General features: G+C 37.7%; 4 protein-coding genes across 5 annotated transcripts; 3 read left to right on the top strand and 1 right to left on the bottom strand.

The window, feature by feature from the left end:
* The first annotated feature begins 8221 nt into the window (after positions 1-8221).
* Positions 8222-43338, top strand: bcl9l (bcl9 like). 2 transcript variants are annotated; one of them, XM_055028297.1, is made up of 9 exons: positions 8222-8939; positions 27932-28005; positions 28767-29155; positions 35339-35458; positions 35672-35825; positions 36575-36659; positions 37558-39790; positions 40311-40556; positions 41177-43338. In XM_055028297.1, the coding sequence occupies exons 3-9, from the start codon at positions 28849-28851 to the stop codon at positions 42253-42255; spliced, it is 4224 nt and encodes a 1407-aa protein (XP_054884272.1). In that variant the 5' UTR covers positions 8222-8939; positions 27932-28005; positions 28767-28848; the 3' UTR covers positions 42256-43338. The 2 variants fall into 2 exon arrangements, with proteins under 2 accessions (XP_054884272.1, XP_054884273.1); XM_055028298.1 differs by lacking the exon at positions 27932-28005.
* A 93-nt stretch (positions 43339-43431) lies between these two features.
* Positions 43432-47492, bottom strand: LOC129358990 (C-X-C chemokine receptor type 5). The gene is made up of 2 exons (XM_055028299.1): positions 47408-47492; positions 43432-44994 (listed from the first exon to the last, which is right to left on the bottom strand). Exons 1-2 carry the CDS (start codon positions 47438-47440, stop codon positions 43942-43944), a joined length of 1086 nt encoding a protein of 361 aa, XP_054884274.1. The 5' UTR covers positions 47441-47492; the 3' UTR covers positions 43432-43941.
* Positions 47493-52644: 5152 nt separating this feature from the next.
* Positions 52645-65950, top strand: ddx6 (DEAD (Asp-Glu-Ala-Asp) box helicase 6). The gene is made up of 14 exons (XM_055028295.1): positions 52645-52765; positions 53402-53941; positions 54600-54663; positions 54746-54850; positions 55690-55819; positions 57084-57230; positions 57565-57659; positions 57758-57880; positions 57975-58103; positions 58942-59058; positions 59785-59848; positions 60941-61042; positions 61508-61691; positions 63225-65950. Exons 2-13 carry the CDS (start codon positions 53745-53747, stop codon positions 61681-61683), a joined length of 1449 nt encoding a protein of 482 aa, XP_054884270.1. The 5' UTR covers positions 52645-52765; positions 53402-53744; the 3' UTR covers positions 61684-61691; positions 63225-65950.
* Positions 65951-65966: 16 nt separating this feature from the next.
* treh (trehalase (brush-border membrane glycoprotein)) lies at positions 65967-78107 on the top strand. Its single transcript, XM_055028293.1, has 15 exons — positions 65967-66145; positions 67697-67797; positions 67886-68033; positions 68626-68713; positions 68940-69040; positions 69129-69221; positions 70051-70167; positions 70265-70381; positions 71130-71179; positions 71839-72039; positions 73056-73273; positions 74662-74773; positions 75375-75487; positions 75567-75620; positions 77048-78107. The coding sequence occupies exons 1-15, from the start codon at positions 66063-66065 to the stop codon at positions 77183-77185; spliced, it is 1734 nt and encodes a 577-aa protein (XP_054884268.1). The 5' UTR covers positions 65967-66062; the 3' UTR covers positions 77186-78107.
* Positions 78108-129896: the final 51789 nt, after the last annotated feature.

Below are 129896 nucleotides of genomic sequence, written 5' to 3'. Positions count from 1 at the left end.
GCGGCGAAGGCTTGGGAAAATTATCCTCTTTGTGCGATCTGCACTGAGCTCATTAGATCAGACTGCCCAGCGATTTGAAGCTGTGGTGATCAGGCAAAAGGGTTCGGTCTGAAAAACCATTTAACGTAAATTAAATCTTTGGCTCACTGAATATGGCTGCAGATACAGTGTTACTTTTTCATTCATATATCTGTTATTTTTAAAGGTTTACCACTAACCTTTGAGTTTTGTCAGTACAGGCGGTCCGCCGGCAGTCCATTGTGTTTTTGTATTAAAAGATGTTACAGGAAATGCAAAAATATTACTGTGTAATTAATTATATGTTACTGAAAAACATCGCCAGTGAAACGATATTTAAACCCAACTAGTCTTAAAAACAACAAATCAAAAAAATCACGATTAAAATGAAAGTTATTCCTGTGGTTTACGTAGCGCTAAGGCCTCACAGGGGGTTTGATGCAAATAGCCACACAGGTCAGCATGTGTCCAGTGAGAGTGAAAGGAGGTAAACTTAATTGTGATTGGTCCAGCTTTCAATGCATGAGCTATAAACCTGTCTACTATAAACATATCTTGTAGGAATAATTCTGCAAAGTATGAATTCAGTGGAACTGAAAAACCCCCAGTAATTAAAAAAAAAAAGTATTTCCATACAAACATAAACAAGAAAGGCTTAGCCTGGCGGTGGGGCTAGTAAAGCATGGCGGCCCGCCAGGCTTATAATACACTGGCGGAAACGCTGCAGTAACAATAATAAATCATTTGATTTACAGCATGTAGCAGCACATTTTATTACAGTTAATGCTACTAGAAGCTACTGCTAGCACAACTAATTACAAAAGGCTAAAATACAATACTGCATTGTTATATCATAACATCACAGACAATGGAGGGGATGAAAACACAAGCATCTGGGGTCATTTTATGTTCAAATGTTTGATTAACATAAGTTTTGCTATTTTGAGGTTAAATGTGAGCTTGTTGTTTCAATCGCATTGATTTTAGAGGAAAATGTTCTCTCATAGTTCCCTTTTTCATCAAATTACTCAAAAACAAATGTTTCAAATTAGAAAAGCAAACAAACTTCAAATGATTATGTTTGTCTTAGCTATTCTGTGCAGGTGATGGCAGATTTTGTGTGGAAATAGAATGAAAGCAAATCATAACAAATGACACCAAAGCATTCTGGGATGTTGCACAAGCTGTTTTGCACAGAGTTGAACCACAGCAGTGCACAAAACGCCCATTCACACTTACAGTGGCTGCAGAAACAAACACAAAGATAAACAACGAAACGATCCACAGGTCGGCATCAAGGCTTCGCAAAGCGACCCACATCTGTGTTTCACTCTCGTTGGTTTCTCCATTTGCAAGGTAAAGACATTAAAGCATTAGATTTTTTTTCAAAAACAAGACTGAACCCGGAGTGCTTTCCCCATCTGGAAGCAGTAGAGGGCTTGTCTAAAAGATAAAAATGATATGAACGGCTGCTGGCAACTCAAATGTCCAGTCTGGGATCAATTACATAGACAGGACCGAGGGAAAGAGGAGGAAGTACAGATTCTATATCGACCACAAACACCCACTCAAACTTTAAAAAAAGAGAGAAAAATGGTGCCTGATCTGATGCTGGTGCTCCGTTCCTGGTGTCTGGTTGGGCTGGGACTGCATGCTGCCACATTCCCACCCGACTCGCACTCGCCGTTTAACAAGCGACTGATGGCGGTTCCAGATGAGGCCGCCGTCGGCCAGCTGCTCTGGAGGGATTTCTGCAGGGATCAATAGGATAAACTGGCCGACTGTTATCCAGGTCAGATTTACACTGCAGCAAAACCAGAGTTATCCCATTCATAGGATTACACTTACTGCAAAAACAGAGCAAATCACAAGGAGGATTTGGTCTAGTTTCTTCTCCAAACATCTCAGTTCACTTGAAATAAGACAAACTACCTTAAAAGTAACTTTCCAGCAAGATATATTAGCTTGTTTTAAGTAAAGACATCCTTAAAAATACTTGATTGGATTTAACTTGATATTGTCAAGTGTGAAACACATTATTCACTGCAAAAACACAAAATCTTACCAGATATTTTTGTTTAGTTTCTATTTTATTATACTTGAAATAGGACAAAACTAGTAACTTTTAAACAAAGTATAGGAGATTATTTTCAGAAAATAATTAATTGATATTGATACAAATACTAGTTTGATTAGATTAGGTCTGATTTCTCAGTTTTGTGGAAGTTAGTTTTGTCTTATTTCAAGTGTACATGAGATATTTACACTAAAACTAGAGAAGAACACCTGGCATGGCTTTGTGTTTTTGCAGTGCACCCTATATTTGTATTTGGTGTCTACATATTCGGAGCATTTCTGCACCACTAGACACATCTGCCTCGCAGTCATAACGAAATGCATCATGGGACGTTTAAGGCCCAGAAGGAGGAGGGTCAGACTGGAATGAATATAAATAAAGTAAAAACAGACAAGCCGACCAGGAGGGGCGAGAGTGGGACCGAGACAAAGAAATTTAATACGATCCAGACCTCTTTGCGCTCTCGCTGTTTTCAAAGACGACTCTGCCGTACGTACGGCTACGCTCTCCGTCTCACTGCCAGACCCGAGCTGGAGGTCACGGCTTTGTGAAAGGTCAAAGCGACACCTCCAGAGCTCATAGCCAATTCATAAATGGAGCTGGACTTCACCTCAAGTGGCCCCAGTAAACTTCACAGACAGGACCTGCTCTGTGTCTGCCGCTGCCCAAAGAAAAGATTATGTTTTCTCATGTGGACGCTGTTTTCACCAGATTATTATGATGTGAAATTAGAAATTACACCTAAAAACGACCTGAACGTTTAATTTCTTGTAAGAAAATGTAGAAAAATACACACAAATTAGCTTTTGATGCCCAAAAATTTAACAATTTTGATTTGTAGTAAGAAAAAAAAAGAAAAAAAAGTTATTTGATCATTTTAGGTCCTGTAGATTGTCTATGGAGCTACATTGGGGCCATAAAAGTTGTCCAAAAGAAAAAAAATTGAAAGTGAAAGTGTAATAAAAATTTAATCTCAAAAACTGATTTGAATCTGAAAAAAAGATTTGAAAGATAAAATAGGAGAATCTGGAAAATGGTTTAAACTGAAAAATATATATTTGAAACAAAAAAAAATTTAAGCTCAAAAATGTTTCGACACTGAAGAACATTTTAACTAAAATGAAATAATTTGAAAATAAAGAGAAAAGATCTGAATCTGAAAAACAAGTTTCAAAATTTAAAAAACCTGAAACATAAAAAAATGACTTGAATAATAAAAGTAGTTTTGAAATTTGTTTTAGTTTCAGATTCAAATCGTTTTTCTTGTTTGTTTGTTTTTTTGTTAATTTTTTTAATTTCTTTTTTCCAAATCTTATGGCCCCAATTTATTTGACACACTCAGGTTCTCTGTTTTTATCAGAGCTGCTTCTGGTTGACAGAAAAAGCGAGAGGAGATGTCAGTCAGTTGTTTCCACTGTCAGGAGCAGCGTTACAGGCCCGACCGATGAATGTCAGAAATAACCTTTTAACAAATAAACACATTTTCACAACTTTACATCCATAATATTGTAAACATAAAACCCTGTTGCCTTAATTTTTGTGGTTTCAATTGCAAATAAGACTTTTTACCATGTTATAATTTAAATAACCCACTAAAAGTGGTACTTCTTCATTATTACTAAGGAATTGTTTACTTAAAATAAGCACCAATATCTTTCTGATCAGTTACTTTTAAGTATATTTGTCTTATCTCAAGTGTACTGATATGTTGGCACTAGAAAGTAAACTTCTTGGTAACAAGATTTTGTGATTTTGCAGTGAATTCTTCAGTGCTGAGCGAATTTTTCTTCTTGTTGACTGAGTTCATTTTAAATTTGTAAAAACTCACACATTATGTTGTCATCTTTAAGGAAAGCATTGAAATGTTTTTTCCTCCTTTTATTTTCTAATGTTTTGGTGAAAAATGGCTTCATTAAAATTCATCAGAGAATCTTTACTGCCATCTACTGGCAGCTCTAATTCTCTACAATCAAACCTCTGCATTTTCTTTTCCTCTGTATTTGTTGACATTCGCTGCATTATTATTATTTTTTTTATTTCCAAACGTTTTTTACAGACTTGTTTTATTTAGAAATAAATAAGTCTGTGTGTTTAGGTATGGAGTAAGAAGTAAATTATTTCATTAACCTGCACCAACATCTACAGTCAGTTTAGATTTTACATTTATTTTTATTTGACCAAGAAATAATATAGCTTTAATTTAAATTTCATTTATGGCACTTTCTCAGTAATAATGAAACATTTTTTTGTTGTTGTTGGAATTTTTATTACTCAACCCCTTATTATAATTGCTAAAAAGCTTCTGCATGTTTCAACATGTACTTTGCTTATTTATTCTTGAAGGTCAAAGGTCTCCTCATCATCACCTTAATTTTTAACTCCCTCCACTGATCATTTTGCTTATTTTGAAAATCACACCAGTCATGTGATCAACAACCGGATGTTACTACTGGCGTCATGTTTTTAATATCTTGTCGTGTGAACAATCCGATTTATCATGTTGATAATAATAATAATGTTTCTTATGTTGCACCCCAGAAGTAATTTATTTAAATTATAAATTTTTTAAAAGTTAGGGATAAAACACTCTTTTATTCACATATTTGATGTATTTTATTTGTCTTATTAATTTGATTGTTTAAAACATTCTGCCTAGTGATTTTTATTCAGGCGCAGAGGTTTTACAGAGTCTTTAGAAGCAGAAGTAAAGTTATAACAAGAAAAATATTAGTTTTTTTGTAGCCCAAACTGAAGAAGGACTCCTGTCTGTTTCAAGAGTGCAACAGTTACTACAAAGATGGCTGATCTTACTACTTCCGGTCTGATCTTCTTGGTGCCAAAGCTGCGTTTTCCTTTCAAATGTAGAAAAAATGTTGTTGATATTCTGCTAATGCCGAAAAAACACAATTTCACAATCGCATTTTTTTCCACTAAATACGAAACGCAATTAAAATGAGTCATTAAAAAACATGCCACGGCATCATCCTCCAACCACTTCCTGTTGTCGTCTTTGTCATTTCCGCCAGTGGTAACATCCTGTTGTTGATCACACAACTCATGTTTAGCAAAATACTCAAATTATTTTGAGTAATTACAGAGCAGAAACTTTTTGTTTCCTTTAAACAAATGTATTTTCATAATTTCAATTTAGAGGTCAATGGAAACAGCTTATGAGAGTTTCACACTCAACTGAGGAGATTAAGCAACATGTAATGACATAACCTTTTTCAAAAACATTTGAAATCCATTTCCCTCCTAATGAAACCGGAGCCTTGGTGGTTTATTCTGGGTGGTCTTGTGATTGTTGCTGCTTTCTGTGCAGCTCCTTGATCAAAGTTTCCTTTGCCTTATTCATCCCCATGTTGGCCTGAATCCAAAACAAGTCGTCCATCTACAGCTCAGAAACTTCCTTTCATCATGTTCTGGCCTGGGCTGTGTGCAGGGCGTCCGCCATCTTACCCAGGTCATTATTTAGATCGAGTCTGGTAGCATCTGGTGGTGATCAGAGCTGCGTAACCGCCGTCTTAGTATTTACATCTAGGAAACGCTTTGGAGAAAATAGATACTGATGGCCCTTCCTTCCTTCCTTCCTTTTTTCCTTCTTTCCTTTCTTCTTTTCTTCCTTCCTTCCTTCCTTCTCGGTCCATTTCCTTTTTTAGTTTGTCAATGAAGCAAAACTCCGCCTATCGTTACCGCAGCTCCTCCTAGTGGCCTGGAGTGACACTACACCCCAAAATCCAACACAGAGGAATGAAATCGATTGACGGATTTGTAAAGGTAAACAGAGATTAAAAATCCTCACATTGGAAAAGAAAAGTAATCACAAGCTGGAGGAACTTCTCCTTCTGTTATGAATGACTGAAAACAAGATGGAGGCCAGCGTCCTGGGAGCAGTTACCGATGACGAGGCCCTTCAGGCGTCGCCGCCATAAAAAGTGTCAACCTCTTAGAGTAAAGTAACATTTCTGGCACTCAAAGCGCAATTTGTTCAGCCGTATTAGTAATTCACCCACTCAGACTGACCTGCTGACGGCCCTTCGATTATTCATCTGGAAGCAGCTGGAAACATGGATGCCATCATTCACATCCTCTTCCTTCCTTCCTTCCTTCCTTTCTTTCTTTCTTCCTTCCTTCCTTTTTTTTCTTCTCTCCCTCTTTCCTTCCTTCTTCTCTTCCTCCCTTCCTTTCCTTCTTCCCTCACTTCCTCCTTTTCTTCCTTCCTTCCTTCTCCTCTCCTTTCCTTTCCTTCCTCCCTCTTTCACCTCCTATCTCCCTCCTTCCCTCCCTTCCTCCCTCCTTTCCTGCCTCTCTCGTTCAGTTCATCTCTTGGTTTATGTTTCCTGCGCTGCGCCGTCTCGTTCCCTGAGGATAAACCAATTTACATTCTTATTTTCCTCCTCAGATCCATTCCAGTTTCCATGACAACATAGTTTCACTTTCTCATCCTTCTCTCTCTCTCCCTCCCTCGCTCTCTCGTTTCCCGCTGAGCCTTTCTTCTGTTCTCTTGACCTTCCTCCAGCGTCTCGTTCCTCCTTTTATTCCCGACAAAGGCCTCTCTCTTCCTCTGTCCTCGTTCTTCTGCCGGGTTAATCGACTCGGAGGGAGGAACTCGGATCGTCTCGCTGCATTTTCCTCATAATAAACAGAAAGTTACTCAATATCATACAATCTGTGCAGCCAGAAAGTTTAGCGTTTTCACTAAACAAGATGAATCAGGCACAATTAAATCGTCTGTTAGGGGTTTCATGCTAAATTGGGAGATAATGACTTCACTCATTTGGTGCTAATAAACTCCTAAGCAACATAATTAGCTGTGCATAATGGCTGCTGGCAACAGTTGCAAAGAGGCTTTTTTCTTTTTTTTTGGTGAAAGGAGTCTTTTCTCACTTCTTTATCAAACAGAAGGTTTTTCAGATCAGTTTGATGATCCATAACGAAGCTGCAGGTTCACAGCTGCACTGCAAAAAACAAGATATTTTTGGTCTAGTTCTAGTGCAGATATCTTAGTACACTTGAAATATGACAAAACTATGTTACAAGTTCCTCTTTTAGCAAGACACAGGAGCTTGTTTTCAGTCAATAATTCCTTAATATTGATTAAAACGTTCTAGTTTTACTGGCAGTTTTATTAACTTTAAAATAAAGATCCCGATGTGGAAGTGTGAATATATTAAGCTAAATTTATCTGAAGTAAATTACAAAAGGTGAGTTTTCTGCCTGACCACCAGAGGGAGCAAAAGAGCAAAGGTAACTGAACAGCTGGAATCATGGATTCCTCTCACCACTAAGGAGCTGAGATTGTTGTGACTTGGTGCTTTATGTGGACGTTTTCAAACTTTCTCAAAACATCAAGATGATTCTGAGTATTTTTTTAAATTCCCTAAGTAAACTAGATGACAGCAGGTGTGTTTTTTTAGTGCAGGAAGTAAAATGAAATAATGGCAAGTGGTTAAAACTTGGAAACAAATCAGTTTTTCAACAACAAAAAAAAAGGTAAACTATGATTTTATAACCAAACCAAAGACAAAACTCAACTTTATTGATTCTTTAATCAAATAATGACTGAGATTTGTGCCTGGTGCAACTGAAGATATTATAATGAATATTTCTGAGCCTTGATGTTCTGTCGACTTTGACCATATTCTGAGATGTATTCTGTTAGTCTCAGAATAAAATTTCTGAGATTAACCATTTTTTTTTATTTTTAGCAAATTTTAGACTTTTTAAGCTCAGAAATGTCCTTTTGGAAAATTTCACATCTAAAATTTTCAGGCTCAGAAATTTCCTTTCTTTCTGGAATTTTTAATTTTTTGTGCAAATTTTCAACTTTTCAAATCAGAAATTTCTGACTTATTTCTTTTAATAGCTTTTTTTTTTTACTGTTTAAGCTCAGGAATTGTATTTTTCTCTTTTTTTAAGTTCTAAGATTAATCTCAAATTTTCTATTTTTTCTAGCAAAGTGTCAAGTTTTACAACTCATAAATTTTCTAATCTTTTCTGTAAATTTTCAGATTTCATTCGACAAATTTTTGACTTTTCAAATCAGAAATTTCTTCTTCCTTTTTCCCCTTTAGTTCTAAGATTATTCTCAAAATGTTTATTTTTTCTAGCAAATTTTCAACTTTTCAAACTCAAAAATGTTCTTATTTTATCTAGAAATTTTCAGATTTTTTGGGGGCATATTTTTTACTGTTCAAATCAGAAATATTTTCTAGTTGTTTTGTTTGTTTTTTTCTACTTTTTAAGCTCAGAAATTGTATTTTTTCTTTTTTAGAAAAGTTCTGTTCAGATCAGAAATTTCCAATCTTTTCCAGAAAATCTCTGAACCAAATCTCACATCTTCTCAGTTTTTGGCAGAAGTTGTGTCGTCCATGTTTTTCTCTCTCTCTCTCTCTAATTGGTCGCCGTCCTCCAGGCATTTTCGCCCTGGCAGAAAGAGAGCGATCTGCGGTTTTCGGTGACTGGATGTCAGCGGAGTGACATACGGATGCCCGCGAGGCCACACCGATTATTGCCAGCGGCTGGGAGTGATACGGACTCGTCCTGCCCTTCCACATCTTGAACAGTGGGAGTCATGAACCGCTGCAAGGTGACGCGTCCTCTGATTTCAAGCGAAACTTCAGCGCAGACATGCCGATGTTATTAATCACCATCTGCACCACGCTGTGAGCGCCAAGCAGCAGCTCCTGTTTTTTTCTTTATCAAGCGACAGGATCGGGACCATCTTTGCGCAGTGATACCGACAGCTGAGGCGGCGGCCACTCCGGGGAATGTGGACCGAACCCGCGGCCGTTGAGTCCCGACACGATCGGCCTCTTCTGATCCCAGACAGCCGCCGAATGTGGTAGGAGCACCGACGCATTTCTCAACACTGTCGCCGCCGGAGCCTGTTGGGTTTCGTAACCGCCCGTTTGTACGTGTTGAAGCGCGTAACTTTCTTCCTGAGCCCGATTAAAAAAAGAAAAAAAGTTGAAATCCCTTTAGCTAGCGCCGCTTCGCCTTGCAGATGTGCGCGCGCGTGTGTGTGTGTGTGTGGAAGACGGCGCTACGGCGACGTCAGCCGAGCGGAGACATGAATTAGCATGCTAAGTTAGCTCCGTGGGTCTGGCTGGCGCGGCGGGGTTCACGTCAGGGGCATGTGTCCTCAAATTCTCCCGGAGGGAACGCCGTGCCGGTTCGAACCCCACCGCTTCCAGTCTGCGGAGAAGGAGCGAAGGGGTGTTCTGAATCCAGACGTGCCCACTTCTAATGTTAGCTTGTCAGCTAGCTGATGGGAGCAGCGGCGTTTAAACAGCCGAAGCTGAGCAGGTGACATACTGTGGGTATGTGGAAAGAGCTGCAGCTTTCACAGCACTCCTTATTGCTGTAGAGGGAGAAAAGGTGCATTTACTTTAAATATTGCAATGGAAAAAGAAAGTACACCCACTTTAATTATCAACACATCAGCTGAGGTGGGCAGAGTACCCAAACATTATATTCGCATCAGAGTACTTCTACATATTTCTACACAGTAGCCATCCAAGGAATTATTTAAGAGTGAAGAAGAAAATTTGGTAAAAAGTCTGCTCAAGTCCTGATCAGATTATCAATCATTTCATATTTAAAAATTACATCATGAGGCTGGTCCAAATTATAAAGTTAAGTGGAAATTTTGATGTTTTGAAGGTGAAAATGACAATAATTAATGTAAGTGACAAAAAATGAAAAAAATCAGGCAAAAGTAGAAATTCTCCAAATTAGTTTCTTTCAATAAAAATATGGATCAAACTTTAAGAAAAACTGCAGGAGTGTGTCTGGTGAATGTTTGGTTAAAACATGTTTGTTTTTCATTTGGTGGGTAGAAAATCCAGAGATTTCACTCAAATAAGAGTAGAAATACTTTAGTAATTTTATCATAAAGTTAAAGTAAAAAGTACAATGTAATAAAAATACTCCTAAAGTAAATTTCTATAGCAAAATATACTCAGGTAAATGTAACTAGTTACTACCCAGCTCTATATATCACGATGTTCATCAATTTAACCTCAAATTATGAAAACCCCACAACCTATGGAAGCACAATACTGCCAAACTTAGCAAATAAATATACCATATTACAACAAGAAACCCTCTAATTTTAAGCAGATCACAAACTTGTTACAACGAGAAACTCTCTAATTCTAATGAGATTGAAATTCATTCAGGGATGCCTGAGTTGACCACATGGAGAGCAAGTGAGCAACCTTGTCTGCCAGAGGAATTTAAAGCGTGAAACTCTTAACGAGTTCTACATCACATTTCAACGAGGTTTCTCATCTTAACAAGTTTTGCATTTTTGTTTCAACGACGTTTCTCGTAGTACGCCACTCTGTTTTGCGAGAACGTTTTTTCAATCTTCACCAGTTTTGCATCTTGTTTTAAACAAGAAACAACAAATTTTAAAATGAGTTTTGTCTCGTTTTTGGGAGTTTTCTGGTCTTAACGAGTTCTGCGTCTCATTTAAACGAAGTTTCTCATCTTATGTTTTGCATTGTTTTTTGAATGAGAAGGTTCCTCGTCTTAAATAGTTTTGCATTCTGTTGTTACAAGAAGGTTCTTAAGTTCTGCATTTTAACAAAGTTTTTAATATTGACGTAAAAGTTTTGCACTTTTGTAGTTTTAACAAGTTTTGTATCTTGTTTTCAGGAGGTTTCTTGTCTCATCTAGTTTTGCTTTACGAAGGACTTACAAGGGCAAGCAGTGACCTGACGCTGTGGTTTAAATTATTTTGTTAACTGCATCAGCAGTTAGAAGGTGGGAAGACATTAGCAGTTAGCAACCTGATAAAAAATGCTGGTTTTCTTAATTTCTGGGATTATTCTGGAACATCTGGAGGTTATTGTGCAAAGTGGAATTTATCAAAAACATAAAAAACAAAAAACAAAACATGATTTCTTTTGTCAGAGGCTTTTTCCAAATAGCTGTAACACAGACTGCAACAGGAGATCATTCTATCAGCATCTACAACAGTTCATTAAAAGAAAGTGTATGAGTTACAATATTTAGTTTTCCTCTTGGATTAATAAAAGTGTCATAGAACTGAATCAGGAAACAACAATCTCGGAGAATTTTCAAATTCCAAATAGATTTTAAAACTGGGAAAACATTTAAGATTATTTCTGATCTTGCCAGAGCCCAACGCTGCATCTCAGACTGTCTCAATTAGCCTGTAGCACGCTATGAGATGGAAGCTGTTTGTAGAGGATTGTTTCTGCTTTCCTGAAACAATATGGCTGCGCGACTTATGCTTTTTGGTTAAAAAAAGCAAAATCAACTTGGAACAGAGATGCTCAGAGAGAGAACTTGTAGCAGCTTTGTTGCACAGTAGTGGGAGGATTATGATCTGGGTTTCTTTGAAGTAATTGAAAAATGTTTAATTTTTTCTAATTTGGCTAATCAAATAAAGGAACACGTGATTTTTATATTCGTCTTCCAGTCATTAAAGACTTAAAATTCAATAATTCTCACATTTTGTGGTATACGAAGAACGCACCATCTCATGTAATTCAATACACATTTCCTGATTTAAATTAAAATTTAGTTAAAGATGAGGCTCTAAACCACTCTATATTGGATTTAAAGAAGCGGCTGGACTCTTTCTTTGCACTGATTGCAGTTTTCAGGCCGATCACTGGTCTTTGCAAAGCCTGACTGATTTCAGTTTTGGCCTGTAATGATTCTTTAACAAAGTACAACTCCAGTCTGGACAGTTTTGCAACTTCTTTGGATCATCTTTACTTTTTATATTTCTGTTTCACAAACATTTAGGGATTTTTTAAAGGCTTTTTACAAGTTAAGGTTGTTTAAAAAATCTTTAATTAAAGGATTTTTTAAGGTAAGGGTGCACCGATTGCAGTTTTCAGGCCAATCACCAGTTTTTTAAAAACTTGACCTACTAATTTCCATTTTGACCTTTTCTGATGCTTTAATATTTATTTAATTTTTAATATTTAGGAACTGGAAGCATTCTTGTTCTTAAGATCTTACAATTATTATTTTAAAATAAATAATAAATTCATCATAAAATATTTAACAAGTAATTTTTCTACATATTTTAAATCACATTGACGATACAGCCTGAAAACTGCATTAAAAATGTATCGTAAATGTAAACCGTGTCGAAACCGTGATGTGAATTAAGCTCTATTACAGCTGCAGATATATTTGCACAGTAAAGTGCTTACGTGTTGCTTCTGAAAACTAGTGTCATGTTTATTTAAGGCCTCTCTTTTCCTGTTACTGTCTTCCTCTGTGTTTTTATTTATTTATGCTGGGCCTCTGCCACCGGCCTGTTGAATGCACCCATGCTTTACTTAAACAGGTTTGTCTCGAGCGCACTTTCTCTCCTTGTGCACAGCATTTCTGCATGTGTGTATCTATAATATCCTGCAGAACTATATTTAGCTCCTAACAGAGTTTGCAACTTGATCCAAATTGTCTCTCAGGGCTTCTGAGAGCTCGACGTTTCTTTCCCCTGGAGGTGAAACGTCTCACTTTCTAAGAGCTGCGAGCATCTTCCTGTTTTCTTTTTATTCTTGCTGCATAAAAGTGCAGCTGAACAGCTACTTGTAGCCACGTTTTAAGGACAAATCAGTCGGGAAATGATCATTTTGTGTTGAAATAAACGTAGATATTTGTGACTTTTAAATGCAGCTGCTGCTGCATCCACACAGATTTGTCAAGCTGGTGACAAAGTGATTCTTATCTGGTTAGGTGATCTGAGAACTTTGGGGTGAGTTACAGGGAGTGCCGCTAAGGTGAGCTATGAAAGAATAATGCGACACTGAGAATCCCTCCATGCCCAGGCGTAGAAGTTTGAGTCCAATGAAATAAAAAGCAAGGCCTCAGGGCGAATTCCACAAAACGTAAAGCCGATCTGACTGTGACACCTGCATTGTGTCGCATATTTTCATACCACTTATCTTTTGCTTATCTTTTGCATGTTTTGCATACAGAGCAGCCAAAGGAAACTGCTCTGCCAAAAACTTACAAAAGCTGCTAATGTTTTTATGTACAGCAGACAGATTCAGAGACCAGACTGGCTCTTGAACTTGATTTCGTGAGGTTGGGTAAGAATGACGCAAATTTGAGCCACAATGACTCCTGGAAATATGGAAGAGGATTAGAGCCACTGAAAAAAATATGAAACAATTTTTTTCTCAAAATTCTGACAAAAAAGGCAAAATTTTGAGAAAAGACAAAATTAAAAAGTGAGATTTTTCACAAATATATCAGGCTTTTGAAAAAAAAGTCCGAAAAACTTGAATTGAGAGAAAAAATGTTAGAATTGACATGAAAGTAGAGTCGTCTTCCAACAACTGTCACCGTCGTCACTAACGGACCTCAATGCGTTATCCTGGACATCTTTTGAGTCATGTTTGCCTTATAAACCAACACTGAGCATATCCATTTTCACTTATTGATCTGGAAATGATTAGATGTTTACCATCATCATTTTAATTGAACCGAGTTATGAGTCGTTAAGTCTTAGCACAGAGCCTGAGCCGTTAGCTATGAGTCGTTAGCATGGAGCCATCAGTAAGTGTCATCATGACAAAAACTGGGATGTTTACTACTAGTTACCAAAAAGATAAGATTTTAATGATAATCTTGAACATGATCACAATAGTAGCAGAAATTATTGCGATAAAATTCCAACATTGCCCAGCCTTACGCAGAGACGATATTCCACCAAGACACCAAGAACTGCTAATCCGCCTCATTTGCTTTTGCTGTTGCCCTTTCGGTCTCTGAGTGGTCGTAATGTTCAGGAAGCTGAGCAGAGCGATGTTGGAGTAGGGGATGCAATCCCTGCCCCTCATGGTCAATGGAAGAGACGACTCGAACTTCCTCTTTCTCTCTCGGTTCTGCAGCCACGAACCTTTTTCTCAAACGGGTCATAGTTCATGTGCTATTTGCGCTTTTTAGATGCTAATCAGCCGCTCCCAACTGTAAAACAATTCATCGTTGCCACGGTTATGCGTCAACACACACACACACACACACAGACACTATTCCGAAAGTAAAAGAAGTAGAAGCTGCACAGCATCCAGAACCAGAGAGAGTAACTGTCCATCATGCAGAAAGAAGCAATTATGGACAAATGATGGAGCTCTAAAGTTTGTTTTTCTTCCCCAGATAAAATCCTGATTTAAAATACTCAAAAGTTTCAGGTTGTAACTTGGGAAAGCATTTTTTAAAGTGATGTGAATATTTTAAAAATCACACTCTGCTTTTTTTTTTTGTTTGTTTTTTTTGTAATTAAAGCACAACGGTCAAATGAAGGATTTCTCTGTGTCAGATTTTCTGCTTTGACTGAGGCAGAGGTTTCGTTCAGAACCAAGTTTAGGTCTCGGTTGTGGTTGCGTAACGCCTTGTGCAACGTCTAATGATTTACAGAGGAACAACAGTTAGATCATAGTTTGGTTTTGGCACTTTGCTCTAATTAGACAATGTTGAAATGTCAATATTTACTATACATTCCTGTTTCTGCAGTGCAGAAAGACGAGATTTGGGAAGGAGACATTTGTCAATTCAATAAAAATTAAATTTTTTATTTTGCAGCTATATGTGCTGCTGCATGTGTTTTGCAGGCTGCTGCTGCTGCTCTCTTAAATCGACAGCGAGGTGTTTTAATCTGAGAGCCGACTGGCCTCTGCCCATCAGTCTCATTTTCCAGCTGCTTCTGTGCCATAATGCCTGCCTTCAGTCCGTAATGAAGCTGCAGTTAAGTCGTTTTCCGTGCTCCATTTGGACGTCTTCCCAGAATGTCTTGGAGAGGATACAACCCTTAACCCCATGTGCAAAACAAGCCAGGGTCTTCCCCGGTCCTGGAGCCATCCGCTGGGTTCCTAAAAGCTTCTTTGAACTTTATTTCCATCCAGATATTGAAGGAGTTGGTGTGGAAATCGCCAGAGGTTTTTTCTGTCCTCCATTTGGTTCTGGCCACAACAACAAGACTCCTTGCTTCTGCTCTACTCATCTTTTTCTGTATGTCGTTCACTGGTTTGCTTTGGTGTAAAGAAAGTTCAGTCTCGGGTCACGTTTCTTGCTGTCACTGCTCTCTGAAGCTGTTGGCCGAGAAATTATGTAACGTACAAGAAGTAAGAGGAAAAGGAAGCGCATTAAAGCCTAATAAAGCACTTTTAAAGTGTGAAGTTGGTCCATTGAGATGGTTTTGAACTGAATTTTCTTAGCTTCCCAACCACTTTGAGTTTAGACTGTTGTGATGATTAGTGGAAATCAAACCAACGGACCAATTAAATAGAATAGCGATTGTCTTCATCGTCCAATGCAGGACATTCAGGTGTAACTGCAACATGTAGGATCAATACAGAAGATCAAAAAGTTACAAGTACAGATAAAATCGGTTCTATAGACCAGTGTTTCCCAACTCTGGTCCTCAAGGCACACTGCTCTGGATGTTTTAGGTATTTCCTTGCTTCAGTCCTGCTGATTTCAATTGATGACTGATTAACAAGTGTTTGTTGAACTGCAATCAGTAGAATCAGACCCATTAAAGCAGGGAAACCTCTAAAGCATGCAGGACAGTGTTCCTTGAGGACCAGGGTTGGGGAAACGCTGCTATAGACCCTGTTGTACGTTGTTTACATCCGGAGATTTTGCGCTTGTGCACAGCCCCTGTGGGCAAGAAGACAATCCACAGCCGTGCTGCTCCGTTGACAAAATGAAACCTGGAGATGCAGGGATTATTAACTCGGCGCATGAGTATTGAGTATTACTTGATGGTTACTTTGGTTTATTTTACTTTTAATCAGTGATTGTTGTGGCAGATTAGCTGCTGGTGCTGTGTTGATAGATGAGCTAATTTAAGGACCACCTTCACTGGTGATCAGTCAGAGTTGGTGTGCGTGTGTGTGTGTGTGCGTGTGTGTGTGTGTGTGTGTGTGTGTGTGTGTGTGTGTCGCCTTTTTTAAATTTATTTTCTTTTAACTGAAGTGGAACACCGAATTCCACAGCAGCATCTACATGTTACAGTTGTCAAAGTCAAGCTAGCATAACTGGCCTACTGATTATGCTATGGTTATACCACTTTGTAATGATTTCTCATAGCTGTACAGATACACTCGAGCACTTGTGTCTTTACCTTTTCTCCATTTCCTCTGTGGTTACTCTGTCTAGGGTTGTCACGACACCAAGACGTCAAACTCGATATCATTTTCAATACCGGAGCGTTTTTTTCTTGAAAGCGTGTGGTTCTTTCTAGGAAGGATCCGAAAAACATAACCGCTCACTTTAAAGTATGACGATGTTTTTGTTGTCTTAAACAGGTCAAAACAGCTCAACTTCCTGATTTTATGTACAGCGCATGTAATGGTAAAACCAGCCAATCAAATGTGCTGGAACTCAGCTTTGGTTGCTAGGTAACACCCTGAGCTGTGCCAGGGTTGCTAGGTGACCGGCGCCGTGCCTGCTGATTTCTGGAGATTTTCATTTCTTAGATGCCAAAATACATAAAATTATTAGGCTTGTCACAATAAGCAATAAACCAACTAAAGAATCATTTCCATTTTTAGCATTTATCTTTTTTCACCTTTTTCTCTCTTTGTGTACCAAAACGGATGACAGAAGTGTTGAGGTTGGTGCTTTGGGCTCAACTGGTCCTTTTTTGATGGCAACATTTCATTTAGAGACCTCACGATTCATTTTATTCATTGTTTCTTTTGCTTTCTTTAATCATTTTGGATATTTAAGATGTCTTCCAGTTCTAGTGTTAAAATATTCTCTAAAATTTATTGATCTTTGGGATGAGTTCTTGCGTTATTATGCCATGTCATCATGGTAAATGTAAATGATCTCAAAACAGCAATATAACCGACAATATTATCATGACAGACCTGTAAATTATAGGTGGGGTTTTCTTAAGCGCTTCGGTTGTTTTTAAAAGCAGTAGAAACCAAAATGGAAGCACAAAATGTGAAATTTGCATAATATTTCCGAAATCCAATTCTCTTTTAGACCTCAAAAGAAATCGGAAAGGACTTACCATTTCATTTCTAATTCAGCTTTCAGGTTTAGCTCTGTAATTAAAACTGCATGGGTCATTCTGCTGGACGATGTTTAGCTATTTACATCTTTTGTGTTTTAAGAAACGGGGGGCCTTGAAAAAGTGTTTTTCTGTAAATGTTTATTTTTATTCCGTAACAGTAGAGGCGGGTTAGCTCAGTCCTTCACTGGGGATTTATTTAGTTATCAGTCACATGTTGCGTTAGCCGTGGCCTTTTCCCAACAGACACACCACATTCAGCCCACTTTCCTCCTCCTCCGGCTGGCGCCACGCAGAAATGCAGTTTGCTGACGATCTGATGTCACAAGCGTCTCCTTTGCTTTGCGTCTGTGTAACCGTATGAGTCCCTGCGTCACGTTATTCATTATTAATTCGTCAGTGCTGTTAAACACTTGGGCCTCTGTGTTTTCCTGTGTTGCTGATCCACGCTGCAGCAGAAGCTGCCTTGGCGTCGGGTTTTGTTCTCTCTGGTGGCCCTGACTTTCCAGGACTCTCTGCGTCTATTAATAACCGCTCTGCGTGACCCACTGGGACTAAATGGGAGCGCTCACCTCCTCATGGATAAACAGCAAATATGTTTGGTTTAATCCCATATCTGTCAGAAAACGGCTGTAATGTCTTAACTTCTGGTATTTTGTCAGAGTCTAGTGGCGTCCAAACTTTTTGTCAAGTCAAAAGTGCAACAATTTGGTTTCAATCAAAAACAAAAAAAAAGTAGTTGGTGACATTTTTGGCCCAGCTCAACACTAAACATTCATTATTTTAGGGTCTGTTGTGTAAAAGAAATCTTATTCCAAATTTTTAGCAATAAATGTGACTGAAATCCACTTAGCTTCTTTTGTGTTTGTACAATATTGTCTGCTCTCATTGTGGAATAACTTTACAATTGATCGATCCCGTGTGACATCAACGTTCCTCTTCAGTGCGTCTGGGTTGCTTTTGGATCGTAGCTCATTCACACAGAAATCTGATTGCGATTGAATATAGTTCTTGGTTTGAATGACCTGTGGGGGGGGGGAAATCCCAATTGAACATGAAGATCTGCTGTGTGAAAATAGCCTTAAATAAAAACAGGGTTTGGGTCACTGTCTGGCATATTTATCAAAGTTTAATAAATCAAATTTAGACATTTTCGGTGCATTCATGTCTGCTTTGGTCTCAACTAGCCATTTTTTTGAAGGACAACTTCATAATTCATATTATTTGTTATAATTTTTTGTTTGTGTATTTATTTTGGATGTTGAGAATGTTTTCCGGTTCCAGTGTTAAACATTCGTTCAAACATTTTGCGCTTTGAGAATCTATTTCTGCATTATGATGCCATTGGTATTATATCATTTGAAAATTGTCTCAAAACAACAATGAATATTTATTGTTTAGGGCAATTTATCATCCAGCAGAGTTTGTTATTGTGACAAGCCTAATTATGATGCAGCCATCACCGTGTTTTATGGTAGAAACTGCCTGCCGTATTCAACAAATTAGTTTATATGGCAAGCAGTTAATTCAAATTTTATCTGAGGTTTATTGAAGGTTTAGAAAAAGACTAAATACACAGCCATGACACTCATAACTGATTTTTATCTAACAAAAAACCCCAAACAGTTGTATTTTCCTCCTGCATCAAAATTAAGATATTTCTTCAGTACGTGGATTAAAGAAATACGGAAGTTTAAATCCATATTTAAGGAATATAATGTGTACTTCCAAGACAATATCCAACTTTATCTTTACATTAACAGTTTAGTTAATAATTTTAATAAATAATCAAACATCCTGCTTAGCAGTGCATTGCTGTTTGCGTCTATTACAAAATTTCTGGATGTTGGCTTCTTTTTGAGTGCTCACTCATTTTAACACATGATGAACATGTGATTTGAAAATTTTTAAACTCATTGAATTATTTCCACTTATTTGGTTAGATCCATCTGGACAGGATTCCATTTTTAAATCGAATTTGCTCCAGAACGACTTGGACGAATGTGAGGGAAGCGTTTTCCGTCTCTGCGCTGCGAGACTTCACCTTCTGGAGAAGACGTTTATTCCCAGATGGCGCCTCTGATCAGAAGCAACAGCAAGTTTGGTGGCACGTTTAATTAAAGACAGACTAAAAAGACAATAAAGCAGAGAAAAATTGTTATTTTGTAGGAGCAGACAGCAATAATATTTTCATTTTGTTTTCCAGCTTCCTGGTTCACAGAGTTTTATGTTGTATCTCAGTTCCAAAATATGCTGATTAATTCCCAAAGAAAGATTTATTAACAGAGATGTTTGAGCTTTGTAAAAGAAATTCCTTTTTATTCCAGACATATTGACTTACGATTATTCTGCATGTTTCTGCACTGGAGAACAGCTGTTTTGACATCAAAACTCCTTCTGCTTGCCTCACGTTTTCTTCAATTAACATTATTCTTTTGATTTTTCCTCTTTTCTTTCTGCAACATTTAGAAACTTTTAGTTGCCTCAGCAATTGAACAAGCATTGTGATTAGTGTGGGGCCTATTTACCCAAATCATGCAGGTAGAGTTACAGCATTAAATAGGGGTGTACCAATAAATTGGGCCTGATTTTGCTTAATTTTGGGTGATTACTGGTTTGCAGATACTCACTCATTGCTGTAATAATCACCAACTTGGCAACTTTCTTGCTACATATAAATAGCAAATTTTTTTAGACAAAATAATAGGTCAAAATTGGAATCAGCAGGTTGGGCTTTTTAAAATCTGGCGTTCAGCCAGAAAATTTTAATCGGTGCATCTGTAGTACATACCATATTAGAACGGCCTACTCAAAGTTCAGACCTAGAAGTGGCAAGATGTTATGGCACTAGAGTTGCAATAACAATTATTTTTATTATTAGATATTTTGCTGATTAATAGATAAAAAAAATTGGCATATTTTTTAATTTGATGAAACATTAGAAATACATTAAAATATGCAAATAAACAATTTAATTAACATGTTTTTGCCTAAAATGCAGCAGCATTTCCTTAGTGAAACATATTAGTGAAATATTTTGAATTAATTGATTAATTACTGGACTGTAAAAGGCACCTAATAGGAGATTTTATTTATTTATTTTTTCACAGAATTTGAACAAAGTGAAACTAAAACTGACACCTGAGGAGTTCTGGGAATAACATACTTGCACTTTTATTTTCTTAAATGTAAAAGCTTTTGGTCAGCTTTGATTTAATTACAGGAGAGTTGTTCTTTAGTCAAATGTCTTGTTTTTAAGTCTGTAAACTCCAGTTAACAATTAATCGACTACTAAATTAGTTTGATTATTTCAGTAATCAATTTATCTTAAACATTTCAGTCAGTTTTAACGTTAGATATTTTTTAAATTAAAAATGGTTTGTGTACAGTTTTGGCTTAATTACTGTTTTGAAAATTGTCTTTTTTTTCAGCAAATCCCCACTTATTTTAAGTCAGTATACGCCAATTAATGATTAATTGACTACTACTGGATAGTGGACTGTTATTTTAATAATCAATTAAACCGATGAATTATTTTAATTTTAACGTGTCACTAATTTATTAGAACTTATAACCCAGGAAATGATTCATTACTATCAATAATTATCATCTCAATCGATTAATCGCGATTAATTTGATTAATGTATTATTGAAATAGGCATTATTTCAATGCTAATAAATTTTTTAATGATTATTGAATCACTATTTCAATAGTTTTTTTAAATATAATTATTGAAATAATGTTTATTATTACTAGCGACTAATCAGATTAATCATGACTAGCGATTAATTAGATTAATCATTTTAGCGATTAATCATTTTAGCTTTAATGTCCACAGGTGTTTTTCATTTATTCTGATATTTTGAGGAGGAGAAGGAAAACAAAACCCTTCCAGAAATCAAGATGGTGCACAACCAGTCTAAACAAGACAAAGAAGTGACTCAGAGTGGATCAATGCTTCAGCGTGTGGCGCCATGTGTGAGAAATAAACAGCTTAATGCTTCTGTGTTGTGCTTGAGGTGAAAACCTTCTGGCCCGCTTGTATTCAGCCCACGTTATTTAGGTGGAAATAAAAGCAGACCGTAAAAAAAATTACACCTTTCCAGTCGTCTCCTTCCAAAAGTTCCTGTCAGATATCAAAGCAGTTTCCAGTTCAGAGATCCATTTTTAACATTTCCAAATCGCTTGCAATAAAAAATGCGGGTTCTCTGTTGTAAACAGAGGCAAAGGGTAATAATTTGTTGAAACCAGTTGTTCACAACAACCTACCAGAGAAAATGGATCCCAGTGTGAAAGGCAGTTAAGAAACTGCTGATCAAGTCAACAAACATGAAAGATTTAACTGTGACTGGCCTGTTTCTGCGTTTCAGAACCAGTAAAGAGCACGGATCATTGAATTAAACACGGACCCGTTTGGAGCTGCAGCAGACCTCCCACTTCAGCTGGATTGTCTGCAAACAGAAAACCATTTGATCGGGCTTGGTTCATATCACAATTATTAATGATAGTACATGTGCATGCGCCATGCGTGCTGAATGCACATGTCCTGATTTGTTTCACATTAACTGCTGCGTCCGCAGACAACTCCCACTGGTTTCAGCCACAAAGGCCATAATTATCTCTAGTCTTGGTTTGGAGAATTTTCCTTAAGTTGCGTCTGCCTTTATGTCTTTATTCTTAAAAATGATACTCGTATTGGTGGTGTTTCCGTACAAAGCCTTCAAAAGCACCGGTTAGATTAAACATTTGAATAATAATAATAACGTCTCCTGAGGAATTAACAATCAATCAAAAACAGTATATGTCACGATAGACACATCATCAATATCAAGACGTGATCTATTCTGATCGAATGTTCAGTGAACTGCTTTTCAATGCGAGCCAACCGAGATCTGTGGCGCTCTTTGGTCACCACGCAACAACATGTTGAGCATCTGGCGCAGCAGTTAAAAGTTTTGCTGTTGTGTCTCATAACTGCTTATAAACAGAGGAAAACTGTGGATAAGGCAGGGAAGGTCACGTCAGTTTGGCAGTTTTTAAAATATTAAAAACAAAAACTAATCAATAATTATCGATATTGATGTTTCTCAGCCATTTTGTCCTGCTTTACTTCTCCTAATCCCACCATGTGACCACTTGTGTTTTGCCATTTAAATTAAAGATTAGTTTTAATTACTTCTTATGCTTTTTATAATAATTGTAATGTAGATATCAAAGCTTTGTTTTGTATTTATTCTTTGTATTACATATTTTTTATTTGACTAAATATGTGTAGTTAAGTACCGTTAACAATGTCGGCGTAATCTTTGTTTTTAACAAGACAAATTTCTCATTCTCCAGGGACAACAGATGAAAAATAACCTTTTGGCTATTTATCACTAATAATGGCTTTCTTGCCACAATTAGCAAAAAACTGCTAATTATGACACTTTTACAAAAATGCTTATTAATATGTATTAATCAACCCTACCAAATAAATCAATACTTTTGAGGTTTTATCGATTTCATCAATGTCAGATTAAAACGCAGTTTGTGTAGCCAACCACTAGATAGAATTTTTTTTTTTTTTGCGACATTTTAAAACCTTCATAATTGTTAGTGGCAGAATTTATTTAACTTTTTCTTGAATTTGTCAGTTCATTAAAGTCATTTTGTGCCGCTGTTGGCATCAATCATTTAGATTTTCTTCCTGATTCGCCAAACTGAGATTGTTCCCATTGCTTCCTGTAAGCTACTGACGATTCACAGATATTCCACTGAACCCCGCTACCTAAAATCTTTCTATTTAAAATGTTGGACAGACGACATTTTAAAGCGCATCATAATAAAGTAAAAGTTATTGCTGCAAGTTGTTCCAAAAGCAAAAGACACGTTACGCATGTTATAATTACAAAATACGTAACATTTCTTCGCAGGGCGGCTGTAATTTACTGTAATACTTTAATATAAGGAAATGAGAAGAGAGACTCTTCTCCACTCAAGTCGCCTTCATATATTTTCTGTTGCAGTAGCTGCTCACACAGATTTGTTTGTTGTGCGGAAGCCTGAATGAAAAGCAGGGTTTTAGCTGGATATCCTGTAATTGCAGACGGTACACAGCAGCAGACGATTGCACTAACAGAGAAGTACTGTTCTGAAATAATTGTAGTTGTTTTACCCATATTGCCAGTTGGAGGAGCAGAAATCACAGATTGAGCAGAAAGAAACCAGCAGCCACTGAAACTCTGACTCTTCTTTGGGTATTTCTTTTCTTTCTTCCCGTTTGGTTTCTGATAGTTGTGGATTATAAAAACAGATTTTTGTCTAGTTTTGCTAATACATATTCATATAATTTAGCTGCAGGATGCTGAGCATACTTTTTTTCTGACTGTAACTGGATTATGAGAATGCAGATTACTCAATCTTAGAAAATTCACCTCAGATAAATGTTGAGGTCCCAGAGCAGCAGCTCTGTTTTTCTTTAGTTCATGTGCCAAATTTAATGGAGGATCTGGATTTAACTTTGTTAGCCTGACAGCACTGTGTAATGTATCCTCGTACTATATTGTTTTCTTTGGCATTTGCATGTGAAGCGCATCGGTACAATGGACTGAGAGACTGTAAACAGACTTTAACCCCAAACGTTTTCTTCATTGGCTCTGATTTAAGGTGAATAGGATCAACTTTAGTCACTACTGCTTTTTAAATCATATCAGCACTAAGTCTTTAAATTTATATTTCTTAAATTGTTTATATAAAACATTGTAAAATTAGATATTAAAGTTAAAATCAAACAATTTTTTGTCACTGTCTGACACTAAATCAGATTTCCCCCCCACCCACTTTTCAGGTTATTTAGGATTATAAATGTAACTATATTTGCTTGCTTTAGCTTTTTTCAATGAAGTAATGGGGAAAAGTGCCAACTTCCACCCAATTATGCAGAGAAACTGTGAGCAGGAAATAAATTAGCCTGCTTTGACCATAAAAGATTCCCTCAAATGGGATGTTAAGTTAAATTTTACAGCCATAATATTAATGTAGAAAAACCGATTGAGTGGATTTGTTGAATGTTTCTGTAGAAATGTCAGCAGTTGTAAATCATTTGTTAAATTTAATGAGCGCAGATGAAACCAATCAAGTACGATTTAATTTTAGATTTTCATCTATAAAAGAGCGGGAATCAGAAATTCATTCATCTGTTTGCCTCGGGTTGCTGCAGGAAGGCAAACTGAAATGAGACAAAAAGTAAAACAGTTTGACGTCACTATCCTCATAAAACAATAAAACGGTTTAATTTCTAGTTATTGAAAACAGTATATAAGAGTCTAAATAAACTGTTTGCACTGCAAAAACACAAAATCTTACCAAGTATTTTTGGTCTAGTTTCTAAAAGATGGAACCAATACTTTTTTTAAATCAATATCGAACAATTACTGACTTAAAACAAGCTTTTATAGCTTTCTGAAAAGTTACTTATGAGATAGTTTTGGTTTATTTCAAATGTAATAAGATATTTGCACTAGAAACAAGATAAAAAATACTTGATAAGACTGCGTTTTTGCAGTGTAAAAATGTGGTCATAACTGATTATCATTATATTACTTGCAATATGTATCAACTCAACAATATTATCGTTTGTCGCAGTAACTTCTGGGTCAATTTATCCTCCAGCAGAATTTATTGTGATTGTCAAGTCAGCAGTTTTCCAAGTGTTTATTGAGCAAAACGAAACGTTTCTGTTCAAAATCAGAAATGTTGGGAAATGTGAATGTTTCAATACAAGCCTGAATAATCTAAAATCAACAGAAATAAATACTATTGAAGTGCTGAGGTAAAATAGCAAAAAAAAAAAAAAAAAGTCAAATTTTAATTCAATTTTTGTATTTCTTTCCTAATTTTGCTGGATAATAAATTGTCTCAGAAGTTATTGCGATAAACGATAATGTTGTTAGGAGCTCATTTTCAAGTAATATAATGGTATAAAAATTATAAAACACATTCTTAATCAATATAATTTTAATTCTAATGAACATTTTAAGTAACAAAAATAAACACACAGCAGAAACAACAAATAAAACAAATCATTACATCTATGTAAGCAAAATTATCCTCACAAAAATGAGCTATTTGAGACCAAAAACACCAGACTGAAAACGTTTATCATTCAGTCTTTGGTAGAAAGAGAAAAACGATGAATCATGCAAATGGAAATCATTAATCTTGTTTTAATTTAGTTAAAAATAAAATGACTGAAATAAATAAGTAACCTGGATCTCCTTTAATATTGAAATGCTGAGATAAATTGACCAAAAATAACTTTAAATCTTTTATTTCTGTTTTGGTATTTTTGGGGGGAGAGGAACGATGCCTTTTGCTGGACGATAAATTGCCCTGGAAGTTATTGCGATAAACGATAACATTGTTTTGAGACGAGTGATATAATAATCCTGGATCACGTTCTTAAAGCTCAATAAGTGTTAAATATACATTTAACACATTTTAAAGACATTTTAAATATCCAAAATAAACAAACAAAACATAAAAACTAAGAAATTAAGTCTCTGTAAACCAAATCGTCCTTCCATAAACGAGCTAGAGACCAAAGCATCAAACTTAAGACTTTAATCACCCAGTTTTTAAAGTCTTTCACATCTCAAACTAAAATTCATCCTAATCTTGTATTATTTTTTCTTCTACATTTGCGTCGCCTTGATTCCCTTATCGCGTCTGCTTCGGCACAGCTGGCCGTGACCTCGGTCCGCCGCTCTCTGGCGTTCATCTCCTCACAAGCATCCATTCGAAGGTCAGAGTCTTGATTAGTCTGCCGTCTCCTCCTGTTGTTGCACAAAGCCAGTGACTCAGACTTTGTCAACAGTCTGATCGTCCGAGTTAATGAGTGACGAAGCTTTCGGCCGACCGAGCGACCGGCCGGCGCTGAAGCTCCGCGCCGAATCCACCCGGTGTTGGTTAATGACTAATTGCTGTGTTTACTGACGCCCAAAGCCGGTGGAAATGTTAGTTTATGTCTCTCTTGACCTGCTAGTTTGCCAGAAACAGGTGTGGGAGGGTCTTGTTGAGACCTGTAGATGTTTTTATTTTTCTCCTTTCACACACAGACGAAATTACATGGGAGGAAAAAAGTGTGTGGAATCTGTTTTCTTTGTGTGAATTATGTTTATATGAGGTTAAAATCAGAAATGTGGAAATCTGTAACGGGACACTGCAAAAACACAAACTTTTAGCAAATATTTTAGTCAGATTTTCAGTGCAAATATCTTGTTACACATTAAGTAAGAGAAAACTAACGTAAAAAACAACCTTACAACAATTTATGAGTTTATTTAAGTTAATAATTCCTTAATATTAATGAAAAACACTGAAAGAAGTCTGCTGTTGGGACGAGTGCTTTTTAAAGTCAGCATTAAGGCATTATTATCTTAAAACAAGCTTTTGTTAAAATCTAACTTAACCTTTGTTATAAGTTAGTCTCAAGATAGAAACTAGACAAAACACTTGTTTAGATTTTGTGTTTTTGCAGTGTATAATATGTTTCACACTGCAAAAACACAAAGTATTTTTGGTAGTTTTTAGTACAAATATCTCAGTTCATTTGAAATACTACAAAATTAATTTACAAGTAACTTTTCAGTTACTTGTAAATTAACTGAAAAGTTACTTGTTTTGAGCCAATATTAATAAAAAGTTGTTTTTTCAACATTAACACATTTTTTTCCAGGTTATAGTAAAAATAAAGAAATTATTGACTTAAAACAAGCTCCTATATCTTGCTTAAATTATCTTGTTTGTTTGCACACTTGAAATAAGACAAAACTGAAATATTTACACTAAAATCCAGACAAATTATTTTTTCACTTATAACACTAGGAAAATGTCTTGTAGTTAAAATAATCTACGATTAGAACCAGTACCTTTTGTTATCAACTTTTACTACGCTGTTGCGTATTATGAAGAATCTCTGCTCTTAGCTGATTTTCTACCCACTGAATGTTTTTACCAAAAAAAAATCACCTGACAGTTTTATTAAGTTATTTATTGAAAGAAATTGATTTGGAAAAATATATATTTATGGCCTTATGTTATTATTTTTGTTATTTCTATGAATTATTGTCACTTTGGTTATTAAATTTCCACTTAACTTTATATTTTGGTGCATCTGATTATGTAGTTTGTAAATATTAAATGACTCATAATTTGATCAGTTACTAAGTACTACAGTAGACGTTTTTTTTTTACCAAATACCTTTTTTACTCTTGAGTATTTTTACTTTAACTTGAGTTAAATTTGAGTTAGTTGGTTTTGGTGTATTTCTTGTGTACTGTGAGACTTGGACTAGAACGGGACTAAAGATGCTTGTTTGTGTTTTGCAGTGCAGTTCTTATCATCTGGCCTCTCCATGTAGGCAGAATAGATTAAAAGCAAACGCAGACGCACTGATGATGTCTGAGTGAGTCAGAGTCTCAATCAGGCTCTCAGTTTGGGGAAACCGAGGGAGAGGTAGAGCGCTCGCTGGAGTTTTTGTGGTTTGCAGTGTCTGGCAGGGGGGTGGGACCTTCAACACTGCTGAGCTACTTCTGAGTTTCAGATCCCTCCTCCTCCGAGCAGCACTCACTTTTGGCTCAGTTTCTCTTAAAGGGCCAGTCGCCCCGCGGCGCCGCGTCTCCTCGGCCTTGCCGTCTTATTATCTCTCTTGTCTCCGCACATAAAGCTTGATGTTGACCTCCGGGCTGAGGACGCAGACAGATAGCAGCGGCTCTAAAGGTTGCTATCTGCCTCATCTGATGACATTCCTCTTCTGTTGTCCTTCAGGTGTGTGTGTGGTCAGTGAGGCGCCCTGCAGAGCAACATGGCAGCATGTCAGTTGAGCGTCTAGGCGACTTTAGGTGAGTGAGAAAACATGAATTGCCTGATTTCTTCCTTTATTCTCTTTAGGATGCAACCAGTCGATTCATGGTTTATTAGATTAAAATTGGTTCAGATCGATTTACTGATATGTCCGCTTGAGACAGTCTTTTGGCGTTGTAGTTTGGCTGCCATGCAGCAGAGGTCGCCGCTGGTCATCCTTACGCGAGCCGTTGACAGAATCAAAGATGGCGACAGGAACTTTCCAGTACAGGGTTGATAGACGGTCCAGTCGGCTCGGGATGGAAAATCCACTTTTTGTTTATCACTAAAAGTTACTGATGTGCTACAAAAGTGAGGTTGACCAAAAAGTGGCAAGTAGAAAAACTGTAAAATGATGCCAGTAAGCAGTTTATTTTAACTTCTGTCATGAGTTATTACTGCAAATTGCTTCTGTAATGGGGGATAAAGTTTTTCACATTTTTTATTCTTTTTATTGTTTATTTTTCTCTTCAGCACGTTAAGAAGTTCTTGTTTTAGTTTATAAGTGTGTCAAAGTTCATTCAGTTGAGAAAAACACAATTTTCTGTTCATTCAGTCATTATTAGCGCAGCTGACACAAAATAGTGTTAAAATTTAGATCAAGATCATTCAACTTTAGAGTAATTTGTCAATCAATAACCAGCATCTTTTAAATCAAGTTTATTTGTATAGCATGCATAGTTTAAAGTGCTTTAAATTATAAAAACGTCATCAGTTATGGAAAGGAAACTGAACATTACATTTTGTTTTTATGTTCTAGTGTGGCCTGTGAGCAATGTGAGCTCCACTAGGGGCGCTGCAGCTCTCCTCACCAAGGCGTCCACCTCTATTCGGCCGTTCAGATGCACACCGACAACAAAGCAGCCAACCATGGCAAGCAGGTCAGCAGCGACGGCCGCTCCCAGGTCCCGGGCGTGAACCAGCAGCAGCAGCAGCAGCAGGGAGGCGTCCCCGGCATCCATGGAGCCAAAACCGGCCAGGTTTCCCTCAGCAACCCGGGCCAGAAGGCGGCGACGGCGGCGTCGGGGCAATCGGTGAGCGGAGGGATGCTGAAAACTAAATCCAAGCGGGAGCGGAGCGTGTCTATCGACTCTGGCGAATCCAGGAGCGGTGCTCCGGCTCCTGCGCTGGTCCCAGATGCCAAAGGAGGTGAGCAAACAACCAAGAAACTTAGATTTTTATCAATTAATCTAATTTTTAGTTTTAGAAGATTTTCATCAAAAGATCTTCATTTGTTTTCACCAACGCCCGCCTTAGTTCAATGTGACATCAACGCTCCCATGGTGGCCATCTTGTTTGACAGCTTCTGTTCATTTGGACTTTGAATTCAAGTCAACGCCACAATAGAATATCAATTTCCCCTTGGATGCCAATAAAGTATATTCTATTCTATTTGTGGCATCAACAAGCTAATTCGCTCTTTGGTTACCTAGCAACAACAACAGGCGCAGCAGCAGTTTAAGGTTTTGCCATTTTGCCTCATAACAGCTTAAAAATAAACAACTAAAGCAGGGATAAAACAGGAAAGGCCACATTACCAGTTTATTATTTCAGATATTTAAAACAAACAAAAAAAACCCTCACCAATAATTAGTGGTGTGGACTGATATGAAGCTCTTATATTGTGATACGTCTTTCATTCAAGTCGTCTGGCTGTAAACTAAAATTGTAATATGAGAACACAAATAAATGCATTTAATGAGAAATTTTGAGCATATTATGAAGTTATCCAGAATAGAAATACTTCATCTTTTACCACATTAGTATGAAACTATTATGAGTAGCAGGACTTTAAACGATTGAGGAATTACTGTCTCTATTGCAAAGAAGTAACCAGATGAATGAGAGAGATCCCGATTAAAGCATTTTCTCAATTTTATGATGTTTTTTCTGGTAAAATTGCGTTTTTATTCCTCCATTGTTGTCACTTTAATCTCGTAATTAAACGATGCCAGAAAAAATAACTAAAATAAAAACCACTTTTTGAAAATATTTTCCATTATTTGTAGAGAATTGATTAAAAAATAAATAAATTCAAAATCTGATCGGGTGTGAAAAAATCTGATTTTATTTTTCAGCCATATTGCCCTGCCCTGTTCAGGTCTAAATTTACACTTCCTTTAACTTCCTATCAGCAACATCTTTACCCGAAATACCAGATTACATGCATTCGCCTCCTCCACAGCAGGAAGTGAACGTAAGGACCGAGAGGACGAATGAATTTGTTTTCTCTCTCGCTGAAATGCCCTGACCTTTCGCCGAAGCATCAGAATTTCCCCTTCTTAACTCTTCATGGTGTGTTTCACATTCAAGACATTCAACTGGTTTCTGTTTGCTTGTAGGAAAATAAAATAAGTGTCTGATTTGCATTTGTTGTTTTATTCAGGCCTGTGTTTTGAGCGTTTTGGCTGCAGATCACGTTAGTGTGTTGTAGTGAAACTCCTCTTTGCTTCCTGTGCAACACGCACTTTCATCGCTACAGAGGACATCTGTTCGCATCGGTTTCCTCGACGCCTGCGCTAATCATTGCCTTTATAATAACATCATGCTAATTTGTGGCGACTTGCTTTCTTTGTCTCCAAATAGAAGAGGGGGGCGAGTCCTCATAAACTGTGACTGTAAAAACTGATTTGAGTGCTGTATGCAAATTCTGATATGCACATTCTGAGAAAACAAAAAAACCCACTCGAAGAGGTGTGGCCTCGGCGCTCGAAGGATGACAAATGAAAATAAAAGCTCCCACTGACACGTACGCACAGCTACAGCTATTCTCCTCAGATTTACCTTAAACCGGTCCAGCTTCTGGCCTAAAGCTTCTCTGTCTGCTGCTTGCAAAAACACAAAAGGTCATAATGTTTGTGTGACGGTGTAAAAATCCTGCTGCTGCCGTCGTCTGCTCTACATTGTATAAACAACTTCCTCCTTTACTGTACTTTTGCACGCTGTGGTTGCTCAGACTCGCCCCGCTTGTGTTTGGAAAGCTAGCCACACTCGGTAGCACTGTACTCAAGTCTGTGAACTTCTTCACATGTTGTCACAAACGTCATCGCTTCTCAAGTGGATTTCATGTGGTAGTAGACCAACACAAAGTGGAGAGACAAAGATGGAAGGCTTTAAAAACAAGGTTTGAAAAGTGGGTATGCTCCTGTCTTCAAACCAATCCTCCTAAATACAATCGACCAAATTAAGCCAAAACTGTACAAAAATATATGCATTTTGCATTTAAGATGAAAAACCTTCTTTATTCCCAAATATGTTCTACCCTGAACTCCTCAAATGGCATTTTTAAAGTTAAAAAAATATTATATTAATCATGTTTTGCTGTCATTTTATTGATCTAATATTGTAAATTAAGACTTAGATGCTTAAATGTAAAGTGAAGAATGTGGAAAAAAAAAAAAGTAAATCAATTAATTGATCAATCATCTGAATAATCGTTAGTTGTAGCCCTATATTTTAGGCAATAAAATGTTTTTCTTCTCTAAAAAATGAATCAAATAATGCTTATTTGCATTTTTAATGTATTTCCAATATTATTTAAAATAATTCTAATTGGTTAGATAAAAAATCTGCAGAATGTGCCCATTTTTCATCCTATTAATTGATCATATGAATAATTGATTACTTGAATAATCGTTAGCTGCAGCTCCAATGGTAACTGATGGCCTAAATGTAACTCTGTGGGCTTCATTGAAGTTATTAGTGGTGCCGTAGGTCGGGTCAGGTTCACCATCCAGCCGGTCAGTGACCCTAAACATGCAGCCACGGCTACACTGTGACGGTTTAGATAAAAGTTGCACAATATAATAAATTGCAATGGTCATTAAAAGTTCAATGTGTGAGAAATCAAAGCCAGACAGGAAGCTTAGGTGATATTTTTGTTTGGTTGTATGCTGGAAAACAGAAGTATAAGGAAGACGCAGGTTAATCACAGCATATTTAGTAATGTCACAATTTCCTGAGATCCTGTGTTAGTGGCTTAGTCAAAGTCCAAGCCTACATCCAACAGATAATTTGTGGAAAAACAAAAGTTTGAAGAATCTTTCGGAGCTTCCGCTGTGCAAAGAGTCTGTTTCTACTAACTGTGTGCTGATAGGTTTATTATCAATTTCTTTAAGTTTGAGTGATTCACTAATACTTGGATGCAAAAGCAATCTCATCTTCCTCTGCAAATGTCTGAAAATCCACCACTGCTCCCATTTTCTCTGCAGGGTAACAATAATAACACCACTGTTGCTAAATTAGCAACTTTTCGGGTAAAGAAATCTGTATCAGCAGGTCAGGCTTTTTAAAAATTGGTGATTGGCCAGAAAACTGCAATCGGTGCACCCTTGTTTCTGTGAAGTCTTGACTCAGGGGCCTGAAAAGTGTGGTGTGAATATGCACACCACACTTTTCAGATTTTGACCTGTTGGTTGTTTTTCTTCCATTTCATTCACCAATACGGATCACTTTGTGTTCGTCTGACTCACTGATTTCCAAATTACATTAACTTTTGTTTCACAGTAGCAAATATTGCAAATTACCATTTTCATTAGTTATAATTTTGTATTAAAAAATGTTTCTAATCTCTTCTAGTAATTTAGATAAATGTTTTGAATGAAGCAAGTGTTTTTATTGAGAATTTTTAAAAATATTCTTGAGGACTTTCAGTTTTTCTTGGTATTTTCTGCTGTTTTTCAGTCTTATTTTCTTGCAATCAACAGTTAAGTGCTAGAAATTGTTTTATCTTCTCATTGAAAATAAAACAAGAACAGTTTTTTCCACCTTTTGTTCATGAAATGCATCAAAGCTGAAACTTCCCACTTCCTTTCAGTCAGTAAACGCATCAGCTCTTCATTTTGACTCTAATAAACATGTGTGTTACATGCCTGTGGTGCAGGCATGGAGATTTTTATGGTCCATGTTTCCTCTAGAAAATTAAATTTTGATATTAAATTTGGTGTCAGAAGATTTTATTCAATTTTTGACGTTTTGGTGTCGGTCAGATCAGTAAAACTTGGCTGATATCAGACGTTTATTTCCATCTTGTTTGTGTTTTAGCAGCCTGAAGAAATTGGTCAGTTGATTTTTATTTGGTCATGTGACACATTTAGTGATGCAGGAACTAAAGTCAAAATGGTGAGGAATGTATATGATATTGGTGAATATCTGTTATTGACAAAAGCGGCAATATTAATATCTATCGGTATCGGCTCGACTTCAGATCGATTCGTTTTTGGTTTCTCTCATTAACTTTTGAGTTAAAGCAAAATTTCCTCATGAGTTTTCTTGCTTTGGAAAGAAAAATCTCACTCAGTCTGAATTGGTTGAATAAAATAAGTCAGTTTTACGTCAGATTGAAGAATTCCTGGTGTTTCCAGCCTGACGCTTCAGTTAAGATTACAGAAAATACAGGAAGACAAAAGTTAAATTAAAAGAAAAAGCTTTCTGAATGTCTAAACACCTATCAATAGACTCTGTTTAAAAGTTTTGCAGCGTCCTGCATGCGATGTAAATGTCTAATATGCATTTCAATGCGTTCCAAGCAGCTTGTATTTCCCTGCTGCGCCACCGTTTGGTCAGGCAGCCCAAACAAAGTCGGGGGAAATCCCCTGCTTTAGAAATGACACATTATACTTCCACCATGTGGTCTCCGTCAGTTTGATGTCTGGAATAACTCTCCTCCGAGGTGCTTCTGCTCTGTCTGCAAGACAACTCGACTCGCTCTGCTGCAGTTTGTTTCAGCCTTTTACTCCAAGTAAAAACCGGAAGGAAATTGGAGAAACAGTCGGAGAAGAAATGCAGTCGAGAACAATTTAACAACCGATAATTATTTCCATCTTGTTGCCCGTTTGTTTCTGGAGGCGGCTGGTTGGGTGGTATTTGTTTGGTCATGTGACTTTGATGGAGCAAAGGATTGTGGGGAGTTTAACCGAAGCAGTCGGTTAAACCCCCAAGATGTCGAATTGGCAGAAAAATATATATATAATAATTTTTTTTTTCTTTTTGTGTAAAATCTACTGTTACCGTCTGGGACACTTTTGTTGCTGGGTTTGCAGCAGTAAATATCGTTGATCGGCCTGAAAACTGCAATCATTGCACCTCGTTTTAATAACTGCTGTTTATTAAACTGTAGAGGAATTAACAAAAAAAAAATATACAGCTCTGGGAAAAACTAAGCGATCATTTAAAAGGATCAGTTTCTCTGATTTTACTCTGAGTAGGTTTATGTTTGAGTAAAATTAACTTTGTCCTTTTATTCTATGAATTACTGACATGTCTCTGAAATTCCAAGCAAAATTTTAGCACTTATTTGCAAAAAGTGAGAAATGGTCAAAATAATGAAAAAAGAAGCAGTGCTTTCAGACCTCAAATGATGCAAAGAAAGAAAACAAGTTCATATTTATTTGGAAACAACAACACTAATGTTTTAACGTCAATATTTGGTGAAACAACCAGGAGGTTTTCAATGGGCTCTTCATTTTTTCCAGAACTGTATTAGAGATTTTTAAAAACGGCTGTTTTGTGTGAAATAAATCTGTTTTGGGATTAGTTTGTCTGCTTTGAAAAGCAACAGAAAACCTTGTTGTGATTTATAATTGATAGTTTGAAAATTTTAGATGTCCTTTCTCTGAAATGAGCGGTTACAGTTTTCTGGTCCACCTTTAAAAAGCATCACCTGTCGATTCTGACTTTGGCCAATACCAATTTTTTTTTGTGTCTGAAATGTTGCTAAATAAGAAAAATTTCTGAATTGGCAACAAAATTCTGATTTTAATCTCCTAGGAATTTTTTTTTTGTTGTTTTTCCAATGGGCCTATTTCTGTAGACCAAAATCTGATTTTAATTTATTAAATTTATCTAAATAATGCAGGTGTCTTGAAAGAAAGTAACCCAAATCCTGTTCTTACAACTAGCCATGTCATGATAAATCAATTCATCGCATGATAAATAAAAAAAACTCAATAATTTGCATTTGCTTTGTCGTTTTTTTTTTTCTCTTTTCTCTCGTTCCAAAAACTGGATGATAAAAGTTGTCAGTTTTGGTCTCAAATATCCCTTTTTTCGAAAGATAATGATAATAATTCTTAATTTCTTGGAAAATGATCTCAAAACCTTATCATTTATCGCAATAAATTTGTTATCATGACAGGCTTACTTGCAACTCAAAAGAAACGCAGAAACCCGGTTATTTTTTGACAGTAAACTTGCAAAATCCTTTTTAAGCTTCGGATCTGTGATGAGTGAAATCCATTCAGCTTCATTTATTTTCTTGTCTGTTTTCGCACTAGTTGTTGGCCCACACAGTCCGGCCATGTTGATGTTGATGGGCGTGTGTTTTCTCCTCAGAGGGTGTGATGCGCAGCAAGCGGCGTTGCGTTCTGACCAAGAAGCAGCCTTACAGCGGAGACGAATGGTGCTCTGGTCCAGACACGGATGATGAAGACAAGCCGCACTCCGGCTCCCAACGTGAGTCTGTGAAATCCTCACCAACGCAGCTGCAGCCATGGCGATATCAATGAATCTTAATCTAATTACAGAAATCTCTTTTTTTCTGTATGTAGAAGAAGCTTGGAGGAAAAAAGTTTGGTTTTAGCTCCATCTAGTGATGAAGTGTTGCAACTCGGCGGATGCTTGTTTCAGCTGGAGAGAAGTTGAGTTCTGGTTCTGTCGGTTTCTCAGGTCCGATCCCGGGGCATTCGGACCGCCTTCCTGCTGGAAACCCGGCGGCCGAATCCGGGGCGGCCGTCGTCGGATCGGGACCGGCGCTGAAGGCGGAGCAGACGCAGCCGTCACAGCAGGTGGTCTACGTCTTCACCACCTGCCTGGCCAACAGGTGAGACACACGTTCAAGATTTAACAAAAAAAAAAAAGTTCCTACAGGTGTTTGAAAGATGCTTGAATTTTAGGAAAGTTCTTGATTTCCTCATAAAGTTATAATCTGTTTGATTAAAAGCCTTAAAGTTCAAATCAGATATTAAACAGTAAAAGCATAAAAAAATATTTTTTTCTTTTTACTGTCTGAAAGAAAATTTTCTTTTTTTTTATGTCAGAATGAGAAAAAATATTATTATATTTTTATTTTCTAAATACCAGAAAACTTTGCAAAAATACAAAATTATTATTTATTATTTGTGTAATTTTAATTGCATTTTGAGTTTAAACCTTTAATTTGAGCAGGAAGGTGATTTGGTTATAGTGAATATTTATTATTCCTCATGACTCAGTGAATTATTGATCATCTTATATTTTATGCTAAACTGCGTTTTTGTAATTCTTTTTGTTAAGTTAGAGGTTTCTTATCACACCAGGTAGGTGTATAAGGTGGATGAGAGAATGTAAAATTTTGCTTTATTTTAGTTTTATCCTGCTGTAGAATACAGAAAAACACCTCCAAAAATGGATTAATGACAGTAATAAATAATTGTTTCCTTTTGTTTGTATTGTTTCATCTCCAAAGTGTGATGCTGAAAAAGTTTGTAAATTTGTCTTCAAAATGCCTTAAAAGTTTTTTAATTTTGCTGTGTCTGAACCATGTAAAAAGCATTAATAAGCAAATTTTTCTTTTTAATTGTTTTTCAACAGTGCTGCTGAGGCAGTGATGAAGGGACAAAGTGATTCAATCCTTCGCTTTCACCAGCAAAATGTTCCAAACTCCAAGTTGGAGCAGGTCAGAAACCCAAACTTAAAGTTTATTTTTTTATCAGAGTGTAAATGTGTGTAAAAGGCAACAGCTGCAAAACGTGTGTGGTGGATGATTGGTAAAGCTAAGTTTATCACTTGTTTCTGTTCCTGTTTTATTTTAAAAATAAATAAATAAGGAAGGCTTTAATGTTTAGTTTTTCCACATAGACTTTTACTCTGATTGTCAGATTGTGAAAACACCACTGAATTTTAAATCTACTTTCAGCGGTCGAGTACCGCTAAAATCTCATCTCTTACCAAAGATTTTTTTCTCATTTTTATTGCAAATATCGCATTACACTTGGAATAAGACAAAACTAACTTACAAGTAACTTTTAAGAGCTTAATTTAGGTTAATAATTCCTTAATTGATCATTTATTTAAATTTTTTTTTTTTTTTTTTTAAATAATCAACCTGATAGATTATTTTACTTGAAACAAGATATTTTTCCTATAATCTGCCCGTTGAACTAGTACTTCTTTACTAATATTAGGGAATTATTTACTTAAGATGGGCTCTTATATTTCGTCAATGTCAAACTTATATACCACATTTTAAATAGCTCAAGCTGCACAAAGTGCGTCACAAGTTAAACGCAAACAAGAATACTGTGAAATAAATTCATAACAGGGCTACAGTAAAATATGAACAAGGCAACCCTAACCCTAATAAAACATTAAGAACAGCTAAGCAGCTGTAAGATGAAGTATCTGAGTTAACATGAACTTGCCAACTTTTAAGATATCTTCACTAGAAACTAAATTAAAAATACTCTGTACAATTTTGTGTTTTTACAGTGTGGTCTATGAAGTTAAAATAATTGTTTTTAACAGGGTGTATATTCCAGTTTGTCAGGTTTTAATGTTTGTTTTCTTTGCTGCAGGGCTACCAACAAGGGAAGCTCCCTAACCTCCCTGAGAAGGTCAACTCCAGCTGCTCTCCGCTAACCGGAACCCCCAAGTCCCAGAGCGGAACGCCGCGGCCGGCCTCCGCCGGAGTCGGAGGTCCGTCATCGGCCGGACACTCTGACAGTGAGTCCGGTCAGGTCAGAGCTGTTGGGGCTCCCAGCAGTAACAACGGTGCCCCCCAAAGGACATGTGGAGGAAGGAGAGGGTCAGTTAGCGGTGCTGAATCGGGTGCTGCCGCCTCTCCGTCTGGAGGCGCCAGCATCCTGTCCGCTCATCTGCAGGGTGATGCGCTGCAGAGAGGCGGCAGCAGAAACATGGATTGTCTTTCCAAGGAGCAACTCGAACACAGAGAGCGCTCTTTGCAGACTCTGAGAGACATTGAGCGGCTGCTTCTGCGCAGTGGAGAACCAGGAGGCCCAAACGGCGGCAGTACGAACAACCCAACCAACTTGAATAATACAGATCGGAGTGGCGCTGAGGATGGTGAGATCGGTACGAACGCCCCTGGGAATTGTGCTAACGCTGGCATGTTGCCGAAAAAGTACGAAGAGCCTCTCCAGTCTATGATTTCCCAAACGCAATCTCTTGGTGGGACAGTGCTCGACAGCCCACATTTAGACTCTCACCATAACCTCCCACCGCCATTGCATCACCAGATGCCCTCGCCTGGAGACAACATGGCGCCGCTGATGGTGCCGGAGGGGCTGACGCGGGAGCAGATGGCGTGGAGGAAGCTTAAGGAGGAGTACTACCAGGAAAAGAGGCGGCAGCAGGAGATTGAGCACCCTGGACCCCCGCAGCACTTTAGAATGATTCCTGAGTCTAGCATGCATGGGGCCCCGATGATGATTAGAGGGCCACCTCCTCCCTACCACAATAAACCTGGAGACCAGCAGTGGGATTCTGGGAATTTGATGCGAAGGGGAATCGATGGGAATGGCAAAGTGTTTGAAATGCATCCAGAGGGGCCTCGGGGCCCACGGTTCCTGGGTCAGATCCAGAGAGGGCAGCCAGGTGGAGTGGGCTTCCCCGGATCCGTAGAGGGTCTGGGACCTCAGCGGCCCATCCGACCCGGGATGATCTGGCTGGAAGACGTTCCAAACAGCGGCGGTGGTGGTGGTGGCCCCTTCCATGGCTGTTACCCCGGCGGAGCTTCACAACACTTCCAAGATGATGCCGAGTTTTTAGCGCGCGAGGAAATGTTCCGGATCATGGAGAAACGGCAGATGCAGGTGTCCAGGTTTGAGCTGGACCGATTGGCGAAACAGCAGCAGCAGCAGGGGAACATGGGGTCAAGAATAATGGATGGGTTCGGGGGCGCAGATTTCCCCAACTTGGTAATGGGGCGAGGCCCGCCGTCTGGTCGGGTGGATCCAATGGATTTTCCCAGTTCAAGGGAGATTATGGGGTCACCTGGAGCGTGTCATCCAATGAGAGACTTGGTGGATTCCCATTTAGGGAGCAATATTCCAATGGGAATGAACCATCAGATGAACCTTCAGCAGCAGCAGCAGTTGATGATGTCACAGAGGCTCAGAGGGGGGCCTTTACCGGACATGTTTGGACCTGGAGAAATCAGCGGAAGATGTGGGAATAAGGGGATGCTGCCTGGACCCGACGGACCCTTCCAGTTCCCCAGTCAAGGTCCCTTCCCTGAAGGACAGGTGGACGGGTCGTTTCTCCAACAACCGGGCCCTGAGCTGTTCGGCCCTGACCAGCCTGGACCCAATCAGCTCGGAACTATGTCTCGGCTCAGCCATTTGCCTCAAACCGAAGGTCTTAGAGGAGCTGATCTCGCTTCCAGGAACGCCCCTGAAATGTCGGTGAGGGTTAACTCCCTCGCCTCTCCGTCAGTGCCTCCGCCTCACCAACTTAAGTCGCCATCCCTCAATCAAGAGCCATCTCCTCTCTTGCCTTCTCCGTCCGCTCCAGGGCTGAAGTCGCCGCTGTCTAACGCTGGGCACCACCCCAGTTTTCCCCCGGCGTCCGGAGCAGGAACTCCCTGCTCTTCCTTGAAGTCTCCTCAGTTAATGGCATCCTCAAACCTCGGCTTGCACTCTCCGTCGGCTTCTCCAGGGCAGCTCAAGTCTCCGGCTATGGCTGTTGGTTCTCCCGGCTGGACGTCGCCAAAGGTTGCTCTTCCAAGTCCGGGCGGTCCGACCGGTGGAAAGCCCCTCGGCAATGGAGGCAACGGCTCTACTGAAGCAGGTACACTTTAGTCAAGTTTATTTGCAGAACACATTCCACCAACAAGGCAAAATGCTTTACACCATAAAAACATCATACAGTCAAATCCACCCAGTTATACTGGGTGGATTTTTTTAAGCACTTGATCTGTTTTTAGAAGTAGTAGGAACCCAAATGTGCAAAATGTGAATTTTGGATAAAAGCCCCCCTTTAAAGTCTGTTCTCTGAGCTACAGGGAGCCAGTGTATGGATTTTAGAACTGGTGTGATGTGCTCCATCTTCCTGGTTTTAGTGAGAGCACAAGCAGCACCGTGCTGGATAAGGTGAACTTTGTTTAGGCAGACACTTCACTTTTATGAAGACACTGTTGCAGTAATTACTGCTTCTAAAGTTTCTCTAGATCCTGCTGGAAAATTTTAATCTTTAATCCTGGAAATGTTTTTCAGTGATAGAAGGCCGACTTTGTAACTGTCTTTATGTGACTCTGAACGTTCAGGCCCGAGTTCAGGCTACTAATAACCTTTTTATGTATATTTTGCAGGCCAGCCCCATCCTCCAAGAAGTTCCAGCTCGACGCCCCTCAGCCAACCAGCTCCTATGAATGCCTTCACTTCCTCCCCGGGTGCGACGCCATCCCAGAATCCTTTATCCCTCATCATGTCTCAGATGTCGAAGTACGCCGTCCCCAGTTCGACCCCGCTCTACCATGATGCAATCAAAACAATCGCCACTTCTGACGACGAGATGCTGCCAGATCGACCTCTTCTGTCCGGTGTCACTATTGGAGGTACGAAGATACCAAAAGAGAAACGAAATGCACATTTTACACATCAGCATTGAAGAAAAATCAAAACAAAACGTTTGTGTGACGTTTCGATTTAAAAAGTGAAACGCATTCATTACACAGAGTGACAAACCCCAATATCCTCTCATTAATAGAATATTAAATGAGGATTAAATTAAACCATTTAAAAAAAAGAAAGATTTAGGGCTGAAACGATCAATTGGATTAATCTGATTAATCGATTATTGCAATGATCATCAACCAACTTAGTATTTGGTCAGTCTTTAACTGGATTAAATAAAATCATTTTAATTTAGTCCAGAGAAATATTTAAGGCTGAATCCAATTAATCATAATTTATTGTATTAATAACCGATTAATTTGATCAGTTGTTGCAATAATCGTCAACCAATTTAGTAATCGATTAATCATTAATTGAAGTGGAGACTCAAAAAGGCCATTACCTGAAAAACATATTCAAATCAGTAATTAAGCCAAAACTGTACAAAACTACGTACATTTTGCGTATTAGATTTAAAAAATTTACTCCGTTTACTGTTTGAACAGTGAAATAAGGAAACTGTTTTGTTTGGTCCTCCATGTTTTCTCCTCTTCCTCTCCAGGAAACATGGCGAACGCCCAGATGTCTCAGATGCTGAACTGTCAAGGCTCCATCGGACCCCAGAACGAGCCTCAGAGCCCGATGGGTCTGGTCAGCCAAGGCCAGCAGCATCTGTCCCATGATGCCCCTGGGCCTGAACTGGGCATGCCGGCCATGAGTTCGGTCATCATGGGAGGCGGCGCAACTGACGGGATGGGCCCCAGCGGCGCGGCGCCGCCGTCGGCAAGTTTCCCTCGCATGCAGCCGCCCATGCACTCTCCGATCGGAGGAATGCCGCCGAACTTCCCCCAGCCCGGCGACGACATCCTGCCGCATCAGCAGCTTCAGATGCTCAGCAAAGGCCACCATCACCAGCGCGCGCCGCATCCGCCCGACTCCTTCCCGCCGCTGCCTCTGGGCGACGGCCCGGATCTGAGCGAGGTGATTCGGCCGACGCAGACGGGGATCCCGGAGTTTGATCTGTCTCGCATCATTCCGTCCGACAAGCCCAGCAGCACGCTGCAGTACTTCCCCAAAAACGAGCCTCATCAGAACCAGCAGCATACTCCACAGCAGCTGCTCAAGCAGCTTTCCCAACATGGCGGAGGCGCTGGCGGCGGTGCGTCGTGCAACCCACATCTAGCCAGCCTGCAGAGCATGGCGGAGCAGCAGCTGCCTCCCCACCCTTCGCACGGAGGGATCCGACAAGGTATGGGAGGGTCGAGGGCGGTGATGTCCGGCGGCGCCGCCATGTGTCCGCCGGGACACATGATGGGAAGGACAGGAATGATGCCGCCGCAGCAGCCGGCCATGATGGCCAACAATCTCCTCCACCATCCGTCGGGGCCGTACCCCGGCATGATGCCGCCGCAGCAGCACCCGCACAGCTTGATGACGCAGCAGAACATTATGATGATGCAGGCGAAACAGAGGAGCATGTCGATTCCAGGGGAGCCGTTTGGACACCAGGGGCCCATGGTGGGGTCGCCCCACCACCAGGCGGCCATGATGGGGCAGCAGCAACCGCTCAGGCAGCGGGGGATGTCTCTGGACAGTCCGATCGGCTACGGCTCCGGCGGCATGGCCAATATGCCTTTCTGACCCGGCTTCGTACTCACGCAAACTTCCCAACACGTCCGGTTTCTGTGTACTGTTGATCACACCTGGGTGAAGTTTACATCCACATCTTCTTCAGATTAAACAAAATTGCTGTCAAACGTTTGTGCAGCAAACATTTTTTGTTTTTAAAGATATTAAAGGAGACATAGCAAGTAAAATTCGTATTTTGCACTTTTTCATTCTTCTTTCTGGGTTTGTTCTGCTTCTACAATCAGCCCAAAAACTAAGAAAATAAACAAACATTCAGCTGCTTTATGGAAATAAGTTTTTTTTTTTTTTATCTGCAAAACCTCTAGCATATAAAGTCAGAAATCAACCTAACAACCCACGCTGCGCTCCAGCGCCGTTGGAAAAGTCGAATGTGTCGTCGACTTGCCATTCAGAAACCACAGCAGCTTGTTTGGATTTAAAGTGAGGGAGGCCCAAAAACGGCTCATTCTGAAACTTCAAAGATTTTCACAAATGTTTCCAGAGGTCATCAAAGGTCAGCCAGCCAGTCTACATTTACAAAATCAAAGGAAATTGATACAAATTAGCTGCGCTATGCTTGTGCAACTAAAATATTTGTAGCACAGTTGACTATATGTTTTTTTTGTGCTCGTTGATCTTCAGTGACCTCTACAAACATTTAATATGTTTTTCATTTTGCTGCACAGACTTTTGACGCCAACCTGGTTTCATATGAAGAAGGTCGGGGGGCCAACTTCACTCGGGTGTTAATCCCATATATGTCTGAGTGATAATCTCCAGGTTTTGTGGGTTGAAGCTGATTTTAAGACATGTAAAAATTTCAAAGCACTGTAACACTGTTCAATAAATTTGAAGCCATTTTCTAAATAATAATAAAAATACTGTAAATTGTGTAAATTTCAAACAAAATATGTGTATTTGCTTGGTGACAGTCAAGAGAGGAGTGCCTCAAATTTCTATTTGTTTTAATATCATTGATTTATTTTTTTCTCCAATTAAAAAACAACTTGTGAAAATAAATATATAATATATACTTGCTGTATATAAGATGCAATGTGTGATTGTTTGAAGTTGTTCTGTCTGTGTTTTAATAGAAGTCTACAAATAGAATAATAATCTCTGGAGTTAATTTGGTTATTGTGTTTATTTCTTTAGGCAACAGTTATTGTCATATATTTACATATATAACAGAAAAACCTTGTTTAGCTACAATACAAGCAAATAATACAGTTCATTACAGCAGGATATCTTTCATCCTCACAGTAAATACAAGATTGTGAATACAGAAAGAGGAAATGTTGAATATATACAGTATATATATTCCAGCAGAGTATCTGATTACTGAGGCATAGATGTTTATCACACGGATTTTGTTCTTAGCTGAATTCTCAGGGCTTCTCATTCGTTGGAGGTATTTAGCTGTGGCTCCTTTCCTTGTGGCCTCATCGAGGTTGCCATTTGCTTGTGGTATACCTAGGTACTTGTAACTGTCCTCTATATCTGCTATTGTTCCTTGTGGGAGTGAGACTCCTTCTGTGTGGATGACCTTCTCCTTCTTTGTGATCAGCCGACCACACTTCTCTAGTCCGAATGACATCCCGATGTCAGTGCTGTAGATCCTGGTGGTGTGGATCAGTGAGTCGATGTCTCGCTCACTCTTGGCGTACAGCTTGATGCCGTCTAAATCTGAGTCGTTGGTCAGTACATGACCAGGCTGTTCGATGTCGTTCCATCAGAAACAGACGGTCTTCCGTAATTTTGACCTTTGGTAAACCGCAGGCAAGAGCGGCCGCAGCCCAGACGACACAGCAGATGCAAAAGCTCATTACGAAAGTGCACCCCGACGAACGCGTACAGAAACGGGTTGAGCCAGCAGTGCGAGACACCCAGACTCTCCGTCACAGCGAGAGCTTGAGCTAGGACTTTCTTGGACCAGCAGGTTTCACTCATGACTTCCAGGTCAACGAGGGTTCTCATCAGTGAGGCGATGTTGTTGGGTAGCCAGCAGACACAAAACACAATGGTGACGAGCAACGCCAGTCGGACGGCTCCCTTCTTCGCTTGGCTTTTCTGACTCTTGAACAAAGTGATGACAAGTGCAGAGTAACAGTAACACATGACGGCCAGCGAGAAGAAAAAGCTCACATGATGCAAAACCCTGTTGGCCACAACCCAGTTTTGCGAATTGATTTCGTAACGGTAATAATCACACTCGGGCAAGGAGTCGTTTGTGTTTGGCTTGACAGAGAGAAAGACGGCGTTGGGCAGTGACAACAGAAAGCAGATGAGCCAAAGCGAAGCACAGGTGAGGTGCACTCTTTTCGGGCGTCGACTTTGCATGCTGGGGATTGCTTGGACGATGGCCAGATACCGATCGAATCCAATGCAAGCCAGGAGGAAACTCCCACACAGGAGGTTCAGGTTCCTCAACACGCCATTGAGCATGCAGAAAAACTCCCCGAACATCCATCCGGCGACGCTTTCCACCACGTTGAAAGGCAGCGTGAATATCAGCATGAGGTCGGCCAGGGCGAGGTGCAGCAGGTAGATCTCAGTGATGCGCAGCCGACGGTGACGCCTCAGGAGGATGGCGACCATCAGGCCATTTCCGGCCAAACCCAGAAGGAAGATGAGGCTGTTGAGCACCGGGCTGAACACGGAGTAAAAGTTCAGGAACATCAGGTTTTCGCCATCGCAGGTGTCATCAATATATGTGTTATTGTCATAGCTGTAAGCTTCATAGTCTTCGTCCTATGAAATAAAGAACACAGAGAATTTTGTGATGACACATCAGTGGAATAAGAGTCATTATGCAACAGATGAACAGACTTGAACCCTGCTGGGTTCTCAGTCAAATCGTTTCCCGGAAGCTCTGAATGTGCCAGATTGTTTCCACTTCCTCTTTAAAGACATCTGAGCTATTTTGAGTACCAAAACATCCATAGCATCTAAAGAGAACTACTTTCTGTAATGGATTCACTTTGCTGCAAAAACACAAAATATTAACAAGAATTTTTTATTTTGTTTTAGTGCAACTATCTTAATACACTTGAAATAAGTCAAAACTGACTTAAGCAGCTTTTTAGCAAGAAATAGGAACTTGTTTTAAGTCAATAATTCTTTACTATTAATGGAAAAGTCTTAGTTTCATTGGCAGATTATTTCAACTACGACATGAAAAAAACGTCTCATTATAAATGAAATAATCTGTCAGTGGAACTAGAACATTTTCATCAAAATAAAGAAATTATTGACTTAAAACAAGCTCTTAGTCGCTGAAAAGCTACTAGCTTTGTATTTTATATATGTTTCACTGAGAAATTTTCTTTGGAAACTAGTCCAAAATTACTTTGCAAGATTTTGTGGTTTTGCCATGAATATCAAGTCTGAACTATTATAATTTATTACTGTCGGGAAATCCACAAAATTTAGTTACATGACAACTGTTGATCCAAAAGGCAGAATATTTTGAAACTATTCTTCTTTGCTCCATAACAAACAACGATAACAAACGTGCTACGCTAGTAGAAAAAAGGAACAAACCCAATCCCTAACCCTAACCTGATCCCTAACCCTAACCTAACCCGATCCCTAACCCTAACCCTAAAAAAAATAAACTCCAGTTTTAACCTCTGGTTTTTCTCTCCATATAAATTATACTACATCTGAGATTTGTATCATTATTATGTTTTACCTTTACTCTCTTTTTGGACAATATTACTGAGAAGGATACTCGTCTCTATGGTTACTCTAATTTAGCTATGTTTTTCTCCAAATTTGAATTACTTTTTGCTTAACAGAAAGTACTCCTGTGTCGGTGCTTCTCTACTCAACTTGGAAGTTGAGTTTTTATTAAGATGACGTTTGTTGTAAATTGGTGCTATTTAAATAAACTGAAGAATTGCTGATAAAGTCACATTATTAAACATGAAATATTTTTAATTTAATAAAAAGAAAGTTTGGTCGACTAAAAAATTTATACAATCTGATCAGTTCATCCTAAACAACTTAATTTTTACAATTTTGGCTGCAAATGACAACAAACAGCATCCATTTTATACGCAATAATGTGTAAAACTTTCCTCACGGCTGCTCGTGAACTTTTACAGGGCGACGATAGAGAGCGTCCTCTGCCTCAACGTGACTGTGTGGTATGGTGGCTGCACAGCACTGGAGAGGAAACAACTGACACGGGTGGTGAGAACAGCACAAGGCATTGTGGGATGCCCCCTCCCGGACCTGGACCATAGGCCGGGTCAAGAAGAGAGCTGGATCCATAGCCATGGATTCCAGCCACCCGGGCCACAGTCTGTTTGTGCCGCTGCCATCAGGCAAGCGGTTCAGGAATATACGGACTACAACAAACAGACTGAGAAACAGTTTCTTCCCCACAGCCGTCAGAGCCATTACTCCCTGCCGCCCCCTCCCACAAATATCATAACCTCACATACCCCCCCCTCCCCCACACAGCCATATTGTTCTGCACTTGCACTGTCACATCATCTGCACTTTACCATAATTGGACCTGCTGCTTCTTCTTGGTGTGGTTGAGTGCCTTTAGTTAATTTTAGTTGTATATATTATTATTGTGTGTTTGTTTATTTAATATTGTATATATTTGACTCTTTGCACGGGAGTTGCAATAGAAATTTTGTTGAATCCTGTTCAATGACAATAAATGCTATTCTATTCTATTCTATTCTAAAAGCATATAAATAAATCTGATCATGTGCATTATTTCCTCTTTTTCTGAACCCCCTCAGCACATTTTTGTAAATATTCAACATGCTTTGGGCAACTTCTTTTTTCTGGTTGCTTGGTTAAATAACAGGAAACAAGCAGGGCACACCTAATTTGAATAAATTCCATATGTTGCATACATCTATCCTGTCTAGGTTTATTTAACACATTTAAGCAATAGGGTAATTTAAATGATAAAATAACAAACATGCAAGAAATATTCCATTGCAGTTGCAAAATAAAGAAAAAACAAATACAATATTAGGTTTCCATTTTAAAAATCTATATCGGTTTTTACATTAAAATATAAAAATATGCAAAATTAGGTAAATAGACTTAAATTATAGTCTGAATCCACTATTTGGAGTTAAAAATAGATTTACACTTAAAAGATGAATGAATTAAAAGTGGGTTAAAGTCTCACCATGTCTCCAGTGTAGGTCTTTGTGAAAGCCATGACGGCGCGTGGAGATGATCGTTTCACACTTCTGCAGCGACAAAGCGCACACACTTCCTCTCATGCTTTCTTTTTAAATTTGCCTTCTAAAGCTTTCTGTTGGGTGGAGACACAGAGAAGAGAATTAGCTGCTGAGAAAAGATTTCTGGAACGGATACACGAGCAGCGATGCGCAGCCACAGCGACAAATTAAACGCCGTAGACTGGAAAGTAAACTTGTGCCAAAAAAAACAACCTAAAGTTAAGCAAATAAAATTGCCTGATATTTATGGTAGATGCAAAACTCTAGAGGGATTTTTATCATTGTATTTTAGGGCCGTTGTAGATAGAAAAAAGGAGTAAATTTTTATGAAAAACTCTGAAATTTAGCACTTAATCTCAGAAATTTTCCAGAAAACTTGAAAATTTTCTTTAAAAAATTATAATTTTCATTTTTTTTTTTTTTTTGACATTTGAAATTCCAACCTGATGTTACAGGAAACCTCATAGCTGTAAAACGGGCTTGTTTAAGTTTTCAGGCTTTTCTCATGCGTCTTTATGTTTCTGCTCAACTTGTTTTCCTGTAAATTCGTTTAATTCTGCAACATTTGGCCTAAAACTGTCCCAGTGACGCCCTCTTCAGGCCAACAGTGGCTCCTGCGGCTCAGTTTTCCCATGAGACGTCGCTCATGTAACCGGCGGCCATCTTGGTAGGCAGGTGCTATGGAGTAGCTATGATAACAAGCTTAGAACCACCTCTCCTTAGAACCACCTCTCGACTCGTTCCTACCTAACTCAGAGTAAGTACTTATATTTTTTGAGATTTCTCTCCACCTCTATTTACTGACAAACTAGAAAATGAGCTTTGGTGGTTGTTGTGGTTTCTCAGTTTGTTTTTTCTCTTTCAGTCTTCAGGAGTGTCGGCATTCCTTTCCTTTAGATCACGGGTGTCCAAAGTGCGGCCCTGGGGCCACTTGTGGCCCTTCCACTGGTTTTGTGCGACCCCTGACTGCAATTCAATATGATCCATAGATGCAGATAAAAAATTTTGATCTGTAATCGGGGTAAAAATTCTTGAAATGATTTTCTACACAGAAAAATGTAAAGTACAACGGAATGTATTTGTGTTTTTATAACCGAGTCTTAACAAAAAGTAAAACTTGATTTTTACTGAAAAGCCAAATCAGCTTTTATTGTTTCTGAAAAATTGGCTAAATATAGTGAGCGTTTTGGCGAAAATTTTTTCTATCTATGACGGCCCTGATAAAATTCGTTTTAAAGTCATACAATAAATACCAGGCTACTTTATTTGCTTGACTTTAGGTTGTTTTGTTTTGACCTGTGATTTTCCCAGTTTCTTTTCTTTTTACTTTTTGTCTCTGTTGTTGTTAGATTTAAAATAAACCAAAGAAATATCTGATAAAGTTTCTTGCATCCAGTGGAGCATGACGGCGAAAGCAGCAACGCTCCACTTGTGAAAGTAAAACTGTTTGATCTTGATTACTCAAATAACAGATTTGAATGCCAGACAGGACTTGTACAGTAAAATAAAACTAAATAAAACAATTCAGTATTTAAAATGAAATCTACGAAGAAGACTTTGCTTCTTTTGGGAAGAATGCCAGTGTTTTTGTTTTTTACTGTGGTACTTTCTATGGCAATATTCAGAGTTTTGTTTGATTTCTGACCTTCACTGTTTAAATATTAGGTCACTCACTTTGTTTCAGGGATTTTAGAGTCAACACAAAGTTTGGTGTTTTGGAAACGACTTAGAGGAAGAAACGCGTTGTTTGCATGTTTGAGGTTTAAGTAAAACAAATGGGGGTGAATGCGAGTTCCTTTTATTTTATTTTTTAATCTTTGAGAAACAAGAACTGTAATTTGGATTTCACAATTAGTCACCATCTAGTTTCTCTCTCTCAGTCAGAAACTTAATGAGATGCACTGAAGTGTGCATAAAAGTGCTGAAAATGATGTTTGGAGGCGGCAGGCTGGCACCTGCTCTGAAAGCACGATTATTTTTTGCAAAGCTTTGCATTGGCTGGCATCACACATCTGCAAGCCGCTACAGCGAACCGTAAAGGTCATGGGTTGAAGGTGTGAACAGAATCACATCATTTGCAAAAATTTGGCGTTTCAAAACCAGACAGTGATTTCCCTAAACACCACAAACGAATTAAATTCTTCTGAAAAAGTTTCCCCCACTGAGAATTTCTCACCTTGGCAATGCATAGAGGCTACCAGAGTTTCTCTTGTTGAGAAACTCTACATTTAAAGATGCTTCGAAGCTGTTTGCATGCTTTTGAGTGTAGATAAAATAAGTTCAAATACTTGAGATCTCAAAACATTCAGTCTGACTTTGATCACTTATGTGGAGAGCCTTCCTGTGATCTGCTCGGTGCCACTGAAGCCGACTTTCACTTCAAGTTATTCATCACCCCGGTTTTCTTTTGGTCACACATTTGTCTGTAATCTTCCTAAAACACGTTCACCATAAAACAAGTAGATATTTATAAATAGAGAGAAAAATATGTCGTTGTTTTCACAGCTATGAGTAGAATATAAATGCGCTTTATTGTACAAAAGTGGCAAAATTCAGAATAATGAAATTATGGAGGAAAGATCTGTGATGACGCTCATTTGTGCACCCAGGATGCAGCCATGTGTGGCAAAAGCAGCTCTCCAGTTCAACATCAGAACCATCATAACTGAAATTTTAAATCTATTCAGTGTAAAAATAATGTGAAGTTTATAAAACTTTTTGATTGTTTTTTTGTAGAATTCATGTAGAATATAGACACTCAAAAAATGTAGGACTTCTTTAGAAAGTAAGCCCGATTAAATGTGTACAGGTGACCTGTTATGTTTCCTTGAACACATGAGGAGAACTCAACGGGTCATACAAAACAAAATCATTCTTAGATTATGCTCAGTTCTGCCTATGTTAAGCTGTTTTAGGGTGTCCTGTCACTTTAAATCCAAATCAGCTGCCGCTGGCCACGCCCCCCTCACTCCACAGATATGCAATTATATAACATACATCTTTGAAAAGCAGAAGTAGAGCCTCCTGCACAAGTAACATGAATGCAGAAAGTGGTTTCTGGATGGTAAGTCAGCAACAAAACAGTCTTTTCCAGCAGCCATTGTACAGCGCCTGCAGAGGAGCAGTTGAGACCTATTGGAGGAACAAAAACCATGCAAAATATCAGTTTTGCATAGTAGGTCCACTTTAAGCTTCATAGATGCAATCAGTTAGCAGAAAGGAAATAAACATTTTGTCATATTTCAAATGTAAATCCGTCTTTATCTGGTTCTGAATGTAATTCACGTACTTTCTTTTAAACGCGGTACATTTTCAACATTAATATGAAAACATTGGGAGGTATAAAACCATCTTTCATCAATGTTTTCACTGACAGTTTGCTTCATTTTCCCACACAAATTATTTTGTATAAAACTGCTTATTGAGAATATTTTCTATGCTGCAATAGTTTATCAAAGTAGTATGACTTTGTCAGCATCTATTGTGTTCACTGGTCTAAATATTACACTGTTTATCATGTTTTAGCTAAATATACTAGTCTGACTTTGTGAATAATTATAACCTCTATTAATGGCATTTTGTTACGCCTGAAACAGAAATTGAGAATAGCTGCTGTTTTTATGCCATTTTAGTGGTTTATTATTGTTTTTTGTTTGTTTGTTTTAAACAAGTTTAAAGAAAAATGATCACTTATTTTATCTTTGTAAAGTGAACCTTCTTTACTCCTTCGTGGTTATGATATGATTCTGCTTTGGAAATGCCTCATTCTCATATTTTCCCCAGGTTTCATAAGTTGGTATCAGGGTTCGGCGACTTGGGGACGAGAGAACAGGAAGTGAAGCCATGCATGTCAAACTCTGAGCGGCTGCACCTGACGGGACATGCTGGTCTTTAATCAGCTGCTGGCATGGCTGTCTGCTCTAAACAATATATTTCTATGTGGATGTTGCTGAGTTTCTAGCTCTACTTCTCATGGAGAGAAAAAACTATTTTAGTGGGAAACACGAGAGCAGCTAAAAATCACTTTAAATAGAACATGGAAAAAAGAGTCAATTTCTGACAAAAAAATCAAGAAAATGCCTGAGTTTGAAAAGTCAAACATTTGGCAGAAAATATCAAAGGTTTTGAGATGAATCCCAGAAATTTTCCAGAAAACTGCAGAAATATTTGAGTTCGAAAACTCAGAAAATGTTAAAACACTCAGACGAAATTAGATTGATATCAGAAATCTCTGACAAAAAAACAAGGAAATTTATGAGTTTGAAAAGCTAAAAATTTGCCAAAAAAAAGCCAAAACATTTTGATGAATCTCCTCAATTTTCTTGCTTTTGTTTTTTTACAAAAGAGTTTGGAAAGTTAAAAGTGTGGCAAAAAATCTCAACATTTTAGATTGTCAGAATTTTTTTTATAGGAAAGAAAAAGGAAATATCTCAATTTTAAAAGCTGAAAAAAATTGCCAAAAAAATCTCTTAGGTAAATCTAAGAAATTTTACAGAAAAAAAAAACAAGTAGATTTCTAAATTTGAAAAGTCTAATTTTTTCCTGAAAATTTTAGATTATTCTTGGAAATTTTCAAGAAAAAAAACAAAATCGGAATTTTCTGAGTTCAAAAAGTCAAAAATTGCTGGCTTTACAAAATCAGAAAATTTCGAAAAGTTAAAAATTGAAGACTTTTTTCTTCCTCAAAAACTCTTGAAAACAATCAGAAAAATACAGTCAGAATAAAAACGTTAAATCCTGTTCTTGACTATCATCTCTATCAAAGCTCAAAGTTTTCATATATAACAAAAATAATAGTTTTTACGACAAAATTACAGAAATATTCTTGAATAGAAAGAGCAGAGTACTTTACTCAAATAAGAGTAGAAAGTGTCCTTCTAAGAAATTGCTTAAAAATTACAGAATCAGACAGACCAAAACAAAAAAAGAGGAAATTTTGGTATTTTAAGGACAAAAATGACAATAATTTATGTAAGTATCATAAAAATAACAAAATCAGGCAATAAAAAAAGCTCATAAAACTTGCATGAAAATAAAAAAGTGCGATTTTAGTTTTTGTGTAATAAATAGTAATTTAGAGCGATGTTGACGTTTTAATCTGTGGCGTGTTTGTTCCTTCAGTGTTGATTTGTTGATTCGAAATGGAATCAGCTGATTTGTTGGCTGCGGACGCTTCAAATACGGCTGGGAGCCATCTTGAATCCTTGTTTGACAAGACTCTCTCGTAGTCAGCTAAAAAAAGAAAATCAGTACACTGTACGAAAAAAACCGCAAACGGAACCGCTTTATTTCTGTTATGCAAGGTAACTGCGTTTGAATTCAACCTGGGACAAAGTAATGACATGTTTTCGACTGTTAGCGTTTTTCTGACGGCTTTCACCTTTAATGGTGAACGTTGATTCGCCTCCATTAGCCAGTTAGCTCGCAGTTACCCAGACTTGTCACTAATCGACAAGGGAATAATTCGGACTTTTAATAATATTGTTCGAGACGATTTGACGATAAAACACAGAGCAGAAGATGTAAATTGTGTGTTGGCTTTTTTTTTAGCATATTTGAATACGGAATCCTGTGCTGGCGCAAACCTCTAGCTTCATGAGCTAGCTTGACGCTGACTAGCCGCATTTGACGTTGGTTTAACAAGCTGGATAAAACTGGGAAAGAAGTTATCTTGTTATTTTGTATACACGTATGTATATGTGAAACAAGAATTATGTTTAAGGTGCCAAATATGTTTCACTGTGACGCTTTTCCTTGCTGTTAGCATTTAGCAACGGTCACCGCAGGGTCGGCTAACTTTTGACTTTAGGCCAACTCCTAGCTAGCGCTTCTTACGATTAAAAATGCAATTTTTAAGGCGAGATATTGTGAATCACTTATTTAACTAACCTTTGTTTTTTTATTTAACAATGTCTCCTTCTGTGTTTGTTACATTTCAGGGTTGGACAGACTTGAAAGGACACAGAGGCCCGGTTAAGCTAACGGGATGGCTAACTGAGCCAACGTTTAAAAGCTAACTAAGCCTTCCTGGCGTGTTGATTTCCAGATTAAGTTGGCCAATAAACCCTATGCCAAGCCCTTATTTAATTTTCATGCTCAGAAGTCTTAGTAAATTCGAAAGGACGAGTTCATTTCTTGACACTTGATGCCCCATTAGTTTTGATGAGTAATTTGATTTATTGAAAAGGCAAGGGCAATCTTTAGTTTGAATAGTCCCAGAGAAGTGGACTCTGTTTGTTTAGAGACTTAATTGCTGTTGGGGTAAAATAAAAACAAGTGGACATGAGCACCACCAGGACAGAGAACCCAGTGATTTTGGGCTTGTCCAACCAGAACGGACAGCTGAGGAGCTCTGTGAAACCTGCAGGGGCACCAGGTGGAGGTGGAGGAGGTCCTCAACCTCCGCAGTTAAACCAGATGATAAAAGGCGCAATCAACGGCAATTCCCAGCCAGCCCCTCCAACAAACGCTGTTATCAAGTAAGTCCTGCCACTGAAGAAATGAATATTCATCAAAGAGGCCGCAATAAATAATCAAAATAATGGATTCTACCATTTTCCCCCACTTGATTCATTCCAAAATATTAGATTCTACCATTTTTTAATTTGATTTGTTCTAAAGCATTGATTCTACCAATGTCTTTAGTTGATTCATTCTATAATATTGAATTCTACCTATTTTTCCACTTGACTCATTCCAAAATATTGAACTCTAATGTTTTACACTTGATTTGTTCCATAGTATTAGATTTTATCAGTTTTTCCAATTGATTGATTCCAAGTTATTGATGCTACCAATTTCTCCACTTGCTTTATTCCAAAATATGGGACGCTACCAATTATTTCAACTTGATTCATTCAGATCAGTGAGACAAATGCTAAAAAATTAAATGAGATTTCAGGATATAATCATCTCAACTTTGCATTTTTAGGTGGATAATATCAGGATAAATACTGAAAGCAGATGCTTTGGTAGTCAACTCATCTGTGTGAGAATCCTACAGAGAATCTGTTGGATTCAGTCCTGAGAATCATAATCTTCATGAGTGCATCTTTAATGTACACTCGCTTCATATTTATGACTTCTTTGAATTTTGGTCTCTTTTTCTACTGTGAATGTTTTTCTTTACCCACTCAGGCCTGGAGATGACTGGAAGAAGAATTTGAAATTGCCCCCAAAGGACATGAGGATCAAAACTTCGGTAAGCAGAAATACAAATTTAATGGCAAAATACACATCTACATGTCCTGTAATCCTGCTCATGAGCTATTTTGTGAATGCAGGATGTGACTGCAACTAAAGGCAACGAGTTTGAGGATTATTGCCTAAAGAGGGAGCTACTTATGGGAATCTTTGAGATGGGCTGGGAAAAGCCATCTCCAATTCAGGTACAGTCTCAAACTGGTTCTCAAAGTTAGATCTGTTGCAATAAATCAGTTACTAATCATCTCTGATTTGTTTCTTTATTTCTACTAAAAACTGAATGGCAAAGTCTTCAGTTCGGTGTTTGTCCCTACTAGATATTTTTGAAAGATATAACTCTTTTTTTCTGTTTTATTTATTTTTGATATTTAAAATGTCTTTCAGTTCCAGTGTTAAACCTTTATTGATCTTTGAGCTATAGCATAATTTAATACCACTATATTACCTAAACAATATTATAATTTATTGCAATAACTACTTAAGCTTTATTTTTCTTGTAAAGTGCAAGTCTGCAGTAATTAATCACTTTCTTTGATACAAACAAAACACATCAAATATTTGTAGTAAAATGTTCATCAGAAGTGACTGTTTTCCTTGAATAAACTCTTAAATTATCTCTAATCGTGACATATATAATCTGTTGCTGCTGCTGTGTTAATCTGGGTGGATATTTGTGGGTTTAGGTTGAACCAGTCTGGACTGGGCTTGGTAGAAAGTGAAGATGTTTTTATCTCAGGCTGTTGTTGCCTTTCTGTTTTCTCTCAGCTGGAAATATTTTAACCGTTAAACTCGGATCAGAAAGCAATGAAATTTTGAAAGTGAGCCAATTTTAACTTTCATGTCTGGTTTAAAGAGTGAAGGATAATAATAATTTAAACATATGATGACAGGAAAAGACTAAAGATGCTGCCATACTCAGTTTGTGGAAAGAAATTAATTTGATTTTTGCTTGAAATTGATATGACGCTTTAATACTCGAAGATGTTTTGTACGTAAACAGGAGACATGTTTTTTTTTTGTGCAGGAGGAAAGCATTCCCATCGCACTGTCAGGAAGGGATATTTTGGCCCGAGCCAAGAACGGCACAGGAAAGAGCGGAGCCTACCTCATTCCCCTGCTGGAACGCATCGACCTGAAGAAAGACTGTTTACAGGGTCAGTCTGGTTTCTGCTCATTTAGCTGCTGCTGCTGCAGATTCGCGTAACGAGAACGATTAGGAAAATGAAACTGCATCTGGGACGAGCGACTTTAAAACACGAGAGTTCAGACACAAATTGGCTTCACTTCTACTGGAGACCTTTCTTGTGAATTAACATTTTATGCTGTTTCTTTGTTGCACAACAAAAAATAAAAAAAATATTTTTGAAATTTGGGGAATGTAAAGGTGATGTTGTTGGTAGTTACATTTTAGAGAAGGTTGGAAAAATCCTCAATTATTTCTGTATGTCAAGAGTTGAATCTGGAGTTTTGTCTCGGGATTATGCCAAGAACTGATTACTGAAGAACAAAAAGGCTTTGTAAAAATGAATGAGGAATTCCCCGATTACTCCAAAAATAGCTGCATGGTAATCTCCAGAAGCTTTAATTAAAGCAAAATAAGACTCGTATAAACTCTCTTCTGTGAGCAAAGAGGATTGTTTTGCAGATTTATCGAAAAATTATTTTTTGTGATGAATGTCCAATCTGTTTTTTTTTCCTTTTATTTCTAGGCTTTGAATTTCAGTTGATTTTTAGTTGCATTTACCTTATTATTCTCACCGTTCTCTCCTGACCAATCATTGCTCACACTCCAAAAACACCAAACCTTGCAAAATATTTTTGTCTTGTTTCTTGTGCAAATATGCCAGTTTTGTCTTATTCCAAGTGTATTAACTTAAAGTAACTTTTCAGAAATGGGAGCTTGTTTTAAGTAAATATTTTCCTTAATATTGATTAAAAAGTACAAGTTCCACTGGCAGATTATTTCACTTATAACAATGGAGAAATGTGTCACTATAGAGAAATAATCTGACTGAAATTATTTTTTAAAATCTACAGTCAATAATTGTTGATTTAAAAGAAGCTCTTATATGTTGCTGAAAAAGTTACCTATAAATAAAGTTTCTTAAACTTCACTGATTTATTTGCACTCAAAACAAGACAAACGTACTTAGTAAGATTTTATGTTTTTGTCTCCGTAAAACATTTTAAAGCCAAAATAATTGCAAAGTGGACAAGTAATTATTATGGTTAACGTTATGAAACTTGTGGATTTTATATTCCAAATCCTTTAGGGGCCACAACAGGAAAATTTTAAAAGATTTTTGGTGTAAATAATCCAAACAAGCTGTGAACTTTTGTTTTTGACTCTGCAGTTCTAATAGAGACATGACAGTAAATTAATCTCAGCTTGTGTTTTGATATGATCTTTATTTGCAGCTTTGGTCATCGTGCCCACCAGAGAACTGGCACTGCAGGTCAGCCAAATATGCATCCAGGTCAGTAAACACATGGGCGGCGTGAAGGTCATGGCGACCACAGGAGGGACGAACCTCCGCGACGACATCATGAGGCTCGACGAAACGGGTGAGCGTCCAGTTCCTACCCGGACGGGATTTTATAAACCTGCACCTAAAGAAGCTCAAAAAACAGCTTTAATGTATTTAATCAGTGCAATCTAATGTAAAATAAATAATAAAAACTGACTTTAAAATAAACTACAACAAACCTTTGAAATAAATCAGAAAGTGCAATTAGGAAATCTAATTGCAATGTAAAATGTAATGTTTCTCAGAATACAAAAGTGTAGAATTAGACTCAATAGATCTGCACAGTCACAAATATGTTTATTTTTTTCCCCAATATTGGAATTAATTCAGACATGAATGTCGTAATTTTTAAATTTATTTTTGTCTTCCAGTACATGTGGTTATTGCTACACCCGGGAGGATATTAGACCTAATCAAAAAAGGAGTGGCCAAAGTCAATCAGGTTCAGATGGTTGTTCTGGATGAAGTGAGTCATTTTTGGTGTTAAATGTCTGAGGGTGTTTTTTTTTTTTTGTATAATTCCGTGTATTGAGCTGAAAACAAAAACGTTTTCTCTGCGTTAAGGCCGACAAGCTCCTGTCTCAGGACTTTGTGGTCATGATGGAGGAGATGCTGGGCTTCCTGCCCAAACAGAGGCAGATTTTACTTTACTCCGCCACTTTCCCGCTCAGTGTGCAGAAGTTTATGGTACCAAAAAATAAATCACATCTATTCACTTTGTTTTTTTCTATTGTCTAAAGCTTCTAGAATCATCTAAATGTGTTTCTTATCCCGGTTACAGAATGCACATTTGCAAAAACCTTATGAGATCAACCTAATGGAGGAGCTAACGCTGAAAGGAGTGACTCAGTATTATGCTTATGTAACAGAAAGGCAAAAGGTCCATTGCCTCAACACCTTGTTCTCCAGGGTAAGTTTGGTCCTACTCACTTCATTTTGGGCCAAATCAAGGTCATAAATGTTCTTGTAGGGCCGGTGGTGCCAGAATGTATTAATAAAACCCAATAAACTGTTAAAATATCAATAAATGTTTGTTTCAGTGTTCAATAAGTGTTAACTACAGGTAAATAATATTGAACATTTTTTCAGTCCCTCCAGGTTCCATGATTGTTTTGAGGATTTTTTGTGGCCACATTTGGTTCAACAACCTAAAATTGGCTCCAAATGCAGATCAGCATTTAAAATCAGTGTTGGTGAAATTTTCACTGATGCCAGGCTGTTCAAAAATGATGCAATTAAAATGTGAAAATGTAACATGCAACACAAAGTATTCATCCAGGGTTTGGCTTTTAATTTAATTTATTTGTAACAAGGACCAAAGACAAACATTTGGTTTTAATAAAATACAGACCTGGATTCAGCCAGGTCTTTGTTTAACAAGAGTTAGCTGTTCTTGTGGCTAAAAGACACAAAAATGTTCAAAATTTAGCATATGGTTTGACTTTTTTTATTTCAAATCTACAAATATCTTTGGGTATTTCATTAAAATATTGTGTGCTCAGGTTTATTTATAAAAAATAGAAAATTCAAGAAGAAAGTAAATTTGTCATTATAATTAGAAAAAAGTACAAAAATTGCAACTTGTAATTTTTGGCCTCCATGCCAAGAGGTTTGGACAGTTTGGCCACATAAAGAGCTACGGCGGGCCGGATTTGGCCCCCCGGCCTCAACTTTGTACTATAAACATTGTTTTATGGCGTTCTGCATTTTCCACATGCTGATTTCCTTTGTTTCTCTTTGGCCTTCAGCTGCAGATCAACCAGTCGATAATCTTCTGTAACTCCTCTCAGAGAGTGGAGCTTCTTGCCAAGAAGATTTCCCAGCTTGGTTATTCATGTTTCTACATTCACGCCAAGATGAGACAGGTCAGCTGAAAACGACTTTTACTGTCCTCTTATCACTTATTACTGTTGCTCAACCTGAGCTCCTGCTCCAAAGAAAACAATGATTTCATGTTGTCGGATAACAGCTGTGATAGCAGGGTCTTAAAGGGACAGGCCACATTTTTTAAATGTCACATAAAGATGACAATAATAAACACCAAATATGACGGTATTTTTTTGTTTTTAGTACACTTGAAATAAGACAAAACTAACCTGTAAGTAACTTTTTATTAGCATAAATGAGCTTGTGACAAATGCCCTGGCAGCTAACTAGCATAGCTTTAGCTTAGCAACAGACATTTAGCTTCTAAGACAGCAGCTAACTTAACATCTACTGAAATGTTCGATTTCATGCGTTTTCATTGATTAAATGTAAGTTGGGGACAATACTGGCTTGTAGCGCTCCATGGTACACAAAACTGCTGGGCTGAAGAAAAATAATCTGAAATGTCCCTTTAAGGGAGGCCTTTAGTATTGGCCCACATGGTGATACTTCCTAGCAGCTTACTGCTAGCAAATAATCTTACATTTAGTGACTTTTCAGACAAAAGAATCAGAATCAGGCTTTAAAATAGGTGATGGACCAAAAGACTGATCGGTTCATATGATTACAGCTGTTGAATAGACACTGTAAAACAAAGTCTGGTTGCTTCAACTGATTTAACTTTCTGAGTCTGAAGTTCAAATGATTCTTCTTTTCTTTCTCAGGAACATCGCAACCGTGTTTTCCATGACTTTAGAAATGGGCTGTGCCGAAACCTGGTCTGCACTGGTGAGTGATGCAGCGGCTCGGCGCTGCAATGTGTAAACGTCTCGTCTGATTGGTGGTTTTTACATTTTGAAGCTGCTTCAGTCTCATTTAGAACCTGGGATCACATTTCATTTATTTGTAACTGTTTGATTAGCTGCTGCAGTATTTATTTATTCTAACTACATTTATTCTGCCTGGTTAAGACTCGAATGTGTGCAGCGTTTGTCTGAACGTTTTGGTAATTACCCAGCATGCACCTTGTCATGTCCTGTGCAAGGTGTTTGAGATGATAGCTGCTGCTTCAGATTATTTCTTCTTTCCACTCGTTTGTGGTGTCATGAGTAAATTTAAGTTAAGAAATGAAAATGTCACCATCCAAAAATTAAATGAAATCTTTTTATTTTGGACAAGAAAAATATCTGATGAAAATTAAAATGATTTAAAAATATGAATATATATCAAGAATCAAACGTATCATGTTTGAAAACAAACATGAAGGAGACAAAGTTTATAAAATTATCCAGATATATTCCAACTTATACATTTTTACACATCTAATTTTTACTAATCACAATTTCTACTCTTTTCCAAATTATGAATCAATTTAAAATGTGCAGCACGTTTCAGCAATGAGGCAGTTTAAAGGTCTTTACTTGATAAAAACACAAAGATATAAAAGCCATTGTGCAGTAAGAAACATTACATTTTGATAACTGCCATCATCGTCGATGTTTCATTTATTATGGTTCAAAAACAACTTTAAAGATTTGGGTTTTCAGTCTGGATTTAAAGGAACTCAGTGTTTCGGCTGTTTGGCAGTTTTCTGGAAGTTTGTTCCAGATTTGTGGCACATAGAAACTGAGTGCTCAAATTCTCCATTGTATCTGTTTGACTAATTAGTTTTTATTTTAGTCCACATTATGTTGCCATCTACAGTCGCTCCTGTTAGATATTTGTACATCCAGCTGAATTCACAGAGCAAAAGCAAATTATTATTTCCCTGTTTATGATGCATGTTATAAATCTGATCATGTTTAATCTGCTTCCCTTTATATGTTGCTCTTCAGTAAACAATTTTCCATAGTTTGTTTTTATAATTGTTTTTTGTTTTAGACCTCTTCACAAGAGGAATTGACATTCAAGCTGTGAATGTTGTGATCAACTTTGATTTTCCTAAACTGGGAGAGACGTACCTTCATCGCATTGGGAGATCTGGTAAGAACAGGAGAGTTTATTCCTGGAGTAAATGTTGTTTCAGTAACTTTAAGATTTTAAATCTCTACAGTGCGTTTAAAATCCTGAAATGCTTGAAATTCGAGTAGCATTTTTTTTGATAACGTGCAGCTCAACACTCATTTAAAAGCCTGACTTTGGAAAACATTTACAGTTAAGATGTTTTCACACACAGAATAAAATGACATTCACATTTGTTCCTCACAGTCTGAAGTAGAATCACAGACCAGCCAAGTGTATCAACTTGATTTAAAATAAAATTTAGCTTTATCTTAGTAGTTCCTGCTGTATGAAATGGTAATTTATCACCATTTCAGAGATAAGTGATAAATTACACGGTCGTGAAATGGAACGTCATCTTCAGTTAGTTTGTGTTATATCCAAAGTGTTGTGGGAAAACTTGCCTTGAAAATGCTTGAGCGTACGATCCGTGTGCTTGATTCCCAGGACGCTTCGGCCATCTTGGTTTGGCCATCAACCTCATCACGTACGACGACCGCTTCAACCTGAAGGCGATCGAGGAGCAGCTGGGGACGGAGATCAAGCCCATCCCCGGCATCATCGACAAGAGCCTGTATGTGGCCGAGTACCACAGCGAGAGCGGCGAAGAGGTCAAGCAGTGAGCCTGCAGGTACAGCAAGCGTGTGCCAAACTGAAGGCTCTGGGGCCAAATACGGCCCGCCAGAGCTTTTTATGTGACCCTCTAAACTAGAGCTGCACCGATTCGATATCGGTTTCAATCCTTGAGATCGGGTATCGGTGGCAGTAGCTGCGTTTTTATTACAAATATGTGCAAAACTTTGTCAATATTCTGCGAATGTTGGGCAATTTTACTAATTTTGCAGTTGCGTTGTTTCCATTCAATAAACACAATTTAAATCGCACATGAATAGTTTGTTCACATCACAAGTCATTAAAAACATGCAGTGGCGTGATGCTTCAGCTACTTCCTGTCGTCTTCTTTGTGGTTTTCCAACATCCAGTTGTGCAGTTTAGAGAAATAAACAAATTTCAAATATTTAAGAATATTCTAAAATGTTATTAAAAAATAAATCTTTCCTAAATTGATGTTTTGTTGAAATTGCTCAATTATATCATCAATGCAACAAAGCTAGTATGTCTGATCCACAAGGACAGATCTATTCAGTATAGTTCTATGCTTTGTGCTTCCAGTGATGTCATCCTTTATAATTTACATTTCCTAATAGCATTTTCTAAGCCATTTGAGAGAAAATTTGTTGAATTTTATTTTTTCCATGTTGGACTGAAGACTCAACTTGTTATTGCCAGTTTCTAATTTATTTTACTTTGACTGTTCTGCACAGGTGAATCAGTCAGACGATAAATTGAGCGATTTTCTTAATTCTGGGTGATGGGCTGATAATTGTCCGTGAAGCCGATCTTAACATCTGAAAATCATGTCTGCACATTGCGTCAATAGTCACCCCACTGCTGACACCCAGCAACTTTCTTACCATATTTATCAAAATTTCAGATGGGGGTAAAAAGAAACGGCATTGACCAAAATCTGAATTGGCAGGTCAGGCTTTTTTTTTTAAGGTCTGTGTGCAAGAAAACTGCACCTCTCATTGCTTTATCACAGCGTGTGTTGTTGATGCACTGTTGATAGAAATGATTACACATTTGATTTGATGTTTAGAAAAGAAACTAGGGGTGAACTGATCACAGTTTCAGATGCTTAAAAATCCTGACCTGTGGATTCAAGCAATGCCAGTTATCTGAAATGCTGCTAAATACAGTAAGAAAGTTGCTGAATTGGCAACGGTGAGGTGACTATTAACTGGAAACGTGTAGAAATGACTTAGTGGGTCTCAGTTAAACCTCTCGGTTTCTGAGTTTTAGACTTTTGCTGAGGTAGACGAGATCTGAATCACGTGCACGCATCGACCGATCACCTGAAATCGGCGCTGATAAATCAGTGCCTCCATAAAGAAACGTTTAAGTGAATTCAGCTCATTTTCTGTATCGGTCCAATATTAGCCGATACTAAACTTCAGATATCGGCATCAGAAGAGGGGGAAAAAAAGTGGATCGGTGAATTCCTGGTTAGAATGTGAACAGTGTGAATATTTTTGAAAGTTTCTACATTTTAGAAAAAGTTTCTAATTTCCTGTCTGACTTGATTGTAATCTGTCTTCCACAGATCGGCGTCCGCTCTCCTCCAAACCCTTCTCCACCCCCTGCTTGTCTTGGATTCTTTTTTCTAAACCTTTTTTCGTGTACAGTTTCTTTTTCGGATGCCGCCACCTGGAACGCGTTTGGAGACGGGACACTTTCTGGAAGAACTCACTGGCCTCACTGAGAGGCTTCGCGCTGCTTCCGCCACGTAATGAAGACGCGAGCGGCAGGAGGAAAGAACGGGACCAAAACGGAAACGACATCGGCGCAAACGTAAAAAATAAAAAAACAACCGGAACGACTCGGACCCACATCCACCTCCGACCCCGAAAGGACGCCCTCCATTCTGCACATCTTCACCTTCACAACTCTTCACCAATTTGTAACAAGTGCCTTAATGAGCAGTTTCAACACGTTCCGAAGTAATAACCCCGCCATCTTTAATCGCTCCATATTCATGCTCACCTGATTGAGAATTGGTTCCGGTCGGCGTCCGAGCAGATGAGGAGGGTTCATAACCGGTTTGGTCTGGCGGATAAATGAGGGCAAACTTGGATTTTCAAAGAGCACAGACTGGATTTATTATTTTTTTTCTTCTTCGCCAAGAGACGACCAACCAGACTGCTCGGTTGCTTGTGATGAAGCTCGTTCTCCCAAGAGACCCTGACCCCTTTCCTTTCCGCTCGTCTTCAGCATCAGAACACTAAAAGTCAAGAGAGGGAAAAAAAAGCAGCAGCAGCGTAAAAAAATGGAAAAAAACAAGACACCGCGATTTGTGAGGATTCCTGTTCCAGTGGCGTTCCTTCGTCTTTCTTTTCTTTTTCGTCGTACCTTATTTTGCGAGACACGAAGCCGACATGCGGGGCTCAGCTTTCACTTCCTGTACATACTTTCATTTTAAGATTGTTTTAAAAAAGAAATTGTAATAGTAACTGGCTGGCGAACTGGAAAGCTGCCCATTAGCACTGGAGATCTTTTTCCCTCTACTGCCAGTTTGTTTGTCCTGCAACTTCGGCCCAGGAGTTTATTTATAATTTTAGAGAAGGAAAAATTTGCAAAAACATTATTTGACTGTGTTCATGAAATGTTTTTGAGGTAATCAGTAATTTTTTTTTTTATTACTCTAAAAATTTGACGGTGCAATTCTTTCAACATGCACTTAGTGTTTAAATGTCACCCTTATTCTCTCCTGCTACCAGTGTTAACAAGCACAGAGTCAACAAGATGGCTTCCCTGAACTTCTGTATTTAGATTGATGACTTTAATCTTATTTTTCTTTTTGTGTCACCAGCGCAGGTTTGTTAAACCGCCTCCAAAAACTGATTTGTCAAAGCGATCGCTGGTGTTTTGAAGAGGAATAATCTGTGGCGTAGTCATGCTTCTTGCTGCAGTGCAGCTTAATTGGCCGTTTTTGTTTTCTGAAGGGAAGCTGTTACGTTGATTTATGCCATGTTTAAGCTTGGCTACATAAATTCCTGTTGGGCAGAAGCTGTTTTGTCCATCCCCCTTCTTTTTTTTTTTAATGCTCGCCAAATGCATCAAAATGAACCATCTGATTTAAAATGTAGCAGGAATTTAATCAAAACAACCTCAGCAGGTTGGAAGGTGGAACACAGAGGAAGGTGGTTTCTTCCATCTGCTCAAACTTGGACTGCTTTATTTACATCTTTGGTGACATAAATATTATAATGGTGCAGAACTGCTGAATAATTGGCCTAAAAAGAAAAAAATTAAAGAGTAGTTGTACTGCTGAGCCTGTGGCGTCCGCGCTCAGCCCGTCGTTGCTTTATATTGTGGGATTTTGGTCTCAGTTTGACAAAAACATTTTTTTGTTGTTTTTGCAACAAATTTCCCCATTTGATTCTGGTGAGATGCTTCCAACTGATCCAGCCAATGAGAATTATTCCTCCAATTAAAGCTCCATTCTCATTGGTCGGAGCCCTGATCCCTGTTCTCTCGGTTTTGTAGTCCCAGAAATCGTCGCAAATGTGGCTTCAATTTGGCCAACTCTGAGGAGAGGGACTTGTTTCTCTTTTGGGGGTGTGGGGGTAAATAAAAAACTAAAAATCAAAAGCGACCTAATCATTACCGAGCGAACAGGGATGCTGTTCAGACACCCGGCAGCTGTCTGTTTCCTGGCCTCCTGCCGTTAGTAACGGCTGCCGACTCGAAGCTAAAATGCTTCGGTTGGAATTAGCCGCGCTGGCGCAGGCCGCCATTTTGAACCCTAAAGACCGAGACAAGAGCATCTTACCCTGGATTCGCTGGCTAAAGTTAATAAATTTTGAATCCAAATTGTCTCCGTCTTTAAGGTCTTTTTATAAAAATAGTATTGGGTGGGTAATTTGGCGCATTTGCTGCCCTGATGCACTTTTTTGTAGCCTCAACGGTCACAGTGCCGGACAGAGAACGTCACAACCGGAAGTGCATCGGTTCACTGTGGGAGGGATAAGGGGGCACCTAAAGACGAATCCAAAGTTTTGGTAACGGGTATAAAAATATTTAAGAGTTGCCCCTTCAATTTGTTTTCTAATGGCGTGTTCAAATGGAGTCCACCTTAACTTAAAGTCTCCAAATTTAAGTAAATTTATTGAAGCCTGTGTTTATTTTTTTCTTTCTTTTTAAATTTGATGTAATTGGCGATTTTCAGTGAGGAAAATTTTACATGTTCAAGAAGTCATGGATATTGAATATTGGATTGGAAGTTTTTTTTGTTTTGTTTTGGATAAATAAACTCACTGAAATTTAAAAGTCTGGAGTGTGTAGTTTGTTGAGCGGACGCTAGAGGGCAGTGCGGCGCACTTTGGGGCAGGTATATAAACAGACCTGCAGCTCGATCTGCCACTTGGACTCATCGCTCAAAATGGAGAATCGTGTTGTCTTCTGCTTTTCATTCATAACTCTGTTTATTTGTGTGAAATGTTCATTGCCTCCTCCATGCGACAGGTAAGATAATTACTTTAAAAAATATACAGTTTAACTTTTGCTTTTTGCTTAAAAGTAATATTTAAACTTAGAAAAAAAAGATGAAGCATTTGTTCAACTATTTAGTTCTATTGGCTTTGAGGGTTAAAGTTCATGTTGTATTGCTTTTAGTTCTGTTTTTTAATTTACTTAAAATTTTACCAGTGACTTTGAAAGCCTTTGATCTTGATGACACAAGTGAAGGTTTAATAACTATCTGTTAATGATTTGCAGCTCTTAATTTCACATCAAAGTCCATTCTGATAACTGGAAAAAAAATATTTAACAAGCAGAGGAGTTGTTTCAATGTGGAAATGTAGTAAAACCTGTACTTTTAGGTAAAAATGCTTTAAATATGGAGCATAAGGAATATATGCAAGTCAATGATTGTGGGGTTAAAAATGTTTGGGTTTTTTTTAGTAATTTTGATTAAGTTTGCATAACTAAAACCATTTCAGTCACTTGCAAACCTTAAAATGTCAGAATTATATATATATATATATATATATATATATATATATATATATATATATATATATATAACTCCTTTTACATAAATTACTGCAAAGAGTCAATTAGAAATTTGGACTCTTGGTGGTTTTTCATATGTGCATGTTCATATGGTAGTTGCCCAGGGCGGCATCTCCCAATGGGTGGTGCAAAACTATACTAGATAAAAAAAATAAATATGTTGAAAGTGCTGCCTTTCAAGTTAGAAAAATCGACTGGAACGTCCTTGGAAGCCAGATTTCCCACTGGGAAACTGGGAGCAACACCAGTTATGATTTCAGGCTGACTTTGTGTTTCAATATGGCCGCTCCTCACATCAGCAGCAGAAGGATGTGGTGGAAGCACGATTATTTTACAAGACAAACATGTAAAAGTGCACATAAGATTTCATAGTGTGGCTTATTCTTCCCCTACATCAGGTGTCTGAAACCTTAATCATTTATTTTTCTCACTTCACCAAAATAAAGTCAAATTACAGCCAAAAATGTTTGCAAAAAGAAAATGAACATATTTTCTTCTATGAGCTGTTGATGTAATTTTGTATATAAAGAACATAGTTTCCAACAAAGACAAGAAAAACTAAAATTATACATAAGATGGATACTTTGTCATTTTTTGTAGAAATTTAATCCAATTATTCTCTGACAGAAAATGGAAAAACTACAAAAATGTGTTTATTTTTCTACAAAAAATAATTTCATTTTATTTTTATGTGACATTTACTTTTCCTGAGAAACTAAATCTTAGGCATGTATTTGTTCTGAGGCAAAGTTAAATAAAACAAATTTGTTGCATCCATTTTCCAATGAATCTCATAATATTCCAGTGAAATACGCAACATTTTCTTGTTTCTAACTTGACAAAATATCGATTTTTGAGAAAATGTGCTTGAAATAGAAAGTTTTAGTAATTTTATTTAAATTTATTGCATCAACCTTTTGTCCCAGTTTGCTTATGTACAATTCCATTGGGGTTTATTCTGTTCCAGTTGGAGTTCTTAATGGTTTCACCTCCTTGTTTCAGTGAAATCTTCTGCTCAGGCCCCATCCTGCATCACATGCAGGAAGCAAAGCTGTTCAACGACGACAAACACTTTGTGGACATGAAGCTGAAGTCGCCTCCTGGTGAGTCTGTGCCTCCATAAAACCGTTTTTGATTACAGATCCATGATTCCTGCTTTTCTCGTCATTTATTTTTAAAAATCTTCCACAGGTGAAGTTTTGGCGTCTTTTCAAACGCTGTTAAACCAGTGGCCGAACTCCAGCATCCCAACTGAGAAGCTCCAGGAGTTCCTGGAGGCAAACTTTGACAAACCGGGGACGGAGTTTGAGACGTGGACGCCGACCGACTGGCGGGAAAAGTGAGTTTCACTCAGGTCTACGGAACAAAATCAGGGCCAAAAAAAAACAAAACGTTCCAGTAAAATACTTTAATCTCAGAATTCAGATCCTGCATCAACTATGTCAACGTCCGAATAAGTAGCCAAACATTTCTAGGTGCCTCCCAATTATGTTGTTTGTACATAAGAATAATCAGGTTATTTTTCTTTCTTTTTTTTTCATTTGTATACATGCATTTTAACCTGTTCCAACTTTACCTGCTAGATTTGACTGATAGTGCATAAACAATTTAAACAGTTCTGGTTCTGAGACAAAAATGTCAGAATTCTGTGATTATAGTCAAAATTAGGAGAAAAAAATTGGAATTCTGCGACTAAAAGCAGAATTTTGAGGTTTAAACTCACAATTTTTAATCCTGCGAAACAAAATTTGCATTCTAACAAAAAAAAAAGCCAGAATTTAGTGGAAAAAAAATGAATTGTGAGGAAAATTATATAATTTTGTGAAAAAATGTCAGTTTTTTTTTCCCCCCAGTGGCTCTAATTGTCTTCCGTACAGATCAGTGTATTTTGTCGTGATGTCTGGTTAACAGGAGGCGTCTTTCTGTGGCAGGCCGCGGTTCCTGAGTGGAATCGCAGACGAGCCGCTGAGGCTGTGGGCGGAGCAGATCCACGGCCTGTGGAAATCTCTGGGCAGAAAGGTGACGATTTTCCTGCTTCTTCACCCACATGGGTTTCAGTTTCACCTTAGTAAACGTGCATTAGCAAGATCAGCATGTTTTCACACGCAGCTCCCTGCAAAAGTATTTAACTGTTCCACATTTCATCCCACTTCAGCCAGAATACAAACTTATTTAATTGGGATTAATCGTTTTAATCCCGATAAAGAAATGAGGGATTATGCAAGACAACAAATCTCTCCTTCAGATCAAAATCAGTGTCAAAGATCACCCGGAGCTCTACTCTCAGATTTTCACCCCACATCCGGTTGTGGTTCCGGGCGGCCGCTTCCGGGAGCTCTACTACTGGTGAGCCAGCAGTTTGACCAATCGGTGCCGTCAGTTTGCCCGCTCTGACCTCACCGGCCAATCGGGACGCTCCCCTCTCACCCGACAGGGACTCCTATTGGGTCATCAACGGGCTCCTTCTGTCGGAGATGACGGACACGGCTCACGGCATGATTCAGAACTTCCTCTTCCTGGTCGAAAGGTATGAAAGAACATCTGAGTTTAGGCCGCTGGCTTGAGTTTTGTTGTTTTTCGTCATTTTTTGACGAAAATCCCTCCATAATCTGTTTTTACCCATCATTATTTTTACCTAATAATGAAACTTAATCCCATTTTCAGTTTTGTTTTATTTCCTCTTTATTCCACAAGCCAAACAGAAAATGCGCGTCTCGCCGTTATCAAGCTGAAATCGGGTAAAATCTCACTAATCGACCTGATTAGAACCTGGCAGATTTGTATTAATTGGTTTAATTATCTCTGTGTGTAAAGATGAGACTGTCGGTGCGTAATATGACGTCAGATCGTTTCCTCATCTTTTATTAAAACACAATAATAAAAGATTAATTACAACAACCAATCAAGACTCTCCTCTCACACTGAGAAAATAATAATAATAATAAATATTCCAAATATTTTGACCATACTTAGTATTCTTTTGACTTTATTCTCGTATTATCGCAAATTTATTCTCGTATTGTTTTGCATTGACTTTTGTATATTTTCATATAGTTTTTTCAGTTTGGCTTTACTTTCTTGTGCTGTAATATTTTATAAAAGTTGACGCAAACATCTGACGCACGTGCGTCACTTGACAGATTTCACACAACTTTATTAACTGTACATAAAAATGTACTCTGAGTACATTTTCTAGTATTATTTCGACTTTATTCTCGTCATTTTATTCGTGTATTTTTTTTTAGAACAGCCCTAATACTCTAAAAAAAACATGTCAAAGACGGAAGATATTCGGTTCCGTCGACCCAGAGACATTTTTAAGATTTAACGATACATTTCTTGTGGTTCTCCCTCAGATACGGGTTCGTTCCCAACGGCGGGCGGGTTTACTACGAGCGGCGCAGCCAGCCGCCCTTCCTGCCGCTGATGGCGGAGAGCTACCACGGAGCAACCGGCAACCAGCAGTTCCTCCGGTGACTTTCCCAAGGACGCCATTATTACAAAAACAAAATGGCGGCGGCACTTTTCAGGCTGCCCTGCGCTTACACGTCGCCTCCCGTTCATTTTTAGAGCAGCTCTACCGGCTCTGGAGACGGAGTACCGGTTCTGGATGCAGAACCGATCAGTGACGGTGACCGGGTCAGAACACGTTCTGAACCGGTTCAACGTGGAGGCGGACCTGCCCAGGTAACGACCTGATTTCAAACAGATCACAGTGATTTATCAGCACCAGAACGAGGAGTGAATGTCTGCCACAAATGTTTAGATGAATCTCAAAAAGTTTCAGAAAGAATAAAGGCAATTTTGAAAAGTGGAATATTTGCGTCATTTTTTTTATTTTGAGAGTAAAGTGAGAAAAATACCAGTAAAAGAATAGATTTCTACATTTGAAAAGTCCAAAATTGGTTGAAAAAATAGAAATTGTATGAATCGCAGACATTTTCTAGAAAAAAGAACATTTTTGAGTTGGAAGTCATAAAATTTTTATATGTTTTAAAAAAACTGAAAGTTTGAGTTTAAATTTAGGGTTAAAATGAGGACATTTCTGAGTTTGAACAATTTAAATTCCCTCCCCCCCCCCAAAAAAAAAAAAACAATATTAAGGATAATCTCAGAAATTTTCTAAAAAATTAAGGAAATATCTGAGTTTGTGGGAAAATACTTAGATAATTTACTGAAAAGAAAATATAGAAAATTTCCGACTTACATTTAAAAAGTGGAAAGTTTTCAGAATGTTCCTTTCTGAGAAACAAGAAAATTTCTTTTTATTAATCTCAGAAATGTTCCTGAAAAATCTGGAAATTTCTGAGAAACTTTCCACAGCTTGACTTAGAAAAGTTAAAAACTCTGATCTTCCAGATCCTAAGCAGAAAAGTTTGTGTAAAAAAACAAAATGATGTGCATTTTTACCCACATTAATTTGTTTTGCTTCCAGGCCTGAATCGTACACAGATGATCTGGAATTAGCCGAAGGACTCTCCGATGGTAATAAATTATTTAAATTATTATTCCTCTTCCTTAGAAGAGACATTTTTGCTTTTTAGACTAAAATTGCAGAGCAGATGTAAACTTCTCATTCCTTCACTCTAACAGTTTATTAAAATTGTAGATGGAGTAAATGGGGAATAAAAGGGAGAAAATTTGTCAAAAAAAACTGAAATATTTGGATTAATTTCATAAATCTTCTAGAAAAGAAAACAAAGTCTAAAATTTAAAAAACTTTGGAAAATTCATAATTTTAAATAGTCAAAAATTGTCCAGAAAAACTAATAATTTCCAAAGAATTTCACTAGAAATTCTCTGAGTTTTGTTCTTAGGAAGTTTGGCTTTTTTGTAAAATAATTCTGAGATTTATGTCAAAATTTCTGAGTTTTTTCTTGTAGGTATTCTGATATTTCTTTGTGTTTTCTAGACATGTTCTGAGATTAATCACATTTTTTATGTTTTTTCTACCAAATTGTCACCTTTTCTATTCTCTTGTTTTTTCTTTAAATTTTGAAACTTTCTGAGTTTTTCTTTTTACTTCCTCTTCCTGTTTTGTCTTTCTCTCTAAAGGTTGTAGTTTCCCTGCAGCAGCGGAGTGATGCATGCGAGGTAAACGGCCCTGAGTGTGAGTGTTTCCCCGCCTCTCTCTCTCTCTGCAGAGGTCAGGCGGTGGCTGTTCGTGGATCTGAAGGCCGGCGCCGAGTCCGGTTGGGACTTCACGTCCCGCTGGTTCATCAACGCCAGCGGCCAGAACAGCGGGACGCTGAGAGACACGCGGACCAGCCAGATCCTCCCCGTCGACCTCAACGCCCTGCTCTGCCGCAACGAGAGACTCCTGGCCTCTTTCCACCAGCTGCTGGGTGAGACCCTGACCTCTGACCTCCACTTAGCTTTTTTGTTGCATAAAGACTAACAGTTACATTTACTTGAGTAACTTTTTCCATTTAAAGTACTTTTAAGAATATTTTATGCTGCTCTTTTCAGTTTTACTTGAGAAAACTTCCTGGATTTTCTACTGTCAGCAACTTCACTGAATGAAGAATAAAAGTTGAAACATTTCGTCTTTTGAAACTCTGAACTTTCCCTTTTTTTCTAGAAATTTTCTGATATAAATCTCAGTATGTGGCAGGTGTTTTTTTCAAGCAAATTTTCAAACTTTCAAAATCAGAAATTTCTCATTTTTAATTTCTACTTTTCTTAGTAACCAAATTTATGGCTTTTGAAGCTTAGAAATGTCTTTTTTTCTAAAAAATAAATTATGAGATCAATTTTCAAGCAAATATCCTATTTTTCAAACATGGAAATTTTATAAATTTTTCTTGAAAATTTCTGAGATTATTCTCAAATTGTTTTGTTTTTTTTTCGACTTATTTTTTTTACTTTTCAAACTGTATATATACTTTATTTTTCTTTTTTCTTTTTTTTGTTTTAGTTGAATCTGAAAGTATATGGGTTTCCTCTATCTAATTTTCCATTTTTAAAACTTAAGATTCTCTTCATTTTCTGGAAAATTTCAGAAATTATTATAAAATTATTTGACTAATATCTTTGACTTTTCAAACTCAAAAACATTCGTATTTTTTATGCAGGAAATTTTTGTATTTTTTTTCCTAGCAAATTTTCCAAACTCAGAAATATTATGAAAATTTCTGGGTTTATTTTTCTAGCATATTTAGGAGAATATTTTTGGATCCTTTACCCACAAACATGTTTTAACCAGAAATTCACCAGACGCAAACCCGCAGTTTGTGTTGAAAGAAACTGAATTGGAAACATTTTCTTTCGCCTGATATTTTTTGCTACTTACATCGATGACATTACATCGATGTAAGATTACATTATTTTGCTTGTGCGTGACGATGCCGACCTTCGACAGGTAACGACGAGTCGGCTGCTCTGTACGAGCGAGCGGCGGCGCGCAGGACGCAGGCGATGGAGGCACTGCTGTGGGACGCAGAGAGGGGAGCGTGGTTCGACTACAACCTGCTGACCAACTCCAAACATTTTGACTTCTACCTGTCCAACCTGGCGCCCCTCTGGGCCCAGTGCTACTCCCAGCCAGACATGGGGGAGAAGGCGCTGCAGTACCTGAAGGTGGGCAGCTTCACTCTGCATCAGAGTCAAACATTCAGTACTTTGATTTGTTTCGCTGGATGGATGGAAACGAAGCAAAGCAGGATATTTACTACATTGCACTTTTATTAGGAAGTATTTCTACTTGAGTAAAATATCTGGATTTTCTACTCACTGAATGAAAAACAGACACAGACCTGCAGCTTTTGTTAAAGTTTCATTCAAAAGTTTTTTTATTGAAAGAAATGGATTTAGAGTTTTTACTTTTTGCCTGATTTTATTATTTTTTTTGTTACTTTTATTAGTTTCTTTTTGTCCATAAAATACCAAAATTTCCACTTAACTTTATTTTTTGGTCCATCTGATGATGCAATTTTTAAATATCAAATTACTGATAATTTGATTCGTTCTCGAGTAAATTTTTACTCTTCCTCAGTTTTACTTTCAATCGGCAAAATTCACACGACTTAAACAGATTCTTGCAGTTTTTTTGTGCTAATTCTTCAATAAGAAACTTAATTTCTTTGTAACTGTGGAAGAAAGCAAAACAAAATAAAAGATAATGTGTTTATGACAAGTCTTTCTCAAAAAGAGTCAAACGTTGACTTTAAATGACCTTCTAACTCCCACCTGAAGGGGGCAGTATTTCTCACTGCTGCCTTGGTCTTTTTTATTATTATTTTGTATTTAATTTAGACAAAATATGTGCAACAAATTAGAAGAATGGAATGAAAATAAGTAGCAAGAGAGAAAAAATTACAAAGTAGAAAAATATAATATTTTTGTCAGATTTTGTTAGAAATTCAGCAAAATCTAAATTTAAAGCTGTTATATTGCTACAGTACATTAAAAAAAATACAAAAATAGGCAAAAATTGCATTAAGCTTGGGTTTTAGCTAATCACATTTTGCTTGAATGGAGTGTTCAAACAGGAGAAACCACATAATATAGATTTAATTTAATATAATCCCAGAAAAGATGAGTTTTCTCAGAGTTGTGGCAAAATGGAAACAATTAACATAATTACATCTGTGCAGAATCTCAAAATCTTTTTGTTATGATCCAAATATCTTTCCACCAAATGTCACCAAAAACATTTTCCAAAGAAAAATGTATATTTATGTTTCCTTATTAGCAATTTACTGTCTTACTTAAGTGCAAATATTGCAAAGTTTCTCCACAAATCAGTCATTTTTATTGCAAAACAATCAAAATGGTGAAATCCTGGACTGGAGTGAAGAGATGTTCAGTGTTATTAAATGTTAAGACTATTTATTGATATTTTATCTGTTTGATGAAAGGTGCAACGGTTTCTTTCTGAGCAATTCCCGTCTGCGCCAGCAGATGGCACTGTCGCACCGCAAGGCTTTTTCAAGGCTTCTCGTTTTCTTCCTCTGGCGTCTGCGCAGGCCAGCGGCGCCCTGGACTTCCCCAACGGCGTGCCGACGTCACTGAGGGACTCTGGGCAGCAGTGGGACTATCCCAACGCCTGGCCGCCTCTGCAGCACATGCTCATCGAAGGTGGGAAACAAAAGAGAACATAAAGTTAAATAAAAACAACAACTTCCTGGAACCTCATGCAGCAAATTCACATTATTTGACTCATTTTTCTTGTGGATTTGTACTAAAAAAAAAATCTGGAAAAATGAATATTTAAGCTCATTTGTTGCTATTTTTAGTGGAAATACGGCCAAACCTCCCACTTTTAGCTCTCGATTCATCACACTTGGTTTCCATTTAAATGTGTTTATTACATTCACATCAGACACACAGCTGGAGGGATTGTTTCCTGTCATTTTTTTTTATCTGGCATCTTCCTCAGTGATGCTCTGATGGAGCCTGTGTAGCAGCTCTCTCTATTTTCTTCCTGCTTCGGGGGATTTTTTTCCTTTCAGTCCATGAAATACATGCTCACCTGCATTGAAATCAGGCAACAGATTGGATCAGAAAAATAAGAAAAATGCACCACTGGGCCATGAAAAACCAAATCTCGCCTGCTGTCTTGTATTCTGAGATTTTTTTGTGCTACATTGTTGTAAAAAAAAAAAACAAAGACAAAAATATGATGACAAAAATATTTGAGTGTTTTATGTTAAAAAAAGGAAAGATTTTGCTTTTCCAGGTTTGTCCAAACTGTCCTCAGAGGAGGGAAAGAAGCTGGCGTTTGATCTGGCGCAGCGCTGGATCAAAACGAACTGGCGGGCCTATGAGATACACGAAGCCATGTTTGAAAAGGTGAGCGTGTTTGTGCTGCTTCGGAGCTCAGATGGCGCTCAGATGGCGCGTGGTGTAATATTCGTCTCCGCCCCAACAGTACGACGTGAACGGAGACGGAAAACCAGGCGGAGGTGGAGAATACGACGTTCAGGTGACTCCCTCGTTATGTTTCCAGTTTGTATTTTACGCCAATTTCACTTGAGTTTTATGAATTGATCCAGTAAAGGTGAAAGGGAAGGAAAACACCAAAATAGGGAAAATGGCTGACGGCACAGATGTTTAGAAAAAACTCAGAAAGGAAGGGAAGCCATAAAACGTCATTGCTGAAGAAGCTGGTTGTAAAATCAAAACACTTCAACAGAAAATTGAGTGGAAGGAAGAAGTGCGGTGGGAATGGTAGGGAAGAATTGCAGCTTTTGGGTGACCCAAAAATGTTATTATTACTATAAATTTCCTGGCTCCAGTGCTTAGTACCACATACCAACTGTGAAGCACGGTGGTGGAGGTGTGATGGTTTCTACTTGTTTTGCAGCGTAAAGGGGTTAAACTGATCATGAACGTTTCTGAGTTTCAAAGTTTTCAAAAGACAAACAGGAGCGTAATCATCTGACAGATGAAGATTTGTACAAACTGGGTCATTAATAAGGAAAAATAAGTCCAGAACAAAATGGCCGCCGGGCTGAAATGACTGGAAACGTCAATAAATTAAGAAACACTGTAGAGAAGGTCTTACTTTGAAGAGTTATTATTTATTTTCCAAGCACTTTTGATTATTTTATAGCACAATCTGAAGGTATCTGTTACCTTAAGTAGAAAATTTTTCATGACAACCATGGTGGCCATTTTGAAAAACTTACATATTATCAGTAAAAGTCAAGACTATGAGCCCAATTATGAATGATTTGACACCAGAAGTATTAATTTATGATAAATATTAGCAAATTTAATGCAAAAATACATTTTCCATAACAATCCTGGTGGCCATCTTGGAAAGTTTAAAAATTATACTATGATTGCTAATTTGGTGCCCAATTATGAAAAATTTGACACCAAATGATTCGTCTATGATGGCAAATTTAGTGCAAAAATCAATTTTCCATAACAACCATCTTAAAAAATATAATAAATTATCAGTAGATATATTGCAGAAGTATTACTTTGTCATAAATATTGGATGATTTTGTGCTAAAATACATTTTCCATGTCAGAAATAATGGCCATCTTGAAAAATCTAAATTGATCAGTAAATATAATATCTATGGGCTCTGTTATGTATAAAAATATATTCTCCATGACAACCTTAGCAGCCATTTTGAATTTTTCACTGGCTAATCGTTTTTCTTTCTTTTTCAAAAAGCAAACCGCTGGAACATCTGTGCCGATCCAGGTCTTTATAATATTTTGAAATATTCAATAATAACTATTCTTTTCCCTGTAGCTAGTTAATGACAAAAAGTCTCGTTTGACTGAGCAGCACGTCTCTGGCTGTCTGTCTGTCTGATGCTCCTTATAAAACTAGAAGCAACACTAACGTTGCTGCTGCTGCTGCGTCTCATCCCTCCTCTCCTCCTGCTGCAGCTGGGCTTTGGTTGGACCAACGGCGTGGCCCTGCAGCTCCTGGATCAGTATGGGGCGACTCTCACCTCAGGAGGCGGCCGTGTGCGCCCTGACCTCCTGCTGCCTCTGGTCGCCTCCGTCGCTCTCGTGCTCCGGTGAATCGAGGCGTCAGAGGAACCCGGCTGAGGCTCGGATTTTATTTCTGCCTTCGTGTTTCGACTCGCACTTCCTCGTCCTGAAGAGACTAACGAGGATGTTTTTACCGCCGAAGTAGCTGCAGCAACCTAATACAATTACTGTTAATTGGTTTCATTCCTCTGAGGTGAATAATGTTTGGGTTCCTGAGAAGATTTAACATTTTGTGCCACTGAAGCTCAGACATGAAACTGAGATGAAAAATATTTATCCAACTGATCCTGTTCTTGTATTTATTTTATGCAAGAGGATAAAAGCCACTGAAGAAAAAAAGTTAGATTTGTTTTGTTTTTCCTCAGAATTGACATTTTCTCAGCATTTAGATTTTGGCCTCCCAATATTTTGACTCTAATCTAAAAGTTAAGAGTTTTTACCACATAATTCTGACTTTAATATCAGAATTCAGTTTTTTTTCTCAGAATTCTGATTTTAATCTCAGAATTCTGATTTATATTTCAGAATCTTTACTTTTTTCTCAAAATTCAAATTTAATCTCAGAATTTTGATTTTTTTCCCCCTCAGAAATCTCACATTTTTTTAGAATTCAGAGTTTTATCTTCAAACGTCCGACTTAAATCTTAGAATTTTGACTTTTTTTCTCAGATTTCTGAATCTGTGTCCATCTATGTTAAAACCAATATATTCTTAGGTGCATGTAAGTTATGTTGTTAGCATCAGCTTAATATGCTAACAAGTTACAATCCCATAACTGTCTCCTTCTTGTTATGAGATTAGTAAACTGGCTCTTCATCTAAAAGACTTGATTTGTCTGCATGAACAATCTAAGGATTCTTATTCTGAGAAAAAGTCATATTTTTTTTCTTTTGATTCTCTGATATTATTGTCATTGTCGTGATTTAAAAAATAAATAAAATATAAAAAGATACTTCAAGTGTTTTGCATTCTGTTCCATCAGTACCAGCATATCAGAATGAAACGCTGCATAACTGGCATTAAAAAATGTGAATATTGTGTTTTTAAAGGTCGACCAGTGAAGCCTTTTTCATTAACTGCGCTGGAAGGAGTGTGTGGGAATTAATTTCCCTCCAACCTTTTCTCCCAGCGGTGCATCACAAAGTGCATATGGAAATGACCTTTTGACCTCTTTGAAAATACACATCTGAAGTGCAGATGATGGAAAACATGATAAACATACATTAATCCAATGGATATATGGTTTTTATTTAAAGCTGTGCTGGTGTTTGAATCCAGTAGGAGCATTTTGGTTGATGCGTAGTTAGATTTTGGTGCCAGGTCTTTGTGTGATGGATGGCTGGCGGTCGAGGGAGGGGGCCCTGGCGGTCCGATCCTCGGCTGCAGAAGCTGCCTCTCTCTGGAGGGAAGGAGCCGGAGGAGCGGGAGGCTGAGAGGTTCCGGCTAGAAGCAGTCGGTCTCACCTCGACGCATGGCTCTGGTTCTGGAACCGGTCTCCTTGAGAGGGGCTGGACGTACTTCCACTCTGGAGTTGCCCGCGGTGAGAGGCGCCGGGCAGGATGGCCGTGCTTGTTGCCCTCCATCTCGGCGCCTGTATGTTGGGATTTACCCCGGTGAACGAGAGGACAGCCTCCCTCCGCCTACGGGTGTTCGGCCCGTTTGTGCTTACGGGCCGAACACCAGTTCAGATTCCCCACCCTTTTTGGGTCCTTAGAGGGGGTACTGGAAAGTGCCCCTCCTGGGGACTCCCTCCTTCTGCTGTGGTACTTCAACGCTCATATGGGCAACGACCGTGAGACCTGGGGGGGTTGGGAGGAGCAACCCCCAATCTGAACTCGAGTGGTGTTCTGTTGTTGGACTTATGCGCTCGTCACAAATTGTCCATAAGGAACACCATGCTCAGGCATGACCCGACCCCGGATAAAGCAAAAGAAAATAAATGGATGGAAAAACAACTAATTGTGTCTGACTGCTTCTGTTTCGCAGCTTTAGTTGGATCATTGTGAATGACTTCTCAGCAAGATATGAGTTAAATTTTTGGTGAAAGAAATGCTGTGGAACTAGTACTTTTTCTGTCAATATTAAGGAATTATTTACTTTAAACAAGCTCCTGTATTTTGATGAAAAGTTACTTGTAAGTTAGTTTTGTCTTATTTTAAGTGTATTAAGATATTTGCACTAGAAATCAGACTTTTTCCCAGTATTTGGTAGCGTTGCCTTTGAACATTTCAAGTTTCCTTCAATACAGAAAAGAGATGTTTGGTCTGAGAGCATTTTTATTTTCACTATGTCTTTCTTATAATTAACTTTTTCAACAAAGTTATTTGTTGTGCATTTGACAATGAGCAGATGAAAAAGCTTTTCTTTTTGCATGTGCAGCATTTGTTGAAGGTGTGAAAAAATTGAAGGCGCTTCAAACATCAGCACTTCAAAAGAAACAAAAACAAGCCATTATTTTTTGCTTTTCTAACACATCTCTGTCATTTCTGCTCACATCTGTGGCGACGCGGTGGTCAACCATGAAATGACGTCCAGACTAATATGCAGATTCTTTAAAAAAGTAATGAGATATTTACTTTAAAAGGAGATTTTCTCCACCCTTGTTGGCGCTGAAGATGGGACGACAAAATAAAGGATTTTGTCTTTTTAGCATGAGTGGACACAAAAGATTGACTGTTCGATTTAAATCAGCAAAAAGGCCAACAGGAGCAGCAGAGCATGTAACCTCAGAGATCGGCCTCCATAATGCGCTGTCTCCCATTTACAAGTCATTTCACCGACTTTTTCTGGCCATAAAATGACACCCGTGCAGCCGCAGTCATGCATATTGCGCCGTGTTTGGAAGTGTTTCAGCAGCAGGCGGCTGTCACCGACTTCCCAGCCGGCAGCAGGAGCTAAAGTAGAAACAAACAACGCTTCTTTAGCAGAAACGCATGGCGGCGTACCAGGGCCGTTACAGGTAGAGGAGGAGGAAAGGAGTTACAATTTTTAGATTAGGTTTGGAAAAGTCATAGAAAAAACAAAGAAGTTGAGTTTGAAAAGTTGAAAATGTTCCACTTTTGAAACCCAGAAATTTCCAAAAGAGGGAAATTGTCAGTAATTCGCTGTTGTCCTTAGGGGGAAAAAAGGGATTTTATTTTTACTTTTCAAACTGAAATTTCCAGGCTTTCTTTCTAGAAAACTTCAGATTTTTTTGAAGCAAATTTATAGCAATTTTAGGGCTTTTTGGTGCTCAGAAATCTCCTTGTTTTCTTAAAATTTCCAACAGTAAGTAATTAAAAGGATGTCTGGCTTTCGCCGGTGATGAGGTGCAACTGCAGATATTCTTCGTGTTCGCATTGCTGCTAATTACACAAACCTGATGACATTATTTCACGCACCACATTTAATAGGCCAGCCATGAATTGCAAAGCAGCTGCAACAACTACTGCATGGCATGTTGTCATGGTATAAAAGGTCAGAGTGTCTCACCCTCACCAACTGTACGGCAAGCAGTGCTGCATATAAATGAGCTCTGCCTGATTCAGGTGTAGGAAAGAAATAGCGCCTTCCTCGTGAGTTGGCATCGATTTACAATCCTTTCTGTTTAGCAAATCATACCGACTGATTTACAACAACATTAGTGTCCGTATGGGAAGATGTGGACATTTAAATCACCTGTGCTTTTACCAAGACTTTCTTCAATGTTGGTATTCAATTAGTGGTGGAAAGATAATGACAAAAGAAGCAACATTTCAATTTCAAAAACCTTTTCTGCTGTTAAATTACTCAATAAATACATATATAAGCTCAACACCAATGTTATTTATTGTTTTTAATCTATTATGTAGGTTATTCAACCAACAGAGTTTCAGGGACTCTTGATCGTTCATTGCACTTCTTTAGAAATCTGAACTGTGGATGCTAACATTAGCATGGCACTGTCTGTGCTGCTGCAAGTCATTTAGCATTGAGATGCTATTGTAGGCTAACTTCTGTTAGCACAACTTAAACCCAACAATAGTCTTTCCCAGCGTCCCATCAGATTGCTCTTTCAAGCAAAAATTGACCACCACTTGAAAAAGAGAAGCGACGTCCATCTCTGCTGTTTGCAAATGTTGCTTGTGCGTCGGATTTACTGGCGTACCAGAAACATACGACCACGAAGGTTCCAGCCCGAACCTTTTTATATAAAACCAAAATGTTTTTAATTGCATTCACATTTTTATCGCCTTAAAATCCATGTAATTGAAATTAATGTATTAAAGTAGATATGATGCAAAAATTGGGTGTAGAAAGGATTGAACAACTTAGGTTTATAAATGTTTTAGTGGTGCAGATATTACTGGACGGGGCTTCGAAACTGAGTTACTAAGTATAGAACCTGCACAGAACCATAACCTTGAAGGGATTTTATGAACTAGTGACTAATGTCCAACATCAGTGTCTGACCTCATCAATGCCCTTTTGGAAAAATGGTCAAAACTCGCACTGTTTTACCATGACAAGGTGAATCAACACATCATTAAAGCTGATGAGTTGGTATATTTTTTAGTGTTCAACTCTTATTTTGGGAAAAATAGGTTCAAATGTGTCATTAAAATACAGAATAAGTTCATGTATTTACAACTAGACCTGCCATATAAACTGTCCTATTGTTTATCATTGAGATAAACAATAACATTGTTGTTTTGAGACCATTTTCAGCTAATAAGATTAGATTCTCAAAGATTGATAAACTAAGTTATAATGGGAACTGGAAGACATTTAAATATCCAATATAAATAAACAAAACAGAAACAGCAAATAAAATCAGTTATGAAGTTTCTGAAAATACAATTCTTCTTCTTCTTGAAAAAAAAAAGATTAGTTGAGACCAAAACTCCAGACCGAAAACTTTTGTCATCCAGTTTTTGGTCTAAAAAGATAGAAACAATAAATCATGTGAGTGGAAATTACTGAATTTGTTTTAACTTATGAGATTTATTGGGTAATTGCAGCTAAGTTTATTGCAGAATTCATTTCTTTTAGTAGATTTCTAGACTTACTTCACTTAGCAGTTTAACTGAAGTTAATAGTGAACTTAAGGTTAAGGAAATGCATAATCTTTTTATTATTTTCTACGTCCCACGTAGATATTCCATATGTGAACTTTAAAATATTCAGCCGATGATCAGATTATGTGGAATTTAAATTAATGTGGGTCCTAAACTCTGCAGTCTGTTTGAAAGAAATCAGCATCTCTTGGGTTTTTTTTCTGAGAGCAAGGTGCCAGATTATACGCAGATATGACTGAAATCCTATCAAGCAGTAGTGAACAGGGCGATAACAGCTGGATTTAAATCTGCTGGAATCTGCAGAGGTCTGTGCTTCATTACTGCTACCTGGCAGAGACCCTGCAGCACACATCACAAACTGGCTCATTATCCACTGAGTCATCGCAGCGCTTACTGAGCGCTGCAGAACCCCGGGATAATCCCCACCCCCAGCCTCCACTGCAATCCGCAGGACCGCAGGGGGAGAGTGCTTCGTCCTGTTGACGGGAAATCACACGACGAGATCCAGCGTGATGCTCCCAATCGGCATTCTCCAAATCAATACCCGCAAAAAATGACACAGCCCAATGTCTCTCTGTCAGCAGCTGAAATATTTGGAGATGAAGTTGACTCCTTGACCTCTAAACTGGAAGGATTAGCTAAGTGCAGGTTTTATACAGGAGGATATTTGATAGCTTAGAGGTATCGACCGAGCACCGTCCAGAGAAATCAGGAGTTTCAGGATCAATATGGCCTGAGGAATCGGTCCAATTGGATTTCTCCTGCTTAAGACATTTTTAAATCTAATGGATGGAAGAGGGCCACCAGCGTAACTTTGTCCCTGATTTTTAACTTGAAACGTGACGATTCCCACACACAAACTGAACCTCAGGTCCAGTTTTTCATAATAAAACTTCGATATTCATTTCAGATGATTTTTCTATTTTTAGAAAAAGCAAGAAAATTTCAGAGCTTCAAAGGTTTGCAAGACAAAACTGAAAAGTTCATATTTATCTCAGAATTGTTTGTAAATATAATTACAATTCTGAGCTCAAAAAATGTAAAATTTTGAGGAAGAAAAGGAGAAATTCTTAGTTAAATCTCTAAAACTTTTTTTACAAAACACAAAATTTTCTGAGCTCCAAAAGTCAAACCTCTGCAAGAAATTTAGAGATTTACCTCAGATTTTCAAGAAAAACCTTAGAGCTCCAAAAGTTGAAAATTTGTGAGAAAAACCTCAGAAAAGCTGATATTAATCCCAGAAATTGAGGTAAAAAAAGGATAATTATTGAGCTCTAAAAATTTATTGTCAATATTTGTTAGAAAACAGAAATTTTGAGATTGAGCAAAGAAATTTTCAAGAAAAATTTTTTATCATTTTGAAGCTCCAAAAGTCAAACATTTGCAAGAAAGAATCTCAGCAATATTTAGATTAATCTCAGAAAGTTTCTCTTGTTTTGTAGAAAATTTCAGAGATCTAAAAAAATAGTTTGAAAAGTTAAAAGTTACTTTTTTCCTCCAGATAAGTCAAGATTTTGATAAAAATATTTTTTCAACGGCCCTTGTCCTATTCTGAAATGGCTCTCATTACATCATTTACAACCATTCTTAGAAGCGTTGCACAGAGACGTAGTTTGTATTATGAACTTAGCCGAAGTGCAGTTCCACCAGGTGTTTGCTAATCGCTGCTGCTGCTAGTCTAGAGGAGCTGAGGGAGGACAGCTCGGAGGAGCAATGCTCTGTAAAATAATTCAAAAATAATGCTGCTTAAACTATCTTTGAGACAAAGGATGAAACCCTTAGCTCTTATTTCCTCATTAAACTATTGAAAGCAGCCACCAAAGATGACTGTAAGCTTTCTGCTGTTTTAACTAACCAATCAGTGTTTGCGTTGTGGAAACGCTCAGAATGGTTGCATGAAAAAAACTTGCATGAAAGAATCAAAGCAACACGCCAGCTGTGTTTTCGAAGATAACATTATAAGATAATGTAGTAGTAGATTTTACAGAGCTCTGCCCCTTTAAGAGCCGACCAGCTGATTCTGCTGAAACCTGGTGTTAGTTCATCAGTTACATTTAACAACCATTGACCTTGGTGGTGTTGTGCCAGGTCCAACTTCTGGCCTTGGGCCACTTCTCCTGCCAGGATGCTGTCAAACAAAGGTCATGAACCCCTTTTGGGTTAATTAATTAATTTATTTTTTCCTCATTGTTTTTCTATGTATTGTGTACACTGTTCCTATTGGATCACCATTGAAGATGTGTGTTGCTCAGCTATAAAGAAACCTGTGTTTTATGCTGGGAAGATTGATTTTAGTTTTATGTGTTCCAAAGTGGATTTGACTTTTTGACATTTGTTATGTTTTTGGCCAAATACAAGCTTCTATTTTCTGTTCTTTAAAGCTTTCTGATTGGTTTACAACCTGTATGTTTGCTACAGGGAAGACGGGAGGATGCCAACCCTTTGGAGACTCTTCCTTTGTTTAGTGAAGCTATTTTCTCCACCATAAAAAAAGATCGGGGTTTGTCCCACCATTGGTTGCCTCCTTGGAGGCTTTCATACCCCTGAGCTCTGACTCTTTGTTGTTTTGTTGTAGATGCAGAGACTCCGACCGTCCATACCGTCTCTCCAAGTCTCCTTTTTTCTGAGTCTGAAGATGGACAGTCTCACTTTCTCCCCAGAACCATTTTCTGTTATTGCTGTTGTGTTTCTGTTTTTAAGCTACGCCTGGAAGAGGCTGTTTTGTATTGTCCCGCCTTGAATCAATTCAACTCTTCTTAATTTGTCTGTCTACTTTACAATTAGCAGGATTATTAACAGGTCTTCAGGTTTTTCCATTCAGAAAAACCTGCATGGATGTTGAGAAATGTTTAAAGACCAAAGAACAGTCAAGTCAAAATAAAACTATCAGATGAAGTCATGTCTCTTAGAAACATTAAAATACGCTTTTACATGTTTTTGTACATGTTACTGTTTTCCAGTTTAAAAGCCTGGCTTCTCTTGGGCTGTAAAGAAAGAAGGAATGACTGAAGACTTTTGCACGGTGCCGTCACCCCTCCAGTGATTTATGGCTCAGCCTCAGGGTGTCACCAGAGCAGGATGCGCCAGGAAAACCTCCAGATGGCCGGGAGGCGTCCTGATCAGCCTCCTGAACCCTTCAGCAGTTCGTTTTTACCACAGAGGTAAAAATCTAAAAGGAATAATTAGAGTTTTACACTAAAAAACTTAAAGTAAGGCTCTTTTGAAAGCTGGTAATCAGTTAGTATGTTAGATCCAGTCTTTATTTAGCGTTGATCCTTGAGGACTTTATAACTACATTTTTGTCAGATTCAAAAAAGTAATTTTTTTTTTAAATACCAGATTAATCAGCGGGAGATTTTTAGGAGAATGTCAGTATAAATGCCTAAACTACAGTTGATGATCCACATTTTTAAAACTTTTCGTAATTTATAACATTGAATAACTGGAGGAAATGCTTTAATGCGCTTCCTCTAAGTGCTGGAGCTCAGCTTGCGCTGCTATTTATTACTGATAGTAACACTGGTAGATTTACTAATATTTGATTTAAAATTTTTCTAAAAAATCTAATTACTCGATTAATTGTAAGAATAATCGATAGATTACTCAATTACTAAAGTATTCATTTACTTAGGTTGGTTTTAGAAGCAACAGAAACACAAATGAAAGTGGAACATTTTAATTTTTTAAATAGAAATGAAGATGTAAATCAAATCTGAACTCCTTATTCAGACGTGCATTTGCTGATTTCTATGTCCCTCATCTTGTTTCTTTGTCTCCACTGTTTCCTGACGATGTTCTTTGTTTCTGTCGGTTTCATCATGTCAACTCTCCATCACACCTCTGCCAATGTCCTGTTGCCATTTGGTCATCAACCAGCCTGAAATCTGACACGCTGGCAGCTGCTGGTCCGTTTGGTCCAGGAATATTGAGAATATCTCAACAGATCTTGTTTTCAGCTTGGTGTTTGCGTTTGTTTTAAACCTGCCACCCTGAGGCGGCTGAACTCCTTACTGTAGTGGATCATTTTCCCACGTTTATTCTGTGGATTTTTTCCCCACCTCAAAGGCCTGTTGGTATCAGCAGAGGGACACGCAGTGCTTTCCAGATCCAGGGAGGCTTTCATTGGAAGCTTTACGCTGAAACCAGAAACCCAAGAGTTTCTTTGAGGACTTTTAATTTTTTATTTATTTATTTGGCTGCGTATGAAACATAAGCCAAGAGGTTTTTATTCCGTCTTCCCCATTTTTCATCATGCGGCTGAGTGTCGGTGCGATTACCGGCTCGGATCGATACGCTGCTGTCGGTCGGTTAGAACTGCTGCACACTCCACTCTGAGGGAATCTGTAGGAGAGAAAAGAGGCGCGTTGTGTGCGTGTCACAGATAAAGCGTGTGTAAGGTCACCTCGTTTCTGCTGGCGGCGAGTTTTTTTTTTTTTTTAGCGCAGAGCTTGCGTGACGTCGGGGACGGCGAGTGGAGCGAAATGGTCTGAGGTAGAGCTGGGCAATCACGATTCTGGCTTTTGAAGATTTCATTTTTGGAGAACGGGGATTTACTTCACCAATGCACCTCTTGTGTTTCTGTAGTTCACAGTGATGTCAGCACGCTCCAGGCAGCCATCTTGTTTGACGAGCGTCTGTTTATTTGTATCTAGTTCAACTCTACAAGAGAAAGTTACATCCAGGTTACAACTTATCATACAAAAACTACAAAAACTTGTGCTTCATGCAAATATCTAACCACACTTGAAATAAGACAATCTAACTTTAAAATAATTTTATCAATACATTGGAGCTTGTGTTAAGTGAACAATCCCTTCATGTTGATTATAAAAATCCACTGGGAGATTATCTGAGGATACTTTTTCAAAGATTTTTGTTTTTGCAGTGTCATTTTTCATTTCTGAGAATGATCTAAAAATGCATCAGAAATGAAAACATGGAAATTTCTGAGTTGGAAAAGTAAAAATTTGCAAGGAAAACAATCAGAATTTTAGACTAAGCTCAGAGAAGTTCTGGGGAAAAAATCTAGAAAAATTTGAAAATTTGCTAGAAAAACTCAGTTTCAAGTTAATATTTAAAACATTTTTTTGGGGGGGAAACTAAAAAAACAAAAGGAAATTCACGATTTTGAAAAGCCAAAAATTGGCTATAAAAGAACTTTTCAGAAATTTTCTAGAAAGTCAAAATTTTTTTATTAAAAACCGCAAAATTTTGTTACATTTTCTAGAAAACAATGTGGTAACGACTAAGTTGAAAAGTTGAAAAGGTTCTTGACAAAATCTCTGAATTTTTTGATCAATCTCAGAAATCTTCTGGAGAAAACAAGAACTTTTCGGTGCTTGAAAAGTCAAAAATATGCTACGACAAAACTTTAAAATTTCAAAATTAACGTTTAGAAATGTCCTACTTTTTCCCCCTCAAATTTCAAAATTGGAAACTTTCAGACTCAAATATTTTTCTCAAATTTCTGCAATCAAAAAATTGATTGCAGAAATTTTTTGACAGTTTTTTTTCTAACATTTTTTAATGTCTTCAAACTCACAATTTTCTTGTTTTTCGCTATAAATTTCTGAGACTTCTTGGCTGAAATTGACTCTTTTTTCCCCCTTCATCTAGAATGGTTCTAATTCACCGTCGTACATTTGTCTGAATAAAATCGGGTATTTTATTTTTAAGCCCCGTCGCCCAGCCGTAGTTTGTCGTTCTTGCATTCGCCGGGTTTGACTGCTGCCTTGTTCGGAGCCAAACAAGTCAAACTGACAAGCAGGGTGAAGCTTCGCCTGGAGAGGAGTGGGAATCAAGGGAGAACACAAGGAGTGGAGCTTATTACAGCTGCACAGATGGTGCAGCAGATGAGATGGTAGGGAGAGATGGATAAAGAGTTAGAGGTGTGACAGGAAAAGAGGAATGGCGGCGGCGCACGACTCTGACGGCGTACATAAGGAGCTCCTGATTGGAGAACCTCCAAAGAAAACGCTTAAATATTTATTGTTCTGCTGCACCTTCAGCTCGTCAGCAAGAAAAACGGCTCAGGAAACGTCGGTGAAATATTAATTCCTTCAGAGCAGCACGATGCTGAAGGTAGGAGCGGCATATGGTGCGACATCCTGAGGGGAAGAACAGCAGCCGGGAACGGGTCGGGGCGGCGAGGACGGCCGAGATGGAGGGGAATTAAATTACTGGGAGGAGGGATTCAACAGATCTCATGAGTCTGCAACTGCAAGGGAGATATATTTGAATAGCCCCGATTTTGTGCTTTGCAAGCTATTATTATTACAGCCTTAGTCAATACTCATTCTGTCTGCCTGCCTGTGATAAATGCAGAAGTAATAAGAGGGAAATGACATTTCATACGGGCATTAGAAAGGCAACCCTAACCAGCCCGGCTCTCCTCCTCTTTAGGTCTGTTTTGATAAGGGATATTTGGAGAAGATTTTAGATTTGAAATTACATTTCAATCAGCAGAGGGAAGAGGAGAGTTAGCTGCCGCTTTGACATTAATGCAGAGACATAAATATAATCTCCTCTCCGGGGAGATTAAACCCTGTCGAGAATTTATAATGCCCTCCTACAGGAAATCCATACGGCCTGCATGCAAAAAAATAAAAAATAAAATAAAATCTGGGGCTGAGATGGAGCAGTTTCCCCAAACACACAGCGACCTTACAGAAAGAGTCGCATCTTTTGCCTTTTTCACATTACAATCAGAGGAGGGAGGTAGAAAACGGAATTAAACGATATTTTGCGAGAGCAATAAAAGTGACGATAAGAAGAATTTATTCCACTTTTTTAGGGAACTGCATTTTCAAATGTGTTTTTATTGAGCAAACGTTGGAGAAAACGGCAAAACTGTCAAACGCATCATTAATTTGAGTTTGTTGTGAAAATAGTAATAATCAGAATTGTTATGAGAACAAATTTATCTGAATAAATGATAAATTATGAAAAAAATATTTATTTATATAATGTGCAGATTACCCAAAACATTGTACTCAAGTGAGAGTAGCATAACTTCAACTTAATTTTACTCAAGTAAAAGTGAAAAGTAAGAGTAAAACTGTCTTTGGTTGAAATGATCAGAGCATCTGATTTAATTAAAAAGAAAAAAAAATTAAAAGTTAAGTCAAAATTTTGGTATTTTAAAGACTAATAGGTTTAAAATTACAAAAACTAAGGTTTTATATCTATACTTTCAGGACGTCTTAGTTTTAAAAACACACAATGTTGTTCCAGGTAGTTTGTTAGTTTTTCTCCTTTAATTACCATTTTATTTGTTTCAGGAATTGGAAATGTTTTCTGAATATCGGTTTTTGTTATTTTGTTGGTTTTCTTTGACTATAATAACCTTGGTGCAGACAATTCCTGAAATGCTGGATCTACAAAATACCGACTCCACTGTTGAACAGCATTGCACATAACACATTTTATTTGTAAAAAATGTTGAAATCATACGTTTCCCACCATTTTTCAGCTCCTTGCCTTCGTTCATTAGACAAATTACCAATCACTCAACGCCTATCTGGCAACAATCTGAAAATAATCGATCGATGCATCTACATTTGCTTTGTTTCAGACGGTAGAAGTCAACCTTTCTCTTCAAATGAGCCCATACAGCTGCTAGCGTGGCCCATTTTCTCTGAAATAAAATGAAAACGTTTCCATTAGAAGACAAACGACTTCTGTCGAGGTAATCGATACCCAATCACTCCAGGAGTTCTTGTTTGTGTTTTTGAGCACCGTCTGCGTCTGAGTGCAGGTCATGCCATCCTGTAATTAACGCTCACACCTTCGAGGAATCCATATTCGATGAAAGAGCAAATGCATCCTCCGTTTTTGTCCCCCCAACCAAGAAAAGACAACAGAGGGACCGCCGAGGCCCCCCTCCGCCACTCGTCCTCTTTCATGTCTCTCATTAGGACTGTTTGAATATTTACGAAGTCGGGTCAAGACCGTCTTTGTCCACTGGAGATCTGTTGTGTCCCGTTGGTGAGGAATAATGATGGGAAACCAATTTCCTCCTTTGTCAGCGACGTGTGAAGCATGTAATCAGCGAGTCCGGCCGAAAACCCTTCACCAGGGAAGGAAAATGGGATTTCATTTGAAGGAAACATCAAGGCTTAACAGCACTCATTGTGTTTGATTGTCATTGACTTTAAATGAAATTTTGCAGAGTTTTATGACATTTTACCACAGAGAATGCTTTTCAGGAGTCATTTTTGCAACTGGTCACCAGGAAAGGATCAGTTGCATGAAAGAACCATGGTTCCTTTCATCAACTTTAATATCTACTTTGAGGGAGATGGAAGGGGAAAAAAGTCATTTTCTTATCAAATGTCACCTTTTACTCTTTGCTTATCAAAATGGAAGGGAATGGAAACGAATTTTAGTGAAAGATAAAAACTGATGTTATTATCTTTGGACCTGAAGGGTCCAAAGATAATAACATCAGTTTTTGCTGGCCTTTAAGCTGCAGTAAGTAACTTTTATTCAAAATATTTTTACATATTTGTTGAAACTGTCACTATGTTAAGAGTCAGATAATCTGTTAAAAAAAATGTAATTCCTCTGCCTTCTCACAGTATTAACCATAAACAACTAATCAGAGACAGGAGGTGGGTCTTGGTGCTGTCAATCACAAACTTATGTGGCGCTGCTCTACCTCCTTTCCCCTCCATTCTTGCTTTATGCTAACTAGACTTGTCATTTGTGGCAATACTATTTAGCATAGCCCCAATAGTGGCAGATAGACGGTCTTTCTGTAACATTAAGTTGTTTCTCCACCATTAGGACATTTAGCAGCAAGTTCATGAGGATGATTGACAGCGTTAAGACCCTCCTCCTAACTCTGATTGGTTGTTTTTGTGTTTTTCTTAAGATGGCAATAGTAGATCAGGCAGGAGGTCGATCTTTTGGCAGATTATCTGTCCCATATCAACTATCACAACATGGTGGCAGCTTTAATATGTAAAAACATTCTTTATAAAAGTTACTTAAAGCAGTTTTAAAGGAAGCCACTGAGTCCACTGATCTGATTGTTAGAGGAAGGGAGTTTCCAAAGTCTTTGAACAACAGAAGAAAGTCTCCGTCTCCTTTAGATTTTAGTTTTGTAGGGGAAAATGAGCCAGTCTTGATCACAGGACCTCAAGGCCCTGATGAATGTAAAAGTTCAGAGATGTAAATTGTCGTCTTGCCAATTCAAAACCAATATCTTGAAATCCACTTGATAGTGAACCGAGAGCCAATGAAGTTGCATGAGAAATTGAGTTACATGACAAAAGTTTGAAGGTCAGGATTCTGCACAGACTGCAACCAGTTAACAGAGGTTTTAGTTAAACACATTTAAAATGCATAATCGGGACAAAACAAAACATGAATTAAGATTTTCATTTCTGAACGAGAGACAATGGAGCTACAATTTGTAATATTTTGCAGAAGGTAGAAACAGGAAGAGACGAATGAGCAAGACTGAGTCGAAGGTTATCCCACAGTTTCTACCCGAGGATAATCAAAGTTCTGCTTTGGCTGCTACAGCTAGAAAGTGAAGATCCGTCTCCAAGTGATGCACTTTGACTTGAACCTTCAGAGACACATAAAGACGGTTACAAAGTTGATCTTCTAACACCTGAAGAACATTTCTAAGATTTAAAGGACTAATGTCTCAGCAAGATCTAAAAAAACTGTTTATGTTCAGTCACATTGATTACTGTAACAGTTGCTGTGATTCTATTAACTATACAATTGCGCAAATTAAAATTATAAAAATAAATTAACTTAATGGAAACATGCCAATTATGCAAAAAGTCACATTTTCGCTAAAAAGTGATTTTCGAAATGGATGTGTTTCACAAGACTGCAATGGAAACTTGTTTACATGAGTCATGATCAACAGTCTGGTTTTACTACTGGCAGAAACCACAAAGGAGAAAACAGGAAGTAGTAACCCATGGTAACATATTTGTGTATTTGCTTGATGACTTTGATGATGGCACTTGACAGAATGTAATGTTTACTTGTTTTGTAACTGTGATGAGATACAAACTTGACTTGATTAACCACTCACTCATAATGACAGAAGGAGCCTTTATTAGCTGTACAGAGCACGAGTTTCTCCTGGTGTGGGCTTGAGGATGAGTGAAAGCCTCCCTCCCAGGTGAGAGCCCGGCAGATGGGCTCAGGATGCAAGCTGTAATGTATTCCTCCGAGCGTTGCCTGTGCCTTTGAGGGGAGAAAAAAAGCTGGTGCTGAGAGAAGACGGCGTTCGTGTGGTTTGAAAGGCGAGCCGCGGGGGGGACAGATGCTCTGATATCCCAGCAGGAGCACCGCTGCGGGGCCGCGCGGTTTTTCTCTGCCCGGCGGGGGGAAGTTCGTTTCCAGTCACGCCTACGAGCCGCAGCGAGGAGGCGGCAGGGAAAATGGCAGCGTAGGTTTCAGTGGCTGAATGTACAATTGTGAGCATGAGAGAAGATCTGATTACCACCTCTACCTCGTAATTTCTAGTGTCAGGGTGTCCGTGTCTTGCTTGGTGCCCTGCTGTTGTTTAAACATAAAATAAAGGGTTTTGATTTTTGTGGGTTTTGAATTGCACAAAACAACTGATTGGCTTTGAATGTAGCCTGTTGGATGCGAATGAGCAGAAGGAGCCTGGAAGCTTTCTTATGATTGAGATAATGATTTTTGCCAAAGCTGATATTAAATGGGACCTATATTCTGTCTTGAAAAGGTTAGGCTAGGTCTATGGGTTTTACGAAACATGTTCATAACCATTTTTGCACAAAATTTTTCTTAAATAATGAGGTTTTAGTCTGCTTAGTTCTGCCTGTGCAGATCTTCTTTCAGAATGAGCTGTTATAGGGCCTCTAACTTTAAACGTTTACATTTTTATACACCTGAAATGGCTGCAAACTTAATCACGCAGTTAAACCAGCTTATATAACTGGCCTATTTAGTGTCTGGAAAACAGTTTGTTTTCCAGACACACAAAAAAAAAAACGACTGCGTGTTTTAGTTTAAAACTTTTTTTTTTTTAAGTCCTTGGAGTGACTTTATTAGCAGTAGAAACCCAAATGGAAGTAGAAAACATGCAAGAAGTGGATTTATTCGGCCATTTCAAAGTTTAGTAATGTACATACTTATTTCATAATGTTGCATTTATTTTATTTAATTTTGAGGATTTTGGTGTTCCGTATTTTAGGGTGCATTGCTGCTGCTGGTCACGTCTTCCAACTCAATTACTCTCGCATGTGAAAATGGCTGCAAACAGACACACAATTATACAAACGGTCAACTGTGAAAAGCAGAAGTAGAGCTTCCTGCACAACCAATGAGAATGCAGCAAGTGGTTTCTGGATGGTAAGTCAACACTTGTCTTTTTCAGCAGCCATTGTACAGCGGTAAAAACGAGCTGTAACGACCAATAAACCAATGAATGAGACTTAACAATTAGGAGGTTTTTGGAATAGCTAATTTTCCAGAAATCAGAAAAACTGCTTGGTGTTTATTTTTTAAACACTTGAGATGATTTTAGAAGCAGTAGAAACCCAAATAGAAGCATAAAAACATTCAAACGTGAATTTTTCATAAGTTTCCCTTTAAGCAATCCAACCATCTTTTCATGGTTTAAAGCAGAACATCTCAACGCAGAAGATAATTTCAATAATTCATTGTTTTATATGGCAGATAGTGACTGATAAGCATAGAGAAACTGAGGTTTTTTTCAACATCATTACATGAAGATGAAAGTGATTCCAGAGTCTCTTTTCTCGTAATGGTTACATCATGCTGGTCCCAGTTCATCCCTTTGTCTCTTCTGAAGTATCGACTTACATTTTCATTACACTGTGAGCAGAGAACGGTTAAAATGTGACCAGCGTCGGAGCGGAGAGAGCAAACGCGCTCCAGTAAAGGATTTTCAGTCAGTAGAGCAGGAGTGCTTCCTGAGGCCCGTAGCCTGAATCTGTCTCAGAGGAAGATGACTAATTGCTGTTATTAACATCTGCCTAACAAGAACACAAGCCTCTGAGATAGCCAATTAACTGATGGTGCCCCAAAACAAGGCACTGACAGAATAATGGATTTAATCTAGTGGATATGACATGTTAGGAATGAAACGGCTCACGGCTGGATTTGTCAGTGATGATACTTTTTAGAGCCAAGAGAACCTTCCTGGTGAAAATGTGTCAAAACAAATCCCAGAGTCGTCTATGCAAGACAGTGAAAACCAACCCTGAGTAGAGGAGAAAGTCTTGGATTTTCTCACACTGATCCTTAGACGTTTCCCCACAACTGATTCAAATGATTCCTTTACCTCCTTTGGCGTCAGGGTTCATCTTTCTAACACAAACAGTGCAAAAAATGTAAATCTTACCAAGTACTTGGTATATGGATCCTATAACAAATATCAGTTTTGTTCTTTAGAAAGTGGTTTTTTGTCAGTTTTATCAATTGTTTTGGCCTTGTGGAATGCAAATACAAAATTAATCTAAGGTTTGTTGATAATCGTTACATTTTTCGGATGCTGTTTCGGTGGAAAAGCAGAACATGGCTGAGCGCAGCTGTGCGGAACAATAATAGTTTAAAATTAGGGCGTTGTAACTCTCCTCTCTCATATGGCAAAGTCTCAATCTGGGTTTTTATTATTCCAAATAAATCTATTAAAAATTGGTAATGTATTCATTTTGATTATGTTTATTCAGCCAATATGGGCATTATCATCCATTTATCATCCATTATCATCCGTTTATCATCCATTATCATCCATTTATCATCCATTATCATCCATTTATCATCCATTTATCATCCATTATCATCCATTTATCATCCATTTATCATCCATTATCATCCATTTATCATCCATTTATCATCCATTATCATCCATTTATTATCCATTATCATCCATTATCATCCATTTATCATCCATTATCATCCATTTATCATCCATTATCATCCATTTATCATTCATTATCATCCATTATCATCCATTTATCATCCATTATCATCCATTTATCATCCATTATCATCCATTATCATCCATTTATCATCCATTTATCATCCATTATCATCCATTTATCATCCATTATCATCCATTTATCATCCATTATCATCCATTTATCATCCATTTATCATCCATTATCATCCATTTATTATCCATTATCATCCATTATCATCCATTTATCATCCATTATCATCCATTTATCATCCATTATCATCCATTTATCATTCATTATCATCCATTATCATCCATTTATCATCCATTATCATCCATTTATCATCCATTATAATCCATTTATCATCCATTTATCATCCATTATCATCCATTTATCATCCATTATCATCCATTATTATTCATTTATCATCCATTTATCATCCATTTATCATCCATTTATCATCAATTATCATCCATTTATCATCCATTATCATCCATTTTTAATCCATTTATCATCCATTATCATCCATTTATCATCCATTTATCATCCATTATCATCCATTTATCATCCATTTATCATCCATTATCATCCATTTATCATCCATTTATCATCCATTATCATCCATTTATCATCCATTTATCATCCATTATCATCCATTTATCATCCATTATCATCCATTTATCATTCATTTATCATCCATTTATCATCCATTATCATCCATTTATCATCCATCATCATCCATTTATTTAGCGACTCATTTACTACATTCTCAATGTTAAATGACATATTGCATGAAGGGTCTTATTTACATCTGATTTTAATTACATTTGTCATTTTAAGACATTAGCAGAATTTTAAAGTCAGTTTGTGAGCTACTGTCATCAACACTAACAGGGTCGTCATTTATGTTCAACATTTATTTGAACTTGTACCAAATAATCATGAAAACATTAACATGTTTCCTTGTACGTTGGAAAGCTTATTGCACTGTCTGCAAGAATGCAACTTAAAAGGTGAAAAAGTATGCAATCTAAAAAGAACGTACAAATATACATATATTCAAATGTTATGGAATACATATTGGGATTCAAAATGTAATATAGACAGTGAATAAAATGTATGATAGAAATGTAAATGTGAACGCGGCAGTTGATTGTTCCTGATTATAACCTGCAGCCTCAGTTTCAGAACGAAATAAATGTTTTTTATGAGGTGAGAAAAGTTCAGTCATCTTCATTCGTAATCCTCAAAATCCTACCAAGTACATTTATTCAGTCGGGAAAAGAGAATTTGAGAGGATTATTTTCATCTTGCTATCATCAAAATGAGTTGTGCAAAGTGTTCACTGCAGCCAAACAATTATGGGATTTTCCCAACAACTTGAATAAAGTCACTTCATTTGGATATTTCTGTTTTTTTTTGTATAATTTAAATCTACTGTAATACAAGATGAATTTATTTGACTTATTTAGAGCTTTTTACAGACTATGATCTTTTGCAAATTAAAGGTTAAACCTCGTTGGTACAATTAAATAAAGATTTTTATGCGTACTTCAATATTAAAAGAAGATTTTTTGGGGGAATTACGACAGTAAATCTTTATTTTTATTTTTTGATATCTTCTAAACTTGATTTTATTTTCTGTTTTGTCATTTAGTTTCTTGTGGTGTAGTGAGTGGTTTAAACTTTGACTTGACATGAAGAAGATTCATGAAAATATTTGAATAAAAATGTAAAATACGATTTAGAGATTTAGTTGAGTAGCTTGAAAGTTTGGTGTTTGTGGACCAGAACGTGTCAATTTATACATCAATCAAAAATGTTCCTTAAAATCTCTTGGTATGATGTCAGAAAACGTGTTTGTCCTGGAAATCGAAGGTCAGATGTTGAATCGTGCGGCGCTGCGACAGCTTTCAGAGAGAGAGACACTGAAACCTGTTTGGAAACTTACTGAATGCTGCTAAATTATGTCTATTTGCACATTCATGACTTGATTAAGTCGTATTTGCATTCTGTTCAAAGTTAGCCGGTGTCGGGTTTTTACATCTGTTCGCTTCTCCCTGCGCTCACAAGTGCTATGTTTGATTCAGCCGAATTCCCATCTAGACTCGTCTTATTTACATTTTCCTCCCTTTACGCTGAGAGAATGGAGCGACACCAAAACTGCTTTGGTTTTCAAAGTCTAGGTATTTGTCTTCAACGTTGGGAACAGAAATTGTGTCAGAAACCTTGTAAAGCTGTGATGGCGTTTGCACCTCTTCTTATCTGTCTGGTTTATCTGATTTGTTATTTTTAGGCATCTGGTTTAAGTAATTATTTTGATTTTGTCCAGAGAATCTCCTCGTTCCACTCAAAAAGGCTCAGTAGCTGTTACCGTGTTTTCTTTTTACATCGATCAGATCTTACTTTCGTCGCACATTTCAGCAACAAGGCAGTTCACAGTGCTTTACGTCAGAATACACAACAATTCAAGCATTATGTTTCATTGATTAGGTTTCAAAATCAACTCTAAATAGGTGTTTTCATGTATAAACTTAGGGTTTGCTACTTCTGGAAGTTGTTTAATTAATCACACAGTAAATTAAAACAAGCTCATTTATTGTTTTCTCTTTTCTCTCTTTCTATCAAAAACTGGATGATAAAAGTTTTAAATCTGGTTTATTGGTCTCAACTACCCTTTTTTTATTTTTTGGGAGGGAAATTATGTTTCCAGACACTTCATATTTCATTTAATTTGTTTTGGATATTTAAAATGTTTATTAGAATTTAAATTTTGTTAATCTTGAGAATGTGTTCTTGCATTACTGTGCCATTATTACCTTTATATTTCTTGGAAAGTACTTCTAAAAAGTTGGTAAAGTTAATGTACCTGCACCCATTCAGGTAATACTATTGCACCAAATCATCTTGTTTAAATTCAATCCAATCACTTAAAAAGTCTAAAACAAATGTAATATAGTGTTGATTAAATTGCTTTTTTGAGCTTTCCTGACATTCGTGACTGACTGAAAAAGTTTCTCTAAACTACTTTGAGTTCAAATGATTTTTGTTCCGTTTGTTTCAAGGTTGGAAGCGGCTGATAATAATTAGATCTGTTCTCAGAGAAAGCTCATTCCTGACCTGTTCCCATCCAGCCACGCTGAATCGCGAAGAGGCCTTGGACGCAACAACTGAGTTTATCACTTTTAATGAGAGACTCTGCAGTGGGCCACACTCCATTACGCATGAGCCAGATGATAAATTACATTGCCTTCCACGACTCCGTGACCCCCCAGGGGATGTTTAATTAATCAGAAGCTGGACACGGCCACCGTTATTCGAAGAAACAAGCGGCCGGCGCTGCCCTGGACACACACTCACTCCCACACATCATTATTTGCCTTCCAGCCGCCTCACCTTGAAGTCGTGTGTGAAAACCAAAGAGTCAGAACAGAGAGAGGGACGGACATCTTCAGGACCCGAAGGGCCTTTTACCTAAACAGCATCAGTTAAAAAAAGGATAATCGTCATAAAACTCTGATAAATGCTGCATATTAAGTGTGTAAATGTTTTCAAAAGAAGCAACTACAACATATTTCTTCTAAATGTTCTGTGTAATTTTGTGAATTAATTTTATCCTGTTTTATTATATCTTTACACTGCAAAAACACAATTTTACCAAGTATTTTTGTCTAGTTTCTTATAGGGCTGGACAATATGGCTGAAAATCATATTACAATGCAAACATTTCATATCGGTTTCATTTTAATTGTTTTGTTTTAAATCTCTGAAAACCTGACAAACTATGTGACCTTCCCTGTTTGATCCACAGTTTTCTCCCCGTGCTGTTCTGTTTATTTTTATTATTTTAAACTGCTACAAAGGCTGCAGCAGCAGTTTATGGTGAGAAACCTTAAACTGCTGCTGCGCAAGGCTAGTTGACGTCTCCTACTTTTCTTAACTGGCTGCGAGAAGTCGCAGTTAAAACCTTTCCTCTGCCCACGTTTCCCAGAATGCTGTGTGCTTTTGGATCAATTTCAGTGAACAGATTTGTTTAATCAGATATATTTTATTGACTTAGTTTCTAGTGACTTAGTTTCCACTAGTAACTTCAGCAAGTTAAAGGAGTTTGTGGAGTCAGTAATCTTTGAATATTGATCAATAGTACTTGTTCTGTTGTCGGATTTTTCACAAATGCATCCAAATCGCACCAGAGTTCACTTCAAACTGAGACAAAGGTTTTTCGGTGGACTAAGGTTCTTTTTTGGTCCACATCAGAGTTCACACTTCTCCAAGTGAACCAGATTTTCCAGGTAGCCAAACTAGAATTTGATTTGATGCATCTTATGTGCATAAAGCAGGAAAATGGCTGTGTTTTTACAACCATATGCTATAAAATATGCTATCAAGTCATATGAGAGCAGCAGAAAAGTGCTAGCCTTTTTGTTAACAGCTCCGGATGTAAACATAAATCACCAGGAGAAAGAAAAATGGCTCAGTGGGACATTCAAGACATCTTAAATATTTCAGGGCCATCGTGTTGCAGTCGTAGCAACATGTTGTCTTTTGGACACAAGCGTCTGGGTTGTACCCATGTAGCTGTAGCTGTATTTCCACCAGAAAGGACTCTAACTGTTTGAAGAATAAACCCAGGATCAGCAGTGATTGAGTCCAGAACGATGGCTGCCTGCCCACTCACTCCACCCATATGGTTCAGTTTGAGTTTATCGCAGTGCCAGCATAAATCCACTGAGTCTCTCTGATCTGTGTCCGGCAGAAAGAACTCAGAGATTGAGAGTTTCAAACGGCGAGGTTTATCTGGATGGGAAGGTGAGGTCTAACGATGGTACACTGGGTTTCTGCCTCAAGGCCAAAACACAAATCTGGTTCAACAGGCGACAAAACTGTTCTGCTACGAAACCTGTAAGAACACGAAACAGTCAAATATTTCAGACAAATCTGATCAAAAGCCTAATAAAAAAAAAACACATTTCTGTTCTGAGTGGAACAAAGAACAAAAGACGAGCTGAAATTTGAGGAACATTTTCTTTTACATCTGGCTGGAGTAAAGTCTGATGATGTTCAAACTTAAATCTAATGTCAACTTGTAGCTAAAATGTTAATGTAAGTTCAGAACGGGGTGGATACATCAAGCTATTTAAAAATGAAAGTAAAAAGCTAAGAATTGTTTTTAGATCCTCGTAAATGAGAGGCTGCTTTTTACCACAGCATTTTTATTAGCATTTTTGTTGCTCTAATTACCCAAACATATGATTATGACTTAGTTTATGTGGGCTGATAAAGTCAAAAAGTTTATTATTATTATTTATATTGTTCTCTTTGTGCACTTTCAATACAAATAATTATAACTGTCTTCTTACTGACTCAGCTGACTAAAATACATTTGGAAATAATGTAACTTAACATTAATACTATATCAACTAATTACATGTTTTTCTAGTAGAGATTGATGTCAGATATTACATCACATTACATGTTATAAGAAAATTGGCTCCACCCTTAATTTGTGTGTTTTGTTCTACATTGTGCAACGATCCTGCAGTCACAGCTGTCATGGCGCTAGCTCTCTTTCTTTGCTTTTTGATGCAAGTTTCTGCTGCTTGTTCACTGAATACCCAACACATCTTCAGGACAGAAATATTCCTTCAACTTACTGTCAAGATTTTTCTTTCCTTTGCAGGATTTGTAACATCTCCTTCCCTTGCAGTCTGATCTGTCATGCTTGAATGCAGCAGTTAAAATTCATCAGACTCAACAACTTGAGTGACGCATTTTCCCCCTGCTTGCTCGGAGACCCTCAGCAGCTCGTCGCGCTGTTGTTTGAAGCTACTTTTCTCTTTTCTCTCTCTCTGTGCTTTGCATCTGTCTCAGTAACCGGGCTGACTGAGAGTCATGAGTACTCATGTAGGGTTTAAAGGTGACCTATTACACTTTGCTGAACATGTTGGTGTATATAAAACATGTTTATTGCATGTTTTGCACAAAGTCATTCTTAGTTAATGTCATTTTATTGAGCTCTTTTCAGAAAGAGCTGTTTTAGGGCTTCTTGTCACTTTAAATCCAAATTAACTGCTGCTGGCCACGCCCCCTCGACTCAAGGTTTGACTGGCATGTGAAAATGGCTGCAAACAGATGTGCAAGTATTCAACTGTACATCTCTGAACAGCAGAGTAGCTTTATATATAAACTTAAATAACTTAGAAAATATATAAAACCTAAAATAAGTTAAAAAAGAATGAAGAAAAGCAAACATGGAGCCTCCTTCACAACCAACAAAATAGCAGCAGCAAAAGTTGCTGAATGATAAGTCGACAACAAGACACCCGTCATTTCCAGCAGCCATTATACAGTTGTAAAAACCAGCCGACCAAATGTGCTGGAACTCAGCTCCGGTTGCTCGGTGACGGCTGGAGCTCTGTTGGGGTTGCTAGGTAACGGAGTAGCGCCTGCTGTCTCGAAGGCTTTCGAAACGACTCGCACTAAAAAAGACATTATTGCAATAACGGTTTCTGTAAATGCCGATTCTTGAAGCAGAAACCCAAATGGAAGTACAAAAATGTGAATTTTGCAGAATAACTTTCAGCATTGATGCCATTAAATTGGGGGCAGGAAGATTCATCTTCTACATTTAGGTTTACAAAATGGCTGCGTAATAATTTAGTCCCTCTTTATTTATTTTTTCTTCCTGCCTGCTAAAGTAAAGCCTGAATTCTTCTGAAATGTGTCAGAAGAGTTTAAGACTTGGCAAATTGGCGCTACCTTACAAATGGAACTCCATAAAAGCTGAAAGACACTCTCACTACCTATATTGCATCTCATATTTGATAGAACTGCATGTATTTTGAAAAAGTCTCTGCACATCCAGCTACTCGGCCCCTCCAGAAAGTTTCGGATTTGTAAATAACCTAAAAATGGATAGAAAATGAGTCAGACTTCTGTGGCCGGGATCTGCGGCTGGAGTGTGAGTTTTGGCCTCTGAGTGGCACTGTGCCCTTCCCAGACTCTTCAAATTTAGCTCGCTCTGCAAGGACGGCCCTCCTGGCTCCTCTTCTCGTCTCATCTGCTCTCTGCATGCTGAGCATCTTCCAATCTGGCCGCAAGCGATGGGCAGACTTGCACTCTCGGTGTCAGCTCTCCTCTGGATTGTCAGAAGTCCTCTGTCAAATCCCCCTGCTGGCGAGGCCTGCGGGCTCTGAGGAAATTAACCAGAAGGAGAGGCTGAGGAGGGGCGACACTCTTTATGCTGCAACACTATTACTCTTTCACAAAACACGCACTCTGCGGTCTGTGCCAGTGGTCATTTCACTTGGGGAATATGAAGGGAGCTGAAACGAAACAGGGTTGTTTTTATGACTCTCTATTTTTTTGGGTGCTTCAAAAAGAACAAAAACACATGAAAACTCCCATCCAGGCTCCTATTAATGCTTTTCACCGACAAGCCAAAAAAGCTTTTAGATTCCCAAATTCAAAAGCAAAGATTAAAGTTTCAGATCAAAATAAGCGAGGTAACCCAAACTGGTTGAAGGGTAAATAAACCTCAACCAGTGCAGGCTTTATCCGCATTTCACTGGATAATTTAACACCCTGATTAACAGAACATAATCTGCTCTCAGATGTATTCTGGGAGAGGTCGGGTCAAAAGGTAGGACAGTTTTCACTTGTAGCTCAGTCACTTGTCATACATCTTATTTAGAGGCACCTATTAATTTAAAGTTCACTATTATTACATTATTTTGTATTGACTTTTTACTGTTAGAGCTGAAGCCTCTCAGAGGAATTTATCTTTTTCAGTCGTGGGCACCGCTAACTAAAACGCTAAAGATCTACATCAACACAATGTTTATCAGAAGCTAATGCTAAACCGACAATCATAAACGTTAACTTAGTTTTGCCATTATAATTTAAGTACAAAGTTAAAGTTATTGCAAAGAAATGTTTCTGAACAATCTTCACCCACTTCAAAATAAAAGCATTAAAGAAAAGATAAAACAAGTGTCTTTGTTGCAGAGCTCATGTGCCCGTTTATTCAGTTATCTAGCAACAAAAAGAGGTTTTGAATTTAAAATAGCACTTATTTTCTCAAAATACAGAGTCCACAATTAACCCAATTTGAATTGAATGAAGTTCAGTTCAATAAATTAGCTAAATAAATTAGCAAAAAACTGAAATTGGCAAGTTGCACTTGTGATTTTGGGGAAAGAAAAACAAACGTTTCTCAACTTTTTATTGAAAAACATCTACTCAACAGTCAAAAGTTGCAAAGTTTTTTTTTTTGTAGTATGAGGCGATGCAACTGCAGTAAATAATGAATTTATCTTTATGCTTTTTTATGCGTCTCAGTCCTGTGGGGTGCTGTAAAATCGCCTCAGAAATACCGAAATGCTAATTTATTAATGATTTATATCAAATAATAGATGCCCTGCTCTCCCAATTCAACCTGAAACACTAACAGCGAAGACTTGCCTCCAATTTTAAACTATTTAAACCCCAAATGCCTTCGAAGTTTCATCCGAAGGCGAGCAAATGCTTTGACTACCCAGCTATTAGCAAGGCCCTGCATCTCGAATGCTATGTAAATTATACGGAATCCCAAACCTAATGGATTCTGGGATGGAGAGAAGATTGGAACAAGCACAATAACTGGATGCATTGAAATGACTCCATGTCTAAGTGCGTCCTTTCTCTGCTGGGCGCATTGTGAACGAGGAGCAAAAAGCTCTTTGGCTGGGGTTCTCTTTGACATAATAACACAGTGTAAGATGTATGATAATAAGGCTTTTTTAAAGCCTAACAAAAGGAGCCGCAGATGCATTTGCACAAGACGTTTCATGCTGGAAAACAGAGAATTTTAATGTGCAGATAAAAATGAAAACATTTCCTGGCAGCGTCTTTTCCGCCGTGCCCTCCTGTGATTTCAAGCCCAATCCTGAACAGAGTTTTGTCCGTATGCTTCCTAATGCGCCATTATTTCCAGCTGGTAAGAGGTTTCTTTTATCACACACTCTAATGAAGAGGAATTTTGAGGAGGAGAGGCGGGAGGATTGGGTTTGATCTTGAGGCGAGGGAAGGGGAGTAGCAGCCCTCCAGGGCTCGACTCCTTAAAAAGCTTGTAGCCTCCAGGGAAGACGCTCTCCTCCAGACTTACCCTCGCCTCCCACTACCCCGGCTACCAAAGATCAATTATGATTGACAAATCCTCTGGTTGGGTTGAAACGGCTCAATCGAGACGCCAGCCTCGCTCTTACTTTGAAACGCATCGCTTTCCCTCCTTCTCCTTTTATTTCCAGCCGTTTGTCTGTAATCAGAGTTAGGGAGGACGATGACGTCTTTGGAGAACGTTGTGCACAGTTGTTGGTTCAAGCGACTTCGCTGCTCCAGGCTGTAAAAATTGGGCTTCAAAATGTAATAAAACATCATTAAAACAGCATTATGTAATAATCGACAAAAAATGTAATAAAATCCTTGAATGACTTTTGAATCGTTTAGTGCAGAAGAGGATTAGGGCCTCTGAAAAAACAAAAAAAACCCAATGATAATTCTAATTTTTTTCTCTGAATGTAACTGCAATTGGGGTAAAGAGAAAAGTAAAAATTTTTTTAAAAGATTGGTGAGTTTCTGCCAAAAAACAAGGTCAAAGATTTGCTACAAGAAACTCTGACTCTTTGAGACAGTCAGAAAATGTTGACCAAAAACATGGAAATTTCTGAGTTTCAAAACTAGAACAGTTTAAACTTTTGACCAGAAATTTCCTATAAATTTTCTGACCTCTCAAAATTTGTTTTTCTATCATATTTTTGACTTTTCAAAGTTTTGAGATGAATCTAAAAACATTAATCATTAACATTAGTTCTGCTAACACAAAGATGCTACAACACAATATTTAATGGAAGCTAATAGGCTCCGCCATGGGGGTTTGCTCATTAATTTACAATTAGACTGACAGCAAAATCATGAATGTTTTTCTTTAATATAATTATATACAAGTTCAGGCATTAAAACTTTAAATATTTTGCAGCATCATGAGGCATTTCAAATTTGGGTGCTGCAGAGAGGAAATGCTTTTTGGAAACTTTAAAGGGAATCTTAATCTGCAAACTCTTGTCAGTTTTTCTTCTAAATTTATTTTAAACACCCTCAGATTGGACGGCATCAAAGGTATCATTCCTCCATGTATTGCCTATAGTCACCATATCAGATAGAGCGGCTGCTCCCGCCTCTTTGTTACATCTTTTATTGCTGAAATGAGTCCATAAAATATCACTACTGCTTCTACATCGTGTTTGATTATTCTAAATTCATGTATGATATGTTGGGGGTTTTACTGGATTTTCTTCTGGGATGTTCAGTGGAATCGGTTCGTGTTGTGTGCTGCTCCTGGACACACGAACCGACCGAACCTGTTGGGACTTTTATCCTCCCGCCTCGTCTCTGGGCCTTTTTCCCTTCGCAAAGAAACTTCCCAAACACATTTGTTCACTCATTTCTCTACTTGTGGGCTCAATGTTGGCGCAAGACGCAACCGAGAGAATCCGTTTCAAGGATTTTCAAAATAAAAGCTCCTCCGGACTCACATAATGCATAAAACAGAAATAGTTAATTATTTCTTGTGCGGCCCGGTACCAATTGGGTTTGGGACCACTGATCGAGACAATATTTTCATTTTAAATGAGCTGCCAGTTTCACTCCAGCCTGCAGACTGATTATGCTCCTATTGAACTGAGATGTTCAGCTCTGACTAATACTGTGTATACCATTTTGAATTAATCACATTAGGTCATTGTTGCAGAGTGTAAACAAACACATTGCCCTCTGTGACACACACACCGCTCGCCCACACACTGGCCATCATGTCATTTAAATTTTGTTGGACTTCCACTGAAGTGATCAGTGTGAAATTAACAGCAAACAGCGACAATAAGACTAGATTTCTGTCCACATGCCTCATTATTTCCTCTTCCCACTGCTTTGAATTTGGACGTATGTTACTGGAAGGGATTTTCAGGGAAACAAGACTGGGAATTTTTTAATTAAGCCAAACAAAATATAAAGCGCCCCCATGTTGGAGGACATTATTAGTAGCAATGACAGTTTGGACAGAAAATCCCACCCGAAGCTTTTTGGCCAGCAGATGGTTCCAATCAGCTTATAATTTCAGAAATCTGAGTAAAAACTTCAGTGCTTTAAAGTATATTAAATTGCCTTAGGTTTTGCAAATAAAAATAAATTGTAAGTCTTTATAATCGTCTCACTTTGTTGTATTTATACCCAGTTCCTCCTTCAGTACTTTGTTTTTTAGAATTAAAAATTTAATTCACCATGTTTAAAAAAAAAAAAATTTCTCTATCTGCACTTTGATTCTGTTACAACCTCACCAAACATGACATAATCTGTATTTATTCAGCTTTTGGAAGCTGTGTAAGCCTGCAGTGATGTGGTTTATGGCCTGAACTACACATGAACCAGTCTGAACTGCTCCGTCAACGTGAAAAAAAACCTTATCAGTGCAGCTGCACTGCGTCACACTCCAAAAGGACAGCGCATTTGTTAATACTTATATCAATATTCACGGTAATCTTTGTAACGTGTGAACTGAGAGCTTGCAGATTGGTTTTTATTCTTCACAGGGCGACGAAGAGGCAACTTAATTTCATTCCCTTCTCTCTGCCTCCTGGGAGATTACATATATATATATTTTTATAATTCCAAAATAAATAAATAAAGAAAAAAATGCGACTTTGTTGGCTCTAAGCACATTCCCTGGAGTGATGGATATCATCTGACCCCAATTTACGAAAGCCAGAGACGAGACACATTCTTTCAGCACAATATGAATATATTATCATCCCCAAATGTCCCGTTTTCAGCCCTTGAGAATTATATTAAAAGATCGAGGAGGGGATTCAAACGGCCTTTGGTTAAATAAGGCAAATGTTCTCTGTTTGGAGGCAAAACAAACATGACAAATGTTTGTTTCTGTCTGGCTGCAGAAGTTTTAATCAGACTTTGAAGGTGCGACCAGAGATCATCGGGAAATAATTACCAGAGAGCAGCTTTTATTTCCAGGCGACTGAACACGCTACGCTACTGACGTCTGTATGGAGTTTCTGTCTCGGCGCTCCAACGCCAGCAGTCGGCCTCGACTTCAAACGGCGCTTTTATACATGATGGTGCGCCGTCATCACAGCGCCAGTGTTCTCCATGCACAGAAGGCCCTGTTTCCACTGTAACGGTGTTTTCTGCGGCTCGCGGAGCAGAGCCAGCATCATTCAATTCTTCTCTGAAAGGGAACAAAATTCACATTTAAAACTTCCATTTGGGTTTCATCTGCTTCTAAAACAGCAAAAGACCTTAAAGAAAATCACCCAGCTGGTTTTTGGCCACAGCTTAAATGTTCATTTATTTATATTTAGTCATGTTGAACCATCTTGTCACTCTTAGGTGTATATATATTTTTATAAACTTTGTCTCATGTGGTTTTATTTGTATTATTGATATTTAATACTTCAGGTGGAATAACTTGTCAACGAATAAACAAGTTCCCCTGGGATCAATAATGTATATTCTATAACAGTATTCTTAGTCACAAGAACAAAGGTATAATATTATGACTTAATTCCCATATTATTACCTTATTTTGTAATACTTTGACTTTATTCTCATAATAATTTTGTAACAATGGCTGCTGTTAAAGACAGTTGTTTTGTTGTTGACTTACCATCCAGGAACCACTTGCTGCATTCTTGTTGGTTGTGCAGGGGGCTCGACTTCTGCTTTTCAAAGATGGACTAACTGTACATCGGTTTGTTGCAATTTCCACATGTGAGTGTAAACGCTGAACTGGCCAGCAGCAGCTCAGTTGAATTTAAAGTGACAGGACATCTAAAGCTGCACATTCTCAGAGGAGTTAAAGCTGACCAAAATAAAGTCTCATTATCCAAGATGGATTCTGTGCAAAAGATTTAATGAACATATTTTGTGAAGTCTGCAGACAGCCCTTAACCTAACGATGATGAAAGCAGACATAAGCAGCTGTAAATGTTAGTAAAATCCACATGTTAAACACTCAGACTCTGCACATGCAAGCGCATACAGGCGTGAATGCGCAACAGTTGGCGTGCGCACGTTCATGCAAACAGGCTCATACAAATTGCATTGAGAAGACATCTGCCATCATGTGACCACAAGGCATTCAGATGCTACTCTCCAATGAATATAAAGTATAAACACTCCTCCAAATTCTCCACCCCTGGCCTCTATTTCATGCTATTATCTTGGCATAATAAACACATTAGCTTCTCCCTACCCAATTCCTGTTTCTAAGATGAATCTTTCCTCACTATATAAAATAATTTGCCAACATTATATGTGACTCTGAATTATTCATGAGGCGTTTCAGAATCGTCTGAGTCCTGGAGGAGGAGGCGGCGCTGACAGACGGCCGGTTTCCAGATGGACTTCTCTCTCTCAGGAAGGAAGGTGAGAGATCTGCAGAAATAGTTTTCATCTAAAAATGATGTACGACCCTATTTACCCAATCTGAGAATCGCTTACTCACTCACATGAGAGCTGTTGCAATAAAGACACAGTAGTATCTGTTGGATTTGTTCTAATTCAAGCAAAACGACTTTTATTGTCAAAAATGTAGCAGCTAAACTTTCTATTTTTATATCAAACTTTTCTATCACTGTTGAGTTTCCCCAACAATACAAACATTACATTCCTTGTTTGAAATTATATTCAGATAAAATTCCACTTAAGTCTTTGTAAACCGTCTATTGGTCCCAGAATAACAAAAGAAAACTGGACATGTAAAAGTATTTAAACCTCTTAATGTTTGACTGACCAGATTCTTCTGGTGATTTCTTTTGCTGCTCTAAGCACCCTTAAAGGTAAGTCGTATAGGCGTAAATCTGCTATGAATTCTGGGACGTTTTATTCATTTAAGTTGGAGACCTGGGCAAAAATCAGCCAGTAAAAAAGTGTTTAGTTTTGGCATAACAGCAGAGTTATTACCTACATTTACCATCTAAAAATGCATCACAGAAACAGTTTTTGGAATATAAACAGATATATAACTGTTGCCGTATAAATCAACAATCTGAATTGAGCTATTGGAGTGTTTTGTTTCTAAACTGACAGAAAATCTCACAAGTTGCGTTTCTTGGAGCGTAGATCTGATTTTTCCGAAGCGTTATTCAGTCCCAGTCGGTATGAAACGTCATTATTGTTCTCACAGCTGGTGTGAATGTCGCATCTCAGATGGTTCAGTGTTTTTCTGTTTTTACCTAAAGCGGGGGAATGAACAACAAGTCTGTGTCGCTTCCTACAGCAACGCAACCAAGATGTGTTGTAAGTTAGAGGCAAACTGCCGTGGTTATAAACGGTATAAACAGCTGGGAGGTTTGTGTTCACACCCGACATCGGACACATCTGGAAACGCATTCAGAAACACCGTCCACTTCAAATATTTTACCATGTCGGAGGCGTTTCTTTTCCGTGTGCGGTCTTCAAGTTAAAGGTCGATTATTAGAGATTTTCCAGATCTTGAGAGATCAATTTGTTTACAGTAGTTTGGTGACAAAAACTTTGAAAACACTTTAAAACACTGTAATTCTGCTATTTACTGTATCCTACACCAAATTATAAGTTCATTTTATTTGTGTTTTAGAAGCTAAAATGTTTGATGCAAAAATCTGATCCTTATAACAGAATTAGAGTGATGCTAATAAAATATAAAAAATACAAGAATAAAATCATATTATGAGGAAAAAAGTTAAGATATTGCGAGAATGACGTCAAAATGTTTCAAATATATTCAGGCAATTTTATGACTTTATTCTCATGAGTTTATTTTCATATTATTTCTACCTCGTTTTAATATAATGACTTTATTCGTGTAATAATGTAACTTTATCAAAATATGATTTTACTAATTTTATTTCAACTCTATTCTCATATGAATTTATTCTCATATTATTCCAACTTTATTTTACTAACATTGACTTTATTCCCAAAATATTATGACTTTATTCTGATATGATTCCGACTTTATTTCTGTATTATTTCAACTTTAATCTCATAATATCGAGTTTATTCTCATATATTTTTCTTATTAAGGTCCTAGTACTCCATCGTGGAGCTTCTATTTTTGGAGACGCTTTTTTTCCTTCCTTTTTTAACTTCTTATTTGTGAGAAGTTGCCAGCGATTGTTGGAAACAAATGAACTGCAGGCAGCATTCTAATTAAAGAAAGGTCGTAGTTGATCATGACAGACTGCAACATAAACTAAACGGGTTACAACCAGATGTCAGAACAACCAGAACCCGTTTGTACAAACATGAATCCGCATGTATTTCCCCGTCATGTCATCTGAGCATGCTCCATCTGCTGCGTCAGATGACTGAGAGAAAAAAAATGCATCAACATCTTGCTGCTTTGCATGTCTGAAGATGTTTGTAAATATGGATTTATTAAGTTTATTAAAACCATAATGAGAAAAGAAACAGATGTAGATAACCTGAAGTCGATCTGTCTCTACATTAACAGTTTGGTTCTGATCCATAACCAGGTAAATGCAGATCCAGTGTCACTGATACCAAAACTGACTGGGATTGAAGTTTAATATATGATCAAACTTGTGACGTTCAGGTATTTTTGTGGTTTTTATTGACACTCAGGACTGAATTTAGGTTAAGTTTGTATGTGTCTATGAAAAACCTTAACATTTACAAAGTAAACAAAAACAATAGAAAGACAAAACAAATCTGTATGCAGTGACTTCTAAATTAAACGGGACCTTAATGCAAAATTTTTATTTTTTTGTTTCTCAAATCGCTTCATAAAAACACCCAATCAGTTCATGTCTTTAGGCACCTGGAAAACGAGCCTTTTCAAAATCTTCCCAATTGTAGAGTCACAACACGGAGATCTTACCTAACAACCTAAACAGTACAATGGCTGCTGGAAGAAAAGTGTGCTGTTCACTTGCCATCCAGAAACGCCTAGCTGTTTCCATGTTAGTCGTACAGGAGGATCCACTTCTGCTTTTCAAAGATGTATGGTTGCAGCCATGAGTGTAAAGGTTGAGTTGGGGGGCGTGGCCAGCAGCAGCGTATTTGGACTTAAAGTGACAGGACCTCCTAAAACGGTTCAAAATATGCAGAAGTGCTCAGATTAAAGTCTCACAATCCAAGAATAACCTTGAGCAAAAAATTTAATGTTTTTTAATCGCCCATAAATCTATCCCAACCTGTACATTGAAGGACAATGGGTCGACTTTAATAAAGTGTAAAAAATTATAATTTGAAACCAAATATTTTTACAGTAGATTTGAGGAACTACAGTACAAAAATCTAATAAAATTTCAAGATGAATCTATTGAAACTTAACCCGGACACAGAAGATAACATAGGAAAACATTTATTTAAAACACATCAAAATTAAGATTGAGCAGACTTACTGCTTATGAGATTAATATTTCCACAAACTAAGAAAAAGAAACATCAGTGCCAATAATAAAATAACTTTCTATTAATATTTAACACAAATCCTCTTAAGTTAGCAAAACATTGTTATCAAAAAGAAGGAATGGAAACATTTCTGAGCTCTAACAATGTGACAAAACTATCAGAAACGGACTGCAGTTTCATTATGTGACATGATGATGCGGCTGCAGCATCAGTGATTAAGGAGGGCGGCGTGTGATAAGAGGTAATGGGCTGTCAGCGCATTATCTGAAGGCAGGAAAAGGTGGAGCAGAAGCAGCAGGAGACACAGGGAGGAAGAGCAAAAACAAAAAAAACGCCTTAATTTATTCTGCCGGGCTCAAACCGGCCAGAGAACAGAAACATTTAATAACCACACAGAAATGACCGAGATGAACATAATTCCAACAGGGAGAAACAGGCAGAGCAAATCTAAGATGAAGAGTGAGATAAATGCAGACTTTTCTGTTTCCTCATGCAGAGCTGCCATGTTTCACTGCTGGCAACTACTAATAATTAGCGCTGACTCATCGTTCAGAAAGACAAAAATATGATTTTATTTTCTCTTTATCGCTTAGATTATTCCTTTAGATCGATCTTAAGAAATGCACTACTCCAAATGTTATCTTTTATAGTAGTATTATGTGAAAATAATGCAAATCAACAAGAAACTGGGGATTAATACATTCATTTCACTGCAGACACAAAATTTTACCAAGTATTTTTTGTCTGGTTTCTATAGAAAATATCTTGGTCCACTTGAAATAAGACAAAACTAACATTGAACAAAATGTATTTATTTGTCTTAATATATATATATTTTTATAAAAGACATTTTCCCATCTTATACTTATTTTTCTTAAAAATATTAAGAAATTATTGATTTATAATGAGCTTCTTTAATTAAAAGTTACTTGTTAATTTTGTCTTATTTCATCTGTAGTAAAATTTTGTGTTTTCCCACCTGCGTATTTTCTAAATGTAGATATAAAGTTCTAGCTTAGTGCAGCAGCATTTGTTATTCTATCTGTTTCTCTTCCACAACAGACGTGGAAAATAAGACATGAATAAATATAATAAATTCAGGTTCATCAAACAAATTATTTTACCCAATTATAAAGAAACATATTTTAAAAATCTAATTTCTGCTGTTTGGAGGATGGCAAACATCATTCTGTCTCTTTAAGTAACATTTTCTTCACTACCGTTGTGCATCCAGGTGCAGCTACTATAATGGAAAGTTGAGTGGAAGGAGAAACTGTGATGTTTGCAAACCACAATAGGCTGATTCAGTTAGTCTCCCAGCAGTAAAAGGGCCCTATATGTTCAGTCAGCGCTACAACTGAATAGCTCAAATAGACTCATATTCATGGATTAAAATGGCTTAGTCAAAGCCCAGACCCATATTGAATAAAGAACCTGTGAAGCAACACTTGAACGTTTCTTTCTCTGACATCGTAAATAACTATGGGAGAAAAGTTTATCGTTTCAGGTTCGCAGAGCTGATGGAGACGAAGATACAGAAGGGGGGAAGAATACAGATGCATGCCACACTTTTCAGTTTAAAACCATGTGTAATTTCCTTTCACTTTGTTGTGAGAAAAAAAAATGAGGCACCAATAATCTTTTCTGCTGGTCTTATTATTACTGGCTTTGTTTCTGATCTTTAGATGGATGGACAGAAAGTTGAGTGGAAGGAAAAACTGTAAAAGTGTGAGACAGTTCACCTCTCAGGAGAAAAGATCCTGTTTTAAAACTATGTGAAACATAACCTATGTGCTACTTTGCCACATAATCAATAAAATACATGCAGTATATTATTCATACAACATATAATACATTATTCCCGCCTCGCTGTCTTTATTAGGTTAGATTTATATGAGAACGTGTTCCCTTGATGCTCAGGGCATGTTCCTTTAAACAAACTACATATATATTTTTATTATTATTCAGCTTCTCTTCTTCATGTGATGAGTCCAAACCTCCAAGCCAACACAAATCCCTGCTTTGTAACTGAGTCTGAGCGCAGCCTCTTCAAAGAGAATAAATCTTCCCACTAACGGAGCAGATCAAGCCTTCTGGTCGCAAACATGACAGCAAAGCTGGATGCTGTGAATCTGATGAGTTCAACTCGTCTAATTCCAACAAAGAAGAAGAATCTGGAGCCACTTTTTAGCTGTTCAGAGATGATAAAATCACTTTTTGTGTGTTTTTCTTTAAAGACAGAGCAGCGCTAGCGTTGCTAATTCCTCTGCTGTGATCAAAGTGAGTTGGAATCAAAATGCAGGACGGATGCAGAGTCATTTGCAGCTGCTTCAGGTTAACATGTCCTACATGATGCATGCAGCCATCTTGAATGCTAAACTTTGCTGCAGGCTTTTGCGAGGAAACAGCAGCAACAAGATCAAATATAAACATGACGAAACAGAAGCATCATGACTGGGCTGGCAGGGCCGGAGCTAGACTTCTGGCGCCCCGAGCTCAAAGGGTTCATGGTTCCCCCCCGACTCTTACAAGAATACAATACTTCATAATCACATAAAATTATGGATATGACAAATAAAAAAGTGACCAGATATCCCATGCCATTTGAGATTATCATTTTAAAATGTTTTCTAAAAGAATAATTGACTGTTTGTGAGGGACGTTGATGGAAAACAAGAGTAAATTTTCGCCAAAAATCAAATTTTGAAACTTTTTTGAAAAAGTAGGAACATTTTTGGGGCTTGAAAAGTCAAAAATTAAGATAATTAACTTTAAAATAACAAGTTTTTAGATGAATCTCATAAATATTCCAGACAAAAATCTGAAATTTCAAAACTTTAAAAGTCAAAACTTCTAAAATTTTAATCTCAGAAACTTCCTCAAACTTGGACATTTCTGAGTTTCAAATGTCAAAATTCAAGTTAAAGTCAAAAGTGCAGCATAGTAAAAACACTCCTAAAAGTAAAATTTTACTAAATAATTAAGTAAATGTAACTAGTTACTGGCAGCAGTTTTCCTGTTGGTCACAGATTTGCACTCAGGCATCGTTTCCCTGCGAGCCTTTAGAGGAGAAAACAGCCTGACGCTGCAGCAGCGGCGTTCTGTCACATTCTGACAACACAAAGCCAACGTTTGGAGCAAAGCACGGCTCAGATGGACGCCCAAGGAGCACGTTATATAAGGCTACTTCATTTCCCCCCCCCCGTTGTTTTCACAGAGAAAATCTGCACTTACTGGAGGCCTTCCTACGTTTCCGATGTCGGTAATTTTAATAAATTAATTTGCCTCCGGCTGATCTGTTCTGCATGTGAGCTGTCAGAACAGAGATGGAAGTGGCATGTAAAAGGTCATCATGTGGCGTTATGATTATGTCTCTGCCTAAAACGTCTTTATTTTTATTTTTTAGTGCATTTTCAGGTAGAGTATACAAAAAGCTGCATGCTAGTACTTTATCTGCACAAAAGAGACAAAGTTAAAATCCATGTGTCAGACATGTCTAGCAATAAGCTTTTATTATATTACTTTCTATGATTTTCCCAGCTTTTAAAAAATTCAGTAAAAACATCTCAATCATTCTTTATACTCTGCCTCAAACCAGACAAATTTTGAAAGGTAAAATTAATAGTTTCTTACCTGGAGTCGCCTTAAAGCTGCACTATGCAACTTTTTAAAAAATATATAATTTTCTATATTTGTTGAAGCTGTCACCATGTTATGACAGTATAGTACAAAACAGAAAACTTGTGGAAAAAATTGCTATTCTGCCAGTGCTAGATAGAAATAACCAATCAGAGCAAGGAGGCGGGTCTTAGCGCTGTCAATCAAGCTTGATTACACTTCTTCCTGAAAGCAGAATTTGTCAGGAATGCTAAAGCTAGTTAGCATGGCCACCAATGATGGCGAATAAACAGTTTTGCAGTAAGTTGTTGAGATCTATCTAAAAGCAGGAAGTGTTAACGCAAGGCATTCTGGGTAAATGCAACCAAAACAAACATGGTAGGCTAGTTTTAGCTGGAGAAATGGCTTGTGGTCTTTTGCCAAAAGACAAGAGAAACCACTAAAATTCTTCTGTGAAGAAGAAAGTTGCGTTCAGTGTCTTCTCCTGAGGTTTTCATGCTGCTTTGCTGTTGTGGTTCTTGCTGGAGCGCCACCACAGGTGGGGAGGGGAACAGCTTTTCCAAAGGGTTCGGTTCATACGAAACCGAACCAGATGACAATGAAACAAATGTTTTCATTTTGGTTCCCAATCGAACTGAATCTACCGCACTGTCTGGTGTGAAAACGTTTGACTTCTATTGGACAAAACATTGATTTAATTTAGTCTTAGTCACAATTTGGGGGCGGGGCTTCTGCTGCTTCAAACAAACGTGATTGGTCTGCAGTTGAAATGCACCAATCTAAGTATTTCATAATAGACATGAATAGGAAATAAAATACATAAAATTATATTTTAATACACAAATTCAAATGTTAATTATTTTTGACACATTTAAATAATCAATAAGTTGTTGGATATTTAATTGGTTTTTAGTCCTTACGTTCTTTCCCTGATTATCGTATTGATTCAAAAATTTTAAAATGCTCAACAAAACCTATTTTCTTAGAAGCGAGCCGATTTGAATGCATCTGCATCTGAACAATTGTCACTAATTTTCTCCTGTTTTAACCTGAAATACTTTCACATGAATAATTTGCTCACTGCAAGCGGCAATAAGCAGGTTTCAGAATAATAAAAGAAAACAAACAACATGATGAAACCACACGCAAATTAAAGAGCCAAGGAAATTACAGTCAACAAGTCAAAGCACATGGTCAGTTGGCTGAACATGTTCCAAATGACACCAATAGAAAAAGCTATTAGAAATTAGAATTAGCTCGTTCTGTGTCTGTTTTCTAATTAAGTGAAGATTACTGAACATAATGTGGAACAAAACGCCTCTCCGCTCTCATTCTCTGCAGGATTTTGCTGTAGTTCCACAATTAGGCTTTTAAATCAGACAATTTCGAATAAAGTGAAAAACGAGGTTGATAGGTTTGCATGAAGTCATCAATTTTACACCCTGCAGATTTTGGTAACCAAATGTTTATATGCTGCAGCTTCACATTTATTTAATTCAAATTTGATGCAGCTAGTGTATGATAGTGAGGTGTATAAATAGCATAATCACAATAATGCTTGAAAACATTCATTTATTAGATCGCTCTTTCTGTTCTTTAAGAAAAAAATAAACTATAAAGGTGAGCAGGAATCTCAAATGACTCTTTTAAGAGATGGATGTGAATAAATGATAGTCCAACGCTGACTGAAAATAGGAAGGGAAGGAAATGCCGGAGTCTTTTCTTCTCTGCATTAAACGCTTGGAAGAATGATTCTGCCGCTGAGTTTGTTCACAGCAACACACGAAACTGAGGAGTCAAACCGTGAAAATGTGTGTGGGCAGATACTTCAGTCCCCAAGCGCCGAATTATCCCGGCGAAAAGGGCTGGAGATCTGAATGTTGCATCAAAACGAGCCGTTTCTTCCATAGGTAAAGAGTCTGCACTCTGTTTGGAGCCGCCAACTCCAACTCAACAGCAAGACGTAGTGTGTGAATTTAACCGGTGGTGCAAAAGTGCTTTTGAGCACTGAGACCAGGGAAACACCAGGTACAGGGAAGAGAACATGTTTAGAAAAGCTGCTCTTTCAGGAGATCTGATCAATAAACAACGGGAACTGGGAAAATGTGATTTGTTTTGACAGAAACAAGCGACTCTGTTAATTAAAGCAAATCCCAAAACAAACAGGGTTAATTAAAAACTGACGTCACTGACTTCAACTGAAACAGTTTCCCAGGAGGTGAATTTCCTTTATTTTTAACATCAAGTTCGTTTATTTATCTAGTTATTTATGTAGCATAGCATAGAAAATCAACTGGATTAAATTACATGTGTGGCAGGTTATAGTGGAACATTTAAAACTCAGTTACTGCATTGAAACTTATTCCAACAGCATTTAGTGTGATAGTTTTGTCTAGATTTTCCACACACTTAGTGCCATTTTATAACACAACCGAGTGTTATAAAATACTGACATTGTGGTAAAAATGCTGTATATAAACTTAAAATGGTCGTTATTATGTTAAAATGTTTTTTGCTCATCAAAAACAAACCTGGAGTGTTGCTTTGATTCGTTCATGCATGTTTGAGAAATCCTTTAAAGTTGCAGTATTATATATTTTACGGCTTTATAACACAACCCTTAAAAGATTGACTTAAAAGAAAGTTAACTTTGTGGTTTAAAGCCTTCAAATTGGGTCTCTGTCTCTTTAAGAAGCTCCTGCTCTTTCTGAAACTCTGACTTTAAAGTTTTTATCAGCATTTCACTGAGAAGAAGCTCCTGTAATGAACTCAGCAATTCCACCAGATGTTTGCTAATTGCGGCTGGCTAGTCTGAAGGAGCTGAGTGGGGGAGGAGCTAGATCCACCTAGGCGTTTTGCGCAGCTTGAAGATGAGTGGATTTCTCAAACATGCATAAAATAAAGCGACACTTGAGGTATGTTTTTAGTGAGGGAATGACTTTACAACATGATAAAAACTGCAAAAGATATTTAAAAAATACATAATACCACCCTTTAAATAAATCCACTGAAGAATATAAAACCAAAATATGGAAATAACGCAAAATAAAAGATAACATTCCCACTAACAGTTATTACTGTAGCTTTTCAGTTTTAAATTAAAGCAATTAGTTCCTGCTGCAGGTGGAAACGTCGTTAGCGCTGTTGCCTTGGAGCAAAGAAGTTGGAATGGAGCTCTGGGGTCTGTCTGCAGAGAGCTTGGCTTTTCTACCCATGAATATGTGTTAACTAAATGCTTATTTAAACCAATCACCAGCAGCAACGTAGAAAAATAAATAAAACCACAATTAGAAAATCTCTAATGTCTCTAGTATCTTCTGCAAATATGTCAGTTCATCGAAAACGAGACAAAAAACCCAGTTCTCAGCAAGATGGAGGAACTTATTTTGACTCCTTAATATTGATGAAAATACTAGTTTCACTGACAGATTATTTCATTTAAAACAAGACATATTTCTGTTGTTATAAGGGAAATAATCTGCCACTGGAACTCGAACGTTTTTTAAAATCAATATTAATCCTGAAAACCAGTTCCTCTTGCTTATAAGTAACTTTTTTCCCCCCTTAATTCTATTGTGAAATATTAATGACAATAATATTTCACAATAGACAAAAACTCTTGGTGAGATTTTGTGTTTTTGAAGTGTACTGAAGTCATTTGCGGCATGGAAGACGCAACGTTTTGACGTAAATATTCATAAAAAAAAAATCAAAAACAAACAATATGTCTTACAGAAAAGCTGGGAGACTTTAAAATACCTGAACAACCTGTCAGGTTGCCGGAATCAACCAACTCAACAGGCAACGGCCTGTTGAGCAACAACAGCCACAGCACACTGTAAAAAACACAAGATCTCACCAAGAATTTAGTTGTAATGCTAATATTTTTGTGCACTTGTAAGGAATTTAACTTCTCTAATGGTTTAAGTAAATAATTCCTCAATATTGATGACATTTTTTTTAATGACTATTAAAAATGTCTCGTTGTAAGTGAAATTATCTGCCAATATAACCAGTACTTTTCATCAATAAAAATAAGTAATTATTTACTCCTACATGTTGCTGAAAAGTTATTTTTAAGTTACTTTAGTGTTATTTCATAAAATGGATTAAAAATACTTTGAGATTTTGTTTTGCAGTTTCAGGTTTCACTGCCTTCCCTACGAACTGCTTATTATTGGAGGTTTAATATAATTAACATCGGTTGATATGAAACCTGTAAAAAAACGGCACAAAGTTTCTCCCAAACAGTTTGGAGGAAAGCCGAACCCGCTGATCGGAGGTGCGTGCGGCGTTGGCGGACCTCACAGACGAAGCGTTCAGGAAGCCCCATCGACTGCGCCGCTGGGACTGAAAATAGCTGCAGATCAAGAGCAGCAATCAGTGGCTGCATGAGGCGAGGAGACGAGCAGGGGGCTGATTACATCCACTTGGTCTGACCTGAAAAACTAATGCCAAATCAATTGTCAGACACGCTGTTCACGGTTTTACCTATCGGGGCAGAAACTCCCGGGTTCAATCTGATAACTGTGTCAGGACGACAGCCGCATCTGATGCCGCTTTTGTTTCAGATCGGGTCACGTTTCCCTGAACACGGATCAGACAAACGAACGGAAATCAGGACCAGGAGAAGCTGATGGCTGCATGTCGCAGGATGAGGGACGAAATCTGGACAGATTAATTACAGTCAGAAATTAATCTGGCTGTAACCTCAGAATTCAGATTGTAATATCGATCTTGATTTTAATCTAAAAACTTGAATTCTGACTCTAATCCTAAAATTATTTATCTTAGAATTTTGATATTAAATTTAAAATTCTGTCTTTTTTTTTAAACTCAGATTTCTGATATATTTTTTGGTCAGGATTCTTACTATAATCGTAGAATTCTGACAAACCTAAGAATTTAGAATGTTATTATTTTCTCAGAATTCTGACTTTCCCCCCATGATTCTTCATTTAATATCAGAATTCTGACTTTAACCTCAAAATTCTGACATTCATCTAAAAATTCTGACATTTTTTTCCTCCAAATTTTGACTTTCATCTCAGAATTCTGACTTTAAAGCAGAGGAGAAGCAAAGGAAAAAAAACTCTTCTGTTAAAGAAATGACATCTTCAGTGATTCCCCAGACACACAAAATCTGACTTAAATCCAACATTTTTCTTCAGAAGGTTTGTTTTTTCTTCTTCATAATTTGCATCTTGTCGTTGAAGCAAGTTTCTCCAGGTTTCTCCAGGTTTCTCCAGGTGGCCATTTGCTTTAAAGTCATAATTCTGGGATTAAAGTGAATGATCTTTTTTCCCCCCAGTGGCTCTAATATCTGACGTTTTTCTGCTTCAGATGTTCTTGCTGAAACAAATGCAAAAAGTTGCAAACTGACACAGAGGCTAGAGGAAATGATCAAAAAGTGAGCTTTGATTTTATAAGCTGATAGAGAAAGTTAAAGTTTAAAGTGCAAACAGACCCGTGGAGAAGCAAATGCACTCAGTTTGCCAACTAAATTCAGAAAAGGTTGGGAGGTTAAATCTGGAGGAGGATTCTGGTGGACTGTCAGCGGGTTTGAAAATATGATGATTTATTCTCCATCGCTTCTTTTCTTGGTAAATGTCCCAAAACAATAATTTAGGCATCTTGGAGTTTCAAAAGCTTTGAACGATCCAGAAAGAGGGGAAGTGAATCCACGTATAAAAACTTTTTGAGACTCATGAAGGTTTATGGAGTTTATTCTGCATGTTTTCGTAGTTCGACTGGGGACTAAAATTGTAACATTTGTTACATTTTCAGCTGGTTTGTTTTGCTTTCACACTGCAACAAACCAAACTAATTGAAAGACTTGTTGCCTTCCTTTCATTGGCAGATCATTTTTCCAATTATATAACACATAATTTGCATATTGAATCACTTTTTCGTCAATATTAAGGATTTGTTCACTTCAACAACCTCCAATATCTTTCTCAAAAGCTACTTCTAAAACATTTTTGTTTAATTTCATGTGTACTGAAACATTTTCATTAGAACAGAGTATTATCAGCCTGGCGGGCCACCAGGCTTTAGTTGTGCCCCCACCAGGCTAAGCATTGTTTATTTTTTGAAAGTCTTTTTAAAATCTTTGCATTGTTAAGACTTTATAGTTGGTGTTCAGGTCGTAATCTTCCAATCTTGCAATAACAGAAAATTAGCAAGTGATATTTTCAAATTTTCTGCCAACTTAAAGCATTTTTTTTAACTCAGAAACTCGCTGGATGAATGACTGGCCTAGCGCCCAACCTCGCTAGAAACGAGAGCAAAAGTATTTGGTCGGATTTTGTGTTTTTGTAGTGCGATCAGTTCTCAATATCCAGATTCAAACGTGCTTGTCAGGTCGGCTTCCCTCCCACAGATCCTCCTCCTTCATCACACCAACATATTTTTGTGCCGATTCGATTTGCCTGCTGACCAAAGCTAATGCAGCCTGACGCAGAGTTTCCGACTGGGGCGGAAATGGAGCAAAAACCAAGCAGCTTCAGGCAAAGAACAAGTTTATTTATTCAAATAAATAACTTGAGGATTTAGGGTGTTTTATGCATGATTTTTTTTATGATTAGATACCATTAAAAGCTTAAAAATCTGCAATATTCTGGACTGGAATCCCTTCAGCTGCATCTTCTCCGGCTGCTGAATCTGCTAGTGGTGCTTTCTCCTCTGCAGCCATGGCAGAAACCCCACAATCAGATTGTGCTGAAGGTCACAGGAACACGATGTGCAGACAAGATGCACCTCAGACGGCGCTGCTGCCTGACAGGTACAGGGAGTTGTGCCGATCCAGAGCATGAAGACGGTCACCAGTCATGTTCCTAGTTGTATTTACCTGAGCTCATTACACTGTTTGTAAAGTAAAAACTTTACAACAGTATTTTGGTTTATTTAGTCTGTCATAAAGAAAAAAATGGCTGTTCATTTTTCAATCATAAAACCATTTCCAAGCTAGATAAATGAAATATTTTTCTTATGGTCTATAAAAAACATGTTCATTATTTTTATTTTTTGCACGAAATCATTCTGAGATATTGAGATTTTAGTGTCTACTGCCTTTTTAGAGCGTCTTGTCACTTTAAATCTAGATGAGCTGCTGCTGGCCGCAGTAGACACTACTGCCTACAACTCAGCCTTCACACTCGCATATGAAAATGGCTGCAAGCAAATGCGTAAGTATACAAACCGTATATTTTTGAAAAGCAGAAGTGGAGCCTCCTGCACAACCAACAAGAATTCAGCAACTGGTTTCTGGATGGTGAACCAACTACCAAACACTTGTCTTTTCCAGCAGCCACTGCTACAGAGTATTACAGCCATACTAAGATTTAGAAAAATAAAACTACAAGAATAAAGTCAGATATTTACAAGATTACAGTCTCTGAAAAGCAGAAGTGGAGCCTCCTGCACAACCAAAAATAATGCAGCATGTAGTTCCTGGATTGAAAGTCAATACTTGTCTTTTCTAGCAGCTATTATTTTTTTAAGTACATGCTGCTGTTTTCAGATTTTTTAAACCGCATCATTTTTCTGCCACATTATAAATTTGAACTGCTTTGTGTTTGTCGCACAAACACCCAAAAAAATTGACTAAATGTGATTTTCTTTAGCCGTGACACTATAAGCTTTATCCATGTTTACCCGCTAAACAAATAAACCCCATTCCTCCTCCCAATCTGTTATTTTTGAAACATTATGACATCTCTGCGCGCCAGGCGACTGACTCTGATAAAACATTTTCCCGCTTCGCTGCGTCAGAGAACTTCTCTCCGTGAATGACGGCCATCACTGACTGACGGAGTCGGCCATTTTCGATTTAAGCCCTGACAGAAAACACGGTTCAAAACCCAGGGGTCAAGACTCCTTAAACTTTGGTGCGTTTTTTTTCTTCCCCCGTCTCTTCATGGCTAGTAAAATACCAATGGTGTCATGGAGGAAGTGCAGGGTAAGCCGAGGACGAGGCGGTCCTATCGGGCAGAGCCCGGCGTGACAGCGTCTCAAACCGCAGGGGCTTAGAGCTGATTGATGGTAAGAGCTTCTCACGCCGCAGAGGGATAGAGGAGGAGACCAGGGAGCGTGGAAAAAGGTGAAAAATGAAAAGGACAGATACGGAGCGTGAAATCAGCATGGAAGCCTCATTAAATATCTCCATGTGGTTTGCCGATGCTTAACTTTACGACAGACATTAGATCTTTGAGCTGCGCAGATACATATTGAAGGAGGTGACGGGGAAAACGCTCCTCCAGGTAAATCAATCGGACAGGTGGGAGATTAGTGGAGGTGCTGGTTTCTCTCTCTCTGTGTGGTTGAAAGGTTTCTCTGTCAGCCTCTTTCTGAGACGGGGAAGCAGCATGTGTCTCGGAGCGATACAGGTCCAGACCAGCATTAGAGTCGTTTTGGATTCCCCATTAAAGTTTATTTCTTTGTGACTTTTTCTTTAGTTCACTGAGTTGTGGGATGTTGGTAGAATCGATTCGATTTGGGACCAAAATTGCAACGCTGGCTACATTTTCAGCTGCTGCGGTTCGCGTTCACCGAGTCAAGCCGTCCAGACTACCTGAAAGAGCTGTTCCCCTCCTCGACTGTGGGGGCGCTGCATCAAGAGCTGCTGAAGAAAACAACCTCTCATCAACAGTGGAGAACTGTCACATTTTAGCAGTTGTAGGATTTCTCGTTTACTGATTGGTGCATCGCCAATTAGCCGTTGTTGAGACTTTTTGTCTAAGTCAGTTTGGTTTTTTATTACTTATTATCAGCTAGATGTTGTTGAGTTTCAGTTAATTCTTATTGACCGTAGAAGTAATTTTAGTTTTTTTATATTGACAAAAAGGTCAAAATGTTTCGGTCATAGTTAGTTTTATTACATAATTCCAGTTACTTATGATTTTTTTGCCCATTAATTAAATTCTAACTTTAAATGTTAAATAAATTAGTTCTTATATTGGATGGATATTGTTTAGTTTCAGTTAATGTGTCTAAGTTGTGGGAGTAATTTTAGTTTTTTCATTCTTTGGTCGACAAAAAGGTCAAAGTATTGTGATTATGTAAACATCAGCACTAAAACTAAATGCATTATTTGTCTAGTTTCAGTAGGTTTTACGAAGTTTCATTAAATTTTTTCAGTTAGTTTTTGTTTTTTCTCATTAAATGCAATTTTTTATTCATTTCACTTGACCAAAAGTTAGTTTCCTGTATCAGTTTTTGTTATTTTGTTGGTTTTCGTTGAGTCGACCTTGGCGACCTGTCGGCGTTGCGCTCCCCTTTTATCACACCTGACCACCGGCCTAATTAACCGGCTTTTCAGGACGGACCGCGGCACGACTGACAAGGTTTGCTGAGCGTTGATAGTCTAACACCAGTAACTAGAGTCCCTCAGACCGCAGGCAATTAATCTCAATATAATTAGAAAGCGGGGAAGTTCACAGAGTCGGATATTTATATCAAAATCAGTAACTTTCCTCCTAGTCATCACTGCGCCGCTGTTATCACCTGGATGCTCAGATTTATGGCAGACTTTGAAATTATTCTTTGGCATTTAGTCAAGGATGTGTCCTCTGGTAAATAATAAAGTAGAGATTGGCTTTTTAAAGGTGGACGTAAGCCAAGAGGGGACGAGGCTGGAGGAGAATTACTGAGATGCCAAACGCAGTCTGCGTTTTTATTTTTTCATTCGCGGCTTTAATTTCCTTGTTTATGGAGGCTCAGCAGACTGTGCATTTTTTAATAATCCTGTGAGCCCCTCCTAAGACTCATTACAAGTTTTAATCAAGATTTCTGCGCAGACATGGCCCGGAGATTTTACGCCGTTGTTGCGCCGAACAAATCATCTAAGCCTTCGTGTGCGAAGGCTTGGTCGCCGTTTTCTAAGCACGGATTGGCAAAAAAATAAAAGTTTGTTCAAGAAAGTTGTAAGAAAAGCAGCAACAGATCAAAAGGTAAGTTTGAAAATCAGGTCAGATGCATTTGCAGCATAAATGATCAGAGTTAAACTGAAATAAATGATCAGGTGGAATTCAATAAATGTTTTCAATGACTCGGCATTTTAAAATAAAAGGAAGTAAAAATATGAAAATAAACTCATAATATTACAACTTTATTCTCATAATATGAACTTATTCTGGTAATATTATGATTTTATTCTAATAAAAGTTGGTTCTTTTCACGTTGACTTTATTCTCAGTACATTTTCATTCTTATCCTGATATTATTACTTTAATTTTGTATTTTGTTTTACTTTTTCTTGTGCAAGTTTGTTGTAATATAATTTCTTTTAAACGTTTTCAATATCATGAGCTTTTTAAGAAAATAGTTTTGGTTTTAATTCACAAATTAAAGTTCATGAATTTGATTTAACGAAAAGACTAAACATTGTTTTCAAGTTCAATAATCTGGAATTTTGAGTTTTAACAATTTAAACTGAATAATTATTTCATAATATGCAAGAAAAAAAAATTTCTCTATTATTTCACTCACAACATGAAGTTAAAATAACTACTTATTTTAATAATTTACATTTTTTCTTCGAGTTGTACAAACAAAATTTCTGATTTAATAAATTTTACTGAGTTAATTCTACTTAAGAACATTTAGTGGCATTAAAATAAACATTTGCCTTAATGACAGAAGAATCAGATTAATGTAAATCTGCTCTCTCAATTTTTATCGACCTAAAAACTTTATTCAACTCTTGGAGGTTTGATCAAACTAATAAAAAGCTAATACAACTTCTAACTTTTAGTTTATTTTTCACAAATTTAGGTCAAAAACCTAAAACTCGCTAAATTTGACCTAAACAGCAGAAGATAATAGACACACATTTAAATGTTTTGCAGTGTAGAAGGAATAAAACATCAGAATACAAAAACAAGCTGCTTGCAAGTTTTCTTTCACAAAATCACCTCTAAGTTCATCTTTCACGAGCATTTAGGCTAAAAATGTAAAACTCGCTGCACTTATTTGACTTGAGGAGTAAGAGACGGTAAACACAAGGAGCTGCTGTTTTACAGTGCTCGATTCTGTTGCCGCTCCCTCCGCAGGTGAAGGTTTCAGCCGCAATCTCCTGTTTGCTTCAACTTGTTGTTTCACCTCTCGCCTCGACCCGAGACGTCACCTGCGCTTCGCTCTCGCCGTTTCCTCCGAAACCGTCTGTCCCACAAGTCATTTATCACCCTGTTTGGACAACTCGGCCCCCCGCCGCCTCTCCTCTTGCGAAAGCATGATTTCTAATTAAACCCTCTAACTGTGGGGTTAAGAGCCAATTTCATGCACCTTACTCCTGATAAATAGGCAGTGGCTCCTTCACTCCTTCTCCTATCTGTTGAGCGCAGACTGCTCTGACGTCTGGAGTTTTTCTCTCCCAAATAAGTGAAATCGCTAATAAAATCTGCGATTCGTCGTCAGTAACGCCAAGTCAGTGGGTGTGAAATTAAGTGGAAAGACTTACGGCGTTTTGGTTGTTCCTGAAACAAATCCGAAGAAGCGACTTCAAGCGAAAGCTTCACGGCGGAAATGTTGAAACGTTTCTAGGTTTTCAGGGAGAATCAATTGTTTGGTTTCTGTGGGAATAAATCGATTCTGTTTGATAAAATGTGATACAATAGCAGAAGTAATTTTGTGAAAAGGCTGAGGCATTGATCAGAGTCTTTGTTGAATAGTCATGCCTGAAGGCTCTGTTGGACTTGGGATTAATTACTATTTTTGCTCAGGAAAAGGGAAACATTGATCTGACTGAGTGGAGAAAAAGAGGATTAATGACAGGCAGCTTTTATGTAGATTAAGATTAAGTGGGCACGTCTGACACATCAAAGTCAGATGATTAGAGCTTTTACTTTGAAGAACAAGGTGGAAACTTATAACCAGACCCTCTTCTGATGTTAAACTCTTCTATTTTTTAAATAAGTCAAGCTGCTTTTAAAATTTATGCCGATGACTTTGTAATAGTAGAACTAATTTTGGTGCTAAATCTAACATTTATTTTGGTGCTAAATCTAACATTTATTTTGCTGTAATATCTGAAGGGAAGGCAGATCAGCCATTTTTTTAATTCTCTACAATAAATTAAAGTGACTGAGCGCATCTTTCTTTTTCAGAAAATGAATCAAAATGAGAATAATCAGATTTTAGAGGGTGTAGATTTACTCTTTTATTTGGTAAAAAACCACACGTCATTTCTACTGCTAGTTTTAGTCTAGCATGTTTGTTTTGGTTGTGTTTACCCAGAATGCCCTGCTCTGTGGGCCACCTCCTGCTTTTGAAGCGCTCTCTGGTCAAATCGAGGTAACGAATGCTCTTAAAGGGCCGGTTGATCTGTTGACAAACCGTTACACGGTAAATAAATGAAATAATATTGAACATCTTTTCAGTCCCGCCAGGATTTCCTGACTGTTTTGGGGATTTTTCACAATAAAAAAATCAAAGTGTCTATTGCACTATATTAGAAATGTGACATCAAGTGAAGAAACTGCGTTGTAGAAACAATACTGCCACCTATAGGTGGGAGTGAACCGTCACTTGTGCAGGGATTTGATGATTTTGCTTGAATTCCCACGATAATTCGCAAGAAACTGGAGGAACTGATTGAATAAAAATTGCTTTGACTTGATTTTTAAAATATTTAAAACTGCAGTACTTAAGTTTTATTTAAAAAAAAAGTTTTTTATTTATTTGTTAGAACCGTGTAAGACAATATGTGAAGAAATGCATCAAAAACAACCAATCAGAGCCAAGAGGAGGGGCTTAGTGCTGTCAATCAAGCTCATGTACGCACACATGCATTCAAACTGAACCAAACTTTCCAGGCAAAGTAATTAGGTTGATTAAAGTGGACTAAACATGGCTGGTGTGAATTCACCCTTAAATTTGACTTGAAAGAATCATAATCTCATCAAACCAAAAGGGAATAAAAAGTCTTGCCTCATAATCTTACAAGCAACCTGTCAGATTTGAGTTGTTTATTCAGATCTTTGACCTCTGTTGGAGTGGAACTGATCTTATTTCTTTTTCAAATGCAATATGAACTTTAAAAGTTGCTCTTCTGCTACTTTTCTTCCGTTTTCCCCAAAAGTGGAGGTGAGTTCTGGTCAAACTCCTCAGGCGGTCGGGCCAGTGATTACGGTTTGCTGGTACCCATCAGCCTTTCTTTCAGAGATTTATGTTGTTTTCATTACTTAAAAGTGACTAACAAATTGGACGGAAAGGAGAACTGCAGCCATAATACTTTGAAAATCTAATGCAACTTCATGCATTTCTTCCTCACTTTTGCAGCTGATTTGTGGAAAACTGCAGCTAACTGAGCTTTCTTTCTGCTTGCTTTGTTTTCAGCACTGAAAGGTTTGAGCATTTCCCAAACAAATGCAGCCTATAAACAAATGTTAGGTGGACCGATGTCTGCACGGTGCAGCTGGGAAAGGAGAAGAAAAAGAAAGGTAATTGGACTTTTTGTTCAAATAATTGTAATTCGGAGGCCAGCGCTGTGATTATACACCACTTTTAAAATGGTAAAAGGACTCAGGTGTAGCAATAAAGCCATCTCCTTGACAACTAAGTGAATGTCAAACGCTTACAAAGACCCCAGGTTGAAAACTACACAAGAGAAAAAAGAATCAAAGAAAGCAAGACTTCAGGTCAGGATTGTTTTGTCAGAGGGAACAAAAAGAGAAACTACTTACATCTACCTCACAAGGTCTGACCGTTCGTCTTAATCTTTAAAGCGGTTCCCTGCCAGATCTTCCAGGACGATAGCAATGAGAACGCAAATAAAACGGCATTCGGAGCAACAATGCTGTTTAAGAAACACAGATTTCCAAGTCATTAACCAACAAAGACGCCATTGACTCAGCTCAACAATTTCTACTTTAATCTGTGGTGAAGCAGCAGCTTGTCGGCTTCCTTTAGTTGGACTTTCTGCAGGTCAGTTCAAGTGTTTGATTCCTGGTTGGAATTATAACAGCCTGTTTGCCAAACGGCAGCTTGTGGTTTCACTTCATATCGGCGTCCAGCGGTTTGCAGGTCACTGCGCAGGGACTGTTGTAATAGTAAATAGATGTTTGTTTCAGCTTTAAATAATTGTGTCTTAAAATTGAACAACATATTTTTTTTTCCACATTGATCAATCCTCCAGGATTTTGATTGCAAACAAAAACAGATTTTGTGGCTCTAATCTAGAAACATTGACAATATTTGCACCGTTTATTAATTAAGTGATCCAAACCTTAATGTTTCTGATCAATTTTGAGAAAATGTGCCATAAAATCTGAAAAAAATGCAAGGATGTGTTGATTTTGTGTTATTTTGCAAAAACAGGAGGAACTTATTGATGAAATTCAAAGTCTGGAGGGCCACGACAACAGGTCCGGCGGACCAGATTTGGCCCTCGGGCCTTCAGTTTGACACATGTAATCTGGTTTATGAAATCCCCATGAATTAACTTTGGATTGTAACATTTCTGTAAAAAACATAAAATGTTTTGGAAGGCCTTTTATGAGTCCTCACAGTTTGCTGAATAAATAATAATAATAATAAAACCCAGTTCTTGATATTTTGCTGAGTGAAGCAGCGTCTCTTAGTCGATATTTCTTAGCAAACAAGAATGAATAACAAAACAGTCACATCTAAAGGAAAAACATGTGAAAAGACTTTTAGAAATTCAGGCGACATTTTCATCAAAATCACAAACGAGTC

Source organism: Poeciliopsis prolifica, unplaced genomic scaffold (assembly GCF_027474105.1).
Source record: "Poeciliopsis prolifica strain line A6 unplaced genomic scaffold, Auburn_PproV2 SCAFFOLD004, whole genome shotgun sequence".
NCBI classification, from domain to species: domain Eukaryota; kingdom Metazoa; phylum Chordata; class Actinopteri; order Cyprinodontiformes; family Poeciliidae; genus Poeciliopsis; species Poeciliopsis prolifica.
This window is presented reverse-complemented; position numbering and strand designations above follow the sequence as displayed.

Bases quoted from the DNA above. Each gene is read 5' to 3' on its own strand.
- LOC129358990 (XM_055028299.1), bottom strand. From the start codon at position 47,440: ATGGCTTTCACAAAGACCTACACTGGAGACATG. The intron at 44,995-47,407 runs GTGAGACTTTAA...TTTATTTCATAG, and splicing joins AGACCTACACTGGAGACATG to GACGAAGACTATGAAGCTTA.
- bcl9l (XM_055028298.1), top strand. From the start codon at position 28,849: ATGCACACCGACAACAAAGCAGCCAACCATGGCAAGCAGGTCAGCAGC. The intron at 29,156-35,338 runs GTGAGCAAACAA...TTTTCTCCTCAG, and splicing joins GGTCCCAGATGCCAAAGGAG to AGGGTGTGATGCGCAGCAAG. The intron at 36,660-37,557 runs GTCAGAAACCCA...TCTTTGCTGCAG, and splicing joins CAAACTCCAAGTTGGAGCAG to GGCTACCAACAAGGGAAGCT.
- treh (XM_055028293.1), top strand. From the start codon at position 66,063: ATGGAGAATCGTGTTGTCTTCTGCTTTTCATTCATAACTCTGTTTATT. The intron at 74,774-75,374 runs GTGGGAAACAAA...TTGCTTTTCCAG, and splicing joins GCAGCACATGCTCATCGAAG to GTTTGTCCAAACTGTCCTCA. The intron at 75,488-75,566 runs GTGAGCGTGTTT...CCGCCCCAACAG, and splicing joins ACGAAGCCATGTTTGAAAAG to TACGACGTGAACGGAGACGG.
- ddx6 (XM_055028295.1), top strand. From the start codon at position 53,745: ATGAGCACCACCAGGACAGAGAACCCAGTGATTTTGGGCTTGTCCAAC. The intron at 55,820-57,083 runs GTCAGTCTGGTT...CTTTATTTGCAG, and splicing joins GAAGAAAGACTGTTTACAGG to CTTTGGTCATCGTGCCCACC. The intron at 57,660-57,757 runs GTGAGTCATTTT...CTCTGCGTTAAG, and splicing joins AGATGGTTGTTCTGGATGAA to GCCGACAAGCTCCTGTCTCA.